This window comes from Hyaena hyaena, unplaced genomic scaffold (assembly GCF_003009895.1).
Source record: "Hyaena hyaena isolate Hyena2069 unplaced genomic scaffold, ASM300989v1 scaffold_3, whole genome shotgun sequence".
In the NCBI taxonomy this organism is placed as follows: Eukaryota; Metazoa; Chordata; class Mammalia; order Carnivora; family Hyaenidae; genus Hyaena; species Hyaena hyaena.
In genome coordinates, this window is record NW_024080635.1 from 6515147 (window position 1) to 6626569 (window position 111423).

Below are 111423 nucleotides of genomic sequence, written 5' to 3' on the forward strand. Positions count from 1 at the left end.
TTTGTAATCTGTGCTTGAGGGGGCCCCTGTCAAGCCGTGACTCCCCAGAATCTCTCCAGCTTCAGGCCCAACTCCGGGTTGATTTGTGTTTGTACCCACTCTGAGGAGGGCAGGACCAGACTCCCAGGGTTGACAGACACTTGGGCTGCACCTGGAGTGTAAGGCCAAGGAGAAGGATTCCTCTTGGAGAGATTCAGCTTCCACCTAAAGAGGTGTTAGGGGTCCAGGTGTGGTGAGACTTATTTACAGGTGGGGCAGTGGAGGGATGGGCTTGCAGCGTTCGTGGGTGAGGAAGAACGGCCAGTTATTTGCAAGGCTGTTCTAAGGCAGGGGGATGGAAATGATTATTTATGGAAAAGCTTCAGTGAACCAGCTCCATCAACCTGTGATTTCTTTGAATTCCCACCACCACCTAGTTTACAAACCATAAAGCAGCCTCACAAGATGAGGTTATTTACCCAAGGTCACACCACTGGTCAAGAACAGATTAGGCAGATTAGGATTTTTTTTTTTTTTTGAGAGAGAGAGAGAGAGAGAGAGAGAGAGAGAATCCCAAGCAGGCTCCAAGCTCTCTGCTGAGCCCCACATGGGGCTCAATCCTGTGACTGCAAGATCATGACCTGAGCCAAAACCAAGAGTTGGATGCTTAACCAAATGAGCCACCCAGGCATCCCTACACTTTGATATTTTTAAAGTCCTGATCTATTCTTGGGGCACCTGGGTGGCTCAGTCGGTTACGCGTCCAACTTGATTTCGGCTCAGGTCTTAATTTCTGGGTTGGTGAGAAGGAGCCCCAAGTCAGGCTCTGTGCTGACAGCCAGGAGACTGCTTGGGATTCTCTGTCTCCCCCCTCTTGCTGCCCCTCCCCACCTTCTCTCTCTCAAAAATAAATTAAAAAAATCAAAGTGCATGAGGATTTCTCCTAAATCCAGATGTTCCCCTTATTCCATGACTTCCCAAGGGTAGCAAATTAATCTCATTTCAGTGGAAAAGACTATGGAACCCAACACATTTTTCTGAAGTAGGCCCTACACCCAACTGGGGGCTTAAAATCATGACCTGGAGATCAGGCTCACATGCTCTATGGACTGAGCCAGTCAATTGCTCCAGAACCCAACAAATCTTGATTTGAATCCTAGCACCATCACCTCCTTAACATTGGGAAACCAACTTACTGTATGTCTCTAGACCAGAGTTTCCTTATCTGGGAAAGAATTATAATCCAAATCTTTCAGGTATATGCTGAGGACTACATTCATTTTAATTCAATAAACACTTAATGGCCATATATTACATGCCAAGCCCTCTTCCTGAGCATGTATTGTATACCAGGATTGCATCTAGATGCTGAGGACAGAACAACGAACAAACTAAGCCCCTGTTCTTGTGGAGTTTATATTCAGTCTGATGAAATTAAATTATCCCAGCTAACACAAACCTAGTACTTCTATGGGCCAGGCACTGTTCTAAGCACTTTACCTGTATAGACTCATTGAATCCTCACAACAACATTATGAGGTAGGTGCTGTTACTTTCCCCAGTGTACAGATGAGGAAACTGAACTGAAGCATCTCAGACCCAGAGAATGGGTCTCTCCGAGGTTTCATAGCTGGAAAATGGTGGAGCTGAGAGACATCTCTGGCAGTGTGGGCCCAGACTTTGTTCTCTTGTTCACTCACTCTCCACCTCCCCGATGAGAAAAGGCTGGAGTCAAACCAGAGGCCGCGTGGCCCAAGGGTGGCAGCCATTATTAACATCAGTGTAGGCATCAGTTCAGTTGACTGGAACCAGTTTGCAATGCCCCCAAGCCCTGCTGCTCTGGGCTAGCATTGTAAAACATGGACTTCTTAGACTAAAAAATTGTTGCTGTTTATCTGAAATTCAAATTCAACTCAGCATCCTGTATTTTGATTTGTTAAAGCTAGTAATCCTACTCAGGGTATAGAACACGTGACACAGGTGTGCCAATATCTGGCTGCAAACCAGGAAGAGACACTGAGACCCAGAGCATTAGGGTAAAAGACTGGGTGAGGGATATGGGGTAGATGGGCAGGAGGAGAGGAGGTGAGGGGAAGGGAGGAGTAATTTTGTCTTCAGTCTGCTCCTTTCCTTAGACCTCTGACCCTCTTCCTTTCCCTTCTTATAGGAAAGGATTCCCTATCAAGTGCATCATCTCCGCTTAAGGACTGAGTAGTGATTGTGCTTTTCTGTGAATCAGATTCACTTCCTGTGTCCCTAGTCCCTCTCCCAAGGGTATTAGAAAGGCACTGGTGCGTCATGCTGGAAAAGGGAAGCCCAGAAGATACGTGGGCCCTGCCTGGGCAGCTTGGGCAGGTCAGCTTGCCTATCTACGTTATAGTGAAGCAGTCACTTAGCACAGAACTATGGAGACCAAACCATCACCTACAAGGCAGTGATCCCATCACAGCCTCAGCTCACAGTTGTCACCATTTCCCTCTAGACTTCAAGCACACTGACTTTCCTTCAGTTCTCTTACCACAGGCCCTTTGAACATGCTGCTCCTTGCTCTTCCCCAAACCAGCTTAGCTCCACAATCACTTCCTCCAGGACACCCTCCTTTACCTTCCTGTTATACACGCTCATACCAATGGATGAGGTCTCAAGGTCATACCTTTCCATGTGTTTGTGGGCTTATTTGATTAGCACTTGGCTCTTTGATTAGACACTAAGTTCTGAGAGGGCAGACGTCACATCTTCTTGGTTCTTCGTGGTCTTCCTGGCACCTGGCACACCCCATGGCACATAGTAGGTGTTCTGAGAGGCTAAGTGATACTCTAGAATCATCTAGGTATGAAATGGTAAAGCCAGGACTCAGACCCAGGCAATGGAACCCCATGTTCTGAAATGCTTCACTCTGAGTAGTGGATACATGCTAGCTATGATTATTAATAATAATAATGGGGTTAGAACAGGCTGTTCTGGGCGGTCACTTGAGGTGTTTGTTAAATGAGTGACTCATGAAAGGGCTTTGCTGGACACAAGTGAAGTTATTATTTTGTATCCTGTTGAAAAGATGTTTCTGGCATGGAGCAGGGGGGTGAACTGACAGGGGCTGAGGGCTGGGCTTTGGGTCTCTCTGATGCAGCCCGGACATGTGCTAACTATCATGTTCAAGACCACAGGGCAATGCCACAGGAGGAGAGTCTGTCCTTATTCTTTCTTAGCCTTTCAGTAGAGGAGGGTCTTGGCCTATGTGTCTCCTGACAGCAGGTGGACACAATGAGACGGATAATCATAAAGGTAGTTGTCTTTAGCAAGTGATTACAAAATGCCAGAGCTTGGCTAAGAATTTAAAGAACAATCACCAGCCATGAGGGCTTATTGAGAGAGTACAGTATGGCCTGCCTGGAGCTGTTTTATGGACAAGAGCTCATGCAGTCATCCCAACACCACGGTGAGATAGCAATTATTGTCCCCATTTGCCAGATGAGAAAACTGAGGCTCACAGAAGGACAGGATTGCCTGTAGTCAGACAGCAGGTAAGTGTTGCAGCTGGTCTGGGAACCCAGTTCTCTCAGACTCAAAGCCAGTGCTCTTAATCACTTCGCTACACTGTAAGCCCAGAAGGGGGCACACATAGTGGGTAATGGTGAACAGGTGAGGGGGTGGAGTCTCTAGTCTTCCTCACCCAGGTCTGGGGGATGGGGGTGGCATCACTCCGGTGCTTGAAACCCTCCTGTGGCTCCCCAGTCACTTTCCGACAAAACCCAAAGATTTCTGGGCCCCGTAGGACGCAGCCCCCTGCCCCCTCTGGCATCTCCTCTCTTACCATTTGCTCACTGTCTTCCTGCCACGAGGCATCCTTACTGCTCACCAATGTGCCAGGTAGCTCCCATCTCAGGCTTTTGCTCCTGCCGTCCCCTCCTTGTGGAATGTTCCTTTGCCAGCTCCAAGAGTTCTTCCCTCACTACAGTCACACCTCTGCTCCAATGTCACCTCTTCTGAGAGAACGGGCCCTGTCTAAACTAGCCCTCCATCAATGGCATCCCCTATGTTATCTTTGATACCAACAATCATACTGCCCATCATTTGTGTGTGATTGTTTCTCCCAGTAGAATAAAGCTCCATGAGGCAGGACTTGTCTATGTTGTCTGCGGCTCTCTCCCTAGAGACATCTGGCATATTGCAAGCCCTCAGAATATACTTTTGAACAGAGCCCACACCAACCTGGGCTCTAATCCCAGCTCTCCCAGCTCCTAGCTAGGTAACTCTGAGCATTTATAGTTAACCCCTGTATGCCTCAGTTTCTGCATTTGTAAACTAGGGGTGGCTGTGAGTATTAAGTTACATCGGGTAATAAAATAATCTGTGTGGTGCTTGGTACATGAAGGTGCTCAGAAATTAGCCCATCCCTTCCCCCCCCCCCCCCCCAGTTCTTGCCCTCTGCAAAGGAGGGGAGGGCAGGAGACTCGGACTTGGGAGAGTCACTGGGTGGTTTCTCTGTTGGTGTGAGATGAAGATGTGAGAAGAGACTTCAGTTTAAAGGAACTCACATGACTGTGATCACAAGGCTTGTAAAGAATGAGGCCAAAGATGTAGCAGTCAGAAAGGAAAAGGAGGGACAGGACTGGCAGGTGGGACAGTCCCGGGGCTGCTGGATTATTGGCCAGTGGGCTCCTCCACTGACCTGGAGTCTGGCGGGGAGGCAGAAGCTTGTTGCTGTTGGTTAGAGAGGGTAGAAAAGGGCTTAGAGGTTGAGGGACAGAAGAGGAAGCAGTGGTCATCAGTATGTAGTTACCGGGCACCAGCTATGTGCAAAGCACTGTTGTGGGCACTGGGGATACAGCAAAGCAACAGACAGGGTGTCTGCTCCCTAGGATAGGGTGGGTGAATTAGGGCCCATGGGCCAAGTCTGACCTACTATTTTTCTGAAGTATTATTATTTTATTTTGAGAAAGAGAGAGAGAGAGAGCATGCATGCAGGAGGGGCATAGAGAGAGGGAGAGAGAAAGAATCCTAAGCAGGCTCTGCACTGTCAGCACAGAACCCGATGCGAGGCTCGAACTCACAAACCTTGAGATCATGCATGACTTGAGCCAAAACCAAGAATCAGATGCTCCACCAACTCAGCCATGCGGGTGCCCCTGATCTAGTACTTTTGTATGCCTGTGAGCTAAGAATGGTTTTTACATCTTGAAATGATTGAAAAAAATCAAAAGAATATTCCATGACATGTGAAAATTATATGAAATTCAAATATTTCAGGATCCACAAATAAAGTTTTATTGGCACACGGCCATGCTCCATTTACGCCATCTAGGCCAGCTTTGCATTACAACAACAGAGTCGAGTAGTTGCAACACAGATCATATGGCTTGGAAAGCCTAGAATGTTTACTAGCTGGCTCTTTAGGAAAAAAGTTTGTCAAGCCCTGCTCTAGGAATTTGCCTTCTCTTTGGGGCGACAGCTAAACAAGCAGGTAAGCTAATTTGGGGATACTTCTGAAGAGAAGAGCCAGCTGGCTTCAGCATTTCCTCCTACCCTGCTTCTACCTCAGCCACCTACCCCTTGAAAGGAAGTGCTCCATCCAGCTGGGCCACCTTACGGGCGCAGAGGTGCTGGGGTCATTGTCCTCTGGACCAAGAGGAGCGAGCCTTTTCCTAAAAGGAAAAAGTCACACTCAGTGATTTGCAAAGTTCAGCACCCACTGGATCCCCTTCCCCTCGTCCAGATCTTCCATGTAAGAACAACTTCTACATGCCTTCAGAGAAACATCATCACCTTTGTCATCAAGGCCAGCCACGGGTCTACCTGCCACCTGTGTGTCGTGCCTCCCTTTTTATAAAAAGGCTTCCTCCACCCTTTTATAAAAAGGGCTTCCTCACAGAGCCCTTACAGGGTTAAGTCACAGGCTGGAGTTATTATTCCCATTTTACAGAGGAGGAAACTGAAACCTAGAGAAATTACCTGAATTACCCAGGGTCACACAGCTTGAAATAGCCCGCAGACCCAGAATTAGAAAGTACTGGAGTGTAGCTTTGCAAGGGTCACTGGGACTGTCTTAGCGAGACATGGAAAACTGGTGGCCTGGGGCTGAAGTGAATCAGGTAAGGGTGGTGGCGAATCTTCCATGTGCAAGAAATAAGGCGTGCATTGTCTGTGAAGAATTTAAAAACATTAATGAAACTGGGTAGGTCTGCTTTTTATTATCATCCCCATGCCTTGGCAGTTCTAAACAATGTTGGTGATAAAATCCTCCCTCCTGAAGAGATCTTTCTGTTGGCCCAAGTTCTAAATAATTGCCGTGGTTATTATGAGTTTTAAGAGTGTAATATACACACAGGCTTCAAATTAGTACATTTATGTTACCTCATCTTTAAGAAGTAATCTGTGCTACATGAAGGCTAATTTGGAGAGCTCCCAACTACACAGTTGGCCCCCAACATATGCCTTCAATTGGCAAGTTCAGAGCAGGTCAGAGCCACTGGGGCTCCCCTCAGAAGTGTTCAGGTCCCCGTACCCCTGCGTGTAAACAGCAGATGTGAAACCATCAAGGGTGATACCATGAACGGAATTTGAGTGACCACAGTTCTCTCACTCTCTGTGCAAACCCTCCTCTGCACCCTGTCCTGCTGCCTCATTTGGAGGCGCTTCATGTACATGCTTGTGCATGTTCCTTTTTGTAAAAAAAAAAAAAAAAATACTTAACTAAAAACTATTGGTCCATTACTTTTTTCCCTTTTGTGTTGTAATTTTTTTTTTAACTTTTCATCAGTCTGAGTGTGTATACGAAGTCCATAAAAGGAAACTTTTACTGTGTTTCTTTTCGGGCCATTACTATTTGTTTTGTTTTAATTGTTTAAAGTGTTTTATTTATTTTTGAGAGAGAGATAGACAGAGCTCGAGCCGGGGAGGCGCCGAGAGGGAGAAGGAGACACAGAATTGGAAGCAGACTCCAGGCTCTGAACTGTCAGCCCAGAGCCTAAAGCAGGGCTCAAACCCATGAAGTGGGAGATCACGACATGAGCTGAAGTCGGATGCTTAAGTGATTGAGCCACCCAGGCACCCCTGTTATTTGTTTTATTTCACGCTTATTATTGAAGATAATTCTGTCATGTTGGGATTAAAAAATGATCCATCCTCGCTGTCAAATACACGAGCTTTACCATTGACCTGAAGACAGGACGAAACCCCCAGACAATGACATTATCTTCTGAACCATAATCATCATTATTATTTTACTGAGCACCTACTTGGTGCCAGGCCCTGTTCTAAGGTTTGACATGTACCATCCCTTTCTTTTTGTGTGCATGCGTGTGTCATTCAACAAATATGTATCAATATCCTACCACATGTGAGGCACCATTGTAGGTGCTGGTAATATGGCAGTGAACAAAGTCAAATGCTTTCTCTCTCTTACCCTTGAACCACTGGGCCTGGAGGTAGGATAAGTGTTTTCCTGGTGTGCTATCTCACAAAATAAAGACAAGCTCCCACAGGGCTGGAATTACAGTGAAGTGAGCAAGGCCAAGTCATGCAGGTACAGGCTCAGATCCTGTCGTTATTTAAAATGTTGGTATTTTGTTCATCATAAGTATTTTTTTTTGAATTACTTGTGACTTTAAAATATCACATTAAAATATGGAATATCTTGGGGGCACCTGGGTGGCTCAGTCAGTTAAGCATCCAATTACAGCTCAGGTTATGATCTCACGATTCGTGAGTTTGAGCCCCGCATCAGGCTCTGTGCTGACAGCTCATAGCCTAGAGCCTGCTTCAGATTCTGTGTCTCCCTCTTTCTCTGCCCCTCCCTGGCTCATGTTCACTTGCTCTCTCTCACTCTCTCTCTCTCAAAAATAAACATTAAAATTTTTTTAAAAAATATTGGGTATCTTGGTTGTTGAATTTTTTTGATGCCCCCTTAAATTTTACACCCAAGATGATTCCTCATTAACGTCACCCTCATAACCTCATAACCGTCACCCTTGCTCATCTAAGCCTCCCAACAATTGCACAAAGCAGGTGCAATAATCATCCCCATTTTATGGATAAGAAAAGTGAGGCACATAGAGGCTCAATGATTTGTTCAAGGACACACAGCTATTAAAGGGTGGGACTGGCACACGAACATCTCTTACTGTAGAGCCCATGTTCTTAACCCCGCTTTACATTAGTTTGGTCCACAAAGGGTGCTAAATAACTCCAGTAACTTGCTATCGCTTTACTTTAAAACTAAAAATACAACTTTCCAGCTTCTTTAAAAGTCTGGCACCCTGGGCTCACATTCGTGTTTTGTAACCATCAGCAGGATGAATGAACCCTTACTGAAATAAGGTAAGCTGTTTAGATCACCAGCCACAGCCCCCCACCAAACTCTCTTGTTTCAGCTCCCCCCTCACTTCCTCGCTGGTTACCAGCCTGCTCCTGGGGACATCTGGCTTTGGACCCCTAATCTGGCCATTTCACAAATGGAGGAATCCATGTTCCAGAGAGGAAGAGGCTTACCCAACTCAACATTGCACTTTTATGACAAAGCTGGGCTCCAGGCCAGGCCCCACACAGCCCCCCAGGGACACGAGACAATTTGTGAGTGACTTTACATTTAAGGGAAGCTCGGAAAGGGAGCTCCTAGACTCAGGTCCAGCTATCACTCCTTCCCTGAGCACCTCCCAATGGCTGGCACTGAGGAGGGCATGCCCATGTCCACACACGCAACTCTGACAGGTTGACCTTGACAACGTCCATCTTACAGAAGAGAAACTGGCTCGGGAGGTCAAGGGACTTTCCCAGGATCTCACTGTAAGTCTGTGGCAGACCTGCCTAACTTCAGTTCACTAGTTCTTTTTTTTTTTTTTTAATGTTTTTTATTTATTTGTAGGAGAGAGAGAGAGAGAGAGCACGAGCAGGGGAGGGTCAGAGAGAGAGGGAGTCACAGACTGAAACAGGCTCCAGGCTCCGAGCTGGCAGTCAGCACAGAGCCCGACGTGGGGCTCGAACCCACGAACCGTGAGATCATGACCTAAGCGAAAGTCGGACGCTTAACCAACTAAGCCACCCAGGCGCCCCATTAGCTCTTGACATAAGACCAAAGGAGTTCACCTCCTGCTCTCTACCTGCAACCCCCTCTTTTGCTCTTGCTGGGATTTTCTTGGGCCGAGGCTGTAGTCACCCCTGACTAAATTTACTCTCTTCCAAGAGGAGGTTGCCACAGAGCCCCTGAGAAGCAAGCCTGAGTTGTCAAAAACACCTGCTATTTGGGGGGACCTGGCTGGCTCAGTTGGTAGAGCATTGCAACTCTTGATTTTGGGGTCATGGGTTCAGGCCTCACATTAGACATAGAGTTTATTTAAAATATTTTTAATGAAATCTTTTTTAAAAAAAGAGACCTGCTAGGGGCACCTGGGTGGCTCAGTCGGTTGAGCGTCCAACTTTGGCTCAGGTCATGGGTTCGAGCCTTGTGTCAGGCTCTGTGCTGACAGCTCAGGGCCTGGAGCCTGATTTGGATTCTGTGGCTCCCTCTCTCTCTTGTTCAAGCCCCTCCCTTGTTCATGCTCTGTCTCTCTCTCCTTCAAAAATAAATAAATACTTTAAAAGTTAAGGGGCGCCTGGGTGGCTCAGTCGGTTAAGCATCCCACTTCGGCTCAGGTCATGATCTCTCAGTTCTTGGGTTTGAGCCCCACGTCAGTCTCTGTGCTGACAGCCAGCTCAGAGCCTGGAGCCCGTTTTGGATTCTGTGTCTCCCTCTCTCTCTGACCCTCCCCTGCTTGCTCGCTCTCTCTCTCTCTCAGAAATTTTTTAAAAAGTTAAAAAAAAAAAAAAAAGGAGAGATGTGCTATATGCCAGGCGTGTGTCAGATGCTTTTCACAAGGCACATAGTCCCTTCTTTGCGTTTATCTGCATCCTATAAATTTCCTACAATGAATACATTTTACTTCTGGTACAAGGAATTGCTTGATCTAGGCCTGGAAATGATTCTACTAAAGATCTGGAGAAGTTGCGGATCAGAATCCCCAGTTTGCAATTAAGGAAACTGGGACTCAGAGGGATTACCCAAGGTCACACAGGTAACAAGTGATGCAGCCAGGATGTTGTCTGAGTCCAAGGCCTGGGCTCTTTCCAGGCCACTGCTCTGCCTACCTTTTTTTTTTTTTTTTTTTCACACCTTGTTCTATGAAGGAGTTCAGGCAAATTATAAATATACGTAAGAGGAACCAAGCAGTTATGCTATCTTTCTTGTATAAACTGTATTTCAGGAATATCAAATAATGAGTGAAGAAAAGTTCTTTAGGGAAGAATTCCAAGTAATGAATGCCAAAAAGAAGGACAGAATTAGAAAATTACCTTTCTGGGGCACCTGGTTGGCTCGGGGGGGCAGAGCATGTAACTCTTGATCTCAGGGTGGTGAGTGTGAGCCCCACACTGGGTGTAGAGATTACTTAAAAATAAATAAAAACGTTAAATATATATTTTAGAAAATAAAATTACCTTTTTGTACCATTTAATGAAATGATGGATCATAGGTGGATGCTAAAACTAATAGATTAAACGTTGATGGGGAATTTTATAATGAAGAGAGCAGGCCAAGAGCCCTGACTGACAGACTAATCAGTAAAAATGTTTCAACTAAATATTATATGCCTCCAGATGTGCTTTAATAATAAGTACACAGCACAGGGGCGCCTGGGTGGCTCAGTCAGTCAAGCATCTGACTTCAGCTCAGGTCATTATATGCCAGTCTATGGGTTCGAGCCCTGAATCTGGCTCTGTGCTGACAGCTTGGAGCCTGGAGCCTGCTTTGGATTCTATGTCTCCCTTTCTCTTTTTGCCCTTCCCCTGCTCATGCTCTGTGTCGCTCCATGTCTCAAAAATGAATAAACATTGAAAAAATTTTTCTAATTTAATAAGTACACGGCACCATCGCCAATAAATTATTCCTGCCCAAAACATTAAAGCTATTCTAATCACACCACAATCTAACTTTTATTTTACTGGAATACAAGTGACAGAAGAACAAGTTAAACTACACCATCAGGAAGCAATCAGACAAATCTGTGACTTGGGAAACATAGGACAAGTGTTCTGTTTTTTTATTTTATTTTTTATAAATAAATAGCAGTAAAAAAAAAAAAAGGAAAGAAAGGTGGAACTGTTACAGATTAAAAGTTACTTAAGAGACATATCAACAAATGAAATGTGAGGGGCACCTGGGTGGCTCAGTTGGTTAAGCATCTGACATCAGCTCAGATCGTGATCTCACAGTTAGTAAATTCAAGCCCCGTGTCGGGCTCTGTGCTCACGGCTCAGAGCCTGGAGCCTGCTTGGGATTCTGTGTCTCCCTCTCTCTTTGCCCCTCCCGTACTTGTGCAGTCTCTCAAAAAATAAACAATAAAAAAATTTTTTTAACACAAAAAACAAAAAAAGGCAAATGAAATGTGTGAAGCTGATTTGAATACTGATTGGAACAAACCAACTATTGAAGGAGTTTGAATATGAACTAGGTATTAAGCGACTTTAGGGAATTTACATTAATTTTGTTAGATATGATAGTTATGTTTGAAAAAGCCCTATCTGTTAAAGCTATATGCTGAAATAATTTGAGTGAAAGGACATGATCTCTGGGATCTGCTTTATAATACTCTAGAGATAGGAGTGCCTGGATGGCTCAGTCAGTTAAGAGTTCACCTTCGGCTCAGGTCATGATCTCGCGGTTCATGGGTTCGAGCCCCACATTGGGCTCTGTGCTGATAGCTCAGAGCCTGGAGCCTGCTTCGGATTCTGTGTCTCCCTCTCTCTCTCTGCCCCTCCCCTGCTCACTCTCTGTCTCTCAAAAAATGAATAAATGTTAAAAAAAATAAACTCCAGGGGCGCCTGGGTGGCTTAGTCGGTTAAGCGTCCGACTTTCGCTTAGGTCTCGATCTCGCGGTTCGTGGGTTCGAGCCCCACGTCGGGCTCTGTGCTGACTGCCAGCTCAGAGCCTGGAGCCTGTTTCAGTCTGTGACTCCCTCTCTCTCTGACCCTCCCCTGCTCACGCTGTCTCTCTCTCTCTCTCTCCTAGAAATAAATAAAAATATTAAAAAAAAAAAAAAAAGAACGGGCCATAGGACTGGAACCCTTCCTAACCAAGAGATAAAGAGCCCACACAGCTTGTTCTGGGTTTATCACCTTGTGCAGGATTTTTTTTCCTGGTCTTAAGTGCAGTGAATATTCTTTTGTCTCTTCTTAGGGTGTGCGCATCATATGGCATCTGGCCAACTGCACTGCTTGTCTGTTCTCTGGAAGGGGACAAGGCCACCGCATGAGAAGAGTGAACATAGGCGAATTGCTCTGTGTCCACCACGGGGAGGGATCTGCTGGCCATAAGGGACTAATGCCCAAGATTGAAGGTGATTTCGCTCTGTCTCTTCTCTATGTGAGTGAAACATTGTTCCATCCAACGCTTGACTGCATGTGTTTTCTTTGGGGACTCAAATACCAAGACTCAATGGGTTAAAGGGGTTTAGAGTTCTCCCCTGGGATTCGTAACAGGTGCACAGTACTCTATTCTCTTGGGGTTGAGAACTAGTGCACCGTACTTTGGTTGAGACCAAGAGATTTAGAAAACCACCAAACCAGCACAGTTTCTTACAATCAAAGAGATTCCAGTGGTGGCAAAATTGCCACTTAACGGCCTACCAACCAGGTCACCAGTAGGGGGGGCCCCGTCACCCGCCCTGACTTGGGCTATAATGAGGGACTCGCAAAGGAATGGGCCTTAGAGAATGAGGGAAATAGAGAAAGACAGGGGAGAGGTGGGGCATTCCAAGTGGAGGGCACACATCGAGCAAGGGCAGAAACACTATTCCATTTTTATAAAAGAAGAAATATCATACCAAATGTATGTGAACCCCAATAAAGCTGGACTTGATTGTTCCCTCCTCACCCAAAAGAAATTGATCCAACTCCAAAAAGCACTGTCAGAAAACAAGTCTTCACCAAAGATCTGTAGAGGACATTGCAAAGGGATTACACATCACATGCCTCACAGCAAGAGAGCCTTTCAGAATCTCTAAAATCTCTCTTCCTCAAAATTCCACACTATCAGAGTAGCTCCCCAAACCGCTTCTTTCTTCCTTTTTCTTTTTTCCACATTCCTGACCACCCAGATGCTGCCAGCTCACTCCCTTCCCATCTCTCCATAGCAGCTTTTCCTCCGTGGGATGGGAGGTTGCTCCACTCTTTGTTTAGGTCTGTTCCTCTCTCTCTGCCCTCCTTACAAAGACTCCTTAGAACTAAGTCTGGGAAGGAGGAAAAGCCATGAATATTTACATGTGACTGTTTTTGTCCCAGTGCATAGAAAAAAGATTGGAAGGAAATTCACCCAAATGTGAACAGTCAGAGACAGCAGAGCCTTGGAATCAGATGAAGTTGGGCCCAGGTCCTGGCTCTGCCACTTCCTAGCTGTGTGACCTTGGGAAAGTCTCATAGGATATGTTTCTGCAGCTCTCAGATTGCTGTTCTGTGAGTTATTCACACGGTAGCCGGCATATGGTAATTTTTCTGTAAAGTGTAACTTAGAAAAAAAAGGAACTTCATTTTGTCTTTATCACTTTTTTGCCTTTATCATTATTTAAAATTTTTTAAAAATGAGCACATATTCATAATTTATAAAACACTATCAAGATTAGTATTAACATAGGGCGCAGGGTTGGCTCAGTGGGTTAAGGGTCAGACGTTGGCTCAAGTCATGATCTCCTGGATTTCCAGCCCTTCCTGGACATGACAGCTCTGGGCCTGGAGCCTGCTTGGGATTCTGTGTCTTCCTTTCTCTCTGCCCCTCCCCTCGCAGGCACTCTGTCTCACTCTCTCCCTCAAAAAGTAAATAAACATGAAATGTTTAAAAAAACGATCATTAATATTGGCATAAGCTGAATGTTTATCAGTAGAGGACTAACTGAATTACGGGGTACCCATACTCTGAAATATTATGAACTCATTAAAATTGTCATTGTAATGACACAGAAAAAATGTCCACGTTATAGCAAGTTGCAAAACGATATGTATAATGACCTCTTTATGTATATTTTTATATATGTTAAGGATGTAAGTTAACAGAAAAAGCATGCTCAACACCATAGCTATCTCAACAGTGAAGATAAGGGTTTTTCGTTTTTTTATCTATACTTTTGTAAGGTTTAATTTTTTAATAAGACGCATTAATTACTTCTACATAAAAGAAAAAAATGTAATGGGTTGCGGGGAGGAATGGGCAGGATTTCCCAGCAGATTAGAGCCTGGTGGAAAGTCAAAGGCTCCAAGACTCTCCGCACCGCAGTCTTTCTATGGCTGTGCGGTGAGCTCCAGCCAGCTACTCGGTTGGGAAGAAGGGGTTAACGGCAGCACCCCATCTTCAGCCCCCAAAGTCCACCCCAGCCAAAGGCCTCTTTTGCAAAGGCTGCCACAGAAAGGAGCCGGTTGAGGTTGCTCCCTCCTTCCTCCCGATGGGGACCGCTCAATACCTCCGCTATGGGGGCCAAGATTTGCGGGAGCCAGGAAGAAGACAAGGCCCTGCGGCTTGTGGCCCCGGAGACTTCCGTCCCCCCAGAATCTAGTTGAACCTGAAGAAGTGGAGGGCTCTGGAGTGACAGCGGGTTCTCAGGGTAGGGCCCGCCCCTCAGCGTGAGGAGGGAGGGAGCCGCTAAGTCCTCAAACACTTGGGGGGCGTGCCTGAGCAGTTCCTGGAATTCGGGGGAAATTAGAGCGATGACACACCCGGGGGACCTTATCAGCGGGCTCTATAAAACCCTCGCCTCCAGATCTAGCCCCTAGATTGAGTCCCAGGATATCCTGGCTGGTTCCTAGAACTCGGCCCGGAAAGTGGGCGGGGTTCCTGCCTCCTCCACTCCCCCTTCTGACCCTTCTCTCATTTGGGCCGCAAATCCCAGTCCAGCCGCACCGCCAGCCCATTCAACATCCAGGTCTACTCTGCCCGCGCGCTCCCTCAAATCACCACCGGTGCCCGCCCCGCCCCCCAGTCCTGCACCTCCCCCCACAACCCCGCGCCTCATTTCCGCATAGTTCCCGCTCCCGGCACCCCGCGCGCGCCTCGCGGACTCCGAGGCCCGCTGGAACTGAAACCCGCGGACCCCGCCCCGAGGCCCCGCCCCTTCCGAGGCCCCGCCTCTCCACGTGCCCGCGCGTGCTCCGTCGGGGTCTCTGGCCTGCAAGGGGACCCGCTTGGAGGTCAGTCCTTGTACGCGTCAGTCTTCAGAGCCCCGGTTCAGAGGGTTGAGAAGGAGGACGTTCTGAGAAGGTCGGAGAATATGCGTGCCCAAGGCGGAAGCAGAGGGTGGAGTTGACCGAGGTTTGGGCGCTGAGGGCCTCAGAGCTCGAGCCCACGCCCACCTCCTTTCCCCCAGCGGGCGCAGATGGGCCCCGCAGGCTCGGAGCCCGGGTCTGAGCAAGGGTCGGCCCGGTCCTCTACAGGTGCGCTGCGCGAGATGGCAGCGAGACGGGGCGGCCCCCGGAGCTCTGGTAGAGGGCGTCACGTGAGCTGGGAATGTCTGATCAAGGATATGGAACCCAGGGCCCTACGGGAGGGATTGACGTGAGCTCAGGCCCAGCGGCTCTCTCACCGTGAATGCGGTGACCTGTCCTGGCAGAGATGGGGCGAAGGGCCCAGGAGGCCTAACTGATGGGGCGCTGCCTCTCCAGCGCCTCCCAGGTATGGAGGAGCTCGGCTCTGCGCTGCCACCGTGTGGCCGCAGGGAGCAGCGCCCGCGACCTTGCGGAGTGGACTCCAGGCTGAGAAAACCCACCCTTGTGACCCAGATGCAGGCCGCCGACGGGGAGACCGGCTTTCGAGACCTCGCCCCTCTCGAGCCGGGTTCTGGGAATAAGGTTGAGGTTGCCCTGGCCATCCTTCTTTCCCACTGTGAATCCTGCTCAGGACCTCGTGGGACCTGGGTATGGACACCCTGAGTCTGCCCCCATCCTCCTCATCGAGTAGCTTGTGAGGATGAGCAAGATCCCCACCGCCCCAAAGGCAGCAATGCTATCGACAACCAACCAACTTTCCCTAAGCCCCTGCTATGTGAAAAAAACACACACACACATAAATAATTAAAATAAGTTGAGGGGTGCCTCCGTGGCTCATTGGGTTAAGCCTAGGACTCTTGATCTTGGCTGAGGTCATGAGCTCATGGTTTGTGAAACTGAGCCCTGCATGGGGCTCTGTGCTGACAGGGAGAAGCCTGCTTGGAGATTCCCTCTCTCTCTCTCTCTCTCTCTCTCTCTCTCCTCCCCTGCTCATGTGTGCTGTCCCTCTCTCCCTCACAAAATAAATAAACATTTAAAAGATAAGTAGAGAAAGCCCTCTCAAATTTGTGGCTCTCCATTCTCATGATAGTTAACAGGTAACATTTAAGGAGGGCTTACTGTGTGCTATGCACTTACTGAGTACTTGTATATTCATGAGGATATTAAAATCTCACCACAGCCTTTTAAGGCTAGGGTATTTAACAGAGGAGGAGTTTGAGGTTCAGAGAGGTTACGTAATTTGTCCAAAGTCACACAGCTAGCTAACGATTGAATTTCTGAGCCTTGGCTTTTTTTTTCCCTATGTTTGTTTATTTTTGAGAGAGAGAGAGAGAACGCAAGTGGGGGAGGGACAGAGAGAAAGGGAGACACAAGCCCAAGCAGGCTCTAGGCTCTGAGCTGTCAGCACAAGGCCCAGAGTGGGGCTTGAACTCAAGCTATGAGATCATGACCTCAGCTAGTCAGAAGCTTGACTGATGGAGCCACCCAGTCACCACCCCGCCCCAGCTTTTTTTTAAAGAGCAGTTTTAGGTCACAGAAAATTGAGTGGAAGGTGCAGAGTGTCCATATAACTACCCCACACACATTTATAACCTCTCCCACACCACAGAGTTGCATTTGTTAACGCATTTTGATACCTTACTATTGCCCAAAATCCAAACTTTACTTTTGATAAACCTTGGCAACCACTGTGCCAATCTCCTGCCCTAATTGAAGGCCACTTTGCTAAGGGGGGATTCAACTGGAACTTTGAAGGATCTGTAGAATTTCCAAAGCGGGGGTAAGAAGGGCATTCCACGCAAGACAGCTGTATATATAAAGATGTGGAGGGATTTTCATGGTACCTGGTGAGTTTGGCTTGACTAGGAGGTCACAATTTTTTTGGAAGTTTGTCCTAAGCAATAATAGCCAGGGGTTTAATATGCAGGTTTTATTATTTTTTCTTGAATACCAACTGAAATAAATATGTAACTTTTTCAAATCTTTATTTTTAAAGTAACCTCTACACCCAGCATGGGGCTGGAACTCATAACCTTGAGATCAAGAGTCTCGTGCTCTACCGACTGAACACACTTTATGTTCTTTTTTTCCTCCCTCCCTTCTTTCCTTTCTTCCTTCCTTCCCTTCCCTCCCTCCCTCCTTCCTTCCTTCCTTCCTTCCTTCCTTCCTTCCTTCCTTCCTTCCTTCCTTCCTTCCTTCCTTCCTTCCTTCCTTCCTTCTCAAGCAGGCTCTGTGCTGTCAGTGCAGAGCTCAATGTAGGGCTCAATTCTATGAGAATAGAATTGATTTCTTGAGCTGAAATCAAGAGTCAGATGCTTTAACTAATTGAGCCACCTAGGCTCCCCACCCCCCATATCCTTTTTTAACCAAATTATACAGACACATAGTTTAAAGAGGTAACAAGTATTAATAAGGTCTTATATGAAAACAGAAGGCAGGGGCACCTGGGTGGCTCAGTCGGTTAGGCGTCTGACTTTGGCTCGGGTCATGATCTCACTGCTTGTAGGTTCAAGCCCCGCATCGGGCTCAGTGCTGACAGCTAGCTCAGAGTCTGGAACCTGTTTTGGATTTTGTGTGTGTGTCTCTCTCTCTCTGACCCTCCCCTGCTCATGCTGTATCTCTCTCTCTCTCTCTCTCTCTCTCTCAGAAATTAAAAACAAAAACAAAAACAGAAGGCAGTCCATCACCCTCGTCCCCCATTTCCACTTTCCCTGAGGCACCTATTTTCAATTCTTTCAGCTGACTGTATTTTACATTTATCTCCATTATCTCTTAAGTAGTATGCTTGTTTGCCATTTCTTGATGTTTCAGTTTTAAGCACTATCTCTTGATTTTCTACTGAGGGAGATAAAGTTTTAACTCTCTCCATCACACGCCTCACCATCCACTAATCCCACCTCCCCCAATGGCCAGCAGAATTTTGGTTGGTTCTGTACTCACTGTGTACATTAATATATGTAAGCTACGATTACTTTTCCTGTTTTGTACAACTTACTGTTTTCCCCAGTTAATAATTGTCCTGTTCTGTCACTTGCTTTAGTTTTTATGTATCCCACTGTCCACCAGTTTTCTAAATCTCTTCCCAAAATGTTCACACACATCAGGTGCCTCAGGTTGGTATCTCTGGGGGCGGACGGGGAGATATTCTTAGGGATCAAAAGCTAGGCACGGAAGTGGGTGGAAGCAGGATTGGGCAGAGGGAGATGTGGGACTTAGGTGAGGCCTGGCAAAGCCTCCCACAACGTGGCAGGGAGCTTCCGAGCAAGCGTTGCCCACCGGAGTGTCCCAAGAGCGACTGAAATGGTCAGGCCCTGAGACCCTGCCTGGCTCAGTCACAGCGTGGAGGCTGTCCCAGGGAAGGATGCTGTCCTGGACAAGGCCACTCCGCATCTGGGGCTGACCCTGAAGGAGCCGACAGCTGGAAGTCGTCTGCTGTCTACACCCCCCACTGCTGGGCAGCAAGCCTTCCCTTGAAGTGGGCTCTGGGGACAGGTCTCTATCACGGTCTACCACTTCGTGTGTTCTGTAAGTTCATCCCCTTGAGGAAACTTCTCTAGGAGTCTTTCTGGAACTTTCTGTTCCAATCGGGAGTGTTTTCTTTGGTCAACAGTTATCACTCTGGGCAGGGAAAGATCTGGATTTTGTAGGGTTTCAAGCTTTAAAGTTTATGAAATCTGGGGGCTCTTAAAAAAAGAATACAAAACTAGGCATAATTTATTTAGATTGATAAGATAAACCAATAAATTCCTGGAGCTTCGAATCCCCTGAACACTCAGGACCTTTTCTTCTGAGATCTCATCAGGCAATCTAGCGGAAATGCTTTCTCATTACAGCTTGGCTTCTGCTGACCACCCAGAACCCTCTACAACCCCCAGCACTCACAGGGCCCTAGACAGAGCCTGTGCAGGAGCCTGGAGCTTAGGGTATGGGAGCTTCTCAGGAAGTTCTTCTCTGATCCTGGGATCCTTGCAATCATCCCAGGGACTCCACTCACCTCACACCTATATTGGGGTCCCTGCGATCACTTCTTTCTTGATTTATTCCATCCTCTTGCAGGAACACTCATTTGAATAGTTTCTTGGGAAAGGGTGTGGGAAGTGACATTTTTGAGACCTTGTATGTTTGGAAATATCTTCATTTTCCTTTCACCCTTAATAATTTGGCTGGGTACAGAATTTTTTTTTTTTTACATTTATTTTTGAGACAGAGAGAGACAGAGCGCAAATGAGGGAGGGGCAGAGAGAGAGGGAGACACAGAATCTGAAGTAGGCTCCAAGTTCCAAGCTGTCAGCTCAGAGCCCAACGTGGGGCCCGAACCCACGAACTGTGAGATTATGACCTGAGCTGAAGTCAGACGCTTAACCTACTGAGCCACCCAGGTGCCCCCAGAATATGTATTTTAAAACACCTTTTAGGGGCACCTGGGTGGCTCAGTCAGTTAAGTGTTCTACTCTTGATTTTGGTCCAGGTCATGATCTCACAGTTTGTGGGCTCAAGCCACATGTCAGGCTCTGCACTGATAGCACAGAGCCTGCTTGGGGATTCTCTCTCTCTGTCCCTCCCCTGCTTGTGCTCTGTCACTTGCTCTCTCAAAATAAATAAACTTTAAAAAAACACTTTTTAGGGGCGCCTGGGTGGCATAGTCGGTTAAGCGTACGACTTTCGCTAAGGACATGATCTCACGGTTCGTGGGTTCGAGCCCCGCGTCGGGCTCTGTGCTGACTGCCAGCTCAGAGCCTGGAGCCTGTTTCAGTCTGTGACTCCCTCTCTCTCTGACCCTCCCCTGCTCACTCTCTCTCTCTAGAAATAAATAAATAAATAAATAAACCTTAAAAAAATTAAAAAAACACTTTTTAGAACAGTGCTTGGCACATAATAAGTACTATACGAGTTTTGCTATTACTATTATAAAAAATTCTAGTTGGAGATTATTTTCTTTTAGTGTTGTTACTAAGAAGTTCAAGGGCATCCTGATTCCTGATGCTTTGTATGGAATGTCTTTTCCACTTTGGAAGGTGTAGGATCTTCTCTTTTTCTCCGGGGTTCTGACAGTTCACAACACTATCTTGATACTGATGTTTTCATCCATACACTGAGCACTTTGGAGATAGCTTTCCTTTTTTTTTCTTTTCTTTTTTAAATGTTTATTCATTTTTTGAGAGAGAGAGAGAGAGAGAGAGAAACACCCAGAGCACAAGCAGGGGAGGGGCAGAGAGAGAGGGAGACACAGAATCCAAAGCAAGCTTCAGGCTCTGAGCTGTTAGCACAGAGCCCGACACAAGGCTCGAACCCACTGACCACGGACCCTGAGATCATGACCTGAGCCAAAGTCAGATGCTTAACTGACTGAGCCACCCAGGCGCACCTGTTCTTTTCTTTTTTTTTTTTTTAATTTTTTTAAATGTTTGTTTATTTTTGAGAGACAGAGCATACTCAGGGGAGGGGCAGAGAGAGAGGGAGACACAGAATTCGAAACAGGCTCCAAGCTCCAAGCTCCCACCTATCAGCATAGAGCTGGATGTGGGGCTTGAACTCACTCTATGTGTGTGTGTGTATGTGTATATACATATACTTTGTATATACACATACACACACACGTCTTCTTTGTCCATTCATCACTCGATGGACATTTGGGCTCTTTCCATAATTTGGCTATGGTAGATAATGCTGCTATAGACATCGGGGTGCATTTGCCCCTTCAAATCAGCGTTTTTGTAACCTTTTGTAAATATCTAGTAGTACAATTGCTGGGTTGTAGGGTAGTTCTATCTTTAACTTTTTGAGGAACCTCCATACTGTTTTTAGGGTGTCTGCAGCAGTTTGCATTCCCACCAACAGTGCACGAGGACTCCCTTTTTTCACATCCTCACCAACATCTGTTATTTCCCGTGTTGTTGATTTTAGCCACTCTGACACGCGTGAGGTAGTATCTCACCGTGGTTTTGACATTTCTGATCTTGAAGCAGCTTCCAGACTCTTCCTATTTCAAACCCCCTACATTTAAACAGGTACCTGTTGGGGGGAGTCTGTTTTCCTTCTTCCCCACATCCAGCTTAGGCTAAGGTTTCCTTGCATTTGCTGTGTAGTTACCGCCCAACCGTCTGTTTTCCAGCTTCCCAATGCTACGCTCTGGTCTCTTCCTTCATCATCCTCCTCTTAGTGAGTTTGTACCTTAAACAAAATCTCTTTACTGTAGCTTTGGTGGGGTTGTGGGAGGGCATGACATTAGATACATATATTCAATCTGCTGTAATTTTCAGAGCTTCCATTTTTCCTAAACCAGTAAGCAGGTTAATAATTACAGACTGAGAGCTGTGGAGGGAAACAAACCTGGGGCCAAGATGAACACAGGAGGCAGGACAACTCAGACTTAAGAAACACAGATTTGTGTTTTCAAACTATATCCCTCACTCCTGTGAAGAGAGGAGGTCATCCGGGAACAAGTGTGCAGTCGGAGTGGGTGAGGAAGCCACTGTGAAGATCAAGGTGAATGCGGGGTCGTTTGCAATGGTGATGGCCATAGGGCTGGAAGGAGTTATTTGGGACGGGCGCCATGAAGCAGGCACGGCATCTGTTTTGTGCCCTGCTGTGTACATGTCCAGAGCTCACCAGTGTGCCTGGCTACCAGAGGACACTTTATAAAATATTTGTAAATGGACACTGTGGGGTGAGGGGGCGGTGAGAAAGGGAGGAGATGAAGACCCACCTGCAGGTTTCTCCTCGGTGTGGCGACCTTGGAGGCCAACTGTGGGTGGAGTGTGTGGCCAAAGGGAGCCACAGAGGTGTGGGAAATGACCAGGTGAGAGCGGGTCTTTACCTACACACAGGGCCAGTGTCACCATGCGCCTTTCCCTTCTGGCCTGTCTTCCATCACACCCTTTCCACTCTGGTCACTCCTGCTGCTGCCTGACACATCCTCTCCCCAGCCTCACCTCTTCTCCTCACCATTCCTCGCTCAACCCTGCCTCCCTCCCCCTTCTCCCCATCCCCACTGGCCCCAGTCTGATTCTTCAACCATATTCTCTTTCTGCAGACTCTTACTTCAGTTTCCAATTGTGTGGCCATTGGTGGAATTCCGTTTAATGTCAGATTCTGCCATAGAGTGTGAGTTTGCAAGGGAGGGAATCTGACTGTTTCGCTTGTCATTGTGACCCAAGCAGCTAGGACTGGGCCTGGCATGCAGAAGTGGCCTCAGCGAATTTTTTTTTAAAAATGGCTCTTGTGTTTTATTGAGATACAATGGACATAGAACATCAGATTGGTTTTAAGTGTACAACATAATGATTCAATACTTATATATATGACAAAATGATCTGCACAGTAAGTCTAGTTAACACCCATCACCACACATAGTTACAGTTTTATTTTTTTGTGATAACAGCTTTTACCATGTACTCTGTTGGCAACTTTCAAATATAGAGTACAGGATTGTTAACTATAGTCACCTGCTGTACCAACAATTATCGAAAGAACCTGATGAAAGTAAGTGTCATCTTGCAGAGACGGTGGGACAAAGAAGTTGAAGGGGAGACCATGGACAAGGTATGTGACCTGGGAGGGAGAGGGTACAGCCTGAGCAGAGGCGAGGGGCAGAAGTCCTGAGAGAGGAAGTGATAGGTCTCAGGGCCTGGTGGGACTTCAGTTGAATGAAGCCATCCCTGAGCCTTTGCTTGGTGCTGGGCCCTGGGCCTGCCCCTAAGCTCTGCAGGCTCGGGGCCATGTGAATGTCTGTAACTCTGGACTTGGTGGACTTGTAACTATGGGCAAATCATACCTGGTGAGGGCATCAGGGAGGGCTTCCTGGAGGAAGTTGCCCTGGTAATGGGTTTTGAAAGCTGAGGGGGACATGGCCAGGATGGGGGGAGTGATTTGAAGGCCTCCAAGGCTCTGAGTCTGGATGAGTGGGGCCACGGGCAGAGGTAGGGAACACGGGTTTCAGATACATGGATCAGTCCAGGATCTTGGAGGATGTGCAAGGACCTGTGAGGGCCCAAGTGAGAGGCAGGATGTGGCACACACCTCAGGCTCACTCTGGGCCACCGACACCAGGCTGTGGCGTTCCCATTCCCCACCTCAGTCCCAGCCCCTCCCTGGGTGGCCTGCCCTCATCTTTCACTCAGAAGCCTCCTCCCCTCACTGCAGCTCCCCTAGAAGCCCTCTAGGGCACAACTTTTGTGCTGGGCACTTTTGCAGACCTCCCTCTTACCCCTTGCATTTGGTCACCATCCCCAAATTTTAAAGATAGGAAAACTGGGGCACTGGGCTGGCTCGGTTGGTAGAGCATGCCACACTTGATCTTGGAGTTGTGAGCTTGAGCCCCACATTGGGTGTAGAGATTACTTAAAAGTAAATAAACAGGGGCGTCCGGGTGGCTCAGTTGGTTAATTGTCCAACTTCAGCTCAGGTCATGATTTCACAGTTTGTGAATTCGAGTCTTGTGTCGGGCTCTGTGCTGACAGCTCAGAACCTCGTGCCTGCTTTGGATTCTGTGTCTCCCACTCTCTCTACCCCTCTCCCAGTTGTGTTCTCTCTCACAAAAATAAGTAAATAAAACATTTAAAACAAACAAGCAGGGGTGCCTGGGTGGCTCAGTTGGTTGAGCGTCCAACTTCAGCTCAGGTCGTGATCTCACTGTTCATGAGTTTGGGCCCCGTGTCAGGATCTGTGCTGACAGCTTGGAGCCTGGAGCCTGCTTCAGATTCTTTCCCTGTCTCTTTGCCCCTCCTCTGCTCTCTCTCTCTCAAGTATAAAAAATAAAACATGAAAAAATTTTAAAACAAATAAATAAGGTATAACTGAGCTCACAGAGGAGAAGTGACTGCCCACAATTAGTAGAAGTGATCAGAGAGTTAAATCTGGGTCTACTGACTCTGGGGCCTACTCTCCTCACTGTGCCCCAAAGGCCAGGCAGGCAGGAAGCCTGGGGGATCAAGGGTGCTTCTCATAGCCAAAGCTCTGGGTGCCCTGGAGGCGGGGGGTTCATGTTGTACTTCACAGAAGAAGTAAGAGCCTGAGAGACAGTGCCACACAGTGGTTAGAAGGATAGACCTAAGGGCCAGAGTGCTTGGGTTCCAGTCAGATCTGTTGCCTCCTATACCTCAATTTTCCCTTCTGCAAAATGGGATGATAATAGTACCTACCTTATTTGGGTATTGTGGGGATTAAACGAGGCAAAAAGAAAACATTAGGTAAGTGTTATTATCTCCTTTCTTGAGATAATAATTATCTCCTTTCCCTCTGCTCAGTGGGTATCTGCTGTTTCTCGTACCCTGGTCAGTGGTCATCACCAGGGCGTGGGGGTTTCCTCTCTGCTCTAGCCTGGAGCAGGAGGAAGAATAATTTCTTACCTCCATTTTATTAATGAGGAAGCCAGGCCTCGGAGAGGTCATACAGTCAGGGACAGAGCCAGGATTAGAACCGAGGCCTGCCCAAACCCCGCGCCTGGTGTTTTTCCACTGCACCAGTGTCCCAGCATGCTCTGACTCCCTGTGGGCAGGATGGGAGTGCTTCCTTTACTAGGAGACCCCAGTGCTCTTTTTCCAGGTCTAAGGTATGCATAAAACTCCTTATCCTCAGGAATGAGGTCCAACCCCTCCCACATCTGCAGCGCTGGGCCAGAGCCCTGCCCACACCACTGTAGCTCAGGAGCAACTGACAGACGTGCCATGGCCCCATCCCACTGGACCCTGGGGATGTCTAGATGTGGGCAGTCCGGGCACAGAAGGCAGGCCCAAGCTGATAGGAAGAGTGGACCATGGGTTTACATTCAGCTCTGTCGCAAGTTTACTAGGTGACTAGATCACTTCATTTCCCTGAGCCCCGCATCGTTCAGCCATCAAATGGGTGGAATAAAACATGTTATTAGGGCTCTTGCGAGATTATTGTCTTGAGTTTGGAGCCAGTAGGCACCCAGCACCTGTGTGTCGGGTGACCAACTGACTGATCAGATCCATATATTAGCACAGGGCCTGGCTTGGAAATGGTTGCGCTGAGAATTAGCTTCTTGGCACCTGGCCATGTCCTGTGCTGCCCCTTACATGCAGCCTCCTCTCCAGTCCTTCTGTCCTGCCTTGCAGGGTCCTCAGCCTGCCAGGTCACCCTATACACCGCAACCCTGTTTGTGATCTCTTTCCAGACAACCCTTCCCCCAGCTTCTGAATTTGTCCCATCTCTGGCCCTGCTTATGACCTCAGACCTAAAGCTTGTATCTTTTCAGCATCTTATATTCGCCCTCAACCCTAGTTCCTTTGTTCCCATAACACGTTATGTTTGGTTCCTGAATAGCACGCAGCAGTAAAGGCCAGGCTGAATCGCTTGTGAATACATTAGTACCATGCAGTACTGGCTGCCATGGTTGTCAGGGTGGTGGCACCTGTGGACATACTCAGAATTCAGATCCCAACTCGACCACTTATTTGCTCTGTGTTTTTGGGGAAATTATTTCACTTTTCTCTCCCTCAGTTTCCTCATCTATAAAATGGGATAATAATAATATGGACCTGATAGAGTTATAAGAAATTAGCAAGCTAGAAGGGAAGTTTGATAAGAGTGGGATTTGGGTCTGTTTTGTTCACTGCTATGTCACCACCAGTGCCTAGCCCAGTGCCTGACACAGATGTGCTACTCAACAAATATTTGGTGAACATCTGTGGAATGGTGAGGTAATGCATACAAGGTAGCGCTAGTGTCTAATAGAAAAACAGTGCAAGCCACTTATAATTTTAAGATTTCTAGTAGCCATGTTGAAAAAAAAAGTCAAAAGAAAAAGGTGAAATTAATTTTATAATATATATTTTATTTATATAAACTTTTATTTATTTAAACTTTTAAAAAGTTTTAATGTTTACTTATATTTGAGAGACAGAGTGTGAGTGGGGGAGGGACAGAAAGAAGGGGAGACACAGAATCCAAAGCAGGCTCCAGGCTCTGAGCTGTCAGCACAGAGACCAATGCGGGGCTCAAACTCAGACCACAAGATCATGACCTGAGCTGAAGTCGGACGCTTAACCAACTGAATCACCTAGGCCCCAATAATATATATGTTAACATAATGTATCTAAAATATCATTGCAACATGGAATCAATATAAAAATTATTACAGAGATTTTTTTTTTTAAGTAGTCTCTATGCCCAACATTGGCTCAATTTCATGATATTGAGATCAAGAGTCACATGCTCTACCGACTGAACCAGCCAGGCACCTCTGGGATATTTTGTTCTTTTTTTTTCCTATAAGTCTTTAAAATCTGGTGTGTACTTACACCTATACCACATTTCAGCTATATAACAATAATGTCGTAAGCTATGTCCTACCAAAAAATAAAGTTGTATTTAACAGACAAATATTTTTATTTTTAAATTTAAATAAAGAAATAAAATTTGGGGTGTCTGGGTAGCTCAGCTGAATAAGTGTCCGACCAGCCTAGGTCATGATCTCATAGTTTGTGAGTTCGAACCCCGCAGAGGGATCTCAGCTGTCAGCCTAGAGTCCACTTCAGATTCTCTGTCCCCTGCCCCCACTTGTGCTCTCTCTCTCAAAAATGGACATTAAATAGGAGTGCCTGGGTGGCTCAGAAGGTTAAGTGTCCGACTTAGGCTCAGGTCATGATCTCACAGTTCATGAGTTCAAGCCCATGTCAGGCTCTGTGCTGACAGCTTGGAGCCTGGAGCCTGCTTTGGATTCTGTGTCTCCCTCTCTTACCTTGCTCACACTCTGTCTCTCTCTCAAAAATAAATAAACATTAAAAAAATTTTAATAGACATTAAATAAATAAAATAATTAAGTAAACTTAAAATTTGGGTCCTCAGTAGTACCAGCCACATTTCAAAGGCTCAGGGGCCCCTGTGGCTATTGGCTACCAGGTTGGGACAGCACAGATACGAAGTGCCCAGGGGCACAAGTTAAGTTCCCAATGAAGTTCGGCCATTATTAGTGATCTGGAAGATGTCTGTACTTTCGGATGAGTGAAACAAGAAAGCCACTGAGCACTGTGTACAACATGATTTCACTTGTGCAAACAAAGAAAACCCCCGCCCCCAAACTATTTATATATGTTAAATATGTAACCCAGATGTTAACAGAAGCCTCCTCCCCTTATGAGAGCTCTAACCCCATTCCACAAGAGCAGCAGGAAAAAATGAGATGTGCCACAGATGCCCGCTCAGGAAAGTGGGCCCAGAACAATGGGAGGCCTTTGTGTTAGCTCCGAGAAGAGTCTGATGGGAGAGTCGGGGCACTGAATTGCTTGGGTTAGGAAAGGAGGAGAGTTTTAATTTCCTGAGTCAGGGAAGAAAGGACGAGGGTCAAGGTGGTGGAATGCATGGGGCCAGGGGCCAGGGAGCACCCCTCCCTGGGAAAGAGGATGGCTGAAAGGATATGAACCCATCACAGAGATGACGCTTAAAATTCTTTGCTACCTTGGGCACAGTGTGGACACTTCAGGGACCCCCAAGTCCTCTGTGAAGTCTTTTTGACTTCATGAGTTTTAGGGTAGAATCCAGAAAGAAGCTGAGCTTTTCATCTGGGTCAGGGCAGAAGCAAAGGCCAGGGACTGAGGAGACCAGACACATAAGGGTCCCCTTCTTTTTCCCCAATGCCATTCTTGGGACTCAAAGAGGTGACTTTCAACCTTCTATGATTCATGGAGGTGGAGGTAGGAGGCCAGCTCAGCCTGTCTGCTACATCTCAGAGGCAAAGGGACCTCAGAAGACATCTGGACTCCTCTGTTTGTAAATGCCCAGGAGAAAGCCTGGAAGGGTCCACATCAGCATGACGGTGGCTGCTTCTGAGAGGAGAGTGGGTTTGGAGAGGTGAAGGAGATTTTCACATTTGCCCTCTATATGTCTGTATTGAGTTGTTTCAAAAAATGTTTTCTTTTTTTTTTTAATTTTAAAATGTTTTTATTTATTTCTGAGAGAGAGAGAAAGACAGCATGAGCAGGGGAGGGTCAGAGAGAGAGTGAGATACAGAACGTGAAGCAGGCTCCAGGCTCTGAGCCAGCTGTCAGCACAGAGTCCGACGTGGAGCTCGAACCCACGAACCTTGAGATCATGACCTAAGCCGAAGCTGGATGCTCAACCGACTGAGCCACCCAGGCGCCCCTCAAAAAATGTTTTCATAGCGAGAAGGCAAGACCTTTATGTTTAGAAGGGAAGAAAAACACCGCCCCCGCACCTCCATCCCAGCCTACGCAAGGTGTCCATGGCTAGTGTGGAAAATTGAGAATGTGCAGGTAGGTAGGCAGGAATCAGAAGCAGAAGTCATTATTAACTCACTGCCTAGCAGTGACCACTTTCCCAGTCACCTCTGAAACTCTGGGGAAATGTCTGGCCTCTGGGCTGGCCCTCTGCAGTGCAGGCCCTATCAGGTCTCGCCATTTTCCCCCAGCCCCAGAGTAACCAGAGATGAGAGTAGCCAAAAAGGTTGTTTTGAGGCCCAGGGCTGTGAGGGGTCTTAGCCCTGTGCCTAAAGTGCCCTGGTGGAAAATGGGGCCTTTGCTTTAGCATGGGGCCTGCTGTGGGCCTTGGGGGCTATGCTGCTGGGAACATGGGAGCCCCTCCCCACCCCACCACACCCCCGTGGTACTGAGGCCCCTGCCTTCTCGTGGCATAGAGGTCAGGAGTTTGGTCAACTTACTGTGAGCAGGTTACTTAGGCTATTCCAGGCTTCAGTGTTCTTTTTATAAAATATGAGGGTTCAAAATGAGATAATGTATGCGATACACTTAGCACAAAGAAACCTTGGTAAGAATAAGGCTATTCTAAGAACCAGTCTTTGCTCTGCTAAACCCTCTAGCCCTAGTGAAGGAGGTGAGAGGAGATGAAGTTTTTTTCCTGTGAAATGCAGGGGAATGGGAGATGGAATTGCAAGGGCCAGTGTATGTCTGGTTGGAGCAGAAAGAGGCAGTTATCCGGGTCCCTGTCTTGGAGCAGTGGCACCAGCAGGAAGTTGGATACTTCCAAAAGTTGAGTGGTAGAAAATGGTGGGTAGTGCGGTGGCAGGTGGTAGCTTTAAAGGCTGGGACATATCATGGGGATCAGACCAGGGCGGAGGCAGGCGGGGCTTCTGGTCTCCACTCTGCCTTCGGTGTGGTCCAGGACACGCCACGGGGCCTCGGAATAGTGTGGAGGTTTCTGGCTCAGCCTTCCTTCAGGCTCAGCCCATCGAAGTTCAGATCTGGTTTAGCTGCTGGCCAACTATGTGATTTGGGGCAAGTTACTTAACACTCTGGTGCTTTAGTTCTCCCATCTGTAAAATGGGAGGCACGATGACACTAACTTGTTGTGAGAAGGAAATGTGATAAGTGAAGTAAATTACTTAGAGGGGCGCCAGGCTTGTAGTGAGGGCTGGCTAACGATGCAGACCTGCTGGTACTTCCTGTCTGTGTCATGGATGCAGCAAGTGACCCCTTGGGGGTTCTTTCTGGTTTTGGATCATCATCTCTTATGTCTGACCCAGCTTCTTAGAGGGCAATTTAGGACCAGCCCCCTCCTGTTCAGGCCCATCTGCACCCTGAAGAATGACAAAGCTCTTGAATCACTGAGAAAAGCATTCTCTACCCTCTGCATTTTTATGGGAAAATGAAGGGAATGTTTCTGCTATGGTCAGTCAGTAATGCTTCAGCTTTTCAGTCCAGAATCCAGTCCAGGTTCTGATGGTTTCCATTCACGTCTTCAAACCCAACTCCTTAATTCACACAGTAAATACTATCTGAGTATTTGCAGAACAGATTCATGGTTCACAGAGTGGGCCCTGGAGCCTGATGGGCCTGGACTGGAATCCTGGTTGGGCCACACTGGGTCTCCAAGGCCTAATTTCTTTACTTGTAGAATGGAGAAATTAATTCCCACTTCTCAAGTTAATGTGAGGATAAAACCAAACCATCTATTGAATCATTTGGGGCTGGATTTTGGTAGTTCTAGAGTTGGCTGGGCAGCTATCTCAGGCACTTTCTTTCTGCTTTGCCATCCTCAGTGTATTGACTTTATGATCCCAAAGAGGCTGCTGCAACCCCGAGCTTCACATCCTCATACAACACAGTCAAGCAGGAAGGCGGGGGTGGGGGCAGCAACAGCCCTTCTCCTCTAGAAACTCCTTTCTTTCCTCAATCTTTCTACAATTTTGGTGGGTACAAGAATCCCCTGAACAGCTTGTAAAGTCAGAGTCCTGGGCCCCTTCTCCGGAGATTCTCACCGCATGAGTCAGGGGCAGGGCTCAAGAACTGCATGCTAACAGGTTCACAGGGATGCTGAGGCACTGGCCCCAGAAGGAGTGGTGCCTTGCGTCTTACCCTGGTGCTAACTTTGGCCCTTGAGAAAGAAGAGGCTGAAGAATGGGTTAAAGTGCTGGTACTTTATTTGGAAGGTGCAAGTCCAGCGTGCCAAGGGCGAGGAAGGGGAGGTGCCAGCCCAGGGTGCCGAGGGCAAGGAAAGGAAGAGACAAAGCAATGCGATGTGGTGCATTATGTCCTGGCTACTGCTTCTCAACAAGCTGCAAAGAGACACAGTAGATCACTTAGCAAGTGGATTAATTGGTACAGAGACTTTTCTGGAAAAGTTGAACTTTTGGAGAAAAAGGGGAGGCAGTTAGCCTAGTTCCTTCCCTTTCCATCCACCATTTCCTATTTTGCAACGTTTATCTCTGGGAAGCTTATGTCTCCGCAGTTCTGGACTGAATTAGTCACTTGGCTGCCTCTGAGGAAGCCAGAGCTCATGTCCCTAGGAGTGGTGTTTCATCCAAGTGTGAAAATGGAGGTGTGACTTGATGCAGGTGAGGTCCGAATGAGAGCACTAATGAGGCAGTTGAGGAATCCATGGGAACCCATAGGATTGTTTCATTGCAGGTAGGTAGCAACGTGTTGGGTCCAAAGCAGACTTTATTTTATTTTTTTTAATTTTTTTTTTAATGTTTTATTTATTTCTAGGAGAGAGAGAGAGAGACAGCGTGAGCAGGGGAGGGTCAGAGAGAGAGGGAGTCACAGACTGAAACAGGCTCCAGGCTCCGAGCTGGCAGTCAGCACAGGGCCCGACACAGGGCTCGAACCCACGAACCGCGAGATCATGACCTAAGCGAAAGTCGGACGCTTAACCGACTAAACCACCCAGGCGCCCCCAAAGCAGACTTTAAAAAATTGAGCTGGAGCGCCTGAGTGGTTCAGTTGGTTGAGCGCCTGACTTTTGCTCAGGTCATGATCTTACAGCTTGTGAATTTGAACCCTGCATCGGGCTCTGTGCTGATAGCACAAAGCCTGGAGCCTGCTTCGGATTCTGTGTCTCCTTCTCTCTCTGCCCCTCTCCTGCTCAAACTCTGTCTCTGTCTCAATAATAAATAAAAACATTAAAAAAAATTTTTTTAATTGAGCCAATAGGATATATTGATGGATTGATAATGGAGTGTTAGAGAGAGGGAGAAATGAAGGGTTTGGTGGATGATGGTGTTTACTTAGATGGGGAAAGCTTGAGGGGAAGTTACCTTGTTAGGAAAATGAATTTTTTTGCCCATGTTAAGTTGGTGAAGTCTATTAAATGGTCTAACTCTAGATCAGAGGGGGAAGGTTCTATCTGGAGATCAGAATTTGAGTCACTATCATATACATGGTATTTAAAGTCAGAATACTAGGTGCGGACACCAAAGAAAAGAGGTTGGGTGAAGAGAGACATGAGTAGGGCGCCTTGGTGGCTCAGTCGGTTGAGTATCTGACTCTTGATTTTGGCTCAGGTCATGATCCCAGGGCTATGGGATCAAGCCCCATGTCAGTCTCCACCACTGAGCATGAAGCCTGCCTGCTTAATATTCTCTATCTCTCTCTGTCTCCTTTTCTCTCCCTCTCTCCTCTCCCTCACTCTCGCTCTCTCTCAAATTAAAAAAAAAAAGAAGAAACAGGAGAGACAAGACAGAAACTGACTCTGACAAGATGCATACCATTGGTGGCCTGTTTAACAGATGGGGGGGCAAAAGCCTCCTTACCTGGGTGAGTGGAGGAGAAAATGGAGGGTTGGAAGTGGTGATGGAGAATATGCTTCTTTGGGGAGCTTTGCTGTGAAAGGGAGAAAAGAAATGGAGTGGTGGCTCAAGAGAGCAAGGGGAAATGCTTTCAAGGTGTTTGCAGGTGGGGATGACCCAGCAGAGAAGAAATGGGCAAGGCAAGAAAGATGGGGACAGCTGTGTGTGGCTTTAATCTCAGAACTGAGAGGGATGGATTCAGATCACAAGTTGAAGGCTTGGACTTAGAGAAGAGAGGGGGTACCCCTGGAGTAGAAGGGGGTGTGGGGTGTGGGCACACTACACTGTAGGTAGTAGTAGAGGAAGGGGAAGACGAAGTCACTCCATTCTGTGTCTTCTAGAACTGAAGTTGGAGGGGAAGTCATCGAAGAGGGTGTTGGAGGCAAGAGAGAAGATGAAGGTGAGAAACAGGTTATCTGAGCAAGGAAAGGGGAGTATTTCAGGGACACGTGACAGGAGAGCTTGGTGGTGTCGAGGGCCCACTTGAAGTGCAGTCCTAACCATGGAGTGAGTCGGGATAGCATGCTGGTGGGTGCGGGTGCCGGTGAGGTGCCTTGAGTGTGAAGGAGAGGAGGGAGCAGAGTGTGGCTTAGAGCCGGGCAATGAAATCTGAGCTGAGCAAGAAAGGAAGTGAAGACGTGAGAGAAGAGGTGGCTGGTGGGGGAAAGATGAAGGGGTCGGGTCAGGGAGGCCGGAAGTGGTGATGGTTATGCTATAAAGGCAGTAATAATATAAAGTTGGTGCCACTGGACGAAAATACCTCTCAAAAACACAAAAATCGAACAGCTAAAAGAAAAACGAAAAGAGAAAAAAAAATACACAATGTAAGGACTTTATATAAAAGACAAAGAATACGTGTAAATATAACACGGAACAGCATGATGGGTCGAGGCCAAACCTAGTTATCATTTGTGCTGCTGTGAAAGAATTGAGGAACATCTATGCCTCTCCAGAACGCACTGTTGAGTGAATAAGGAGGGTGGAGAAATGAATTGTATGCTCCCCTTATAGAATAAAGGGGAACTATACCACGTAAATCTGTTTAAATTTAAAAAAAAAAAAAAAGCTTGGGATGATTAAATCAAACACAACAGGCCACTAAATGGGAAGGGAGGGTTTAAGGTGGAGGACAGAGGAATAGAAATTAGACTCTGAATCGATCTTGTTTTGTAGATTAGACTTGGAACTATGTCAATAGTTTACATAATTAAACTAAAAGAAAATTTTTTTTAATTCTATAAGGAAATGCAAGTTGACATTTTCTCATTTCTGAGTTCTATAGAAAGGATATATTTGCATATAGATTTCCAGGTGTAACTTAGCTTTGCTCATGTGTCATAGAATGCTTTACAGGAATATTCTCACAGTGAGATATCACAATTTCATTATTGAGGGCCGCACGTGGTGCTTTGACTCCCACCATTCCCTTGGCGTTAACCCCCAAAGTGCAGCAGGACGCTGGTGAGCTGCACGAAGTATGGAATTTTCACAAATTTGCGTGTCATCCTTGTGTAGGGGACATGCTAGTCCCCTCTGCAGCGTTCCAATTTTAGTATACGTGCTGCTGAAGAGAGCACAAAAATTCTTAAAAATGGAAAAATAAGGGATGCCTGGGTGGCTCAGTCAGTTGGGCCTCCGACTTAGGCTCAGGTCATGATCTCATGATTCGTGAGTTTGAGCCCAGCATTGGGCTCTGTGCTGACAGCTCAGCACCTGGAGCCCGCTTCAGATTCGGTGTGTGTGTGTCTCTCTATCTGTGCCCCTCCTCTGCTCACACTCTGTCCCTGTCTCTCAAAAATGAATAAATTAAAAAAAAAATTAATGGAAAAATAAAACAGGTAGGTTAATATAAATGTGCATCCAGTTAGTAAGCCACACAGAGAGGAACTATAGTATGTTTCAAACACAGTGAACTCCCAGTATCAGGCTAGAAGGAACTATCCCCAAAACAAAGAATTACAAACAAAACCTTAAACTCCCTTTTGTTATTCTGATACTGTTGTGTGATATGGGCTTCACACCTGAATAACTGGGATGATCTAATGTCACAATTCAGGGTACAGATGAGAACCGGGATTCTCAATGTTGAAGAAAAAATATGTAAGATAGAAGAGTTAAGAAAAAGTTCTTAAGTCTTCAAGTTGAATAGAAAGTATGAATGTGTTTTATCTTAAAAAGAAAATGGGTCCTAGCATTGTATTCCAAAGGCCTAGAAAGGTTGACCAACACAGCAGCAACGGCATTCTAGAGCCTAGATTTTAGTCTTGCGATGCCATTCACCACCAAAGGGAAGCCAGGATTTTGTTTTTTTTCTTAGAAATAGCGGACTCCAGGTCTGGAGCAGAAGATACACAAGATAAGTCTGGAACATCCTATCATACTAGATAACAACAAAGTTACCAAATGCTACTAACTACCAAAAGGGCTGTATCAGAAGGACTCAGCAGCCACTTGAAGAGGCCCCCCACTGGACAAAAATATGAACAATTTGAGCATCGTTAAGTTTAATAAACGCAATGAACTCAAACACATAAAATATGTTTAATTCAGTGATCATGATACTTAACAATGCTAAACACAACAGCCCACTGGTCACTTTTGGAGGATGCTAGTAAACGAACTCATTAGTTTGAAAACTGGCCAAAGACTTGGGCCTTCTTTCCTCTTTTTCCAGTATGAACTCCAAGATAACCAAATGGCAGACAAGGAAAAGTTTCTCTTTACAGCCATATTTCGGGGACTGTATGAAGAAGGAATGGTAGAACTAGAATATCATCAGTTTGCAACCCTTTATGAGTTAATGACTCTAGGTATTAAGCTTCAGTGGCCTACAACATATAGAGACACATACGATGGATCTCCTGATGAAAGCATACAAACTGTGAAGTTTTCTTACCACTATATCTGAATCCAATCACACCTCTGGATCTATTCCTATAGGAATACAAGAGATTAAGAAACCTGTTAAATGAAACCAGAGATATAATAGCAAAATCCAGATTGGGAAACAGAGATGGACGGAAACTACAGGCTCCAAGAGATTACAAGAATATACCAGCTACTTACAAGATAGCCCTGTTTGGATTCTCATTCAAACAAAAATACTGAGAAGGCAGTTAGAAATTTGAGAATTTAAGTATCTCATAATATTAAGGAGTTGATATTAATTTTTGGTATGTTAATGGTATTATGTTTTAGAAGTTCCTATCCTTTAATGGATATGGTATGTCACCTTATGGTAAAGAGGAGGAGCCAGTGTTATAAATTAAGCAAAATTAGCTATGTATGAGTTGATACTTGCTGAGGGTATGTGATAGGTACATGGGATTTTGTGGTCTTTTATATATACATATATACATATATATATACACACACATACATAAGACAGTAAAAAACCCAATTTTCATTTATTTTTTTAAGTTTATTTTGAGAGACAGAGATAGAGAAAGCGCCTGCGGGAGGGAGAGAGAGGGAGAGAGGGAGAGAGGGAGAGAGGGAGAGGGAGAGAGAGAGAGAATCCCAAGCAGGCTTCCCACTGTCAGTGCAGAGCCTGATATGCGGCCTGAACTCACAAACCGTGACATGATCTGAGCCAAAACCAAGAGTCAGACACTTAACCGATTGAGCCACCTAGGTTCCCTAGGTTTTGTTGTCTTATTCTACTTTTGCACGGATCTGAAATTTTCCGTGACAAAAAAAATAAAATTTCCCAAAGTCAAGTCACCATGATTTAGGCTTTCACAGGAAATGTGTGATGGTGGGGAGAGGGAAGTATCTAGGGTAACTTTCAAGTTTCTTGCTCAAGGAAAGGAATGGGTGGTGGTGTCTTACCAGATCTAGGAAAAGTAGGAGAGGTGGGCTTGCGAACAAGAGGAGTTCCATTTTGATCATGTTGATCTGGGGTGCCTGTGGTATATCTGGGTGGGACTGCACAGAAGGTTGGTGGAACTACTCAAGAGAGATGTGGGCAGGGAAGGAAAATGTGAGTCACTGGATGACATCACAGGGAGAAACTTTAGAGAAGGGCATGCAAAGGGGTTTGAGGAGTGGTCAACTAGACAAACAGTATCTTAGAAACTGGAGGGCCCCAGAGAGGTGTAAGAACAGCTTTTATATATATACATTAATGTTTATTTTGAGATAGTAGAGAGAGAATATGCATGAGTGGGGAGGGGCAGAGGGAGAGAGAATCCCAGGCAGGCTCTGTGCTGCAGCACAGAGCTGGATGCAGGGCTCAATCTCATAAATCATGAGATCATGACCTGAGCCGAAATCAATTCAGATCTTTAACTGACTAAGCCACCCAGACGCCCCTAGGACAGTTTTTTTTTTTTTCTAAGTTGACTCTTATTTAAATATAATTTACTGTCAAGTTGGCTAACATACAATGTATACTGTGTGCTCTTGGTTTTGAGAGTAGATTCCTGCGGTTCATCTCTTACATACAACGCCCACTGCTCATCCCAGCAGGTGCCCATCACCCATTTTCCCCTCTCCTCCACCCTCCCATCAACCCTGTTTGTTCTCTATATTTAGAATTTTTCATGGTTTGCCTTCCTCCCTCTGTTTATATCTATTTTCCCCCCTTCCCTTTCCCCATGGTCTTCTGGTAAGTTCCTCAAGTCGAACAGCTTTTAAGAGGAGGGAACAGAGTCCTAACTCACACTGTTACAAAAATTAACTCAAAATGCTTTCAGACTTAAGAACTAAAATTACTTAAAACTCTTAGAAGACACAGGTTTAAATAATCTTTATGACCTTGGACTGAGTAACAGATTTAGATAGGACACCAAAGCACAAGCAATCAAAACCTAGGTAAACTGGACTTCACCAAAACTAAAAACTGCTTTGTGTCAACTAACACTATCAAGTAAGTGAAGAAAACCCATGGAATGGGAGAAAACACCTGCAAATTGTAACTCTGGTAAGAATCTGGTATCCAGAATATATAAGGGGCTCCTGGCTGGCTCAGTTAGTAGAGCATGTGTGCCTCTTGATCATGGGGTGATGAGTTCAAGCCCCATGTTGGGCATTAAGTTTACTTAAAAAGAAAAAAAGGGGGAGGGGCATGGGCACCTGGGTGGCTATTGGTTAATCGTCTGACTCATGATCTCAGCTCAGGTCATGGTCACACAGTTACGGTTTGTGAGATCAAGCCTCATGTTGGGCTCTGCACTAACAGCATGGAACCTGCTTGAGATTCTCTCTCCCTCCCTCTGCCCCTCCTAGCTCATGTGCACATGCTTTCTCTTAAAATAAATACACATTTAGGGGGGGAAAAAGGGCAAAGGATTTGAACACTTAAAGAAAGTTAACAAAACGTCCAATAAACATGGAAAGATGCCCCATGTCTTAGGATTAGGAAAATACAAATCAAGGGGTGCCTGGGTGGCTCGGTCAGTTAAGCATCTGACCCTTGGTTTCAGCTCAGGTCAAGATCTCAGTTTCGGGAGTCTGAGCTCCACATCGGGCTCTGCTCTGGCAGCACAGAGCCCCCTTGGGATTCTCTCCCTCCCCCACTTGCACTATCTGTCTCTCTCTCTCTTGGAATAAACAAACTTCAAAAAAAAAAAAAAGGAAAATGCAAATCAATGCTACGCTAAAATATCACTTCATACCCACCCTGATGCCTATAATAAAAAAAAAAAAAAGGGAAAATATGTGATGAGAATGTAGAGAAATTGGAACTTTCATACACTGCCGGTGGGCATGTAAAATGGTAAAGCTGCTGTGCAGAAGTGGTCTGGCTGTTCCTCAAAAAATTAGAGATTCAAGACCCAGCATTTCTATTCCAACGTGTAATAAGCCTACAAGAACTGAAAATGCTATGTCCACAAAAAAATCTGTACACAATATAACAGTATTCTAAACAGCCCTAATGTGGAAACAACCAGAATGCTGTCAACTGATCAATGAATATATAAAATACGGGCCAGGTTTTTCCCCCGCTATCCAAAAGTAGAGCATTCCCGTGAAACCTTTAAGCCAAATGGTACAAAGTGAAGCAATTACCATTCATTTTTTGGAAACCTTTTTGAGCTTTCCCAGACCCCAAAAATAACATCTCTTCGACTCTTCTAAAACCTTAGGATACTCTTGGTAATGGAAACTCAGGATGAACGGAGAAAAGCAGAGATGCCCACACAGCTTGAAGATGTAACAGCGGTTTGATGCAGAGCGTAGTTTCTGGAGAAGGAGACTGGCAGGGCCACCGTGCTCAGGGCGAGCACTGCCTGGAGAAGCGCTCACGGCAAAACCAACACTCAACACGCGATTTCCACGTTTTTGCTTTTTTTTAGGTCCTTTGTAAAAGCAAAGCGACATACTGTGAACTTTTAAAAAGTGGGAGATACATCCATAAAGTGAGTATATGACAAATAGAACAGAGTGCGTGCTATAACACAGATGCACCTCAACAACCCTCTGCTAGGGTGCCAGTCACCAGATTACAGTCTAGGATTCCCGTTAGAAATGTCCAGAACAGGGTATAGAGACAAAGTAGATTGGCAGTTGCCTGGTCCAGGAGGGGGAATGGGAAGTGATTGTTAAATATGGGGTTTCTTTTTCGAGTGAGGAGTATTCTGGAATTAGTGTTGATTGTGGCACAACCTTGTGAACATCCTAAAAACCACTAAATCGTGTGCTTTAAAGAGGTGAGTTTTTAATGTGGATTTTATTTTCACTCTGGGCTTGTGCTCAGCAGTCAGATGCTGCAGTGAAGCCAGGCTGGGGGTGGCGACTGTCCACTCACTGCCCCTGCCCTCTTCTGTCATCTACCCCTCCCCTGCTGAAGTCCAGTAACTGGCTGAATCCGACACAAATTGTGGCCTCGGCCCTCTTGCCGTGATTGGCTTGGGAGTAGGCACGCAATCCAGTTCTGCCCCAGGAAACTCAGGGTGCGGAGGGGGTTCCGGGAGATAACTCAATATTTTCAGGACAAACAGGTCTTCTGCCTCTGGATGCTGTAGTGTCAAGTTGAGGCCCAGGGCAGGGGACAGGTGGCTTGGAGGCCTTGGGAGGCGAGGTGGCTGGACAATGTGCTGAGGGCAAGAGGGCAGAAACCTTGGAAAGAACCAGCGGGGATCCTTAGGACCTCCCTACCTCAGGCCTTCTCGTAGGGAGACAGATGTTCCTCTTATTTAAAAGTCCAAAGCATCCATTCTAATACAGGTTATGTTGACAGCTCCCCAGGGATGGGATCAAAAGAGCATGGAGATGGGGCCAGGGGAAGGGAATCATTTTATTAGCGCACTATGACCAAACTTAGTTCAGGTCAAGGCTGGCATGGAGCATGGTGTTATGGTGCTCTTACATATCCTTACCATGTTCCCAGGCCTGGCTTCTTGGTTTTTAAGCTCAAGTACCCTCATGGTCCACAGCTAGTGAAGCCAAAGCAGCAAGCGTAGCCCATGAAAGAAAAATAAAGCTCAAGTTCACCCTACTCATCTTAATTTCTAGGTAACAAAAATAGAGGGTTACTACTGGGTTTAACTTCAGCCCGTCACTCCACATCTGGTTTAACTAGAAGATGCGGGTTGAGACCTATGCAAGATTAACACAAAGACTGTTAAGAGTATTTGGCTGAGCTCCTAGCATGGGCTATAGCTCAACACATTTTACTGAATATGAAATCCTACAAATATTGATTAAAGGAACCCGAACTGTGGCTTTCTCAAATTCTGCAACTTCTACTCAAAGACCAAGCTGCTGTACCCCTAACAGCGGTTACGTTCTACCCTAGAAAAGGATGCCTCCTGAATAAAAATTAGGATCTATAACCTAGGACCATTTTAGCAATAAAGAAAACAAGTGGCTGCAAACTGCCGAGGTGGACAAATTTTACTTTATCCAAAAGGCGCCTCCAAATAGAAGTCAGAAGTTATTTTTGAATAAAGCTGGGGAGGGGGAAGGGTTGAATCCTGAGTTTTGCTACTCATTCTACGTACACAGAACCCTGAACAAGGTTCTTCACCCGAGCTCATTTCCTCACTCATAAAAAAGTGTGTTAACACTTGCGTTACACAAGCATCCCAAGACTGAAGACTGGACATGATACACAAAAAAATTTTACCAAGAAAGAGCTTAATAGGATAGTTCTACCTTTTGGACTAAGGGGGTACACAAATCAAGTTGTTGTTGTTTTTTTACAGTCTCCAATTTACTTTATTTCCCCCAAACAACAGAGGTGACCACCCGTGAAAGTGAGTTCGAACTGCAAGCATCAATTTATCGTCTTGCTAGGTCACCAAGAGGAAAGGGGTTCTCTGCAGGGTCGCTAAGCTGAAGCAATCAGAAAAGTCCTCGTTAGCGTGTTTTCTAGAGCTGCTCTAGTTTCCCAGCAAGGACTCGAATTTAAAAGGTCCCAGAAGGCTTGCAGGTCCGCTTAAGAACAGTGTCGTGATCTGTCCTACACACCTTACGGCCGACTGTGTACACACACAGAAGCACTTTCTCCTGACACAAGGACTATAGCCGGACCTATTCATTTTCTCATTCTAGAAGCTTTAAATGTGAATGAAGTGGAAAGGCTCTTCTGCTGTCAGCTACCAGGCCACAACCTCAGCTCTGTCCAACACTCTGCCTTTAAAGCCACGCTTCAGACACAAGTACAGAACTCACTCCTCCGCTCCCAGCTGCTCGCCTCCCGTCCACTCCAGGGAGCTTTCCTAACTCCACCTAACACTGTGCTCGCCACCTACAGACGGACTCAAAACCAGAAATGGCCATACCTGAAAACCTCCACACCTCACACCAGAATGCATCCTGTCCCGAGAGACCTGGAGAAACCAGGCTCCCCAAATCCTGGGAAAAGAGGAGAGGCAGTGTTCCAAGCCAAACTGTATCCAGCTTTATTAAAGATACTTTTCATAAACAATCATGGTATTTCAGGCAGGACATGGGCAGACAATCGTTAACAGTATACAACAACTTTCAAACTCCCTTCTTCAATGGACTACCAAAATCAGAAAGCCACTATAAAACCCAATGAAGTCTTCATTTGATGCTCTGAACAGGGAAGTTTAGAGTGAGGGTTGACATTTCACATTTAGCATGTTGTTTAACAACTTTTCACGAGCCGACCCTGACTTTCAGGAAATGAAATGAAAATGGCAGAATTATCAATCTGAAGCTCCACAAGCTACAAAAGGAACTCTTTTGAGGGATGCCATCTCCATGGTGACACTGTAAAGTCCAGATTGCCTGACATACTGGGAACCATTTCGTGGGGTCAGGTTCCAACAGGTCTCTGGGTTTAAGGGAGTCAAGTCTATGTTGAAGGCAGAAGGAGAAAAGGACATAAAAAAATGAATTTTAGATTTTCCATACCACAAGGCATTTGTGCCAATGTGGCTAACGTGTGTCAATATCAAGGAATCGCTCCTCCTGGGAACCAAGAGGAAGTTTCTCAGAACTAGAAGGGAATGGTGTTTTTCCCCTTGTATCAATCTAGCTTCGGAGATATTCTAATAGTGACATATGCCCTTCCCCCAAAACAACAATGAAGTGTTCTGTGTGCTAACAACATAGCTTAAAAAAAAAAGTAAAACAAAATTCTGCATTTTTATAAAACTTGATAAAAAATAGTATTTCAAACTGTACAGTCACCAGAAGTACACAGTTATCAAAAATGCACACACTTCACTTGGCGTCTCCGGCACCTTCAGCTTTCTGTGCCTAGAAGAAAAAGATCAATACATTACCACCTGTGGACTGAAAAAACTATCTTTATTCACATTCTCTCCCTAGCATCTCTGTGCTCCCAGGCCCAAGTTCGGGGTTTAGATCCTTGGTAGGTGACTTTCCTTCTGGACCTTACTGTAAAATTGGGGAAGGGGTCACAAGACCAGAGTTAATTCCCAGCTTGAAAAACTCTATGGTGTAGCAGGAGCTTAGGACAGACTAGGATCTCAAACTACAGTGCCCTGAATTGGACCACAGAGGTTTTAAGAATCCAGAATTTAAGCTAAGAGAAAAACCACAAGCGAACTCTGGACTGAAAAGCATACTTCGAGTGACAGACACAGAAATGTAATAAAAAAAGCTTTTGGGATCACGAACGGATTCAGAGCAGACTTTAACAGAAAGTGAAGTGGCAGTCGTACCTGGTCTGTTTTGGCATCTCCATTTTCTGCTGGGTTATTCCCATCCTTGCCAGCATCAGCTTTCCCCTTTTTCCCTTTGGGTACCTTCTCTCCCTTCTAAAAACGGAAAGGAGAAAGAAAGAGTGGTTTCTTCTGATTTCATATGAGCAGGGTCTGGTCTGCAAAGTTCTGTTAAGAAGCATGATTGTTTATCAAAGATAACACACACACAACCTAGAAACCCTTTCCCACTGATAAAAACTGATACAAATAAGGCCAAATAATCTATCATCTACTGTGGTCTTTTTTTTCTTTTTTTAAATTTGTATTTATTTCTAGGAGAGAGAGAGAGACAGCGTGAGCAGGGGAGGGTCAGAGAGAGAGGGAGATACAGACTCTGAAATAGGCTCCAGGCTCTGAGCCGGCAGTCAGCACAGAGCCCGACGCAGGGCTCGAACCCACGAACCGTGAGACCATGACCTAAGCGAAAGTCGGACGCTTAACCCACTAAGCCACCCAGGCGCCCCTCATCTACTGTGGTCTTAAGCATACAAGTTTTCATGGGAGTAAAAACAAGTAAAAATACCTGGGTTTTAAATGTACAATTTCCTATAAATGGAAGACTCTTCCCCTGAATCTTGTTCATACATTTTCTTATTCTGATAGAGTTCTTGATTAGTCAGGAATAAAGGAAGCTAGCCCAACAGTTTACAAGATCCATTAATGGGGTCACCATTGTGCTGAATCAAGACACTGATGGACAGGTCTCACTCAGTGAAAATGACTGATTCCAACATTTTTTATTAAAAAAAATATTTTGAGAAAGAGACTGCGAGGAGGGGAGGGGCAGCAAACGGGAGGGTGGGGAGAGAAACAGAGAGAATCCCAAGCCGGCTCCACACTGTCAGCGCAGAGCCCGAAAGAGTCACCCAAACAGGCCGCCAACATTATTTTAATGGCCAGTCCAAGTTAACTTTTTCATAGTTCAAGTTTGTGCCAATAAGTGATGTTGTTATACAGCAGCAGTCCTGTCAGCAACATGGGAAACTGCACAGCCTTATGCCAACACCTAGAAGCACCTGGTCTCTCTGCTCCACTCACCTTTGCAGGGGCCTTTTTAGGTTTGGGCTCTGGCTTTGGAGGAGCAGGTTTCTTTTATTGGAGGGAAAGAAGAAGACACTATTAGCACAGTGGACCAGAGACAATCCCTACCCAACCCACAGTTCCACTGACACAAAAGTTTCTCTTATTTCGTAAAGTTCTGGGGGCTGGTTTTCGGCTGGAATCGCCTATCTTCAGAAACCCTTATAAGTAACCCACGTGCCCTGACTACAGCCACCAGCATTTTGGAACCAGCGAATCTATCAAACGGGTGAGCGTCCACAAAACAGTGGATCGTTCACAACCAGCCACTGACCCAAACCCATGGGAAACAAAAGGAGATTGTTCTTAGTGCTTTTTGGTTTTAGGGATAAACACGATAATTTAATAGCAGACACTTACAGCAGATAACCTTGCAGATCTTCTCTGTGGCTATTAAGATAATGAAAAAAAATTAGAAACATGGCAGTCAAACCAATCAATAAAAATTCTTAAGATGAAAAGTGTTGAGGTCCGTTTGTTCTAGACGACAGAAGTGGAGAGAGCTTGGAAACAGGACGAGGGGTATGGTTAAGCAAAAGGAACCTGACTCACCTCATCCTTCACCTTGGCTTTATCTCCTTTAGCATCCCCTTCAGCCTATAGAAAACAAACAAGACCTAAGAAACTTGTAGCTCCTGATGCAATTCTTAAGGACTCCCTAAGGCTCAATAATCCTAAGGGGAAAAGCTGAAGGGGAAGTCTTGCACACAACTTCTCTAGGACACACGAACCTTCGGGTCTTAGCATCCCCAGGTACCGTGTCAATGCCCGAAAGGCGGGCTGTTCCTCTGTGCAAGCCTCACGCCCGGAACGGCCCAGGGAGCGCAGGGAAGGCGGGTATCCGCGCCCCAGGCCGCCCAGAGTCTCCGCCTAGCCGCCGCGGGCAGAGCGCGCTGAACTCGGGCGCGGAGCAGCGCGGAGGAGCGCAGCCCGCGCCGCCGCGCCAGGGAGAAGCAACAGCTGCAGATGGTGCAAACAAACCCCTCCGGAGGCGGGGCCGGGCGCCGTTACCATAGCAGCCGTCGAGGGCGGGAGACTGGAGGCGCGCGCAGCCGGGGGAACTCGTGGGCGGCAGCGGCGCGCACCGGCGCGAGTCTCGTGCGCCCGGGCCGTGGGCGGAGGCGGGGCCACACCGCGAAGCCCCACCCCAAGGGACACGGGCCCCGCCCCCTCACGGCGGCGGTTTTTTGGCGGCAGCGCGCTCCCCCGCCCGCCAAACCCGAGCGCCGCCTTCCCGCCCTTTCGGGTTTGAATTGCCCGCCCGCGGGGAGGGGAGGGGGCATGGCGATGGGGGAGGGGGCGCGGGGCGGGCACGTCGAGCCCGACAGGAGCGGGATAAACAGCCGCCAACATGGCTCCTCCCGCCGCGGCTGCCGCTCCTCCAATATGGCCTCTGGCGCCCGCGGGCAGCCGAGCCGCGCAGGGTTAGCCCGGGGCAGCCTGACACCGTCTCGAGCTCCTGTGCAGGGCGCCTGAGCCTGCCCCGGCCCGGCGCCGATCCTCGCGCCCCACAGCCGGGGAAGCGGCGGCAGCGGCAGCAGCGGTGGTGGCGGCGGTAGTGGCGGCCCAGCGCCTGAGGGCCCTCGCGCCACGTACCTTTCTCTTGGGCATGGTGGCGACGGCGGCGGGACGTGGGCGCTGGACACGGGGATGCAGCGGCGCGCGTGCTTTGGCCGGTCCGGGGGTCGTTCTTGCCTCCTCTTCTTCACACTGCTCGGGCTCCGGGGGGTTTATAAAGTTTTTATAGCGCTGGGAGCCCCGGACCGGTTAGAACCGGATTTCACCTCCCGCCGCCGCTCATTGGCCCAGCTGGGGTCACGTGGGCGGGGTTTAAACTCACCTCCTCTGGAGGGAGTGAGGAGGGGGGTACGGGGGGGGAGGGCGCGCAAGACGGCGGCGCGCCTAGGGGGTGGGGGCGCAGTGGGGGAGGCGCGCGTCGATGGCAATAAACGAGGCGGGGGGGGGGTGTGTGTGCGAGTCGGCGGGCTCAGCGTTTCGGCTCCCGCCAAGAGCTGGCTTTTGCAAACTACCAAGTTCCTTCCACCTTATGCAACCAAGCTACCCACTTCTCCAAGCCATGCGACACTTAGGGCGCATCTCGGCCGCTTTCCTTCCTGTTCCCGCTGGGGGCCCCAGAAGAAGGGTTTTCGAGGCCTTGGCCGCATCACCCTTATCCGCCGGAGGCGGGAGGAAGCGCGCGGCTTGGAGGCACAGGCTGCAATTCCTAGGGCCAAGGCTGACGCCGAAGTGGGTAAAGAGCGGGGAAGCCAGCTTGGCGCAGCCGGACGTGCATCCTTCCAAGCTGCCACTCCGAGGAATCCTTTCGTGCTCCTCACCTGGAAAGCGGTCCACTCGAGGTGGGCTGGGGGAGACTTCACACGCCGAGGTCCCTTTCGGGTGCAGTGGGGCAGGTAGGAGCTGTCCTTTCAGCACCCGTTTCTCAGCCGCCTCCCCAAATGCCAGCGAAGCCCCCCCACCCCAAAGCCTGTCGGGTGGCTCCCTCAGGTTCCCGTGTTCGCGGACCTCAAGACCCCGCCACGGAATGACGGAAAGCAGCCGCCTAGGCCTACTAGCACTCCCCTCCCCCTACGCTCCACCCGCTCCGGAGACATCAAGCTCAGCTGCCCCCACCCGACGCGGCCACCAAGCCTGGGCGCTGCAAACGCAGCTGGCGAAATCCCTCCTTCCACACTGGCAGGCTGGCTTCCTCTCACTTGCGCGAGGACAAGGAGGGTGGAGGAAAGAGTCCGGGGATTAGGAAACAAGTACAGGAACAGGTGTTGCGATGGCAAAGGGCTCTTCCACTGGCTCCCCCACCCCCCACGCCCCCACGAGCTGGGGATCCTGGAGGTAGCCAAGCGCACCTGGGGGACGGCAGGCCATTGCAACCGCGAATGTACTATGTGTAAACATGTGCACAACCCTCTGCGGTACTATGTGTAAACAAGTTATACATCTAAGAAAGAATTTTTAAAATTCTATTTGAAACCCAGGCGAACACAAGAACACAACATCCTCAAGTGGGGGGTTGGCTCACAGGTGACACGACATTTAAATAGGTCCCTCCTAGTTTCTGGAGGCAAAGGTTGAGCCGGTTTGCACAAATCCTACTGGTAGAAAACAATCACAATGAGTTCCTATCAACTGTTCGCAGCCCCTGCTCCTTGGCAGTGGTGGTCCCTCCACCCCTACCCATCCCACCCTGTGCTTTCCTCAGAATTCGGGGCCTAAGGCCAAAGAGGGATACCAGCTCCATGAATCATTTGTACCCCATTCATATTAGGGCAAGTCAGACACAGAACGGAGACAGTACCCAATCGCCATGCTCAACTGGGCAGATTCCGTTTGTTGCCTCCAGCCCCTCATTCCCGCCTTAATTGTAGGGCTCTGCATTATAGCCGCATAATTCATGCCTCCCTAATTAAGGCTGTCAACAGCCCCATTGTAAAGCTGGAAAATGTACAGCACCTGCTCTCTGGGAACCCTGTGCCAGGGATTGGTTGTGGGGAATGCCAGGTGTGTGTGGGGGGCTTGCCAAAGGGTGCATTCATTGGCTTCTCAATTGCAGTGTCTGGCATTTCTGGTTGATTCTCGGAGCAGGGATGGTGGCCAAGGGGTCTCGTGTGCCAGGTATCCTGGCACAGGAAGGGGAAGAGGAGACTGGAATACAGGGCAGTTGGGGGTTTAAAGACCATGCTCTGAGCACTGCCTGCAAGACCCCACCTCTCCCCTAGAGGGAGGTGCTGGGGAAACAATTCGCCGAAAGTCAAATGGCAAGACTAAACGGAATGGCGTTTGGTGGGTATTCAAGGCTGGTGCTTGCTGCTCCAGGCACCTGAGGCAGAGTTGCTCGGGCAGACAGCTCTTCAAAGGCACTAATCCTCTCGGCAGCTCTGCAGCAAGGCCTGGCAGGGAGAGGTAGGGGAGAGGACACAGCCCTTGCCTCGGCCCCTTCCCTGCTGGGCAGCCCTGGCCCTAACAAGCTGAGACTCTGCCGCGCGGAGAATAAATCGTCTCGGGGGGGGTCTTAGGGGGCCAGGTGCCAAACAGAGAAGGCTCAAAGGCTGAGGCGGTGGAAAGCAGAGTCTGAGATGCTGAGGACAGGAGTCAGTTAGGAGAAGTGCTTCTTTGCTCTGGGCCCTGTGAGGTGTTCTAGGGGAAGGCGGCCTGTGGTGGATTAGATTCACCGGGGCCTAGAGGCCCTCCTGTTACCCTGTGGCCATGGAGGGGGCCGGTGGCACAGGGGCGTGGAGCCTGGCCCCATGCCCTGCAAGAGGAGGAGAAAAGCTTGTGTGGGCTGAGTCGACAATAGGTAATTGGATTGTAATCACCCGCCTGGCTTCTGCGCGCCATTGGGGGCGCTGAGCCTTTCAGTGAGCAATCAGCACTGTGTGGTGGGAGGGGGTAGAGACTCAATAGCAAATCCCAGGTGGAGAGCCCAGGGGGAGGAGCAGCAGATGGGCAAATTTTCTCTCTGTCTCTCCCTCTCCTCCCTTGCCCAAATAACACTGGCTGCCTATTAGCTATTTACTAGCAGACCCAAGGTGGAGCCGAATCTTTTGTGAAAGTCGGGCGGAAGGCTTAGATGGATGGGTAAAGGGCGGGGGTTCTGGGGAGACCGGCTCCCTGAAATGCTGTGTGTCGGAGGATGTGCTGGTGGAAAAGTGAAATGCACCTGGGAGCACAGGTAGAGGTGGCAGAGGCGGAAGGGGTGAGCAGCCAAGAACTGGAGCTCCCTGCTCTCCAAAGCTACAGGTGACCTGAGCTGGGTTCAGTGTACTTGCGGGAGACTCAACCCTCAACCCTCCCCAGCGGCCACGGTCCCAGGCAGCCCAAACGGTGGATCTATGGCCAGCAGATCTGGCCTCCGGAGCTCCCTTGCAAAGTAAAGGAAACCCAGTTCAGTCCTTAAGAAGGAGGTGCCTTTCACCAAGAAAAGAAAGGGGAGTGGGGCCCTGGAGGCAGAGGGCAGGGCAAAATGGCAGGAGGCCAGCCCCGCTCAGGCTGATGCAGTGCCCAGACGTGCCAGCCAGTCAGCCCGCTTGAGTTCCAAAGCCTGCAGGAAGCCTTGGACCCGCTCTTCCCGCCTGGCTGAGAGTTTGTGCAAGCGTGTCCGTCGGAGCTGGGCGTCCCCACTGGCCTGGAGCCCCTCTTGCAGCAGCTGCTCTGTCACTGCGGCCTGGTCCCTCTCCAGCTGCTGCCTCTTCCGCTCCTCTGCATACATCTCTCGGGCCTTCTGCTAGAGAAAAGCAGGGATCGGGAGATCATTTTTAGGTGTAAGTGAACTGGGATGGAGGAGGTAGGGGGTGGGGCACCAGGCAGGCCAAGTTAAGTGGAACAATGAGGAGTTTGTACCAGATTTGGAAAAGCTTGGGAGTAGGTGTGCAGAGGTGGTGCCCGTGATGTGTAAGCATGGCGGTGGGGGTTCTGGGTCCATCCTGGTTTGTTTTGGGCGGAAGCCTCTGTATTTCCTGAAATCCTGCTCAGGTTCACACCGGGAAGGGAACCAGGCAAATGTGCGTCTGACTTCTGGTTCCCCCACGGACTAGCTTTGTGGCTTTGGGCAAATCCTCTCCTAACCTCATTTCTTCATCTGTAAAGTGGGGGCTGTGCCTACCTTGAAGAGTTTTAAGGATTAGCGATAATATATGCAAAACCCTCTCTAGCATATTAGCAGGCTCTCAAACCGAAACAGCAATTTCACAAGTTATTGTCTACTCTCTGCTGCCGGGAAGGTTCTATTCCTGCCTGGGGCACATTCATTGGGTCATTTCCTTTGGCTTCCCAGGTCACTATGAGGGGGCCATCCTCCCAGCTCCCTAAGCTATTTTTCGGAGTTTGGCTCCAGACTTGCCTCCTGTATGGAGACCGGTCTGACTCATCGAGCAAACGATCCTCCTCCTACGAACGCTGTGAGAAACAGGTTCAGCTCTCTTAAGCCATTTACTGCTTTCTGCCTAGTGGAGTAGGTTTTAGTGTCCCGAGTCCATTTTTTCTGTTAGAAACTCAGCACTTGAAGGCTCGGCCGAGCACTCTGGACTTGTGGAACGAGCTCTCACACCAGGTAGGTTATCGTGCTCCCGGGCCGCACCTCTCATACGTTTACGGCTCTTCAGACAAACTCCTAAAAGGCAGAGACTGTGTGGCTTTATCCTCTCTGGCACTTGGGCGCCCAGTACGTGTGAAATAATCGACCAACTGTATGATCCCAGGAGGGCAGGGAAGATGCTCCTGGAGGGGGGACAATCCCTTTGGAGCAGAACCAAGGCCCTGCCGTGCCTCCCTGATGGGCTCTGCTCCTGCCATCCGAACTGGCCGCAGAGCCTTTGCACCAGGGCTCCTCCTGCCAGACCTGTTCCATGCGTGACAAACTAGACGTTGCTGCCGACTTGGCACTTCAGACCCTGATGACCCTTACCACGTTGTACCTTGTATGATGGTATTTGTGTACCTGTGTCCTGCTCAGCCTGTAAACCTGGATTGCTTTGTCTTCCCCCTTTAAAGACTATCTCACATGTGCACAAGCACCTGACCCTCACAATAGAGCTACTTTTTACCTGCTGGCAACAGACCTGGAAGTTCAGAGTGGGGAAGTGGTTCACTAGGGTCTCTCAACAATGAAGGTTTACTGCATGAATAAAGAAGACAAGTGGAGATTCTGGAACATCCCTCCCTAGGGTCCTGCATGAACTCAGGCATTCAAGGGCACTCACTCTTCTGCGAGGGTGATGAGCTCAGACGTGGAGCTATGAAGACTCAAATGGGTTTGAGAAGTCGCTGTGAATGTCTTCCACCTTGCTGGAAGGGCTTCCTCTTGGGCTTGGTCAGGAGGAACCCTGGGTCCTGCATATAGGACCTTACTAGTGTGTGATGTACAAGATACGGTTTCAGCAATCCACGTGCTTGTGGGCCAATTAGGACACACATCTACACACAAAGTCCCATAATAGTAGGTAGAATGTGGTGAGGGTCATCGAAGAAGAAAAAGGGCAATGTGGCTTCAAGAGAGACACTGTGGCTGATGGGAGGTCAAGGAACAGTGACACCTCATGGACAGACAGAATCTGAGCTGGACTTGAACAAACGGGGAGGATTTGGATAAAGGTGGGGTGCACGGTTGGAGGGAGAATGTCGGGTAGTGAGAACAGTGGCAAAGACACACGGAATGGATCGAAGAGCTTGATCAGGTCAGAGTGAGTCCTCTGCACAATGGGCAGTGTGAGAAAGGATGAGAAAATGAACGCCTGACCCGCGGCGGGCACTGACGCTTAGCTGCCCTTCCATCATCACTGCTTGCAGCCAGAGCCAGGTAGGTAAGTTCAGGCAGGACAGAAAGGAGGGGGGTGCCCAGCCACAGAGAGAGGAAACAGAGTTGCTCAAAGTCACTCTGTGAGGCACAGGCTTCTTCTGAATCGCAAGCCCTGGATTGAATGCCGGGCAGGAGGAGGCTGCAGCCAAGGGAGAGCCTGGCCCTTAAATGCCAGGAATCAGTGATTCACTGTCAGGATGACACAGCCAGGGGAGCTCCGAAAGACCATCTGTCCGGCCTCCTGATTGTAAAGACAAGCACACTGAGGCCAAAGTGGGGAAGGACTTGGCCTCGGTCACACACAGGGGTAAAGTTCCTTCCACTGGTTCCTCCACTACAGGAGTGTCTTGAGAGGTCTATGGGAAATGTGTCTTGTGTCCCTGGATAAGCTGCACTTTGCAGGGGTGCAGTGGAGAACCAGCCTCAGAAAATCCAGGCTCAAGAAGTCCTATTAGGGGCACCCAGGTGGCTCAGTCAGTTAAGTGTCTGATTTTGGCTCAGGTCATGATCTCACGGTCTGTGAGTTCAAGGCCCACACTGGGCTCTGTGCTGACAGCTCAGAGCCTGGAGCCTGCTTTGGATTCTGTGTCTCCCCTTCTCTATGCCCCTCCCATGCTCATACTCTGTATCTATCTCTCAGTTATAAACAAACATTAAAAAAAATTTTTTTTAAGATTAAAAAAAAAAAAACAAGTCCTAATAGTCCATTTCTCTCTCTCTGACCATACTGCCCACTGTCCCTGTGTAACGACCAGTCAGGGCATGAATAATTTCCCTAGAGACTTTTTGTACGACCTTATGTGGTCTTGGTGCAAGAACTCCACGGAGCTTGCTTTGAGAAATGGGGCTCTAACCTATTCATCTAAATGTCTCCTGAGCATTAAGCCTCTCTGCTCTTGTTCTCTCCTCAGCAGACTTAGGGAACAAGATGTAATAGCGCCCCCAGTACATAAATCCTCAAGTCCTCCGCTACACTGCCTGGGCCTGGAGAGAGGCTGCAGGCATTTGGTTTCAAAACATTCATTAGCCAATGACAAGTCCTCCCATAAGTCCTCATTTGCCGCAGTCAACATGCCCAGGTCAGTAGCGCGGGGGATGTATTACTGAGGGCTGCCTGAGACAGCCACCGCTGCCAGAAATACAACGTACTGCAGCACCCCTGGGGTCTCCCTGCCCAGGGAACTGTACTAGAGACAGGATGAGCAGGGTGCTCCGAGTCTATGGCTTTTCTGGAGACAGGAGAACTCTGGTGAAGCGCTCGGAGACACATATGGGGATGGTGTTGGCCGCCATTCTCTGAAAAGGAACTCCTTTTCAGCTCCGCTCTCGGGACTTTTGGTGTATTAGCTTACTGAACCCTATCCCAAACCTGGGAGGCAGGTATTATTATTAACATTACTCCTCTCGTTTTACAGATGAGGAAATTGATACTCTGAAGGCTGAGAGTCACAGAACTAGCGGGCAGTGCCACGATTCAAAGACAGGAATGTCTGAGACAACAGTTCGAGCTTGTGACTTTTCCTAAGAAGAAGACAGCGACTACCCGAATAAATAAAATAAAATAGAAATAAAATAGTTGACGGATCCAGCCCTGCGTTTACTCTCTGACAAATGCATCGAAGGAAGTTCAGAGGAGGGGCGCCTCGGTGGCTCCGTCGGTCAAGTGCCCAACTTTGGCTCAGGCCATGATCGCGTGGTTGGTGGGTCTGAGGCCCAGGTCAGCACAGAGCCCGAAGCCTGTGTCGGATTCTGTGTCTTCCTCTCTCTCTCTCTCCCTCCCACCCCCCTTCAAAACTGAATAAACATAAAAAGAAAAAGGAAGTTTAGTGGGAACATATATCTTCTATAACAACATTCTTATAGACTAGGTGAACCAAACACTTCAGTGGCCCCTTATGGGCCTTCCAACCATGCAGCTTGTAACTTAGGATCGGTGGCTCTGCGCTGCCAGGCCCCCTCCCCTGCTGACACTCTCCCTGGCCTACTGCATCTGAGTCCAGAATTCCTCCTTCTACCGGCCCCCATTCTCTACGGCTGATGGGTAATCACCTGGAGACTGCCCAGATCCCTTCAGATACCAAGATCTGGCCTCACACAACTTGTAGCTGAGTTCCCTGCTTCCCTTAATATGCACCACGTAGGCTCACGCCAGTGAGCTGCTCAAGGTCTAGAAGCCACTTTCCTGTCCTGGCTTCCTACAGGAATAGAGACCGGCCATGCTGGGCTTAGAGATAGAGCGGCTCAGGTTTTAACAGTGGGACTTCAGGAGATGGGATGGAAGCACAGACACGGAGTGGAGAAAACTGAACAAGGAACCGTGAAGAGTCCAGTGTGGTCGCGTGATGCAGGGTACGTAAAAGGGAGACGCTGGGAAGATCAGCTCCCTGGTCTGAGGTCAGACTGGCGAGGATGTTGTAAGTTTGGAATCTACCCTTAGTGCTTCTGCTGGGGTGCTAGAACTTCTAGAAATAGAGCTCGGAGGACTCCTGGGTAGAGAGTGCCTGGCCAGGATCCCCAAGGAGCCTGCTAGAAAGAGTCAGGATAGTCAATACCTCTGCTATAACTTTGGTTTCCTCACTTCATTAAAAAAAAAAATTTTTTTTTAATGTTTGTTTATTTTTGAGAGAGAGTGAGCGAGAGAGAGAGAGAGAGGGAGACACAGAATCTGAAGCAGGCTCTGAGCTGCCAACACAAAGCCCGACGCGGGCCTCAAACCCATGAACTGTGTGAGATCATGTCCTGAGCTGAAGTCGGACGCTTAACTGACTGAGCCACCCAGGTGCCCCATGGTTTCCTCACTTTAAAAACAGCACCAGCAACAACAGTATCTCACCTTCTTGCACTGCACAGAGTCTATGTCAAGGACGCTTGATGTGAGAAGAACTCAATAAACGTTTGCAGTTTTGATTCACAGGTACGTAACAGAACTCTTAATAGCTGTCCCTGAACATGTCCCACCTCACCCCAGAAAACAGAACTGTCCCCCCAAATGCCTGGGCCAAGTCTAAATGCCTTGATTCCTAGTAACATTAATATTTGTACTCGTGTGTTTCATCCTCCGGGATACATAAGAGTTTCAAACTTACACCATCAACATTACCACTAACAAAAACCTCTTAAATAATGTTTAAATTTCCTTTGGGTTTGTAATATCCTTATATATCCCACTAAAGATGTATAGACAGAGAACTGTTTGGGTAACTTGAATTAATTATTTCTTCTATGGGTTACGTTATTGACTTAGAGTTACTTTCATTTGTTTCTATTTTAACATTTCTTTTTTCCCCATCTCAATGTACTCAGCCCTCCCTCTCCCTACACCCCCTCCCCACTACCTCCTCTAAGCACATTCTCTCACCTGGACTACTGTAGGAGCCTGGTCCCTGACTCCTGCCCCCTGGAAAAACCTGAGTGACTTTTGCAAAATGTAAATCAGATCCAGTCAGTCCTTTGATCAAAGTTCTTCAGAAGTGGTGCCACTGCCCACAAGGCTGTATGTAACCAGAGGCCTGACTCCCTCACAGCCTGTCCCCCACTTTCTCTCTCACGCATGCTGGCCTGTGTTCTTCCAAGACCCAAACTTAGTAACCTCCGTACCCTTGCACTGCTGCTCTTTTTGTAGAGAATAATTCCTTACTCCCAGATTTTCACACGTTTGGCTACTTCTCATCTTTTATATCACGGCATAAAAACCACTTCCTCAGAAAGTCCTTCCATGGGGCGCCTGGGTGGCTCAGTCAGTTAAGCATTCGACTTCGGCTCAGGTCATGATCTTGCAGTTCGTGGGTTCGAGCCCCACGTCGGGCTCTGTGCTGACAGCTAGCTCAGAGCCTGGAGCCGGTTTCGGATTCTGTGTCTCCCTCTCTCTCTGACCCTCCCCTGCTCACACTGTCTCTCTCTCAGAAATAAATAAAACATTAAAAATTAAAAGAAAGAAAGAAAGGCCTTCCTTGGCTGCTCTATTCAGTACCTCTTGCTTTCTTCATTACTTTCTAGCACGCCACTCTACTTTCTTCATGGCTTTATTACAATCTGAAACAATCTTCTATATTTGTTTGCTAGGTTATTATCTACCTCAAGTGAGATTATAAGCTCCACAAAGGTAGGGACTCTCTAGTACCTGACTTATGCTAGGCACTCAATAACTATGCAATGAATGAAATTAACTCCTCTGAAAGCCACTCAGGAAAGCATCTCAAAAACCTGACATTACTATAAAAGGCATCTGAACAGCCAAATCAGAGATAAGAATATCCACACACAAAAGCTCACACATCAAGGTTCTCTGGGCTTCAGAGACCGTTAACTCCTACTTTACAGACATATTTCTTTTCTTTTCTTTTTTTTTTTTTTTTTTACAGACATATTTCTAACAAGCTTGACTGACTGCTTTCCTTGCCTAAGAGCTGATTTAAAACAGTAAATAGGAAGAGAAGGAGGGATGCTGTCAAAACCAGCCACTTGACAGTGGTAGAAAATAAGATGGAAGACGGACAAAAACATACAAGAAATCCCAAAGCCAAGTATTCTGGGACCATCTAGCTTGGGCTAACAGTCAAGGGCATCACTGTCCAAGGAAGTGCTTCAAGACGGCAGCTGCCATGACCGTTATTAACATCACTAGAATGTGATCAATCATCATAATTGGCAGCAAGTGCCTGGTATACAGTCGGTGCCAAAGGTTATGTCCAAGGCACCTTTCAGAAAGTTCTCCAACAAAAAAGGATAGGAAGGAAAAAAAGGAGAGACAAAAGTTTTGGTTCTTAGAGAAGCTATGGTCATGTGGAAATTTCTGATATTCATTCCTCACTGATGGTGGATAATTGAGACTCTGCTGTTTTTCCTTCTACTTGAACAGAACTTCCTCTTTCAATTCCTCATATTCTGAGAAAAATGACCAAGCTTAGGACCAAAGCTTCATGATTTGACTGACTTATCCCAGGAACTCTGGACTTAGGATTCATGGACAGATTCCAGGGGTTATGTGAAATCCTGGCGGTAGTCTAAGTATTTCAGTGATAAGTACAATCCTGTGCAAAATGCCACATGTTAGAGTGGTCTGTGCAACTTTTCTAGGGAGATGGTCTATGGTGTTCACCAGATTCTCCAAGGGGATTGAGAGGTCCTGACTTAACATCATTATTTCCTCCTGGCCATTATCTCTCTAGCGTCAAGAAACAGCACATGCTAGGGCGCCTGGGTGGCTCAGTCGGTTAAACATCCGACTTCGGCTCAGGTCATGATCTCGTGGTTTGTGGGTTCAAGCCCTGCATCGGGCTCTGTGCTGACAACTCAGAGCCTGGAGCCTGCTTTGGATCCTGTGTCTCCCTCTCTCTCTGCCCCTCCCTCCCCCACTCATGCTCTGTTTCTGTCTCAATAATAAATAATAAATAAAATAAAATAAAGAAAAAAGAAACGGCACCAGCTAAGGGTTCAAAAATCTGTGACCTTGAGACAGTTACTCTGCCCCTCTGTTTCCGTATTTGGAAAATGAAGACACCAGACCTGTGGGATTGCCGGAAGGGTAAAATGAGAAAACTTACACGAAAACAACGAAGTGCCTCAGCAGACCCTCAATGTTAGCTCCCGCCACCACCAGGCACACTACCACTATCATTATTAAGAACTCTAATCAGATGCAGGGGACTCTGCCTCCTAATAAAACCTGTTTCCAGATCCGGTGATCAAACTTGAAAACAGAACTTGGCAGAACACACTTTTGTACAATAGAAGGAAAGTGCTATTTTGTTCTTAATCCCTTCTGGAAGACGCCTGACTCCTGTATGCTTCCACTCTACAATCTTTGATAAGCTTCGTACCATCAGGGAATAATGGACAATCTCACCGAGCGGCCTTGCTAGGGTTTCCGTGGCAAAGAGATGAAAGACATGTAACCTGAATCCTAGTTCTGTCTCTTATTGGTTATGTGTCCTTAAAAAAATAACTTCAGTGTGTTCACTTGCACAAGTCAGGCTGATAATACCTATGCCATTGGGATCTTGGGGGCATGCAATGAGATAGCGCCTATAAAATGTTCAGAGCGCCTGACCATAGTAAGTTGTAGCTACTATCATCATTAACGTGCTTAGTAGCAAGTGGCTTGTGTAAATAGCAGGCAGTCAATCAATGCTAACCTTTTCCTCTCTCAGGTCCAGTCAGACCAGCTCTTACCTGGAGCATGCTGTGGTTCATCTGGTACTGCAGGATGGCCTCGCAGAGGTTCCAAAATGTGTACTCCGGCCACAGGATGGGTTGGAACACCAAGCAGGAGTGGGAGGTCTGGGAAAGCGGCAGGAGGAAGACAGGAGAGTTTAATAGCATGTTGCTGGAACATACTCCGGGGTCAGGCTTCCACAGGAGCAGGCCGAGCACGACCCAGGAGCCCGGAGACGAGCTGACACAGGAACCTCGAGCTGCCGCTGCTGCTGCTGCCACCGCCAGCCCCAATTTACCTCATTCGTGGGGAGGGGCCGTCTGAGGCACCTGTCCACAGCGAGGCAGCACTAAAGCACGATTAGATCAACATTCCCACCAGGATTTTTCTGAGAGCCAATTTTAGGACGATGAAATAACATCTGGATTATGTTATTGGCTCTTGGCCCTTAGAGGTCATCTGGGAGACACGCTGTCTGATAAAAGTCAGCAAGGAACAAATGATAGCTGCCGTTATTTTTAAGTAGCAGAGCAGGACACGGTGGTTAAGATCATGGGCTCTGGGGCCAGACTGCTTGGCTCTGGATCCTAGCTCCACCATTTACCATCCATTTGACCTGAGGCGAGTTACTTAACCTCTCTGGGCCTCAGTCTCCTCGACTGTAAAACTTCGTAATGGGAACTACCTGGTTTTTAGGGTACTATGAAACTTAAGATAATGTACGTAAAGCAGTCAGATGACAGAGCTGGGTGAACTTCACTGGCAGAAGAATCCCTTTTGGAACATTCTTGACAGCCACTGCTTGATCCCCTCAGGAGTGACGAATTCAGTGCCTCAAGAGGGACAACTTGAGTAGTCAGGCAGCTTGTCATGCTAAGCCAATGTCACCTTCCTTGGGACTTCTACCAAGGTCTCGGGTCTGTTCTCTGGAACAAGTCTGCTGCTTCTTCAGAGCGACGTTCTTTCAAATATTTGAAGGCTAGATGAGAGCTGCCTCTTATCTGTCCTCAAGGTTCTAAGGACTTGTTCGGTTTGCCTTTGCCAACTATACATTTGAAGACAGCAGGGACTACTTCTGAGGTGGCCATTGCCTATGCCCAGCACAAAGGAGGAACTCACTGTCACCAGGCCTCCCTTTTTCAGACCACTATCCGTCACATCCTTAAACGACAAGAGTTCCAGATTCCTTGCCATCCGGGCTGACAGCTTCTGTTAAGCCCTCCAGTTTACCGGTGCAGTGTTTTAAAACTCAGTGCCCAGAAGTAAACTTTCCAGACACGATCTGACCAGCAGAGTAGACCAAAGAAACGTAAACTGCACATGATGTCAACATAGCCAAAGACTGACAGTATCTTCAGTAGCTAAATTTTTTTTTTTTAATTTTTTTTTTTTTTTTATGTTTTATTTATTTCTAAGAGAGAGAGAGAGACAGTGTGAGCAGGGGAGGGTCAGAGAGAGAGGGAGTCACAGACTGAAACAGGCTCCAGGCTCTGAGCTGGCAGTCAGCACAGAGCCCGACGCGGGGCTCGAACCCACGAACCGCAAGATCATGACCTAAGTGAAAGTCGGATGCTTAACCGACTAAGCCACCCAGGCGCCCCTAGTAGCTAAATTTTTTAAGACTATCTAGTCCATTACAATTTCTGGAAACTGCTTCTAAGCTGAGTCCCTCCAACCTCTCCTTGAACAAGGGCTTTCTCCAATCATGTGCCACTTAGGGGCCAAGTTAACAGATGCTGGGGATGTTCAAGTAAAGGCAAACTGATTTGGCTGTGAGCTTTAGGGGGACCACTTACACTGGGGTAAGGGAGCTGAGAGGCAACAGCAGGCTCCCAAGGAAAAGTCTGCATAGAGTTTACACCCCTTGTGGACTGTGCTTGCATAGACGCGGCCATTAGTATGAAGGAGAGAGACAAGTAACCGCAAGGCAAAGTTCTACCTCAGAGGCGATGGAGTACCTGCAAGATTACCAGGGCAGCAACTTATGCTCAGGGACAGGGCAGACGTCCAGGGCTTTGACCGGGGCACGCGTGAAGTCTGCACCACAGCTGGGTAGCCTTGACTTTCCTCTAGGCACTTTAGAGAGCAAGAACAACCCAGGCTGCCAAAGCCCTGGACAGTTGAGGAAGGGACAGCCAATGTTCCCAGGCACAGTCTGGATACGTTTCTCCAGATCCCCTCCGCCCCCCAGCCCCAGTTCTCTGGTACTAGCACAGCTAGGGGTGGGGATGAGCCCCACTAAATCCACCCTGTGGACACAGCCACGGCTTTCAGGCTGACATAAACACGATGATGGGGGCAAACTACTTACCTGCCAGAGTAAGAAGTCGCTGAGCCTCACTTCCCCGGAAGTCCGGATCAAGATGTCAGGGTGAGGGGAGTGGTTGGTATAGAGGCACTTATCAAGCAGAGACTCAGAAACATCACTAAGGTGAGTGGGGAAGAGACAAAGATAAGCACACATCTCTTTCTTGATTATTCTCCTGATGAACTCATACTTAAGGCTTACCAGTTGATAGAACACCATTAGCCGATATAGGCAGAAGGACCTTAACATTCAAAGGGATGTATGATTTGAATCCTCACAACTAACTACGCAAAGTATTTCTATCTTCATTTTATAGATAAGGAAACTGAGGCTCAGAAAAGATAAATAACTTGCCCAAAGGCCTTTCATGGTAGGCCTACAACCAGACACAACCATGAGACTATGTCCTTCACTTAAAATGCCTTGTTTTTTAAAATGCATATATCTGACCTGCAATTTGATGCAATACTAATATAGCCATTTTTAATAAAGATAAATCTAAATGCACCGACTGGGAAAGATGTCTCACATCTAATATTGAAAAAAAGCAAGCCTCAGAAAATATACAGTGTAGAGAACACACTCACACATATGAATATATGTATCTATAAAGAAAAAGTTTAGAAAAATATACACCACATTATTAATAGTGATCACTTCTGGAGGGTTGGATAAGAAGTAGACTATCTTTTCTTTATGTACTTTTGTCATTGTTTGAATTTATTGTAACAGTTTTTAATTTTTTTTAATGTTTTTATTTATTTCTGAGACAGAGAGACAGCATGAACAGGGGAGGGTCAGAGAGGGAGACACAGGATCCGAAGCAGGCTCTAGGCTCTGAGCTAGCTGTCAGCTCAGAGCCCAATGCGGGGCTCGAACCCACAAACCATGAGATCATGACCTGAGCCGAAGTCGGACTATTAACCAACTGAGCCACCCGGCCACCATGGACCCTGAAATGCTGCAAAAAAAATCACATTACTTAGGATTTTAAAAAACACCAAAATGCCGGCCCCTCCTGTGTTTGTTAAGAGCTACTTTCTCAAGCAGACAGACACTTAGAAAGGAGACCGAGGAAGGCAGGGTAGGGACTGCCGCCATTTATCTGAAGTAAAACACTCCCGTTCATTGAAAGAGGGTATTAGCAAGGCTGGGGTCTGCTGGGTCCAAGAACCGTTTACCAGTCCTTACTAAGCAGCCAGAGGCAGATTTTGGAATCTCCAAGTGGTAAGACTTGTATCTTGGGAAGGGTCTAGCAAGTAAGATTTCTTAGTGGGAAGAGTCTTCTAGGAGCAGAGTAAAAAAAAGAAAAAAAGCAGAGAGATCTGGGCTAAGTATGTAAAGCAAGACTACACTCTTTCAGAGAGAACTGCAAATCACAGAGGGAGCTTTCTTTTTTTTCCGAACATCATACGGTAAACAATATGCACTTATGACTTGCAAAATGAAATCTAGTTCAGATTTCCCTGATCTGATAGTTTTGTCTTTGCAGCATGGTTTGAATCCTCTAATTAAGAAATTTGAGATGCTATACAATCAATATAATTTCTGAGCTCCCTTATCTTTGAAATGGGCAAATTTGTCCTATCAACTTATAGGTTATTTTGAGGGTCAAATGAAATGAAGTAACAGATTTTTTAAAAAGTGATCTCTACACCCAATGTGGGGCTCAACCCACAACCCCGAGATCAATAGTCACATGCTCTACCGATTTGAGCTAGCCAGGTGCCCAGAGAGGTAATTTCTATTAAATAAAATACCAACTTCCACCTATAAAATTAGAGTAGTTTACATTAAAGAAAACCTTGACAAGAATAAGGTGAAATGGACACATCCAGACCCAAATCCAGAGGAAGCCATCTAAAATGGTGATAAGAGTTAAGTTTATAGGGGTGCCTGGGCGGCTCAGTCGGGTAAGCGTCCAACTTCGCTCAGGTCATGATCTCGAGGTCAGTGAGTTTGAGCCCCACGTCAGGCTCTGTGCTGACAGCTCAGAGCCTGGACCCTGTTTCAGATTCTACATCTCCCTCTCTCTCTGCCCCTCTCCCACCCATGCTCTCTCTGTGTCTCAAAAATAAACAAACACTAAAAAACAAAAAAAGTAAAAAAAAAAAAAAAAAGGGTTCAGTTTATAGATTTCATTGTAGCCTTATTTGTAATAATGACAAATTAGAAACATTCTACATAGCCAACAATTAGAATGATTAAGTAAATTAAAGCAAGATATATTCCGCAGCCATTGAAAATAATGATATGAAGAATTATTAGAAATGTGAGGCATGTGGGGCACCTGGGTAGCTCCGTTGGTTAAGTGTCTGCCTTTGGCTCAGGCCATGATCTCATGGTTTGTGAGTTTGAGCCCCGCAGAGAGCTATGGGCTAACAGCTCAGAGTCTGCAGCCTGCTTTGGATTCTGTGTCTCCCTCTCTCTCGGCCCCTCCCCGCTCATGTTCTGTCCATCTCTCTCTCAAAAATAAACAAATATTAAAAAAACAAACAGGCATGGAAAAGTGCTCGTATTACAACATCAAGTGAACAGAGGCATGATTCAGGTTGCCAAGTGTTCAGAGCGTGATTTCTTTGGTTATAAATATTTATGTCATTATTAGACTTGTGTTTTAAAAAGAGGACTCTGGCTTAACCTCCAACCACAGCTGACCACTACTTTCGTCAGCTTTGCCCTGTGCATCCTTACTGTGGTACACAGCACCGTGGATTACTCGTTTATGTACATGAACCACACTGTGAACTGCGCAGGGCAAGCCCCTTGACATTCATCTCTGTATTCTTGCTCTTCTAGCATAGAACGTTCTGGGGACAGAGACTCATACATGTTTGAATAAATGAATGAATGAATCATGGAAAACAGATCTCAGAAATAAATACACGTTGGTTTTCAGAATGTGAGGAGCTTATAAGCTAAAACAGTTTTTGAGGGATGCTTGGGTGACTCTGGCAGTTAAGCCTCTGACTTTGGCTCTGGTCACGATCTCACGGTTCGTGGGTTTGAGCCCCACGTTGGGCTCTGTGCTGACAGCTCAGAGCCTGGAGCCTGCTTCAGATTCTGTGTCTCCCCCTCTCTCTCTACCCCTCCTCAGCTTGTGTGCTTTCTCTCATTCAATAATAAATAGGGGCGCCTGGGTGGCTTAGTCGGTTAAGCGTCCGACTTTCGCTTAGGTCATGATCTCACGGTTCGTGGGTTCGAGCCCCGCGTCGGGCTCTGTGCTGACTGCCAGCTCAGAGCCTGGAGCCTGTTTCAGTCTGTGACTCCCTCTCTCTCTGACCCTCCCCTGCTCACACTGTCTCTCTCTCTCTCCTAGAAATAAATAAAACATAAAAAAAAATTTAAAAAAAGAACAATAATAAATAGACTTAAATCAAAAAATTTTTAAAAAATAAAGGCTAAAAATAATTTTTTTTTTATGATGTACCTACAAACACCCTAGAACCCTAACACAGGTAGCAGATGTTGTCACAACTTGATGGGAAAAATCAACTCCGTTGATTAAACTCACGCACAAATACTTAAACATACAGGAAGGGCCAGAAAGATATATTTAAAATCCAAGTGCTTCCAGGAGCGTTGCTGAGGGGGAGATCCTGGAAGATCTAAATTTTCACCTTTATAGATCTAGTAGTTTGCAAATCTTCTCTGATGAACACGTATGACCTTTATAAAAGTATGTGTGTAACAGGGCTCTGATTATTCCAGTCTGAGTAGGACACCAAGCTTCCCAAGGCTGTAGCCCCCTTACCCTGGTGACTCTGCCCAGCCCACGCCGTATCTGCTTGACTAATCCCACATAGGTAAGTTACTAAGCCATACAGGGCAAAGAAAACAAATATGGGAAAACTTGCTGGGCAATAAGGAGAAGATAAAGGTCAGTGGTTATGACAATGTGGTCTGAGTATCAAGTACACTGAACTAGGAGGCAAGATCAGGCTCTAGTTCTAGGCGTGAATGCATACCAATCTACTCGCTAAATAGCTTTCTTTTTAGCATAAACATTTGTCTCTTGGTTTTATTTATTTTCTAAGTTTATTTATTTATTTAGAGAGAGAGTGTGAGCAAGTGAGCACAGGAAGGGAGAGAAAGAGAGAGAAAATCCCAAGCACGCTCTGCGCTGTCAGCACAAAGTCCAATGTGGGGCTTGAACTCACAAACTGCGAGATCGTGACCTGAGCCGAAACCAAGAGTGGGATGCCTAACCAACTGAGCCACCCAGGTGCCCCAATATTTGTCTCTTTAAATGAAACATTCACTATAAAGCACAATAATATTGGGAACAACTACGAAATCACCCCACATGTCAAGAATTAGAGAATTACATTAACACGCATCTACTCATATATCCCTCCTATTCTTTCATATCTCATCTTCCTGCCTGCCCTCTGCCAACTTAACCCAGCATTTTAACTTCTTCCCCCACCAGTTCATTCTCCATCCACAACTTAACTGACCTCTCTGCAGGATGCGGCACTGCTGCTCCCCCCTCAATGCTCCCCCCTCCCAAGCTGCACCAACCAATTCCCTCTTCTCTACGCTTCTGTACCACTGACTGCCAGGTTTTCTTCCTGCCTTTCCAGTTGCTCATCCTTTTTTCTCCTTAAGCCTCATTCTCCTCTACCCAGGCAGCAAAACCGAGAGTTTCTCAAAACTGCATCCTCAGCTCTCTCTCCTTACTCTAGACTCTTCTCAATGTACTCATGCTCTCTCTGCTTCGGTTACCAACCACTCACAGATGCCCTCCACGCTGCTATGTCCAGTCCCCATCCCCTCCTCACGAGTGTCGATCTGAGAGCTATGTTCTACATCTACTGGATATCCCAAGTCACACTGCTGACCTTCCTCCTCAAACTGGATCCTCCCTCAGGGTTCCGTGGCACGGGAAGGGCACCCCTCTGCACTCTTTCAGAAGTCAAAAGCCCTAAAGTCACTCATAACACATCCTTTCCCCAGACCCAGTCCATTAAGGCCTCTCGATTTTATCTACTTCCTAACACTTCATGCAGTCTATTCGACCTCTTCCTCTTCCTCTTCCACCACCCACCCAAGCTCCATTCTGGGCAATCTATACACAGATTATTCTAACAGCCTTTCTGCAACCGACAAGCTCCTTACATTACCTCTTCAGTCCCCAGTTACAGCTTTTTCTTCCTTCTTTGGCCACTTATTTCCTTGGCAAAGCCTTTCCGAGCAGGTCTATTCCTTACTATAAATTCTTGTTGCCGATGCTCATACAGCACTTATCACCATTATAACTGTATGTGAATGTGCAAAACGGATTATTGTCTGTGTCCTTTACCAGAACTCCTTGAGAACAGGAAATATGTATTTTTATTCTTACCACTGTACTCCCGCTGTACAACAATGTGCTTGGCCTTTATGCGGCACTTTTAAAATGTTTGTTGAGTGAATAAATGACTGATTGAATGAATGAACTATATGGCACAGAAAGATGACCCAGCTGTTGGAAAGGAAAAGGATTTACAGAATAGTGTTAAATCTGTCTCCTTATCAGGGCGCCTGGGTGGCTCGGTCAGTTAAGTATCCGACTCTTGATTTTTGCCCACGCCGTGATCTCATGGGTTCATGAGATCAAGCCCTGAGTCGGGCTCTGTGCTGACAGTGCAGATCCTGCTTGGGATTCTCTCTCTCCCTCTTTCCCACATAGACTCTGTCTCGGTCTCTCTCTCTCAAAATAAACAAACGTTAAACAAAAACAAACTGAAAACAAACCACACCAAAAAAACCCCCATAAAAAACTGTCTCCTTTTCTTCTGATCTAATTCCATTCTCGTGGAGTAACTTTTTTATTTTTAATGTAGTTTCCCAGGTAAATCAAATTATTCCCAAAAGGGAATCCAAATAATTCCTGGGTCCCAAGATCCCAGATGCTAGAGGTAAAGAAAGGACAAGAACTCTGGAAGCAGACAGCATTAGAGAGGAGTCAGCTCTGGCGCTGACCAGCGGACTGACCTGGGGAAGGGCCCTCCAACACTCGGCTCAGTGTTCTCATCTATAAAATGGAAAAAGACATTCGAAGCTCTCACGCGTGAGATTAATGACTGAATGAAATACAGCACGTGACACAATGCCTGGGTGCTTTTGCTGTTATTTTACTTTTGCTCTTATTAAGTTTATTAACATCATTACCAAAGGTTACACTAATAATAACATGAGAGGGACCGAGTGGCTAGATGACCTCCAAAGTCTCTCCCAGCTCTAGGAATTAGGATCCCACGTGTTGTTCCTGAGCAACAATTTTCTTTCTGAAAAATACCTGAATCTTGCATGAAACTGTAATATGAAGAGACCTAAGGACTATACCCCCAACAGGCTGTGTTCCTGAAAAATCATTCTAGGAAAAATATTGCCAAAGGGCCAGGAGGAGGTCTTTTTCTTCTTCTTTTTAAAGATTTTATTTTTTGTTTTTTTAATGTTTATTTTTTAATTTTTTTTTTTTACATTTATTTATTTTTGAGAGACAGAGACAGAGCACAAGTGGGGAAGGGGCAGAGAGAGGAGAAACAGAATCCAAAGTTGGCTCCAAGCTCTGGGCTGTTAGCACAGAGCCTGACGCAGGGCTTGAACCCGCAAACTGTGAGATCATGACCTGAGCCGAAGTCGGACGCTTAACCGACTAAGCCACCCAGGAGCCCCATGTTTATTTATTTTTGAGAGACAGAGACAGAGCATGAGCAGGGGAGGGGCAGAGAAAGAGACAGACACAGAATCTAAAGCAGGCTCCAGGCTGTCAGCACAGATCCCAATGTGGGGCTCAAACCCGCGAACCATGAGATCATGACTTGAGCCCAAGTCAGACGCTCAACCAACTGAGCCACCCAGGTGCCCCTAAAGATTTTATTTTTAAGTAATTTCTACACCCATGTGGGGCTCGAACTCACCACCCCAAGATCAAAAGCCACATGCTCTATGAACTGAGCCAGCGAGGCACCCCACGGAGGCCTTTTTTGTTTTTTAATTCCAATACAGTTAACATACAGTGTTATGTTAGTTGCAGGTGTAAAGACATCATTTTTTAGTGAATGCCTCAGACTTGTTTTCTTCTATACCATTTTTCTGGGGCTTCTTGGTCTTTGGTGAACACAGAAATTCTGAAGCGGGCTATAACAAGCCAATCCTAACATCTATGTGGCAGCGGGGGGTGGGGTGGGAATCGTGCCCCAAATCTGTCCACATGCATCCCTGACTTGACTTCCGGCCCAAGTGCACGGCGAGGGAGGCGCACACCTGGTTTCCCTACCAGTTACACACGAAATAACAGGGTACCTGGGGTCCAGAAGGCCTTGCTCCACTCCCCAGGCCATCTCTCTCACAGCATTACTGATCTCATGACGGGACGTGTATGCAAAGCAGACATTGAGGAAACACCTGAGAAAGGAAGGAGAGAATAATTTAGCAGAGGACAGGGACTAAGGACCGGAGTCATTGCTTACAGGGCACCGCTTCTCCGAAAGAACAGAAAGTACCAAATGTTAATCATGGGTATCACTGAAAGGTGAGATTATGAATTGTGTTTCCCAAGTTTTCTTAGAATGATCATGTCATTAGTTTTTGTAACAAGATGAACACTAAACGACCCTTATTAGCCTCCCTCCTACTGCCAACCAGCTTTCAGAGGACATGAATCTGCTCTCACATTAGCACAAACAAAGGTGAATAAGATGCAAATTTGATGTAAACCAATCCACTGCCAAACACGTATTAAACCCAAAGGCACACATGATGAAGTTTGGATTACTGAACTCCGTTCGCTGCTGCACCTGCCAGGACCTCCCAGTATCAACCTATCCTTAAAGGAGTGGAACAGAAAAAGAATTTCTTCAAGGATCTGTCTTCAGAGAGAGAGAGATACTGTAGACAGAGACAGATGCACATTGTAAGTTGAGGTATTAGGTCCTAGAAGGTCCAGGCAGGTCCTGAAGAACCCTGAGCTAGAGCTCAAGGCCATACCTACAGCTTATGCATTTCCACCCTATCCTCTGTCAAGTAAAATAATAGTAACTATTATTAAGTACATGTATATATGTAAACATACATGTATATGTATACGGGGGGGAGATAGGCACATGAAGGAGGAAGAAGATGAAAACCTGTATGTGTAAGAATATGCACATTTAACATGGTATTAAGGACCATCTCTGGTCTGCCCTGCAGATGGAAAAAGTCTCTAAGCATCTCAAACCTCTCCTTGCCCTCCTGTACCAAATGCCCACCTAGAGAGCCCCAGTATGTCTCTTTAAAGCTAGCAGGGAGTCAAAGTCTGATACGGGTCGCTCAGGGGAAATCTGAACACTTACTTGTTGTAGTTCTTGGTGGTCTGGACCGCCAGTGCAATCAGCTCCTGGAGATCCAAGGGCAACAAATGCAGATCGCCCAGGACCCGGATACATACCCCGTGCTTCTGCAGTTTCTCCCTGAGCAGGAAAAGGAGGCAGGGTTGGGACAGATTGCCTGTGGAGTCGGAGAACTGACAAGACTCAACTCCTGGCTTCTAAGAGCTTTCCTGCGTGTGTCAGGCACTGTCCCACATGCAGTACCGCTGCATCCCCTCAATGACTCTGACAGGAGGTCACCAGGTTCCCCATTCTCCAGCAGGAAACTGAGGCTCGGGCAGGAGAGTCAGATAGAGACTGCCCAAGGTCAAATGACCATCAAGTGCGGTATCAGGATCAGGTCTGTCTGGGGCGCCCAGGAGACTGGGTCGGTTAAGCGTCTGACTCTATTTCGGCTCAGGTCATGATCTCCCGGTTTGTGAATTTGAGCCCCACGTCGGGCTCTGCGCTGACAGTGCAGAACCTGCTTGGGAGTCAGTCTGTCTGTCTGTCTGTCTGTCTGTCTGTCTGTCTCTCTCCCCTCCCCCCAACCCCACTCAGCCCCTCTCTCTCAAAATAAATATCAATAAATTTAGTAAATAATTGAAAAAGAAACCAGGTCTGATTTGAGGACCCAAACCCAAATTCTTTCCCACACATCACACCTCTTCATGCGTCCTTGCGGGCAAGTTGCATTTTATGTATTCAGTCCCATTCTGACAGAAGAAGAATCTCAAGGGCAAGAGCTATATTATTTGTTACTCCTGTACCTTCCGGTGAAGTACGTTAAAAACAGCAACATCTAACATTAATTTTATGTTTACTAAGTGCCAGACGTTGGTCTAAGTGCTTTACACTCATCGACACATCCCACCCTTACATCAGCCTTTGAGGCAGACACCATTATCACTCCCCCTTTTACTGACAAGGAAACTGAGACACAGGGAGGTTAGGGTATTTGCTCCACACCAGATGGCTGGTGGGTGGAAAGCTGAATTTGAACCTAAGGAGTCTGGTTCTAGGGCCTATCCTCTTCACCGTGGCATTTCACTGCCTCCATACCATAATTCCCAAACTCAGCACAGCAAGCATGCATTCAGTTACCCAACCAGCCTCCCTCACCTGGGAACTGCTATGGAGACACTCAATGACTAGCGTTTGGAAAATGAGAACTTAACCACAAGAAGCACAGTGCAAGGCAGGGTATCAGGCATGTCCTGGAGAACCCTGATCCAGAGTGCAAGGCCACATGCAACAGCTTATCCACTCTATAACCCTCATCACTTTTCATCGAGGGCAAAGCAAGATCTAACCACCTATTTTTGAGAAAGCCACCCGAGTGGCTAGAGTAGACAGATGTATAGACCGATCAAAGCAAAACCAGAATGAAAACAGCTAGATTCAAGGCCTAGAGCCAGCACTTACGAGCTGACCTTGTATAACCACTTAGCCTCTCTGAGCCTCAGTTTCCCCTACCCCTTGAATGGGGCAGGGGGTGATAAACATCTCTGCCATACTCTGCACACCGGCTTGTGTTTAGTAAGATAAAGTATGTGAAAGTGCTCACCCTCAGACACAGGCAGGTGACCGGAGTGACGTCTATAGGGAAGGGGAGGCAAAAGCCCTGGGGCAAGAAGCCAGGAGATTTGGGTTCCCAACCTGGTTCTGCCATAAGCCTGCTGTGTGGCCACGGGCAAGTCTTTCACCTCTATTCGCCAGGGTTGTTTTTCAACTGATGAACCTGAACTAGGTCAGTGGTTTTCCCAACCTTCTTTTAGCCAAGAGCTCTTTCTTCCTGACAAGTATGGTTAATATACACAGTAGGTAAAATGCCAACTGGCACCCTGTGCCCTATTCCCTCTGCACACCCACTCCTCAGAACTTTGAGGTTCTGTGGCACATTGTTGGGAAACCACTGATGAGATTGCTTCTTTTCTGTCCAGGACCTTAGAACCTAAGGCCTTTCCTCTACTGCTGACTGATGGGAGCCATCTCAGTAGTTCCTCTACCGCCATGTATTTTAATCTTTAGGGAACTGTAAGATTACCTTCTGTCTTTCGAATGAGTGTAGTAGGCCACAGCTCAGCTCTGGAGTTGGAAAGATCTTGTCTGTCTTGGGTCTGCCTGAGAGCTGTGTGGCCCAGCAGGCAAATCAAAACTTCTCTGTTTTCACTTGCCTCCTCACTACAATTGGGATGATAAAATCTTTCTCACAGGATAACGTGAATAAGAAATGAGAATACCTGTTAGGCTCAGGACCTGGCATATAGTATAAGCACTTTAAAAAGGTGAAATTCGGGGCGGCTGGGTGGCTCAGTTGGTGAAGCATCCAACTTCGGCTCAGGTCATGATCTCGAGGCTTGTGGGTTCAAGCCCCGTGTCGGGTTCTGTGCTGACAGCTCAGAGCCTGAAGCCTGTTTCGGATTCCGTGTTTCCCTCTCTCTTTGCCCCTCCCCTGCTTGTGTTCTGTTTCCCCGCCCCTGTCAAAAATGAATAAACTTAAAAAAAATCTTTTTTCAAGTGAAATTAGTATGAAGCACAGAAGAATCTGAACCAGCCCCAGTCCCTTGGGTGGGAACTCTGAGCCACATGGACTCTGCTGGGGACCAGGCAGCAATGTCTGTGGCTGAGTCTCATTATCCCATATGGACAGTGAGACACCTGGCCACCCTCCCCGCCACCAGACCCACAGGGTCTGAACTGGGACCTACTGGGACCTAAATGACAAGACTGTTCTAGGCCCAGCCTCACTGGTGCTCCAGGCCCCTGTTCTCTCAACTCGCTGGCCCTGGCATGGGAGGAGCTGGGCAGAAAAGGGCTGTAATGAAGACTCTGGGGCACTCCTGGCTGGAGAGGCTTCCACGCTTTGAAGCAGATAAGCTCCATCAAACTTCCTCTTTGCTCCCTAAGTTAAGCTTAAACTTAGTGACAGCTAAGAATGGTACTGACTCTTCCCCATAAAGGCCTCTTACACGTCACCTGTCCCTTCCAAGAGAACATGTAGAGCGATATAGTGACTTTTCAGGGATGACTACGTGGTAGAAAAGGGCTTTTTCAATGTTTCTCTCATGCTACTTCCTGATCAGTTTATTGGCCGTGGGGTAGAAATTTGATCTAAAGTGGGCTATTAATTAAGGGCTTTAGTTCATTCTGGGATCCTCTCCTAAGCAAAGAAAGGTAGAGTGCAGAGAGAAGGAATCTATCTGATGGATTTCAATTCCTGGTTTCAGTTTTGCTCAAGGCTGGCTATACTCGTCCTTGAATTTTGTGAAATGCCTCTATATCCTCAGGTACTTAAGTGCCCCCTTAAAAAAAAAGGGGGGGGAGGAGGAGAAAAACTAGCTTGCCACCAGAGAGACCTGACTGGGGTGCCTGGGTGGCTTGGTCAGTTAAGCGTCTCTGTTTCAGCTTAGGTCTTGGTCTTGAAGTTTGTGAGATTGAGCCCCCACATCAGGCTCTGCGCTGACATCATGAAGCCTGTTGGGGATTCTCTCTCTCTGCCCCTCCTCTATGCACTCTTTCTCTCTCAAAATAAAATAAATGAACATTTTTAAAAAAGCGAGAGAGACCTGACTAACATTAAAAGGGTTTAGAGTTCCCTAAATAAGCATCAGATGAGAGTCTTGAGGGTTAGTGTGGGGCTGGAGGAGGTGTAAGAACACACTCTCCCGTCCGATAGAATCTTACTGTTCTTCCATCAAGCCGCTGAACTTCTGCCGGGCCAGATCCATCAGCCCGTCTACCTCACTCTTGGAGCGTTTGAAGTTCTCAATGCTGAACGCGTAGACCGTCACCTCTAGGATGCCCAGGTTCAAACACCAGCGCAGAGTCTGAGAGGGAGAAGGCAAGGAGCTAGGACACACGGAAGGGAAATAAGAGACGCCTCCGCCCCGACTCGGTGTTGGAGGTGAGAGGCAGCCTTCTCTCCTCCCCAAACCAGGTAAAGCTAGGGTAACACCAGTGTTTCTGTCAGAACAACAAACCAAGTGAGTAGAAAGCCACCAGTTGAGAATCTGTAAACTGTGAACTTAGTGAGCGGTGCTGTGCTGGTACAATTGTTGGTTTACTGAGAAGAACTTTTCACTGAGGGAGTAAAGATTTCGGTTCTAGTCTCAGACTCCACTATGCGCTTGCTGTGTGACTGGAGGCGAATCATTTAACCTCTGTGAGCCTCAGTCTCCTGATCTGTAAAAAAGGAGCACACTCGATCCCTTGCACAGCCGAGTCCTTTCTATGAAGTTCTAGAACAGCAAGACTTCACCTCTAGTGACAGAAATCAGAACAGTGGTTGCCTGAAGAGGGGAAAAGGAAGTGGGATGGGGTTTGGCTGGGAAGGGAGGGGCACGAGGGAACTTACTGGAGAGTTGGAAATGTTCTCTATCTTGATAGGGGTACAGATTAGACAGGTAAATGCAACTGTCAACCCCTGCCCCCCCAGTTTGTGCATTTCACTGGATGAAATTATACCTCGATGAAAAGGGAAGTGAAACTCCTATGTAAAGCCGGGCCCCTGGGGCTGCTCTAACCCAGAGCCACTATGGGCAGAGAACCGACTAGAGCTGAGAACAGCAGTGTTGAGGTAGGGAGCCTGGAGGTTACAGGTAGGAGACACAGACATCCCATCAGAATTGAACTTGAAGAAACAAAGGAGGAGAGCTGCCTTTCTAATCCCCTCATAGACATACACGAAAAGTCATCGCCACTTTGGGAAAATTACCTGTGAGAGCTTCACCCTTGAACAGGCTCAGGCTCTACAGCCCTTACAGCGAAGCCACCTTTTGGCCGGCTCCTCTGCATCAGAACCTACCACCGACTAGAGTCAATATAGCTGCTAATAATAACAACTTCAGCTTTTTGAGCTAAATCCTTTATGCTAAATCCTACATGCATTTCACTGTGCCCTTTTATTTAATCTTCACATAATCTCTGGAGGTAGAAATTATTGCTGTTCTCGTTTTGCTGATGAAGAAACTGAGGCAAAGGGAAGCTGTGTGACTTGCTGCAGGCCACAGGGCCGGGAAGCAGCAGGGCAAGGGTGCCGATGAGTTCTGAGCAATTCCGGAGCGTAAGCTCCTAAGCACTGGGCAAACCTGCCTCTTCCTTAGTCACAAGAGAGAAGCTGGGGTCATCAAACCAGAAGACGGCCTCAGCGTGTCCGAGAGAGCCTCACGGCCACTCACTCAAGGCAAAAATATCAATGCCCTGGCATCGGGCCATGTTCTTGTGCTGGCACACTGAGGTCTGTCCAGCCCTTATTTCCATTCTTCTTAAAGTCAGTTTCAGAGCAACAGACAATATTCCATTCTTATTGTTAAATGTAATGTTTTCCAATTTGCAACACGTATTAAAATTGTAAATTGGGTGTGTGGCTCAGTCGGTTGAGCGCCGGACTTCCGTTCAGGTCATGATCTCCTGGTTCTTGAGTTCAAGCCCCACATGTCAGCTCTGAGCTGACAGCAGTGAGCACACTTCGGATCCTTGGTCTCCCTCTCTTTCTGTCCCTCCCTTGCTTGTGCTCTCTCAAAAAAAAAAAAAAAAACACTTAAAAAGACAAAACATAACTGTAACATGCCCGTGACCTTTGCTTAGAGTGATGACTCAGGCTGTCTGGCACTTTTCCCAGTTTAAGCACTAAAAGGCCTCAGGCAAACCAGGATAGGTGGTCACCCTAAACTTGTTCCAGAAATGTCACTTCAAAGAATTTAGAATAAATTCGAAAATTGAACTGTTTAAGGGGCGCCTGGGTGGCTAGGTCAATTAAGCGTCTGACTCTTGCTTTTGGCTCAGGTCATGATCTCACAGCTTGTGAGTTCGAGCCCTGCACTGGGCTCTGTGCTGGCAGCATGGAGCCTGTTTGGGATTCTCTCTCTCTCTCCTTCTCTCTCTGCTCCTTCCCTGCTCTTTCTCTCTGTCAAAATAAATAAACTTTAAAAAAGTTTTTTAAAAAATGAACCGTTATAATGTCTGGTAACAGTAGGGCAGCTAATCAAGTCATGTCGGATCCTTATGATAAAATATTCCACAGGCATTAAAGCATATAGTTAGAAAACCTATGCGTATACGCCTTGCCAAAATCTCATGGAATACAAGGTTACTGAAGATACAGAAGTGGTTTTATAAATGTCAAGTCATGTTAGAACATATTACAAGGACTGGAATTAGGAACAGAAAACTAGAAACTGCTGATATATTAAGGTGGTAAGAGAAGTAAATTTTGGTCTTGTTTCTAATATTTTGTGATGATTCACTCTATAGCTTGATCCCTGTTAATGTTGATATGAGACCCATAACAAGCAAGCAAGCAGGTGATAAAACAAATAGCTTTAAAAAAAATACTCTCAAACCACAGCAAACTCAGGGCCTGATTTTCTCACTACAGCCCAGTTCTCCATAGACTGTTCCCAGCGGGCTCTGCCTCCCACTCTCACCTCAGCCAGCTTGTTGAAGCCCTGGGAGTGGCCTTCCTGCCGCTCCACTTGACACTTCCTGGCGTAGCGACGGTTTCCATCCATTATAAAGGCAATGTGCTTGGGCATCGGGCCTGCCTGGGAAGTAGGAAGACAGATGATGGGCACAAGGCAACACGGAACCCCAAGCTAATAGACTTGAGTTATATGATAAAAGCCCCCCCGAGGAAGGGAACTGGGTATTCTGTGCTTTGGCTCAATAAATGGGTATTAAGCACTTTTACTTATTTATATATATTTATTTATATCAAGTACTTATTATATGCCAAGTACTATGCTAGGCTTTTTATACTTCATCTCAGGTTTTTTTCTTTTTTTTTCATATAAATCTATAAAGTAAATAGTAAAGTAGTAGTAGTTATTTTCATTTCACAAGTGCAAAAAAAAAAAAAAAACAGTCTCAGAGAGGTCAAGTGACTTTCCACAAGTCACACAGCTAAGAAAAGGCAAGGTGGGAATTCACACTGAAGTCTGTATGCTTTTAGAACTCATTTTTAACCACATGCTCTTGGTCACCACTTTGGTTTCGTGTCTCCGCCTGGAAGGCACAGGAACAATACTGATGGCTGTGGTCCGGTGGCAAGGGTACCCTCCAGAGAAGAGAAATCTGCCCTATCCAATCGCCGCCACACAGGGATGGGGGCCCAGTGTCAATGATTTTCCGATTACACAAGGGAGGCCAAGCATCGGGATTTTCATCAAAATGTAAATGTCAGGAGCCATTTCAAAGCAAAAAAAAAGATGTCTTGGGGGCCAAGGAAGCTTCTTATCTGGCTTCTAGCAGCCTTTGGTTGTCTATCACAGCAAAAATTCACTCCTTAGCCTAATTTCCCTCTCTAGAGGGCCTCTTCACTGACTGCTTCCTCCACACCTCTCCAACAGTTTCGGCTTTTGTCTTCGACATGTAGTCTTAAAAAAAAAATTCCAGTCCAATCACGTACCTTGTTCTTTCCAACACATGACTGCAGTGGTTCCCCAAAAAGATACTTTCCACGTGCTCGACTGCCTGAGATCACTTGGCATTTGGGGGTGGGGGGACAGTATAAGGCTTTGCTGACTCCCAAATTCACTGCTACCCACTGCTTGACACTCTGTGGTTGAAAGACAAGACCAGGCTGACTGGCTTAAATCTCATACCTGTTATATGGACAAAATATAACACTGTTGTGATTCCCCAGAGAAGACGCAGAGGCAAGCTTTGGGGAAGTAAAGGGGTGTAGGAAATAGGATGATCGTAGTCTTCAAATGGCCGAAAACAGCGCCAGTAATAGCAGTAATTAAGAACTGCTAGATACTGTGCTGTTTTTGGTGTGTTTTCGGTTTCATCCTCAAAACAATCATATAAAGTCACATGGTTAATAAATGATACATAAGGACTTTCAGTCTGTCTGTCTCTAGAGCCCACGCTCTGAACCGTCATGCTCTACTGCCACATCAAAGAAAGACTATTCTATCTAAATCCAGAAAACAGTACAAGGAAAAACAGATCCAAGTTCCAAATAACACACTGCAGCTCTCTACAAGGAAGACGTAACAGTCTATGATACTGGGAGGTCCTGGGGTTCTTGAAAGCATGAAAATGAGGACACTACCTGCCAGAAATGTAGACCTCGAAGTTCCCTTGCAATTCAGACTCTTCCGTTCCATTGTTAGATTCCACTTGCCATTGTGGATTACTCCATGTTAATAGCAGGTTTTGACACAGATTACCCAACGAACCATCAGGCCAACTGGTGCTCACCTTTATGATGTTGGCACAGAACCGCTCCCAAAGTGACAACTCTCCTTCCTTGATCCATGACATAGCTCCTGCCCCGGCAGAGGAAGAGCCCAGAACAAGAAGACACCCGCCGGGTAACCTTGGATAAACAAGAAAGAGAGTAAATCACCAGGGTTTGCAAACAGCTTCAGCTGTCTGTGGGGAGTAGCCAGCATTAGGATCCAAAGACACCTGCCTACGTCGATAACTCATCACCACCCTGAGTTTAGAGCGAACGAGACCTTTGGGGTAGAGGCCTTTCCCTAGTTCTGGCTTGGTGTCGTTGCTGCCGTCCCCTTTTCCTTGGCAAATGCCCCGACTTTTCCTGGACGTCCAAGTCGTCCTCCGGCCACAACACAGGGCCTGCATCCTGATCCTTCCCCGCTTCCTCCTTCTCCATCCTCCGAGGGACCGTTTCTCATCCCGCGTTCCAACACACCAACCCTTCAGGCGCCGCACGCGCCACCTCCAACCTCAGAGGTCTCCCAATTATCATCCCCTCACTCATCTCTTCCGCTATCCCCTTTGTTTCTCCCACAGCCGCCTCCCCGCCCAGTCCTCGCTCGCCTCTCGCTCACCGCTCAAACCCAGCAACCGGCTCCGCTCCGCCCGGAACCTTCCAACTGCTCCAGCGGATCGACACTTCCTCACGACGTGGCGCTGGAAGAATAGGTCATCGTCCGGCGCTGGAACACGCCCCCTCCCACCGCCCAATGGGCGGGATCGCGCCCTGCGCCTGCGGGTTTGGAGGAGGGGCGGCGCTAACGTTCCGGCCGAAAGTCGCACTGCCGGGGGCGGGGCAGGGAAGAGCCGCGCTCACGTGACCGAGTGGGGCCGGCGGGTTCCGGGCCACGTGCTAGGGGAGCCGGCCGGGAAAGGCGGGGCCGAGATCGCTTCGGCCAGCGGAGAGGTGTGTAATCCCACCGCAGATGCGGGAGGCCTGGGGCGGGCCACCCTCCAGAGCGAGAATTCGGAGATCGCCATGCAGAAGCGCAAGGCAGTTGCAGCCGCCGGTGGCAGTTTGGGACTGCTGAGAAATGAGTTTGGGCGGTGTCTCGCTCGCCGTAAAGCCTAGAGACCTGGTTCAAGTCTTTCAAATTGTATGAACTGTTTGCAGTTTTATTTAGTGGATTTAATCGTTTGGTAAATTCCTAGCTCTAGTCAGTTTCACAGACCCACTTACTATGCACCCATTTTGTGCTGGTTTGAAGCCCTCATATTTTAGGATTTTCGGATTCTCGGGACCTACTCAAAAAGGAGTTTAGACCAGAAAGAGCTCTGCTCTAAGAATGACTAATAAAATAACTGAAAGGACATCAATTACCCCCCCCCCCATAGAAAAGTCAAAGGCATTAAGCTCTGTACCAATCCTTTAAGGAAAACTGTTACAGGAATTGGAAGCACTTAACGGAACTTGAGTTCAATTTTCTCGAAATTAAAAAAGCAGGAAAAAACCAGCTTTACAATCTCCAAGGAATCTTGTAGTTTCTCGCTTTGTAGTCTCATCCAGGGAACAAGGCGAGGAAGAGTTACTGCACTGGAAACCCCCAGTTCATCATGTATCTGATGAAAGGGTTACTTTCAACACACATGATCAAAGAAAGCCCTAGAGATGAGTAACCCTCCCATGAATAGTCTTAAGCTTTTCCATCCTTCTACTTTGCATCCTGGGAGTTAAGTTTCAAGCCTAGCTGATTACTTCAGTGTTGCAGAAGACCATTTACTGAAGCCCTGTAGTAGTTTGCTTTTAGAAGCTTCCATGGTCAGCTTTGACTTTTGGGCTTGAAGTCTCTGGAGTGGATACAAGTAATTTCATAGCCTTGTTCTGCGGTTTCTGTGCACTTTGTGTAATAAACGGCATACCTCCAAGCAAGTTTTTTTCTTTTTAAATCCTTCCCTTGGGGGTGGGGGAACTAGATGTTTTAAAATACAATGTTCATTAGAAGGCTAGCACACTTGCACTCAAATAAAATGTTAACGTTTTTGTATAGCTAATCAGTGTTACTTCCTCTGGCCTCAATTTCCCTAGTTCCACATATTCCCCTCCCTGGGGTGCTACAGGGGGTTAATTAATTAAGATTTGTAAAAGGCTTTGAGGAGCAGGGGAGAAAGTATTAGGGTCTCATGCCCCAAGCCATGGCCCCATCCTTTCATCCCAGCCAGTGGCACAGGCAACCCCATTCTTATGCATGCCAAGCTCCTAATCCCCTCTTGAATGTGGCAGCTTCCAAGGAAAAGGACAAGAGGCCTTAACTAGAAACAAAAATCCACTGTAATGAGGTGCTCTTTAAAAGGACTGAATTTTCAAGATTCATTTCTAACAAAATGGCTGAACAGGAAACTTAATGATTCTTCGGTGACTTCTGAGTCCCAGTCCAAGAAAGTAGGACTTATGGTAGAAAAACACCCTAAATATCCAACAAGAGCACAGTTTCAGTACCAATAACGTTTTATTTATTCATTGAATTTTCCCAGGGTAAAAAGAGAAGGGAAAAGGGTCAGCATGTGTGTTACAAAACAGCAAGTGGGAAAGGAAGTACCCGGCACAGCAAAATCAACCACGTAAACACCCCCCAGAGATTGGAGTCACTAAAGCCCAAGGGGGCTCAGTCTCCTGCAGTTCAGAAAGGAGGAGAAGGGATCAGGGAAAGAACAGATAGGTACAAGCTTTCCTACCCCATCCCACCCCCATAAATTCAAGATTTCACACAAAGCTTTGGTTTCTAGCAGTAAACATGGAGTTACATTCGTTCGTCTCCTATTAAACAATCTTGTGGCCACTTTGACATAAGCTTCTTGCACCTGCATAAAAGTTCCTGAGTGACTTGGATTATACATTCATCTTTGCTTCCTTGGTCTCCAGACCCTATTTCTACATGGAAGGCCCCCCTCCTTGCTTCTGCTTCTCTCTACCCTTAGAGATTAAAGTAGGGTTGATCCATCCAAATACAAGTGTATTGGTATGAATCACATCAAGGAATGGTCTTGACACAGGATATTAGGAACAAGGGATGGAGGGTTTATAGCTTTTTCAGGATTGAAAGGTGTATGGAGGTGGTGGGGGACTTTTTTTTAAGAGGGGGAGGATAAAAGAGGGGATAGGGTAGGAGTCAAATTTCTAGGATAGAAGATCTGGCCCAAAATAGGAAAGAGGGGAAGGAAACACAAAAGAAAGGATGGTTCAAGACCGCCATACTCTAAGAGGGGTCACCAAGCTATCTTCCAGATTCTCCTCCTGGTGCAGAACCTTTTGTCAAAGATGCTTTGGCTATTTTTCTCAATACAAAAAGAAGTTTGTAAACAATAAAACCCCAAAAGAACATGGAGAAGACCAACACATTATATTTACACAAACCAGGCCACCTAGCAATCACCCAATCAGCTATTCGTGACGTCCTACAAAACCCAGACAAATATGATATAATTAGTGGGGGGGGGGGAGCAGCGATTGGAGGAGACAAGAACCCAGGATCAGACACACATCACCCAATGCGTTCTATTGCATTTGCCCCGTTTCAACACAGTGAGGTAGGTTTGTGGTGATCTCACAGCATGTAAACGAAACCTTCTTTTCTCCTTTAACTATCATGACACTAATCACTGCTAAAGCAGGGCAGGACACTGGCTCTGGGCACCACAAAGCCGTGGCATATGGTCTCTCTGAAAGCCAACAAGAAAAGCCCAGAATTTATAAAAGTTAAGAAATTTAGCCTTTGCTTCATACACCCATCCCTGGGCGGCTCAAGATGGGTACAGAGGTATTGTTCTTAAAGCTATCCTTACCAACTCATTTTTTTAAACACACACACTCACACTCACACACACCCTGTTGTGCATGGTAGGCCTAGCCCAATCCAGTGAAGGAAGGATCTGGTATGTAAAGTGAGTCCCGTGCCCTGGGATTAGAAGTCTGGAACAGAAATCCTTTATTATACTTACAGACAGCCCTCTCCTAACCTTGGCTTTCACTCTGCACCTTTCGGCTCAGTGCAGCCTCTTATAACCTTCCTGTACCACCTTTTCCTGTTCGGACCAATTTCCAACCTTCCAGTAGAAAGAGATCAAGGCATGGGAGAACCAAGTTAAAACCTCATCTCCCATGGAACACTGAAGGTGGAAGGAAGGGTTTTAAGAGGACACTACAGCAGAGAAGCCAGTTCTAATTGGCAAAAATGAGGTAGTTAAATAGGCTATGCACTCCAAATAGTTGTTCTCCCTGGTGATAAACAGTATTCCTGCCGTACAGACCTGGAGCTGCTGCCGACTTATCCCTGAGATTGCTTGTGTACCTAAGAACACAGTGCAGGAAGGAGGGCCTTAAGATTAAAATACACAAAAGTACAAAACCAGAACATTTATATTACGAAAAAAAAAGTTAAAATGCACAAGATACGTCATTCGCACACAGCTAGTGCAGTTGGCATCCTGGAGAAAGTGGGGCCCAAGGTGCGGTCATCCGAGGGAGAAAATAAATAAAATTCTATCGGCCCAGAATGGAGTGTGAGTCAGCTTAGGAACAGCAGCTCTTCAGCTGTTCCCCCAACAATCCCTTTGCGGGGGAGGGTTCTCGACACCCTATCCCAAGAGTCAGGTAGGAGACGAGATTTGGAAAAATCCCTGCTTCACCCCTGAGGGAGTCCCTCCCAGGGAAAGTCGTGCTTCATGGGTTGGGCCCGTCAATTTGGTCTCATGCTTGATTTTTACATTCTGGCATGGGAAAAAGCATTATTACATATCCTTCTTTGAAAGGAAAACAACTTCCCTATCCAGGCCACTTTCAAAAGCTGGAGATCTGGTTGGGGGGGGGAGCCTCAGATAAAGCACAAGGGGAGGAATCTTCCCCAGAACCCTCACAAGCATTTGGATAGCGCATGGTTGGAGTTCATTGGCCTCACCCCTTCCCCCCTACCCTGCCAAGAAGGAAGAGGGGGTGATGCTGTGGACCCCGGCCTGAGATACATGGCAGGGCCAGCTGTCCCCTACCCACCCTGTCCCCACTTTCTCCACTCTGCCGATTGATGCCTGCTCCTCAAAACTTCCTGATCACAAAAGCATAGCCCCCACCCACTGTAGCTCAATTCTGGGCCTCTGGGAGCAGGGCAGGGCTGTGGATCTCTTCTTCCTCCTCCTCCCGAAAGTAGGCTGGCTTTCCCTGGGAGCTGGGGGCCTGCTGGGCTTTCAGTGGACACGAGGCCACCATATGGCTGATGCTCTGACAGAAGTGGCACTTCTTAGGCTGGGGTGGCAGCTTGCATTCCTTGGCATGGTGGTCTAGACCTCCACAGTTGTAGCACCTAGTATAAAGCAGGATGGTAAAGTTGAGAAAGGAGTGAGCAGAAGCCTTCCTCCGAGGGAGGACACCTGGGCTCTGGTCAGTTACCGTTCTCACTCCCTTTCCTGGAAACCAATTTCCCCACTTAGAAAACGAAGACCAGGACTATGACTAGATAACCTCTAAGTTCTTCCCAAAACTGTAATTGTCTAGATGGGATCTTCAGATTCATGCCCACATGAAAATTCTGAAATGATCAAAGATGGAAGTCATGGACCCCCATCCCCCGGAAACTGCAATTCACGGGATAGGGAAGACACTACCATACCCTCAAGAAACTATGCCAGTCCTTCACTAAAAATAGGGAAAATTAAAGGAGTCAGGAGGTTATATGCCCTGCTCCAGCTCGGAGCAAAGACAAAAGAAACTGGCCACTTGAAGACCTAGTGAAGAAGCAACAGGTACATACACCATCTTGTCCCCTACACTTTCCCACCTGTGGTCTCCTTTGCTTCTGAAATAATTACGTGTCCTTCTCACCCACAGCCCTTTCCTCATCTCCCATATCCTAAGGCAGAAATGCCAAACACCCACATGTTCCCAGGAACCGTAGGCTTCACTGTGTCTTTGGGATCCTGGCCCAAGAAAGGGGCTACATTGGGAGAATTCTCCCTATTCCAGCCACCTTCCAATCCGTACCTGTCTCCCTTTGATCTGCGCTTCTGCATGTTCTTCCCTTTGGGCCGCCTCTCGCTCCCGATACAGAACACCCCACCAGGGCCAGTGACCCGGATAGATTCCAAGCCCTTAGCTGACTTCTTAAAGGTGAACTCCACTGCCTCACCCTCCTTCAGGCTCCGGAAGCCCTCCATGTGCAGCTTGCTCTGGGGAAGGGAAACATGGTAGATTTTAATGTTAGTCTCCATTCTTACACCAAAAAACCGCATACACGCATTCTTGTAGGGTATGAAGAATAGTGTGATAATATGTCCATTTATCAGTAAAGACATTATTGACTCAAAGAGCTGCCACAATTAAGAACAAGCAATCTATGTTACATTAACAAATAATCATAGGTAAACAGATGCCATAACTTTTTTGTAGCTATTCTCATTTAAACAAAAACAGAACTGATGGAAAATTCTTAAACTTAACATTTATAAGAAATCAACAAATAGTGGCGCCTGGCTGGATCAGTGAGTGGAGCGCATGCAACTCTTTGTCTCAGGTTGTGATTTCGAGCCCCATGCTGGGTGCAGTTTAAAAAAAGAAAAGAAGGAAGAAATCAAGAAATATGTAATTGTAAAATATGAAGCTTAACAGCCTTGTATGCTTTAAAAATGTCAAGGTCATCAAAGATGAAGTCTGAAGTAAAGAAACTGAACAATTAAGTGCAATGTGTGCTCCTGGAACAGGGAAAAGAATATTAGGACAATTCACAAAATTTACATAGGGAATGAAGAGAAATATATCGATGTTAAATTCCCGGATTTTGATCTTTATACCGAGTTTGTGAAAGACAATGACCCTAGTTTTGAAAACAAACACTGAAATATTTAGTGATAAAGGTGCTTGATGTCTGTAACCTTATGATGAAGACACAATGTTACTGGCAAGTTAAAGGAAAAAGACAGTTATGATCAAAGCTGATGAATCAGCAAATTTATAAGGGAAAGTCCACTAGGAGATTCAAGCATATGTAGGGAAATCAACAGGTGAGGGAAACAGTTCAATACTGCTGAGAAAATTAGCTACCTGCTTTGGATATCAGGCCAGAACTCTACACTTTATATCACTTGTATGCAAACTACACTCCAGAGGAATTGAACATCAAAATGTTTTTAAAAAAATATGTAACAATCTGTAAAAGTCAAGACAGGTAAACTATAAAAAACTACTATAAAATCAGTAAGAAAAAAGGAATCATAGAATATAATGCCTAATACATCTTTGGATGAATTAATGAACCAAGAGGTAAATCTGAATTGTCTGACTTGGAAGATGACCAGGTAATACTGGTGAAGGAAAAAAGATCTAGAATGTTTGGAACAACCCCATTAAAACACTACATGTTTATATCAAAATTTTAAAATATCGACACTCACAGAGAGTCTGGCAGCCTTCCAAAAAATAGGGAGTCATCACATAGTTAGTTGAGAGGCAAAACCCAGGTTAGAAGAACCCAGGGTTCCCGATTTAAAGTTCACAGTCCATTCTATCTTACCACTTAATGCATCAACAGCAACGCATTAGTGGAGGGGAGAGCTTCTCCCCAGAACGGACTTCATTATAGCTTACTCCATTAGAGTAAAATATCCAAAGAGTGTGTCAAATGTCAACAAGGTGTCATCATAGAAAATAGGGATCAGAGGAGCAAAAGGGATCACTGTGCACCTAGCCTTGGATTGAGGGAACATGAATAAGTAACACTATTATATTACACAAGTGGAGGTTGTTAGGAGGAATATTTCAAACTGGGACTTAGGTGAGACACCCAGCCGCTCATTTCTCAATCATGGACATTGTTTTAATTACATGGCATTAAGACAAAGATTCCGTTAAAGTATTGGTTAAAAGAGTATAGGGTTGAGTGCCAGACACACTGTAGAGTTCATGAAATGCTGGTTGTACCAACTGCGGGGGCTGCATGACCTTAATCAAATCTGGACCTCGGATCCTTCAGAGAATGGGGGAACAGTAAGTTACCCATCTAAACCTCTAAAGATGATTATGCGGGCCTGGAAACATCAGGAATGTGCTCAGCAAATATCTGATGTATTATCTATAGTTTTTGTCTACCAGTTCCATCATAGGAATATCTTTTCTCTTCTTTTTATTCCCACAGGAACAGCCAGGAACGTGATGACCTCTCCCCTCCCCCAACATTGATATGAGGGAAGGAACGAACATTAAAGCAGGAACTAAAAAACACACAGAAAGGTGAAGGGTCCTTTCCACTTTCCTGTTGCACAGAAAGGACCTTGATTTGAAGGTAGATAGGACTTGTCTCTTTTCAGCTGGGGTAAACCAGTTGTCAGGAGGTACAATCTCAGATCCTCCCATTAGCCTAGTGGACTGGGGGGGGCGGGGGGTGGGTGGGAGAGACACTACTAGTTCCAGCTGTGATTCAGCAGTTAAGTGATTAACAAGGGTTTTGAGTCTGAGGCCGGTTTCCTCCTTTCTGTGCTAACCTATAAAGTGGAGCAAGTATTAATTTTATGGTGGCCCTATGAGGTTTTATGCATGAAGAGTAGTTAACACATAGCCTACCACACATAAATCCTCAGTGAGTGGCAATTATCGTCAACCTCTTCAGACTGGATCAGGGCAGGATAACAGTGAGAACTGTCAAGAGGCTCAAAATTTTACCTCTGATTTTTATAAAAACCGTGGAAGCTCAGGTGGGTTTCTATACCCATCTACCCCTCCTAGCCTTACTGTGAGAACAAGAGAATACCAGTGGGGGGTGGGGGGGGGAGTATGAAATTGACTGGTCCTCTCAGGTCGCCCATTCCATCACTGGAGAATCTGAGGTTTATTTAAGACTCTCAAATTTAAAAACGTAACCCGGCAGGGACCTTACCGCAGCCAGTCCACGATTTAGACTGGTGGTCTCCAGGGGTGGCTCCCTGACCCCCCACCCCGCCCCTTTCTACAACACATAGTTTAAATTCCTCTCTTATCAGATAGGTAATCACTGTGCAGCCCCACTGAGCTGGCCTCACAGGGCCAGCATCAGAAAGGAGCCTGAAATTCTTCCTGCCACCCCCACCCCACCCCCAACCACACACAAAGCAGGGCCCCGCCCCTCTCCCCATCCCCTCCAAAAAAGAAAAGGCCATGGGAGGAGGGGCAAGGCTTGAGCTCCCCCAATAGAGCCCAGCCCCAGGAAACAAAGAATTGACACTGGTTGGTTCTGGTGGTCAGATTCCTGGAGTTCCTGAGGCTGTAGCTTCCCTGGCTCCCCCGCCCCCCAACTGCCCCTACCCCACATTCATCAGTTCCTTCTTCTCCACGATGGGGTTATGGTCACTGAGAGAAATGGATAGAGACACATTTCTTCCAGTCAAGCCTGCTGGGTCTGCCAAAGTCACCGCCAGCAGCCATCCTCACTTCTCCCCGACCTTCCTGGGCTAGAACTACACAGAAACCCCTCTTTGTCACCTTTGGTCAAATCCTTTATGCAGGAACCTGAACAGGGGTCATTTATTCAGGTAAATTATTTTAAAGGTTGGTGGGGAGGCAGGCTTCCTTGCTATCTTCCTGACCCAATTCGTTGCAGGCAGGAGGGACGGCAGCCCACAAGGAGCCCACTGCGCAGGGGAGGGTGGCATTTAATCAGAGAGCAAACAGTTGCAAGGAGGTATTTTTTTAGGGGGGGGGGAATGGCAGGAAAGGGCTTAGGCCAGTTAAATACTTAGAACTTCTGCTTCCCTAATACCTCACCACAGTCTCCACCACCCTTACCCTTATCAGATACTCCATCAAGCATCAGCCACCAGCTTCAGCAGCTGTTTATACGAAGGAGTTTAGGGGTTACTCTGGGAACATGGTGGTGGGAAAGGCACACAGGGACGCGAGCTTCCCACAACTTGCTCTATGAAAATCAGACACATGCTGGTTATTTAATCATTTGCAAAAACAGGAGATCAGTCTTCATGATAAGCAGCTCCATCACTGCCCGGTTTTGGTCACATCACTCCTTTCTACAGAAGTGGCAGGTAGAGTTTTGAGAAACCGGCTTTGGTCCCAGCGACCAAAGTTTGCATTCCTGGTTTTTCTGCATCACTCAGGCCCATTCCAGCTCCAGACTGTCTAGTGCAGGTCTCTCCACTCAGACCCAGGTGTCTAGCCGTACACGAATATTTGTGGAATAAACCAAGTTCTCCACTATCCCAGTCTGCTGATATTCACCTAAGCTTACTATAAGCTAAGGAGAGAGCTCGAAGCACATTCCGTGTTGTAATGCATTCAACTCTCATACCAAGCCTGTCAGATAGGCCTCATTAGGACATCATGTTACAGCTTAAGTCTTGGACAAAGAGAAGCGTTCCCCAAATTCAGTGAGAGGCAGAGCTGCGCTGATCGCTATTAGCCTGACCCTACAGCCAGTGCTATGTAGTATAATGCAAATCATACATTTATAAATAAATATATTAGATATATATTAAAACTTTCTGATAGCCACATAGAAGTAAAGGAAGCAGGTGAAAGAAATGACTCAGTCCTGAAGTGTCCCCATAGTCCTATCTGGCCTTCATTCCTGAAGGTAGGGCTTGGTAGAGGCTAGGAAACCAACCGGTTCTACCAGAAGCAGTTTATTTGATGATCTGTCAGGGAGGGTTGAGGAAAGAGATCCATCCAGAACCAAAGGCTGCCAGCCGACTACCCATACCTCTGCTCAGACACAGCCAGGACGACCCGTTACTGCCTGGAGTTCTCCACCAGATGGCGCTGCTCATCAGCCGTCCGCATAGCCGGAGGCAGCCGGTGGAGAGGGAGCTGCCAGGTTCTCAACTGTGAACCAGAGATTCATCTGCCCAACTCCTCAAGAAGCAGTTAAGAGGACCGAACTTTCAAGGACTGGGAGCGGATTTCTCACCAGGTCCCCATGCACTCACGGGTCCTGGAGTTTTAAAGTCAGAAACCCAGTTGCTCCTATGCTCTTTGCTGTTTACAAAAGCCACTTAACTCTTCTTGGATTTTGATTTCCTGTCTGAATTAATTTAAGCCCAAGCTGAGGTCCTTTAAAATGAGTCTGTACACATTTCATACTGTTCCTGAAAATTTCCTCTTCCTCCCCCACACCTCCTGACCCCAGACTTAATATAGATAGTAATTGTTACCAATGCCTGCAGGAAGAAGGGAGGGCTGGAGGTTTTGCCTACAGCAGTTTCCCCCAAATAGCAGGGAATTCTAGTAGGGTTGTGAGCATGATAGATTAGGAATGTTCAAAGAAACAACCTTGCCCTGGGGAAAGTCACTAAAAACCACTTATTGGGTAGGACAGTAGTGTCACCTGCTAAGAAGGTTACAAGTTTCTCCTACTGAATGCTTGCTCAGGATGGCGGCACAGCCTTTACTTGGGCCACTGTCTAGAAAGCATGGGTCTTCAGAAAGACAAGGAGCCAAGAAGATTCCATAATGCTCAAAGTCTACCAACTTTCTAAAAATCAAAGTGGTTCACTTACTTTAATCTGATTTTTTTCCTATTAAGATGAAAATGAAAAACTAATGAATGGCCACCAAACCTGTGGCTTCCAGTCCATAAGCAAAAAACTAGAGGGTCCTATATGGGTCGCAGTACTTTTGACGGTCACTCCAGTTCACGATGCATGAAGAGCCCAGCCCTATTGTAGACATCAGTTCTGAGGAAGAGCAGGAACCTTCCCTCCCTTATTATGTCCAGTCTTTCTCTCTGGAGGAAGGCCTCTACTGACAAGGACCCCAAATTTGTCCTCCTGGATTCAGGAGCTCCTTACTTCATAATCGTTCCTTCTGCCCACCAAGTCTGTACTAGGAAACTAACCAGACAGCTAGTCCCTTTCCTCAAAGAGCTTCCAGGCTAAAGGAGGAGATAAGACCAGCACATCACTAACTAGACATAAGGTGAGTAATCAGAAGCACCAGTAAGGTTATAAACCACGTGGGAAGAAAGCTCCCTCTACATTCTCCCCTCCCCACCCCACACCCAAGAATCCTAATCCAGACCCTGCCTGAGGTCACTCTCCCACTCATCCTTTTCAGAAAAAGCAAGCCACGTGGCTTCAGCTGTTTCCAGTTTCTCAGGATTGAAAAATTTCTTCTCTTAACCCCAAATTGGTCCCTGGGTCAGATTTGGGTTCTTCTTTTGCCTCCAGGGCCTCCAATACAGTATTTTAGCTGGAAAGCCATTTTGAACATATTTGGGTTCTGAGCAGCTATAGAAGTAAGCAGGGAGGACTCTTCTTATTCTCAAATTTCTACAAATCTTGGAGGTTTGGGAGTTGAACCACAGGAAACATGAGTTAAGCCCAAACTCTTAAAATGGCTATTAAGATTTCAAAATTCTTAGTGAATCTTAGGAAAACAGTTTAGTGCTTTCTTGCACCTACGTTCCCTAAAGAACTGCATTTCTCAATTGAGGGGGAGTTTGCCTGGGAGGGGGCATTTGGCAATGTCTGAAGACATTTTTTGTTGTCACAACCGAGGGATGCTCTGAACAAAGAGTTATCCTTCTCAGAATATGTCAACAGCGTGGAGGTTGAAAAACCTCGGTTAAAGGGCTGGCCGTCAGCCAATATTAGGATTCTTAAACTCACCTAACCCCAGGGACAAGCAGAGAGTTCTAGATCTGAAAATCTGTGTCTGAATAAAAAAAGAATTGTTCAGAGAAATCTCTTTGCCTTTTTCTTTTCCTTTAAGGCGAAGGGCAAGTTTTCTTTCCTACTTATCAACTCCGAGAGGGCATAATGTATTTTGAGAGAAAAAACAGTGTATTGGGAACCAAAATAAGCCCAACTTTGGAAAGGAAAATGTTAAATTGCTTTCCCCGCTTCTTCCTCTTTTCTTAGAAAGGGGCTTCCTGATCCTCTCTCCAGGCAGATGTTTATCTTAGGACAATTCTCTTTCTCACCCCCTCAGGCTCAGAGGTACCCACCACCAGCAGCCAGAGGGGAAGTTTTCTTGTTAGAGAGTGCTTACCCCCACGCACATGTTGGGAACACTTTCCTTCCCTTGAATAATTTTTAGGGATCATCCTTCGTCTACTAATTCCTCTCCATGAGAGCCCCCAAGAGATATTTCAAATTCCTCAAGTGCAGAGACTAATCACCAGTCTAACTGCTACCATAGAGTTTCAAGGATCAACCCCAGCCCCAGCAGCATGCACCATAGGCTCAGGGAATTTCCAGTCATTGTCTTCTAGGGCTGTTGGTGGAGGGTGTTAGGGAAACAAATTCTTGATTCCTTATCCCAGCTCCACTCCCTCTTGATAACTTATTCAGCTGTGGAATGTCCCTGGACATTCCAAGACCCTTAAGTCCAGGTTATCTCCCAGCTAACCCATCTGAAGGAGCATGGTACAGGCTCCACTCCCCAAAACCTAAAGGTCCCTGCTTTCCTCTAGGCCATCCAATATTTTCCCATTGCTTTTGATTCTAAGGTTAAGTGGACTGAGGCACAGATTCATTTGTTCAGGAAACCCTTCCTTGGGATTTGGAGATCACCCAGGAAACCCAGATGATGAGGGGGCTACATTCCTCCCAGACCCTATTTAGCAGCCTTTGGAAGGGAGGCCAGAAAATTTGGGGTCTCTTTTATTCCAAGCCTCCCAAAGTTGGGGAAGCTGTCCAGTCCGTCTCCAGACCAGGAGATTTTAATCTCTTTGTGATCAGATAAATGGGAGAGTGGGCGAGCTGGCTACCCCGCTGAGGAGGGCCATTCAAAGCTGGTTCCTGTAATAAAGTGATTTAATAGATCTAAAGAGGCCAATTCCCTGCATTCTCCCACAATTACTTCCTGTGGGTTATCATTCACATATGTAAATGAGGCAGGGAGGGCAGCAAAGCCACCAGCCAGAACTAGTTGTCTGATGGGGGGGTGGTTAAGAGAAGGGGGGGTCCAGGACAAGGCAAGGAGGTGGCTAAGCTGCTGCATGCCCTCCCAGATGTCCCAGTAGCCCAGTGACCCCAAGTTACCAACATTAAGTGGCTCCCTGCATCCCATATCTCCCTTGTTTCCCCCCCAACTGTGTCCTCGTTGAAGGCCATGCTCGGGAGACTTCCCCGCTGCCCAGGACCAGTCCACCCAGGATCTCCCCTCTTCACCCCTCCCCCTCCAGAATACCATCCTTCAGGCTCCAACCCTTAATCCCCACATCCTCCTTTCCCCTCCCCCATGGCTCCTAAAGCCAACCTCTCTGAAGTAACCCCTCCCTGCCCGGCCTGGGTGTCAACCTACTGGACCCGAGATGATCAATTTCTCCTTCTCAGGTCCAACATGAAACCTCCAAAGGTGGAAGGGACACACGCGGCAACTTCCTTTACATGGTGGCTACGAGTGGCTGGTATCCCAGGGCCACTGAGCACTTCTAAGATATTTAGGAGGGGGTGAGAGGAAGAGGCAGCCAGGGAGGAGGGAAACCTGGAGTCTCTGGCTCCTTGTTCGAGGCCGGAATGTTAGGACAACAATCAATGGCTGTCTGGGGCCATAAATGCCAAGCAGAGAATAGGTCCAGAGGCTAACCTCCCTCCACCCCCTGCCCTGCGACACTGAATTTCACCCCCACTGAGCTGCCTTGCTTTAACTGAGAACTTGGGGTTGTGACCTAACTCCCTCCCAGCCTGGACCAGGAATCTATGGCCTGGACTCCTTAGGTTTAGGTTTTCCTTGCTGGTAGAACTGGACGCCAAAAGCCCAGTAGGGAACTGTGTGCTAGAGATGGGTACTCTGGAAGAGGTTTCAGGCCCCCAGACAGATTCTTAAAGGATCTGCCAAAACTCACTCAGGCCCCAGGGCTTTAGTTTTGGGTGACCACCTGGGTGCTGGAACCCGGCTGACTCCTCAGCTTTACCCGTTTGATTCTAGAGTGGTTTGCCTGCCTCTCTCCCGCCAGGGAGCTCCATTCACATGTTAGTTAAAGACGCTGGGCGCTCAGGGCCCTGCTCAGAACCGGCATGTGCTTCCCTGGCCCGCCTGCTCGCCCTCCCCCCACCGGCAAGCACAATACAACCTTAGTTTCTGCCACATGGGGTCACCTCCCTGCCCCCTGCCCCCTTCCCAGGGGAAAGAGGTAACAGACACGTGGTAAGCCAGAGGGGTTCCGGGAAGGGGGTGGGGGTGCTGTTAATCGGCTCTGCCCGCCCCCGTCCCGTTGGAATTAATGGGGACTCGGAACTGGGGTGCCACCACACAGATGGGAGCGCACAATGAGAGCCCACGGTCTCCCTCAATCCAACAGCTGAGTCCATCCGCCCAACCTTGAATATGCGCGCCAACATCCCTTTCCCCCGGCAAAGTTGCCAGAATCGGTCTCACCTGGTGCACAAAGACATCCACCGGGGGGTCAAGCGCGACCCCGGCGCGGGCAGTCATGGACAGGAAGCCAAACCCCATGCGCACGTTGAACCACTTACAGATGCCGGCACCGTGCAGCAGCTGCGGCTCCTCGGCTGCCCGGGCGGCGTCCTCCGGCGCCTCCTCCGGCGCCTTGGCGCAGCCACCTGGAGGTTGGGAGGGCGCTCAGCTGGGGCGGGGGGCCACGGAATCAGGAGGACCCTCTCGAGACCCAGCAGGGAGACCCGAGTATCCAGCCCACGGGTGTGCGCCCAGGTGGCTATAAGCTACCAAGCAGCTGGCGAGGCAAAGATCTGTCCTGGCCGCCTCCCGAGCTCCCCAAGCTTACACTGAAGCCAGTGTTGCCCCAAAAGTTTTGCTCCTCTTCCCACAACATGTTGCCCGGGGATAGCTGGCCAGAGAGGCCCCTCCTCTTCTGTCCAGCCGCCCCCATAGCCTCGGCGTGCACGCCGCTGGGACACCAGGGTTCCTTGCTCCAGAAATGGCCCCTGAAGCAGGAGGCCGCACAGACTTAGGGTCCTTCGGCCAGGCTGGGGGACATTTCCCCACCTCCCTTTTATATGGTTCCTGGGAGCCCCTGAAGCCTAAGGTGTCCCCAGTAAGTCCCGAGCTCGAACCTGCAAACTGCTGGTTTGACACAGAGCCCATGGTAGTCGGCTGAGCCCGCGGCCCCGGGCCCCTGGTCGGGTGGCTGCTGGCCCCAGAGAAGTCCGGAGGCAAAGGGGTGGCTCGGAGAAGAGGCTGCTACATCTTCCCCAGCACAATAGCGGTGGGAGGGCCCACGGCTTTTCAAAGGCTCCCAAATTCTAAAAGACAATGACCCAACCCCCCGCGGGCAGCCCCCTCCCCTCCCCTCCCTCTTCTTTCCCCTCCCTTTCCTTCTGGCTCCAGCTCCGGCCCTCCCCCATCGCTGTGGTCTCTGACACCTCTGGGGTGTCCCTTCTCAGAACCTTGAGGTTTGACACCCCCTCCCCACACACACATCTGGAGATGGGGGTCGTCAGCCCTAGAAGTCTTGAGTACCCCGGAATTTGGGATCCTGTACTTTAAGGACTTAGTGGGGGTCCCCAAAGCAGCATACAGGTGGGGGGCTTGTGGGGGGGTAGTTTTAAAACCATGTGACTGCTCCCACACACACTCACACACCACCCCCGCCCCCCGCGCAGATAATTATACATTCCAGAGAGTTGGGGGAGGGAGGTGTGAGCCTGGCAGCGCTGGCCAATCAGAGACTCAAACCACCTGTCAAGGGAGAAATGGATGAGCCCTCCCCCTCCCCCAGCTCTTGAGCGCCCCTCCCCCTCCCTTCCCCTTCAGGCCTCCGAGCTGACCCGGCTGCTTGGCGCTGACCCGCTCTCACCCCCCACCCCCGTGTGCTTAGATAGACCTGGAGTTCAGGACACTAGGAAGCCTGGGATGGGGAAGGGGGGAAGGGGGGTGCTGGAGACCCGGCCGGGCTGATCTCCAGTCCTCCAGCGCTGCCTCTCAAGGCGCTGTCTCTGATTGAATGTCTCTGCCTCCCTGAGTTTCCGACTGTATTTTAGATCTCTCAAAGTGCTCCTAATCGATTCTGTGTAAAAAAAAAACAACAGAAAACAAACCCTTCCTTTTTTCTTTCCGAATTCGTGTCTAAAATTGACTCCACGTGGTGCTTCCTGGGAAAGCAGAAGAAAACCAAAGAGGCTTGAAGTGTGTCCCTCTCTCCTCCAGCTGCCCTCACCCTGTCCCCATCCCCATCCCATCCCTATCCGTTGCTGGGAGAGGGACTAAGTGGGTAAGTGGGTGGAGGCATTTCTTTCAGTCCTCTTGGGTAGCCAGACCCTCCTCCTTTCAGGGTCCCATACTAAAGTGCACTTCCCTCCCTACGGTGGGGTTGGTGGGGGAACTGGAGTAGACGATCTCCTTACTTGAAGAGGTAGCCTCCCCTTCTAGGAGATAAAGAAGGTTGGTCGGGGGGGGGTGGCTAGTGCCCTGGTCGGAGATGGACAATGGCCGGGGGCTCAGTGCATGGCCCTGGCCCTGCCCCTTCACTTCCGGTGCTCAGTTCAAACTGGACAATGCCAGCTCCGGCCAGTTCCCCTCCCCCACGGCTACAACCCATTTAAAGAGACAGAGCCTGCTTTCGGGGGCATCCGCTTGTTCTGAATTCAGTCTTCTCCACCAAGTGTGTAGAACCTCTCTCGCTTCTGACCCTGAGCCTGTGTGTGTGTGTGTGTGTGTGTGTGTGTGTGTGTGCGTGCGCGCGCGCTCCCGCCCACGTGTATATTTAAGAAAGAGAGAAAGGGAATGAGTGGGGGTAGGGAAGGGAAAGAGGGGAGAGCAAGAGACTGTGAAGAGATTATTTTTCTCTCTTTTCTACATGGAGAGCGCTCTCCAAGAGACGAAAACTTGAGCGTACGGGATAGGGGATAGGACTTTGGGTGATAAAGAGGACAAATGTGGCCCTTCGCTACTCAGCCTAAAAAAATACATATCATTAACAAATATCATTAGCAATGTCCCACTCCCGACTGAGAACCTTAATTTAGTTCTTCCAGAGTTCTTCCAAGTACATCAGCCAAAACCATTTTTGTTTATATAATCCTCCCCACCTCTTATCTCCTCTCGTTACTAGCGCCTTTAAAATATATTCACTCCCTGTACCTCTGTTCTTAAGATTCAGGAGCAGGTGACTGAGCTCTGGCTGAAGAGAGGGGAAAAGGAGTTTATCGGTTTGGTTTCGCTTGGTCCGCTCTCAAACGAGTGTTGTTCCCTCGGCAGGCGTGACCAGCCTCTCTGTCCAGGGTCCTGAGAGCTCCAGGAGCCCTGTCCACGGTGCTGAATAAAACCATGCTTTCCTGGCTCCCAGCTCCCAGCTTTGAGAATGCCTTCTTGACTTCCTACCTCCAAGTTCTTCCCAGAAAACCTGATTCTTCTCAAACCGCCAATGACCCTGACACACTTGAGACAAGTGAAGGGATTCTCTTGGACGCCAAAAAAGAGGACATGTCCAGCAGTACATGATTCTGTGAGAGCATTGGAAGTATCTCAAGCTCCCCTTCAGAAAAATGGATATAACTATTCATTTGGACATAGAGGGTGAGGAAAGAGGACATAATATTTTCTGATGCAAAGGAAACCAGGGTAGGGGCACTTGGCTAGCTCAGTTGATAGACTATATGACTCTTGACCTTGGGGTTGTGGGTTCCAACCCCATGTTCAGTGTAGAGATTACTTAAAAATAAAATCTTAGGGGTGTTACATGGAAACCAACTTGACAATAAACTATTAAAAAAATAAAATCTTAGAAACACCTGAGTGGGTAAGTTGATTAAACATCCAACTTCAGCTCGTCAGTTCATCATCTCACAGTTTGTGAGTTCGAGCCCCACATCAGGCTCTCTGCTGTTAGCACAGAGCCTGCTTCAGATCTTCTGTCTCCCTCTCTGTCTGTCCCTCCCCTGCTTGTGCTCTCTCTCCCTCTCTCTCTCTCTCAAAAATAAACAAACATTAAAATATATTTAAAATATATATATATATATATAATCTTTAAAAAGGTGGGGGTGGGGGCGCCTGGGTGGCTCAGTCGGTTAAGCATCCGACTTCGGCTCAGGTCATGATCTCACCATTCATGGGTTCAAGCTCTGCATCGGGCTCTGTGCTAACAGCTGTCTCAGAGCCTGGAGGCTGTTTCAGATTCTGTATCTCCATCTCTCTCTGACCCTCCCCTGCTCACTCTCTCTCTCTCTCTCTCTCAGAAATAAATTTTTTTTATTTTTATTTATTTCTAGGAGAGAGAGAGACAGCGTGAGCAGGGGAGGGTCAGAGAGAGAGGGAGTCACAGACTGAAACAGGCTCCAGGCTCTGAGCTGGCAGTCAGCACAGAGCTCGACGCGGGGCTCGAACCCACGAACCGCGAGATCATGACCTAAGCAAAAGTCAGACGCTTAACTGACTAAGCCACCCAGGTGCCCCCAGAAATAAATTTTAAAAACGTTAAAATTTTTAAAAACAAAAAAAGTGGGGATGCCTGGGTGGCTCAGTCAGTTGGGTATCTGACTCTTAATTTCAGCTCAGGTCATGATCTCACAGCTCATGAGATCGATCCTCATGTAGGGCTCTGCACTGATGGCACAGAGCCTGCTTGGTACCCTCTCCCTCTGCCTTTTCTCCTCCTCAAAACAAATAAATAAACTTTAAAAACAAACAAATAAAGCCAGAGCAGAAGAAAAAAACAAAACAACAACAACCCAAACCAACCAACAAAAAACAACAACAACAGCAAACACCACAAAGGAAACCAGAGTAGAAGAGAGACTAATCTTTGTTTTCAAATTATTTTCCTAATTAATGGGAAAATAAGAGCATAGGTGTTGGAGCCAGCTTTGCCCATGTTTGAATGTTGGGTGTACTTTCATAGCTCTGCGATCTGGGGCAAATTCTTTAACCTCTCTATGTCTCAGTTTCCTCCTCTGGCCAATGGGGATAAAGAGAATATTTAACTCTCGGAGCTTTATTATGAAGATAAAGCTAGATCACACACTTAAAGCTTTTAAAAGAGTGCCTGTAATAGTTTTTAATAATGTAAACTACAACTATTATTATAGCCATTGTGCATATGATTGTCTCTATGAACCAGAACCTGCTGAATCATTTGTTTCTTAGGACTAGGGCCATTCATGTATTATTTCTCTCTGCATCTTTTCTCACATCCTTACCAGTACCCAGCACAGTGCCTGGCCCATGGAAGGCACTCAAGAAGAGTCTCCAGAATAACCTTTAACTGAAATAATAAATGTTATTATAATAGTCATATTATATATTTATTCTCCTGGGCTGCCTCTCTCAAGTCTAAACAATACGAACCCAAGAGGGGTTCAGAACCTCATAAAGTTGCATATGTAGAGGCAGAGGATTCTTTAGGAGAGGGCATATGGCTCCCAATATAACTGACTCTTCGTCCTCAGTGGGTTGATCCTATGTGGGAGAGGGGGACTCCTGACTAAACCTTCTCCTGGGTCCTTGTCTCAGTGAAAAGTTATTAGTTTCCTACTGTGAACCAGTCTACGTGCTAGCTCACAAGTTTGGTGGAAGAATCAGATAAGTATTTTGCACTAAGTAGTATGATGACTGAAAATGTACCCCCAAAAAGTAAAGAAGGAACATGTCCAGGTGCATGTCTTGGCTGACTCAGTCAGTAGAGCATGTGGGTCTTGATGTTGAGTTCGTGAGTTTAAGCCCCACACTGGGGGGTAGAGTTTATGAAGGAACGAACAAATAAAGGAAGGAAGGAAGGAAGGAAGGAAGGAAGGAAGGAAGGAAGGAAGGAAGGAAGGAAGGAAGGAATATAGGAAAGAAGGAAGGAAGGAAGGAAAGAAAGAAAGATTCCCTGCTTTCCCAAAAGTTATAGTCTGGTTAGGGAGACAAGACCTTATATAAGTAAGTATTACATGTTTTTGTGTATTTCTGGGAATAATAATATCTAGGTGGGAAGAAAAAGAGCACTTTAAAGAAGGGTCTAGTATTAACACAAAGAGCATCTCTTCTCCTCCTTCTCCTTCTCCTTCCTCTTCCTCTTCCTCTTCCTCTTCCTCTTCTTCTTCTTCTTCTTCTTCTTGTTTGAACATCTCTTTAAAATATGTTACAAAGTTCCTCTTGTGTATGTTTATATCTTCATAAAAGGAAGAGCTGAAATAGGTCTTAGTAATAACTCATTCAACATTTAAAAAATATTTTATTGAGTACTCCCATGTGGCAGGCATTTTTCTAAGTGTTGGGAATACAGCAATAAACAATACAAACAAAATGTGCCTTTGTGGAGCTTATATTCTGACACCTTATCATAACAATAGCTATTATTTGTCAAGAATACAGGCACATTTATTTACTAAATTGTACATCTGAAACTCATATACCAGTGTACGTTAAATAACTGGAATTAAAACAAAAACTTGAAAAGCCAAAAAATTTCTTTAAAAGAATAAGGCACATTTATCTCATTCAAGTCTGTCAATAACTCTGAGTAATAAGTATTAATATTCCCACTTTGTAGGAGAGGAAACTAAAGCTCGATGAATCAATATAACCTGCCTAATGTAGCTCAGCTAATCCATGGCAGAAGCAGATTTAAACTCACATATGTGACTCCAAATCTCACATTTTTTCCACAGTCCTAGGAAGCTGTGACTGGTGCTGTCCCCATTTTACTAATAAGGAACAAGATATGTAGTAGTAAAAAGGCTGTGGAACAAGACTATATTTTCAACATGTTTAGTAAATAGTACCCATCCACCCACTTCTAAGGTGTTTTGAGAACTCTTTGGTAAGGTCCAGGATGGGTGTGTGTGTGTGTGTGTGCGTGTGTTTAAGATTTTATTTTTAAGTAATCTCTATACCCAAGGTGAGTGGGGCTCAAAGTCACAACCCTGATATAAAAAGTCTCATGCTCTATTGACTAAGACAGCCAGACACTGATAAGATGGTTGTTTGAAGTTAAAATCCTTACCACCTGCTAACAGGAGTGGTGGTGTGCATTTGAGACAAGTATTTCTTACAATGTGTCCTTCAGTATACTAGTTCCTGGGATGATTAATACATCCTACTAAATTAAAAAGTTTCTATAGTGAAATGTTTGGAAAATGGCATGTTAACTAGATTTCCTATGCAGGGCTTTTCAAAGCTTTTAGATGGTGATACACTCTGTGATTCATCAGGAAGGGAATCATATTGATGTGTGCAGGGTTTCCATTCATTTATCTGTTCATTCACTCAGTCACCTAACAAATATTTATTGATCATCTATTATGTGTCAGGTGGCACTGTTTGAAGCACTGATGATATATCAGTGAACAAAACGGATGAAATTCCTACCCTCATAGAGCTTACATTCTAGAGGAGAGGGACAGATAGTAAACAAGTAATTAAGTAAAATGTATAGTATATATAGTTCAAGCTTGTGAATTTGCTCTGTTATCTCAAGAAAGGAACCCAGTTTGGGGCGCCTGGGTGGTTCAGTCGGTTAAGCGTCCGACTTAGGCTCAGGTCATGATCTCACGGTTCGTGGGTTCGAGCCCCGCATCGGGCTCTGTGCTGACAGCTAGCTCAGAGCCTGGAGCCTGTTTCAGATTCTGTGTCTCTCTCTCTCTCTCTGATCCTTCCCTGCTCATGCTGTCTCTATCTCTCTCTCAAAAATAAATAAAATATTTTTTTAAAAAAAGAAAGGAACCCAGTTTTACCCTTTAAGGGTAAAATGAGGGAATTGGATTCATTGTTAGACACATGTTTCTTCCAGTTCTGACATTCTAAAGTAATGTGTGTGTGTGTGTGTGTGTGTGTGTTTGTAAGAGAGAGACAGACAGGCAGAGACAGAGAGATAGAGACAGAGAGACTGAGAGACTGAGAGAGAGAGACCCCATTCCTAATTACACTGAGAAGCAGTCTGTTTTCACCCATGCTGTCCCCACCCTAGGGACTAGGGCTTCCTACATCAAGCGGGATTGTGTACCTCTCGCCTCTTAGGCCTGTTGAATTGGAAGAAGGAGGATGAGCCAAAGGAGTCTCTTTCCTTCTTTCAGTCGTGCTCCACATGCGGGCCTTGCTTCACAGAGCAGGACGCCAGGCACTTGCTTTCACCAATAATGGCTTCATTACATTGAAAGGAGACGAGAGTGACCTCAGTGAAATAGACTTCCTGACCCCAGCTGACCTCTGACCCTCACCCTGACAGCCTCTAAATCTTTTCCTTCTGACACATCCCCCACAAGGTACAAGCAAGAAGAGGAAATGATGAGCCCGCTATAGCCCACTGTCCAGTGACTGTCACTCACCCGATGTCCTGTTGCATGGAACTTGCCATGCCCCACCGGAATTTACTTCATGACTGCTGATCCTTTCAGTGATCTTCACTGTGACTCTAGTCTGGCCCATGGGTCATAACTCATGAAACTGCCATTCACCTGGTGTCCATTTGTATGTGTCCAATGATTGTCATGTACCATGGAGGCAGGAGGCAGGGTGTCTAACCAAATGCTGTCATTTCCCCAATACTACTTCGGCCTCAACCTTCAACCTACCCTTCCCTGACTCTGTAGTTACTGTTTATTGAGAGCTGATTATGCCAGGTGTGCCCTAAGTGTTTTGTGTGTATTTTCTCTTTCTGTCCCCAACAATCCTAATCTGACCCCCATTGTACTGGAGGGGAAACTGAGACTTAGTGAGTGGAGAAAAGCGATTTGCCCTGACCTACAGTTCACAAAGGGTGCAACCCAAATCTAGTTCACTCCAATATTTTTCTTCTTCACTTTTTTTTAACAGTTAAAGTAATTAATGCATGTGGTTTGAAAAATCAATTAATATTGAAAGAATTATAATGAAAAACAACAGTCTTCTGACTACTCTACCCCCTCTGCTCCCATGAGGCAATGACTCTTTGGGTCATTTTTTTTTTCTGGAGGATATTTCCATATCTCTAAATTATATGCATGTACCTCTGTTTCTTGATTTATCAATTTTAGATATCATCTATTGATTTCCTGTTACAGTGGATGAGGACTTACCTCTCTTAACAGGATCTGCCTCCCCTTTTCCCTTCCTAGTACAGTTAAATCACCATTTTCAACCAAATTCATAACCAATGTTTATATTGTTATGATTATGGAAATGTTCACCATATTGCCAAGTTGTGTACTCAGTAGGACAAAATTTCTTTTCTTTATCATGCTTTATTTTTCCTGGACACTCTTTCCTTCCTTCCTTCCTTCCCTCCTTCCTTCCTTCCTTCCCTCCTTCCTTCCTTCCTTCCTTCCATCTTTCTTCCTTCCTTCCTTCCATCTTTCTTTCTTTCTTTCTTTCTTTCTTTCTTTCTTTCTTTCTTTCTTTCTTTCTTTCTTTCTTTCTTTCTTTCTTTCCTGTTTTATTTATTTATGTAACCTACACCCAGCATAGGGCTCGAACTCATGACCCTGTGATCAAGAGTCAAATGTTCTTCTTACTGAGCCAGCAGCCACCCCTACCTTTCTGTCTTTCCTACAATATTTGTCATTGAAATATCCTCAAATATTTTCAAGGGATCCATCACATTATCTTTCCACTTAGCCCTTGTTTTTCCCAGAGCCTCTTTCCTGAGGCCTTCCTTCCTGGTTGTTCTCTGAGCATGCTTCATAGCTGTCACCTTGTCAGCTTCACTACAGTGGCTAGAGCCACTGATTCCTGGACTCCATGTCAATCTCTTCCTTGGATCCCACTTAAGGAGCTCATCCTCAGGTAACTGCCTAAGAAAGCATGCATTGGAGGGAAATTTTCTGGACCTTACAAGTCTAAGTGTGTTGGGGTTTTTTTACCCTTACTTTTTTTGATGATTACAAAGCCATACTTTTTACCACTCTGCTACGCTGACCCCTAGCAAAATGAAGAAAAATCACTTGGCTTACTTTGAGGACATTGAAGTTGGAGATGTCTTTTCTAGATTCTGAGGCTGTGAACCCAGAGTTATCAGTGGAATAAAAATTGCTATAGTTAATGCTTTTTGAAGGTTCACCATGTACTAGACATTGTGATGAGTGCTTTACATAAGTTATCTCATTTAATCCTCACATCACATTTATAAAATAGGCATGGTTATTGTTCCCACTTAAAGATGAAGCTGAGGGGTGCCTGGTTGGCTCAATTAATGTCCGATTCTTGATTTCAGCTCAGTACACGATCTCATAGTTCGTGAGTTCAAGACCCGTGTCAAGCTCTGTGCTGACAATGCAGAGCCTGCTTGAGATACTCTCTCCTCCCTCTCTGCCCCTCCCTGCTCTCTCTCTCTCAAAATAAATAAATAATCTTTAAAAAAATTTTTTTAAATTTTTTTAATGTGTTTTTTTTTTAATTTCTAGGAGAGAGAAAGAGACAGCATGAGCAGGGGAGGGTCAGAGAGAGAGGGAGTCACAGACTGAAACAGGCTCCAGGTTCTGAGCTGGCAGTCAGCACAGAGCCCGACGCGGGGCCCGAACCCACGAACCGCGAGATCATGACCTAAGCGAAAGTCGGACGCTTAACCGACTAAGCCACCCAGGCGCCCCAATAATCTTTAAAAATTTTTAAGATGAAGCTGAGCACAGAAGGGTTAAAGTAACCTGGTGAAGCTCATGGAGTGACAGAGTCGTGATTCAAACCCTGGTAGGTAGGTTGACTCTGGAATCCAAGTTCAGATTCAGTAACATACAATGGAAGAGACTCAGAGATTAGTATATTCAGACTTTGTCTTCCTCCCATCTATTTTGTAAATGTGGAAACAAGACCTAAAATCTAAGTGCCTTGCTCAAGGTCCCATAACTAGTTAGTAACAAGAACTAGAAACCCACGTTTCCTATAATCACCCTTTTAACCAGGGAAAGGATGTTCACATTCAGGATTCATTTCTGAAATTTGGTTTCCATGTCTGTTTAGTGGGGAGAAAACTATTAGAAAGGACATATGTCAAAGATTTATGTCCCATCAGATTGTAGCTGGGATATGTAATAGAAGCATGTATAACGCACTATGGAAACAATGAAAGCTAACTCATGTGATATGTTATGGAAAGCTTCACATTGCATTGGACCTTGTATAGGAGTTTGAAAGCCAAGGAGGGCAGTGCATTCCAGAGGAAGGACACAGCAGAAATGAAAGCCAGGACGATTGAAAGTGAACAGCTTATTTGGGGAACAATTACAAAATTTAGTTCCCCCATTGGCAAGTCCACTATGTCCCTGTGAAGACAGACAGAGAGACCTGCCCTCTTTTCATTCAATCTTCAATCACGCATTCATTCAACATTTTGTCAGTAAGAGAGATGGAATGGTATGGTAAGAAAGTTCTGGGTTCTATCACTAATTCACTGACCGACCTTGAGCAAATCTCCTCTGGGCCTGTTTCCTCATATATCAAATAGGAGAGTAGATTTATGATCTCTAAGGTCTCTTCCTACATTTGTGATAATTCCAGAATGTGAATAGGGCAAAAGGTGTCTAAGTGTCCTTGACTTTTCTCTTTTGAAATAAGGAAGAAACATCTGATAGCTTCTGTTAAGTTCTGGGCATAGCCCCCTCCAACCACCCTGTGAGGAAAGTGTTATCTCCCCATGTAACCAAAGAGAACACTGGAGCTCAAACTATTTGAATAACCTCCTCAAATTCTCCCAGAAAATGACAACATAGCTGATAGGTATGAGTGTTTGCCATGCGCCAGACACTCGGTCAAGACCCCACATTAGCTCATATAATTCCTCCAACAATTTCATGATATGGGAATTATCCTCTCCATTTTCAAGATGAGGAAACAGAGATTCAGAAATTAAACAATTTGTCCAGGATAACTCTAACAGTAAGTGATGCCACAACCTCTTCTACTAATTACTAGGCTGCTCTGCGTCTCAGTGATGACATCTGAGTCTGCACCACATTTTATATCCACCAATCCAGAATCAAGGCTTCCAGATGACAAGGGACTGTCCCTTCCCTCTCCTCACCACTAGGCCTCTGTGTTTTGGCCATGGTAGAGGAAAGATGGCAGAAGGACAGATGCCTAGAAGCTGACCACTCTGGAAGCACCTGGTTTGCTCAGTTGGTGGAGCATGCAACTCTTAATATTGGGGTTATAAGTTGAAACCTTGGGGCGCCTGAGTGCCTCAGTCGGTTAAGCATCCGATTCGGCTCAGGTCATGATCTTGCAGTTCGTGGGTTTGAGCCCCGCATCGGGTTCTGTGCTGGAGCTCAGAGCCTGGAGCCTGTTTCAGATTCTGTGTCTCCCTCTCTCTCTGCCCCTTTCCCGCTCATACTCTGTCTCTGTCTCAAAAATAAATAAACTATAAAAAAAATTTTTTTTTTAAAGTTGAAGCCTCACAGTAGGTATAGGGATTATTTAAAATAAAAATAAAAGGAAGAAGAAGAAGCAGCAGCAGCAGCAACTGTCCTTTACCCCCTCTGGCCTCTCCTGAATACAAGCCACCCTTTGAGGTTCTAATGCACTCACTGCTGTTCTATTAAAGGAGAGAGTATGGGGCACAGAGAATGGAGACCCTAGGTTCTTGATTCCAAGATTCTCAAGCCAAAAGGGACTTTGCAGATCAGCCAATGCCTTTTAGTCTCCAAACTTGACACCAGCCATTTTCTAGACTCAAATTGCAAACCTCCAGCAACAGGGAGCTTACAGCTTCTGGAAACCTTGCCCATTCCCTGATAGTTTTGGTTATATTCCTTTCCTATTGGTACTAGAATGTAATATCATGAAGTCAGAGACTATGTCTGTCTTGTTCATTGTGTGCCCAGCACACAACACAAAGCTTGGAAAAGAGTAATTGCTTGTTAAATTAAATGCTCATTGAATGCGGGGTGGGGGGCGGTCTGGGTGGCTCAGTTGGTTAAGTGACTGACTTTGTCTCAGGTCATGATCTTAAGGAACCCCCCATCAGGTTCTTTGCTGACAGCTCAGAGCCTGGAGCCTGCTCCAGATTGTGTCTCCATCATTTTCTGCTTCTCCCCTGCTCGTGCTCTCTCACCCTCTCTTTCTGTCTCTCAAAAACAAACATAAAAATTGATTAAAATAAATGCTTGTTGAATGAATAAATGAATGACTTGCTCAGGATTCCATGACAAATAATGGCCTAAAGTAGAATCCAGGTTTTATTTCTAAGTCCAAGAATTTTTTTCCAAATTTTTATTTAAATTCTAGTTAGTTAACTCTAAGTCCAGGATTTTGTTTTACCATCTTCTTCTTCTTCTTTTTTTTAATGTTTTATTAATTTCTAGGAGAGAGAGAGAGACAGCGTGAGCAGGGGAGGGTCAGAGAGAGAGGGAGTCACAGACTGAAACAGGCTCCAGGCTCTGAGCTGGCAGTCAGCACAGAGCCCGACGCGGGGCCCGAACCCACGAACCGCGAGATCATGACCTAAGCGAAAGTCGGACGCTTAACCGACTAAGCCACCCAGGCACCCCTGTTTTACCATCTTCTGAACGAAACCTAATTCTTACCCTTAACCCCTACTGTTAGCCCCTGTCCCCACTTAATTCCTTAGAAACTGAGATTGTTTATCTGGAAGAAATGTTAGAGCTCCTCTGATTCAACCCTTTCATTTTATATATAAGAAAATCATTTAAAAAAAGAAGAAGAAAGAAAAAAGGCATAGAGGTTAAGAGGTTTGTCTAAGGCCACATAGGAAATTGCGCTGTCCTTTCTGACTACCAGATTGGTGCTTTCTCAGAGCTAACCAGTGAGTTCATGGACTCACAGGGCTTTGTCTTCGGGGTAAGAGTAGTAGTAGCAAATAATTCTACCCAAGTTCCTGCTTTTACGCTCTCTAGCTACTCAAAAGTCCAGACACCAAGAGTTTGTTCTGAGATATCTCACAAGCAGAAGTTTCAGACCAGACAGGGTGGAGGGGGAATGTATGCGTTGTGGGGAGGAGCGGGTCAAGGGAAGGAAGGATACAGACATGAAAACCAGGCTGTGCAGCACAGCCCCACGTTGTGGGGTCCCTCGAGGCCCCCACTGTGGCAACACCACTCCCTCTGCCCCTGATGCTGACCTTTGGGGCCAGAGATCAATAACCTGGGACATTGGCTTCAGCCCCCTTTAGCCCTCCAGTGACCACAGGCTGTTCAGCAGAGCTAGCAGGACCCAGGGTCATTAAGTAACTGTCACTCTTCCCCAGCCCCACTTAGAGCACTGCTGGGGGAGGGGCCAGGAATGGGAACCATCAAGGGGAGACATAGGTATGGTCAGTTCTCCTCCCCATCAGAGGAGTGACTTCTATCTCTTCTTGACCCCACCCTTTTCCCCAAGATTAACTCTTGCTCTCTCTGTCCCCCCGCCCCCCAACATATCCCTAGCCCTGAACTCTGACCCTTCTCTCCAACCCGCAGTCTCTTGGTTGGGCCTCCATCCTGTTTGTTGAGCCCCATCCCTCCCTCACAGAAACCCCTACATTTCTCTTAGCCTAATCTCCTGCGGTTCCCCCTCCTCCACACAGATTGTGCTGTATAATCTGGAGATGTTTTACACTGTTTCAGTCAAGGCAGTAGACAGAAATTCCTCATTCACCATTTTCTAAATATCTCATCCCAGGTATTTTCTCATCCCCTTCTCCCCAGGAGCAAATCCACTTTTCTGTTCCTAACATTAACAGGATCCTGTTTCAGAAACACACTCACCCACCCCAGACCCATCCCCCCCCAACTTTCCATGATCCCTGCCCACCATTCCTTCCCCACACCCACCCCAATGCTCCAGCCAATCACTTCTGATTGATTGATTAAGGAGGAGGAGGAAAGAGGATCGATGGAAGAATCTGAGCCTATTCTTATTCAAAGCTAAAGGTCCAAGGGGGAGGGATATTAATTGTGGTGAGGATCGGAGATCCAGTATGGAGCTGGGGGGGCGGGGGTGAGGTGGTGTAGGGGAGGATGGGTGCAGGGCTCAGACTATTCTCTGAAGGTTGGGAGGAGAGTTGATGTGGAACTTACAGAAGTGAGAAGGCATAAATCTGCAGCAGTCGTAAATGAGGTTAGGGTCCCCAAGGCTACTCCTGCGGTGAGAAATTTACCACCCCATCATTCTGCCCAACTGAGAGGAGTCCTCGGCCCTGGTACTCTGATGTCCGGCAGGGGGCGCTCTGCCTCCACATTTCCCCTTTATTCGCCCAACAGAACCAAGTTCCTTTGCTCATTCCTTCATTCAAAAGTATTGAGCTCCCTGTGTGCCAGGCACTGTGCACCGACAGAATGCCACTGGACTGCAAAACTGCAAGTACGAACAAGACAGACAAAGACCCAGACTTTGTGGTGCTAGCAGGATAGACTTACAGTGAATAAATAATTACAGTGATTTAATTTAAGGGAAAGGGGATCAGGAAAGACGTCTTGCAAAACTGACTTTTCAACTGAGACTTGGCAGATTCCTAAATCTTGACCAGGTGACGATGTGGAAAAGAGGTTTAGATGGGTATGTTGGGGGTGTAGGGAACAATGTGCAAAGATCCTGAAGCAGGAAAGATCAGGACCCTTTCAAAGGGAAGGAAAGAGGCCTGCATGGTGGCTGCTTTCAGCTTTGGTCAGAGCTTTAACCCTTTGTATTGTGGAACACGCACAGCTGGAGCCCTCAGCATTCCTAGGCTCAGTTCTCCTGATAATTGCTTTTGCAATTTTTTTTTTTTTTTTTTTTAAGAAAGGGAGGAGCGAAAGCCAGCAAGTTTGGAAGGAAGAATTCCCATTCATCCCCTTCCTAAACTGAAAACTTTTTTGTTCAGGAGTAGAACAGAAGTAGATTTAGTTTCAGAAGATTTAGTAGATTTAGAAGTAGATTTAAGCTCAGGGCCCCTCTTGTGGCTGTGGGAGAGTCAAGTCATGTGCTCACATATTTTCATAAAATGTGCACAAATGAGATATTGTAGGGGTGCCTGTGTGGCTCAGTCAGTAAAGCGTCCGACTTCGGCTCAGTTAGTGATCTCACGGTTTGTGGGTTTGAGCCCCTTGTAGGGCTCTGTGCTGACAGCTAGCTCAGAGCCTGGAGCCTGTCTTCGGATTCCGTGTCTCCCTCTCTCTCTGACCCTCCCCTGCTCATGCTGTCTCTATCTCCCTATTTCTCTCTCTCAAAAAACAAAATTAAATTTAAAAAATGAGATATTGTAATCATAACTGGAAATTTGAAATGTGCAATGGTATACATACAAATATGTTTTATGATTTTTGTGGTATTTTTCAACTTTTAAAAGATGTGATTTATCATGACTTCTTTTCTCGTTCTAAATAAAAATTCACTAGGAGTGTACATTTGGTATTTACAATCTAGCTTTCCTTTGTTTATGGAGGGCCTCCTAAGTTGTAAACTCTCCAGGTCCAGTAGACTTGGCTCTGCCTGAGTGGGACTCCAGAGCCCCATCTTCTGGCTCCAGATCTTAACTGGTCCCTGGACCCTCCCTTTCCCTTTGCTCAGTCTCTCCTACCTCTGTGGTCCACACGCCCTGGGGAGCAGTTCCTGGGTAATGAGAATGCTAAGGGGATAGAGCAGCCCCTTGGTTCCTGGGGGGAAGGATGTTGAGGGGTACAGAGTGCCAGACTGCCCCTCCCCAGCCCCTCCAGAAGAGGAGACACCTCGAAGTATTCAAGGTCTTTGGGCTACAATGACAGTCTGTGGAAGTGCTGCTTTCCATTCGTTATTTAGTTCATTCCTGTATCATGTTTTGTTGACCCACCCAACAGCCATAAGGGTTCTTGTTGGCTTTGATGTCTGCTTCACTGGTGTGTGTTAGGCCTGAGTCAGGGGCATCTCCATAGACCCACTTCTAGGCATTGCTGCAGACAAAGGGGGCCCAGTGCACTGGAGATGCTTAGGTATGTTGAGATGTGGTGGGGGGAGGGAGGTGAGAATGGCTTGAATGGTGTGATTTCTTAGCATAGAGACTCTGAGTGATGGATGCATCCCCATCAGTCACTGGATGATATTGATCCTTCAGACCCACATGGAAGATCCCTGGATCTGAAGCTTGAAGCTTGGAGATCTGGGTTCAAAGCCTTTTTTTTTTTTTTTTTTTTTAGTTTACTCATTTATTTTGAGAAAGAGAGAGAGAAAGCATGCAAGAAGGGGAGAGGCAGAGAGAGAGGAGAGAGAGAGAATCCCAAGGTGGTTCCATGCTATCAGCGCAGAGCCCGACTCAGGGCTTAATCTCACAAACTTTTGAGATCATGACCTGAGCTGAGATCAAGAGTCAGACACCGGCTGAGCCACCCCAGAGCACCATCTGCGTTCAAATCCTGCTTCACCTACTAATTTAATAGCCTGAGTAAGTACTCTTAGTTCTCTAAACACTTGTACCCACATTTGTAAAATAAGGATGTGTTAGGATTGTCTTTTTCAACTTGTACGTGAATTGCTGATGAGATCATTGATGGCCAGATGTTATAACTTTCTAATTTGAGATCATCTCAGATTTATAGAAAGTTGCAAGAAGAATAAATGAGTTCTCATATCCCCTTACCCAGATTATTCAAATGTTAGAAATCTACCTCACTTGTTATTATTCTCTCCTCTCCCATTTCCTCTCTTACACTCAACTATTTCAGAGTAAATTGCTGACATCATTTCCTTTATCCCTAAATACTTCAGACTGTGCTTCTTAAAAGTGCAAAAATATTCCCAAACACAATCATAATATAATTATCAAAGCCAACATGATATACTACAATCTACAGACCTTACCTGAGTTTTTTCAATTGTCCTACCAAAGTTCTAATAATGTCTTTTCTTGTCTAGAATCAACTCAGGATTACTTATTCCATTAAATTCTCACATCCCTATCTCTTTAATCTGGAATTAATTCTTTGGGTTTTTTGGGGGGGGTTTGTTTCTCCACATTTAATTTAATTTATTTATTTGACAGAGAGAGAGTGTGTGTGTGCATGCGCAGGAGAGAGGGAGAGAATCCCAAGCAGGCCCCACGCTCAGCGCCATCCACACAGAGCCATTCACGGGGCTCAAACCCATGAACCGTGAGATCATGACCTGAGCCAAAATCAAGAGTCAGATGCTCAACTGACATAACCATCCAGGTGCCCCATGACCTGATATTTTAAAGTTTGTTTGTTTTTTAGGAATCTCTATACCCAATGTGGGGCTTAAACTTATAACCCCGAAATCAAGGCTCCCATGTTCTACCAACTGAGCCAGACAGGTGCCCCTCATGACCTGACATTTAAAAGAAATAATAGGCCAGTTATTTTGTTGAATATTCTTCAATATGGGTTTGTCTGCTGTCTCTTGATTAGATTCAAATTTTCCATTTGGGGCAGGCATATCACAGGAAAGATACTCCTCTCTCAGTACATGTCAGGAAGGAAATGATATTTATTTGAATCATTATGTGTTGAGGTTGAATTGGTTGGTTGAAGTGCCAGGTTTCTTCCATTCAAAAGTGACTGTATTTTCCCTACAAGAGTTTTTTAGGGACATAAGCTGAGGTGACATAAATATCTTGTTACTCCAGACTTTCACCGAGTAGTTTTAACATCTATTGGTTGGATGCTAAATCAGTTTTTACTGTGATGGTTATCAAGTGGTGATTTTCTAATTACATTATCTCTTCATTTATTAGAAAAGATTTGCCTTCTCCATATGTTTACTCATTTATTCGTATCAGAAAGGACTCATGGATTCCCATTTTTCAATGGGCTATAATCCATTCTATCATTTATTTTGATGCTTACATTGTCCTCGCTTGGGCCAGCAGGAACCCCTTCAAACTGTTTCCTGGGTCCTGGGTCCTCATCTTTCTTGGAGCACTTCTTTGCTTTCTGGTACTTTCTGCTGTTCCAGGCTGACCTATGCTTTCCCAGCCCAGCACTGAGATCAACCATCTCTTCAAGGAGCCAAGTGTTTTACAAACTGAAAGTGATAAGCAGGAGCTGTATTCCTGTTTGTCTAGGGAATTATGTTTGTAGACCCCATATATCCCAAATTTCTTAAAGAGCCTTGACTTTAGAAAAAAGTTGAGCATGAACGTCAATCTTGCTTAGTGGCTTTGTGATCTTAGGTAATATGAAATGGAAACAATAATGCCTAGCCCCCAGAGTTGTTGTGAGGATGTCAACTCCAAGAAGCCAAGGATCTTTCTGCTTTTGACTGGAGTGCCTCTGCCACCCAGCCAACCTAGCAAGGGCCAGAGCACACAAGGGCCTTGAAGGAGTGAGCTGAAGTGTGGGCATTGTGCCTCGTGCTCAGCCGGCCTGAAGGCAGGGGTGGCCACTGTTCGTGTTTACTGGATGTGGTCTTTTTTGTGGACTGTTTGTATATGCCCAAAGTTAGAGCTCTTACCAGGAGTCCACTGGTTGGCTGGAGGTCTCTGCCCCTTAAAGAGGAAAGAAAGGTTGTGGCTGAACAAGCAGAAGTGACCTGGGCTAAGTGTGCAGGAAGAAGGCCTAAGATGGGTAGTAAAGTCCAGAGAAGGCTTCAGGTGGCAGTCAGCCAGCATCTCTGGAAGGAGTGTGGAGGCCACTGATAGAGGCAGACTTCTGGGAGATGGGAAGAAGCTTTGCTCCAGACTTGGGGAGATGAGTGGACAAGGCTGCATTTTGGAGGCTCCACATGAAACTTCTGATTTAACGCAAGATACATTTCAAGGGGGGACTAGGACATAACCATCTAGGAACCCCTAGTTAGATGGAGGAGACACAGACTCTGCTCCTGGGGATCTTCTGCCCTGACCTTCTCACCACTAACCTTGCCCATCCTCCTCATTGTGCTCCCTGATCCCCCTCCAAATCTGATTGGGCCTTCAGACTCTGGGCTTGTCCCTCATCTGTCCAGAAGGCCTTGTGATCTTGCACCAGACTACATTTCTTAAAAACGCCCTCCTTCACTGAGCCTCTGAGGGTTTCCAGGAAACAAGGTGGTGCTGAGTCTGCTTCAAAGTGACCAAGGGTTATTTTGAAAGGTGACACCTTACCCCTGTCTACCACAGTCCCCTTTCCTTTTTTTTTTTTTTTTTTTAAAAACATTTATTTATTTTTGAGAGACAGAGAGATAGAATGTGAGCAGGGGAAGAACAGAGAGAGGAGACACAGAATCTGAAGCAGGTTCCAGGCTCTGAGCTGTCAGCACAGAGCCCGACACAGGGCTCGAACTCACGAATCTTGAGATCATCACCTGAACCGAAGTTGGCCACTTAACCGACTGAGCCACCAGGCGCCCCTTCACAGTCCCCTTTCCAAAGTCTCCTCACCTTCCAGCACCCACAGCTGCTCTGACAGCTGACAGAGGGGAACCGGAAGCACAGAAACGGAGTCAGTCTGTTCAAGAAGGCCACAGCAGAGGGTGGTGGGGACCTATGTCCCTGTTTCACACTCCTAAGGTGAGCAGTGCAGGAACAGCAGGCCCTGATGCCACAAAAGCAGTTACATTGCCATGAAGTCCTCTGCCTGGGAGTCTGTCTCTAAGGGGCACTGAATGACAGGTCCTGAGACAGGTATGAGCTTCCCTTGTTTACACCCATTTTAAGGTGTAGGAACTAAAGAAGTGACTTAAGGAAGCTCCCAGAGCAAGTCAGTGACGGTATTATGCTAGAACCTTGAGTTCTCACTCTGTCCTGTATCTTCTGTCCACAATCTCAATTATCCCTTGGCTAAGAATCCATGGCATTCAGAATTTTCCAAAATGTTTTTTGAGACTTCATGTAGTATTCTATTTTTTTAAATATTTATTCGTTTTTGAGAGAGAGCATGAGCAGGGGAAAGGCAGAGAGAGAAGGGCAGAGGATCCAAAGCGGGCTGCTGGCTGACAGCAGAGAGC

At 46.8% G+C, this 111423-nt stretch overlaps 3 protein-coding genes, 1 long non-coding RNA gene and 1 other non-coding gene across 7 annotated transcripts; 1 reads left to right on the plus strand and 4 right to left on the minus strand.

The window, feature by feature from the left end:
- The first annotated feature begins 22585 nt into the window (after positions 1-22585).
- On the plus strand, positions 22586-52443 carry LOC120231136. Of its 2 annotated transcripts, XR_005528267.1 has the most exons (5): positions 22586-22797; positions 27903-28065; positions 32599-32657; positions 38347-38619; positions 39716-39833. It is a non-coding gene; the product is annotated as an uncharacterized LOC120231136 (long non-coding RNA). The 2 variants fall into 2 exon arrangements; XR_005528266.1 differs by lacking the exons at positions 38347-38619; positions 39716-39833 and adding an exon at positions 52207-52443.
- Positions 33728-33834, minus strand: LOC120233185. The gene has a single exon (XR_005528743.1). It is a non-coding gene; the product is annotated as a U6 spliceosomal RNA (small nuclear RNA).
- HMGN2 (high mobility group nucleosomal binding domain 2) lies at positions 41083-45267 on the minus strand. Its single transcript, XM_039231023.1, has 6 exons — positions 45079-45267; positions 44035-44079; positions 43843-43872; positions 43441-43491; positions 42361-42456; positions 41083-41932 (listed from the first exon to the last, which is right to left on the minus strand). Exons 1-6 carry the CDS (start codon positions 45091-45093, stop codon positions 41897-41899), a joined length of 273 nt encoding a protein of 90 aa, XP_039086954.1. The 5' UTR covers positions 45094-45267; the 3' UTR covers positions 41083-41896.
- Positions 46447-76473, minus strand: DHDDS (dehydrodolichyl diphosphate synthase subunit). Of its 2 annotated transcripts, none has more exons than XM_039231016.1 (9): positions 76397-76473; positions 75801-75918; positions 74021-74137; positions 71280-71422; positions 67578-67694; positions 66547-66648; positions 59257-59371; positions 56963-57070; positions 46447-48718 (listed from the first exon to the last, which is right to left on the minus strand). In XM_039231016.1, exons 2-9 carry the CDS (start codon positions 75861-75863, stop codon positions 48482-48484), a joined length of 1002 nt encoding a protein of 333 aa, XP_039086947.1. In that variant the 5' UTR covers positions 75864-75918; positions 76397-76473; the 3' UTR covers positions 46447-48481. The 2 variants fall into 2 exon arrangements, with proteins under 2 accessions (XP_039086947.1, XP_039086939.1); XM_039231008.1 differs by having other exon boundaries at positions 46447-48721.
- Positions 76474-80892: 4419 nt separating this feature from the next.
- On the minus strand, positions 80893-91794 carry LIN28A (lin-28 homolog A). The gene is made up of 4 exons (XM_039230036.1): positions 91764-91794; positions 91108-91292; positions 81790-81974; positions 80893-81112 (listed from the first exon to the last, which is right to left on the minus strand). Exons 1-4 carry the CDS (start codon positions 91792-91794, stop codon positions 80893-80895), a joined length of 621 nt encoding a protein of 206 aa, XP_039085967.1.
- Between the last annotated feature and the right edge of the window lie 19629 nt (positions 91795-111423).

Coding starts and splice junctions, on each gene's coding strand:
- HMGN2 (XM_039231023.1), bottom strand. Junction 43,873..44,034: donor AAGCCAAGGTGAAGGATGAG/GTGAGTCAGGTT, acceptor TTATCTTAATAG/CCACAGAGAAGATCTGCAAG. Junction 43,492..43,842: donor GATCTGCAAGGTTATCTGCT/GTAAGTGTCTGC, acceptor CTCCAATAAAAG/AAACCTGCTCCTCCAAAGCC.
- DHDDS (XM_039231008.1), bottom strand. CDS start 75,863: ATGTCATGGATCAAGGAAGGAGAGTTGTCACTTTGGGAGCGGTTCTGT. Junction 74,138..75,800: donor TCTGTGCCAACATCATAAAG/GTGAGCACCAGT, acceptor CCTACTTCCCAG/GCAGGCCCGATGCCCAAGCA. Junction 57,071..59,256: donor GCGACTTCTTACTCTGGCAG/GTAAGTAGTTTG, acceptor CCGCTTTCCCAG/ACCTCCCACTCCTGCTTGGT.
- LIN28A (XM_039230036.1), bottom strand. CDS start 91,794: ATGGGCTCTGTGTCAAACCAGCAGTTTGCAG. Junction 91,293..91,763: donor GTCAAACCAGCAGTTTGCAG/GTTCGAGCTCGG, acceptor CCCAACCTCCAG/GTGGCTGCGCCAAGGCGCCG. Junction 81,113..81,789: donor CGCAGATCAAAGGGAGACAG/GTACGGATTGGA, acceptor GCTTTATACTAG/GTGCTACAACTGTGGAGGTC.